This window comes from Cryptomeria japonica, chromosome 5, assembly GCF_030272615.1.
Source record: "Cryptomeria japonica chromosome 5, Sugi_1.0, whole genome shotgun sequence".
NCBI lineage: Eukaryota > Viridiplantae > Streptophyta > Pinopsida > Cupressales > Cupressaceae > Cryptomeria > Cryptomeria japonica.
Window position 1 is genome coordinate 111,548,858 of NC_081409.1, and position 144,179 is coordinate 111,693,036.

Consider the following 144,179-nt stretch of genomic DNA (forward strand, 5'->3'; position numbering starts at 1 on the left):
AGCCATATGTATTTTTGACATCATTGTATCATGACACTTATGATTATATATATGAAATGATTCATTTTTGCGGCAGCTATATGCATGTGTACCTATGTGATGAGATTTTTAATGATGTATGTTTTGTGTGATGCTTATAATATGGAAGCAAATATGTATATGATGCAATGCAATATATTTTGTTCTTTTATGTTTTATATGCGTATGCATGATGCAAATGTGAATGTATGTAATGTAGATGAATATTATAATGCAAATGTAAATTGTGCTAACAGGTGTTGTGTGCAGGATGTGATGCAGCTGTGATATCTATATGTATGTATGAAATGCTTATATGTGGTAATGCAAGTGCAACTACATGAAATGCAAATGTTTTTGGTGTGTCATTATACTCAGTCATGTGATAGCAGGCTACACGAACTCAAGAAGGATGATGGAAGTCAATCAAGAAAGGGGGATGAAAGATAGAAGATATGAAAGTGAAAGAGCTTCTTGTGCGTTATCATCATTGAGCTTTATTATGGCAAGTAGGTTATGACAATCGAGGCATTTGTTCAACCCAGAAAGTCATTGTACCTGTTTGCATGGAGATAAGACAGTCACAAACAAGGAATGCCCCAATTCATACTAGACTCACAGTGTCCTCATATCCTTGGACAAGTCATAGCATTACTAAGAGACAATCCACAGATAGCAAATACAAATAGGTGACGATACCCCATCCTCGCCTTTCTAGTCAAAGACATCCTGGAGATAGAATCTCTAGTCAGATACATCCCGGAAAAGCTAAAAGACATGTCACCAAAAGATAAAAAAAAAAAAACCAAGACTCGACACCAACGTCCACTGTAGTCCTCAAGTTTAGTGTCTCTTGTCACTTGTATAAGTCTTATTCGATTGTGGTCACAATGTTTACTTTCACAAAAAGGATAGATAGCACTGAACCATATGTTGTTTGAGTCTGTTGAAAGATTTGATTTGTTGAAGCTCATTGTTATTGTTGTCTCATCTGAAACTGACTGAATCCATGAAGCTGATACTTTATTGCGGAGAAGATGAAACTTTATTGCGGACTGGCGATGCAAATGTTGCTTTATTGCGGATTGTGCACGAATAGACTGAAGGAAGCTGGAAGAAACTGTACTCCTCGAAACATGTGATGTTCTTAGTTCCACACCCATCACTGGACATAGGATTTGTCGTAGCCACAGATAGGATTTAATTTATTATGGATGAATTGGTCGTGAGTGTGTGCAAAGTAAAAGGATGAAAGTGAATCCTGAAGGAGGGAGGGGCAATGTCTCTACGCATGGCGCTGGTGACCCAGTTTTCACCATGGTACTTGCCCAAGGTGCCACCAAAGTGGTTTTCACCGTTGGACGAAATTATTTCTCTTTACTTTTTTCGATTTTTCAATTTTTTTTGTGTCACAAGGCGCCTGTTTGCCAGGTTTTCACCAAGTAACAATTTTTTTTGTGTTTATGATTTTTTTTTGTATTTTTGAATTTTTTTTATTTTTTTGTATTTTTGAATTAAGATATTCTGAAGAGCTATGTGTAGAACCTGCGAAGGTGCATGCTGTTAATAGGATCCTCCAAATGTTCACCTTCTGTAGTTGAGAGCTGATATGCCCCAGATCCATATGCTGCTGTAATGATGTAAGGACCAAGTCAATTTGGTTCGAACTTGCCCTTCTTCTCTCTGTCTTGCTGATTCTTGGGGTTTTCTCTGAGAACCAAGTCACCTACCTCAAATGTGCGAGGCTTGACCTTGTGATTGTAGCTGCGACTCATTCATTGTTGGTAAGCCTTGAGATGATTAAAAGCAGTTTGTCTCCGTTCATCCAGCAGTTCTAGTTCTTGTAAGCGAGAGACCCTATAATCTTCATCAGTGATGATGTTTTGCAAAGAGACCCGTAAAGAGGGTAACTCAACCTCAATAGGCAAGATGGCTTCAGCGCCATAAACAAGTGAATAGGGTGTAGCTCCTGTAGGTGTGCGGACACTTGTGCGGTAGGCCCAAAGTGCAGGATTGAGTTGGATATGCTAATTACGGCCAACATCGTCAACTGTCTTCTTGAGGATTTTAAGGATTGTTTTATTAGACGCCTCAGCTTGGCCATTACCTTAAGGGTAATATGGTGTGGAGAAACGATGGGAAATATGGAAGTGGTCACAAAGTTCACGAACATCCTGATTTTTTAAGGGACGCCCGTTATCAGTAATCATCGAAACAGGAATACCATATCGGCATATGATATAGTTAAGGATGAATGTAGCAGTCTGTTTTCCAGTGACTTGTGTGAGAGGCACGGCTTCAATCCATTTTGTGAAATACTTTGTGGCTATGATAATGAATTTATGACCATTAGAGGAAGGAGGGTGAATCTTGCCTATGAGATCGAGTCCCCACTGACAAAAGGGCCAAGGAGACGCAAGTGGTTGTAGTTCTTATGCTGGCGCATGTATGAGGTCTCCATGAATTTGACATTGCTTACATTTCTTGACAAACTGATATGAGTCTTTTTCCATATTGGGCCAGTAATATCCAGTCCTGATAAGTTTCTTGGCCAAAGTAGGACCACTAGCATGTCGACCACATATCCCTTCATGCACTTCACGTAACGCAATCTAAGCTTCGTCGCTTTCTAAACATCTAAAAAGAGTGCCATCTAGACCTCGCCGGTATAGGATATCAGCTAAAATGACATATCGAGAGGATTGGCGAATGAAGGTGCGACGTTGGTTATTTAATAGATCAGGAGGTAGGGTATTGTCACGAAGGTATGTGAAGATGGAACCATATAACTGGGATTCGGGACCAACAATGCATATCATTTCAGTAGGAGTGATCTCATATGAAGGAACCAACAAGTTGTCCACCAAGAACTCATAGCAGGTCTCATTTTGAGGTAGATCAATCAGTGAAGCAATTGTAGCCATGGCATCTACAGCACGATTCTGCTCTCTTGGTATCTGCTCAAAATCTATCTTTGTGAAGTGTTGTTTCAAATCATCCACCATTTACTTGTAAGGCAGTAATTTTTCATCTTTTGTTTGGTAATCATCAGTTGCTTGACGGATGACAAGTTGGGAATCCCCAAAAACATGAAGTTCCTGGATCTTCCACTGAACTGCAATTTGTAATCCAGTTGTTAAGGCCTCATATTTCGCTATATTGTTAGTGCAAGGAAATGATAAGCGGTATGATTTTGGTATAGAATCTCCTTGAGGAGTTATAAAGAGAATACCAGCTCCTGCCCCATGTTGTGTGTATGAGCCGTCAAAGTATAGTTGCCATGGCTTTGCATGTGATATTGTTAAAATGGATTCGTCTGGAAATTCTGAATTTAGAGGAATATCATCAATCATGGGGGCATCTGCTAATTGATCCACGATGGCTTGTCCTTTTATTGCTTTTCTGTCCACATACTCGATGTCAAATTCACTAAGGATCATTACCCATTTGGCCAGCCGCCCAGTAAGTGTTGCTTTATTGAGGAGGTATTTCAATGGATCTATCCTTGCAACTAACTTAGTCTTATGAGTAAGCATGTAATGTCGTAATTTTTGTGAAGCAAAGACCACGACGAGACATGCACGCTCGATTGGTGTGTAGTTTAGCTCATATCCCACCAATGTGCGATTGATATAGTATACGGCTTTTTCCTTGCCCCCAGCAATTTGTTGCGCTAAGAGTGCCCCCAGTGCTGTTGGAGTAGTTGATATGTATAGTAGCAAAGGCTGATCTGGAACTGGTGGCATCAAAACTGGTGGATTCAAAAGATAATCTTTGAGCATCTGAAAAGCTTGTTGATAGTTATCATCCCATTTGAATTTGATATTTTTATGTAGCAGGTGTTGAAAAGGATTACACTTATCTGCAAGTTGTGCTATGAATCTTCATATAGACTGGAGTCTCCCTTGTAAGGATCGAAGTTGACTGATATTTCTGGGTGGCAGCATGTCCAAGATAGCCTTGACTTTTGCTGGATCGGCTTTGATTCCTTTTTTGGACACAATGAATCCTAGGAGCTTCTCGGAGGTTACTCCAAAGACACATTTCTTGGGGTTTAATCTTACTTTGTATTTTTCCAACCGATCAAAGATGATTGAAAGTATGTCCAAATGTGTATTTCTGTCTATTGATTTACCCAAGAGATCATCAACATAATCTTCCATAGTTATGTGCATGAGATCATGAAAGATAGTGGTCATTGCTCTTTGATATGTAGCACCTGCATTTTTTAGCCGAAAGGGCATGACATTCCAACAGAAAGTTCCCCAAGGACAAGTGAATGATGTTTTGTGTTGATCTTCGGGTGCGATCCTTATTTGATTATAACCAAAAAATCCATCCATTAATGATAACATTTCATGACCTGCTGTGAGATCAACGATCAAGTCAATATTTGGTAATGGGAAGTCATCTTTTGGACAAGCTTTGTTGATGTCTCTGAAATCTGTACATATTCTGATACTGCGATCTGGTTTACTGACAGGTACTAAATTGGAGATCCATTCAGGATAATCAATTGGGCGTATGAATCTGACATCCAATAACTTCTCCAGCTCTGCTTTGACTAGTAATGCCACTTGTGGATGCATTTTTCTTAATTTCTGTTTCATTGGCTTTGCCCCCGGTTTTACTGTCAGATGATGCATTACCAAATCCAGATCTAATCCAGGCATATCAGCGTATGACCAAGCAAAGTTGATTTGTCGCTTTTTGAAGAAGCTTATGAATTTTGACCTTTCGGACTCTGTCAATGATTTAGCCAGGAATATGTTATGTGGAACCTCTTCTGTACCAATGTTTGTTTTGATAGTCTCCTCTACTAGCATGGATGACTTTTCCTCATACGAGGCTGGGAGAATGTCGAGCCTTCCATCTTCGGGTGCCTCAGAGAGGTTTTCGCCCTCAGATACGTCCTTTCTTTTTACTTTTTTGGGATCAGATAGCGCCACGGTGTGGTTTTCACCATAAGACCCTTGATTTGTTCTTATTTTCACATTTTTGCGACTGGAAGGTCCGACACCCTCCCCAAAATATGCCATGTTGTTGAGTTCTATAGTGTATCCTGCTTTATGGTCCCCAAGGGGAAGATCATCTCGTATGCCAAGATAGTCAATAACAGCTTCATCATTTTGGAATGTGTCAAACTGTGCTGGTCCTTCATAATCCCAGTCAATGAGTTGGTGGTGAACAAGGGGAAGGCCTTTAATGTTTTCAGAGTTTGCGGGGTCAAGAGTGAAGATGTGGTTATATTCGGGTATGTCAAGGTAATTATCGAGGTCATCGATGGCACTCTCCTCATCAGTCTCGATCGCAAGCGAATCCAAATTGTCATCACTAGTAGCGCATTCTGGGATAGATGTTCTCATCCTATGTGATTTCAACCTAGAACCTTGAGACAAGGACTGTGTAGACTCCTCATGGGTTGTTTCTTGACCAACTCTGAATTTGTTATAAAACTCCTCCTCTTCTGTGGGTTCATCTGGCTCTCTGAATGTCTCAGTGAGCTCATAGTCACTGGAGGATTTGTCTGAACCCCATTCCCATTCGTTGGAGTCTGTGGAATAACGATCCTCTTGTTGAATTTTGGCAATTTTGATTCGTGATGCCTCTTCTGTCCTTTTAGTGTGGATCTTGGAAGTCAGAAAACCAAGTCCCTTCGAGCGTTCCCTTTTTACAGTCAATTCAGGTTGTAAGGGCTCCATAACGCCTTCTTTTCGTAACCCAAGAGGGCTTTTTCCATCATACCCGAATTTTTGTAGAATCTTGAAGCCTTTGCCATATTTCTCACAGGGTATATTGATCTGATCTTGTGTGTCATCTTCAATGTCTCTGTAGAGCATTTTGTATAAACCTTCCTCTTCTAGTTCGCCCCATCTTTGAAAGGTAGTAGGATCCCATTTGAATACTATGATGGATATTTGCTTGTTAGGATGTGGCCTTCCATATTCTTTTGGAGAGCTCATGACTTGTCATAAATACATGGCCTGATTTAAAGTGTATTCTCCCATGCCTTTGTCCTGAAATATGCCTTTAAGTTCACCTTGTTTTGATGTCGAAGGTTTCAATGACTTAGGGTCAATGTATGCCGAAGAAGAAACAGCTTCACGATTACTGGGAATGATGATCTCAGTATGTGATCTCAAGTTTTTGCAATATATGAACAGATTAGGATCGTCGTTAACTGTTACCTCGACTCCGTTGTGAGGAAACTTAATGCATTGGTGATATGTCGATGGGACTGCCCTCATTTCACGAATCCAAGGATGTCCTAGCAATATATTATAAGTGAGATCTAAATCCAGGACTTGACAAACCACATCCTTTGTAACTGGCCCAATTCTTAGAGGTAAGGTGACCGTGCCCTTGGATGAGCGTTCTTCATCATCATATGCCTTGATGGTGATTTGATTTTTTGAATTCACAGCTTTATCGGAATATCCCAATTGTTTAATGGTGCTCAATGTACAAATGTTTAGACCAGCTCCTCCATCTATCAAGACTCGCTTAATTCGATGTTTGTGTATGAAGGCTTCAATATGTAATGGTGCATTATGTGGCTGACTTACGGAGGCCTCATCGGTTTCTGTGAATGTAAGGGAATGTGGAATGGAAAGGTATCCCACCATGGCTTGAAATTGGTCCACATTCAGATCAGTAGGAACGGCGGTGTCTCTCAAGATTTTGTCAAGAATAGCTTTATGAGCGGGGGATATGCGTAAGAGCTCAAGGATGGAGATGAGCGCGGGTGTCTTCCCTAACTGTTCTACAAGGTCATACTCAGGTTTGGTAGATGAAGAAGTAGTGTTTTTAGTTGAAGCACCTGGCAAAGTAATTTTACCTCGACGAGTTGTAACATGACATTCAGAAGTAGGTTCGGAAGAAGATCCAACACCTCTTAGGACAATCTTGGGTCGCTGAGGAGGATTCTCAGGGTTTTTGTTCTTGATGGTAATAGTAGAGATATGATTGTCCATCGAGATATGATTGATAGTTGAATCATAGTTGTAAGGTGCTCTAGTATAGTTGGCTTGATCATCTGTGACTTTAGCTTTTCCCTTGTCATGCTTTGGGAATGGTTCCTTAAACATCTCATGTTCTTGATTGGATGAGTGTCCCTCAATCTCAATGTCACCTCTATCAATGAGATCTTGCACAATATTCTTCAGTCGATGACAATTACCTATTTTATGACCCTTGCTTTTATGAAATTCACAATACTCATCATCATTCCACCAATTTGGTTTAACCTTTGGTTCATATGGAGGAAAATCTGGAACTGTGATTACCTTGTTTGCCACCAGCTTTTTGAAGACTGACTCAAGTGGTTCTCCCAATGGAGTGTACTTCCTTCGTGATCTAGAAGTTGTTTGAGTATTCACTCGATTGTTTGTAGAACTTGATCCTGAAAAGATGAATTTGGGTCGCACCGTGTTGGCATCAACAACACCATCATTGACTGTGTTCTTGTTTTTATTCCAAAATCTTGGCTTGTCTTTTCCTTTAAAGTCATCTTTGTTTTCCTTGAATATCTTAATGACTCCTTGTTCAATTAGAACCTTTTCTGTTGCTAAGCCCTTTTCAATGACATCCTTGAAGGTGGATAAACAAGCTTTTCTTAGATCATAACCAATGTCTTTGTTAACATTCTAGTTGAACATTTCTACCATTTGTTTTTGTGGAATTTCGCAAGAGCATCTGCTAGCTAGATTTCTCCATCTTTGTAAAAATGATGCAAAAGATTATCCCTCTTTTTGCTTGGTGTTGCACAAAGTAGTGACTGATATGTCTGTCTCTATGTTGTAGGAGAAATGTTGAATAAATGCCTCTGCTAAGTCACCCCATGACTTAATACCAGGTGGGAGTTGGGAGAACCATTCCATAGCTTGATCACCTAAGCTTTGTGGGAATAATCTCATCAAATATGTCTCTTCTGCTGCTACCTCAATGCAAGCTGTGAAAAATTGTCTTATGTGTGCCTTAGGATCCCCTTTTCCTCTATACTTGTCAAATTTAGGCGTCACAAAATGTGTAGGAAATGGAGGCATTGGAATGCTCTTGTCAAATGGATAAGGACATATGTCTCTCATTGTGTATGTTGGCTTCGGTGCATTTATGTCCTCCATTTTCTTTTGTAAGTCTTTGATTTGTTGCTCCAAATTGCTCTTAGGTGGAGATCGACTTCTTGAACCATACCCCATGTTTGAGACACCAATTTGAGGAGGAGCTTGTTGCATATATGGATGATATTGATCATACACATGTTCATATGGAGGAGGTCTATATTGATGCGGCATATATGGAGCACTTGGTATAGATTCATGTTGAGGAACACCATATTTATTTTGTGCATGTATGTCATACTCTACAGGTATGTCTTGTTCTAATGTGTTGCCCCCAAATTTGACACGGGGTTTCCTTGTGTCCAAATTTTGAGCATGCCTTTGAATATCCAATTGCTTTGGTTGATCCATAGCTTGAGTATGTGATTGAGCATATATGTCTGCGTAAGACCTCCATAATGGTTTGCGAAGGTGAGTATCATATACTTGACCATGTGTATGTGGGACCTCTAGTTTTTGAAGCAAAGCTGATGGTGATTCAGGTACCATATGTGGTCCTCTATTTCCTCCACTATTACGTCTCCTTTGATCCATGTTGGAGTGAGTTTGTTGCAAAGGCTTATTTTCCATTATTTGAGACATGTCAAAATCATGAGGTATCTTGGCTCCACTTTGTGCCATCATTTGTAAGAAATATTGTCTATCCCTCCTCATTATTTCCTCAACCAATCGATTGAAATGGGGATTCATAATGGATTCTTCCACATCTGCTGAATGTATTGAAAAATTGTCCATATTGTCATTGTGTGTAGCATTGTTGTTTGTAGTGTCTGCGTTCTCCACATTTGGAATGTTTCTATAGACATCCATGTCCGGCAATGTAGTGTGATCAGTATTGAAAAATAAATCATTGTCATACTCATAAGAACTCATGTTTGCGGACTCTTGAGCCTCTTTAGTTTCTCTCCTAGATTTTTGAAGACGGGTTTCAACCATGAACTAGGTATTGACCAAGATGTGTAAGACTAGATGAAAATGGAAAAAGTATGGAAGACCAAGAGTTGGATGGAATGTAAATGAATCTGAGGTGTACTTGCAAATGTCCAAAGTGTAAGACCAAGTATGTATGTGGTAGAGTAGGTGTGACTTCCAAAGAGAGGATAGTTTCTCTTGATGAGGTAAGCTAACCTTGACCCTAAGTAAGACCAAATGAGACCCAAAGGTAAGAAACCTTGATGAGGGACCACTTAGCAAAGTGTTGTTGACCCAAGTTTAGACAAGTATGAATGTAAAATGAGATGTGAAGCAATGATGGACTATGTGAGACCCAAAGACAGGTTGAATGCTAGATGAAACTTGAAGAAACAACCTAGGAAGCTCAAGTATTCCGAAACTGATTTCTTTTGTTTGCTGGACTGTGAAATTTTCTTGCAATTTTGAACACAGACGCGCCTGTATACTGCACAGATGCGGTTATCCGACGCAGACGTGTTTCTATTCAACACAGACGCTATTCTGCCCTTCACAGACGCGTTTATATGACTCAGACGCGGTTAAAACAGACACAGACGCGTTTCTGTAAAATTTGTGCAATTTTTTCCAATTTGTGAAGTCATTTTGTTGTGACCAAATCTGACTGTTTGACTATTTTTCGTGACAAGAGGACACAATGTTGATGAGGACTCAATGTTTGCAAGTGTTTAGACTCCAAAATGACTCCAAGAAAAGTGTGTTGTTTGATGTAAAAATGTTTTGCATACACTTGAAGACACAAAAGACACAATGTTTTGATGTTTGGTCTTGAATGTTTGAATGTTTAAAATAAGTCAAGCACAATTCTTATGGCTGGCCAAGACAATAGTTGTTGATCCCACATGAGGTTTTACCCTCGAGGCTACGCTATTCAGAGCGGATACTTAGATGCTTGACCTCACTGGCTCCACCCTCGGCACTCACTTCTCAGGTCAGCCAAGCATCAGTCCCCATGAAAACTCCCCATGGCGAACTTTGTATCTCTACTAAGAATCGTATGTGTGTGGGCCGCTACCAGAGGTCCGACCTCCTGCCCCAACAACTAGAAGGATTTGGGCTTCTAAAACAAAAAGGTGCTAGTAAGGGCATCTGCTCGTGTGACCATACATGCGGCACTTTGAACTTTGTAAATACAGAAGGCTCCCAGTCGGTAGGGGTTACGCCCTACAAATGATCAAATAAATTTGATCAAACGGGTTTATGGGGAGACATAGTGTCGGTATGAACTAATCAGCACACGTTATTCATAGTTTTCACCATGAATACATTTGATTATAGTGGTTCGGAAGAGGTGGGTTTTCCTCACTACCACTTGGGTCGTTCTCTTCTCACTAGTAGTCCTAATGACCACACGGGAAGATAGACCCTCTAAAGATTAAACAAAAATAGCCTATTGCTCAAGACACAAAAGATAATGATTCAATTTTAGTGCACCAATGGAAGTGTTTGCTAGTCTATGAAAACAAGGCACACAATAAAAATCAAAAACTCTTGCCAAGGACCTGCAACAAAGAGTTGTTAGTAGTTTGGGTTGTTTGAAATAATCACCCCTTCCTGCAAACACACAAGTTAGGTAGATTTTAAAACCCAAAAGACTTTGTGAAAATAGGGGCATTCAACCAAACGATTTAGCTTCCAAGGCAAGCTGCACCAATTGTGTTAGCTAGATCTGAAAATGTTAGTCCAAAATAAACCAGATCTGAAACCCTAAATGCAAAATCTGAAAACCGAATCAATAAAATTTCCAAAATTTTGAAACAGGTAATACACAGACGCGATTACCGCCTATGCAGACGTGACTCCGCAGCAGAAACGCGGTTCTGTGAGACACAGATGCGATTAAAAACCACATACGCGCTTTCTGTACGCAGACGCGGGTGAAAACGACACAGACGTGTTTCAGTAACACAGACGCGCCTCCCTGGAACCTGCAAAATGAAATATGACCAAAACACAGAAGCGGATCCAGCTGTCTCAGACACGCCAGAAAATCAAAAACGTGATCCGAAAGTGCGCAAACGCGAAAATACCAAAAATGCTGCCGAAAATGTCCGATCTGCAACTTCAAAAACACAAGACCTGCAACAAGGGGGTCAAATGCAAAGGGACAAGAGTCCCACCGGGCGTGCCAAAATGTTTATGGTGAAAATGGATAACAAAATTGAAAGGCTAAATGAATTCAACCACAAAACCCTAGCCTAACAATCAACAAAGATCCACCATAACATATGAAGATTACCTAAGACAATGCAAATCAAATGAAATCACAAAGATTATACCATCACATGTCCAATAGGGTTTTGATCTCCATTCTTCCTATCTCCATTGATCTTGCTTGATATATTTGCTCTCAAATTTTATGTGCACAAGAGCTCAACAAAGAACGGAATGTGGTTGCAAGTAGGATCGTAGTGTAGTCAAGTGATAAAAAATAGTTCATTAGGGTTTGATAATGAAGAAAGCATCTCCTTAAATGGAAGACACTATAAGAAATGGAGGGATAAGATTGAGAGGTGTAAAAAGGACGTCGGCTATGATTAGAGGGTAGGTAGAAGAAATAATAAAATAATGAAAGAGGTAGATAGTGTAGGAATTAAGAGATGAGTGACATGTGTCATGTGTAGAAAATGATAATAAATTAATTAAATAAACACAGATTTATTTAATTAATAGAAGAAGTAGGATAATTAAATAAATAAATAAATATTTATTTAATTTAGGAAAAGGATAATTTAAATAAATAAATGTATTTATTTAAATGAGAAATAAGGTTAGAAGAGGATAAATGAATTAATTTAAATAAATAAAGATTTATTTAATTAATAGAAGAATTAGGCTTAGATAATTAAATAAATAAAATATTTATTTAATTAGACATGACAATTTTGGGTGTCTACACATGATGTTCAGGTTCTTCCTAGTCTATGAGATCGGGATATATGAGCGGTAAGGATACATTTGGTGGGTTAAGATCAGTCGTGGCAAGTGTCATGATAGAGTCATTGTTATAGTTGTTTGGGATGCTGGTTAGGTCTATGATATTGTCAAGGTCTTCAATGGTATTATATTCGATGTAGCCTTGTTTGTATTGGTGCTGCTCATTCTCACTAGCCTCGTAGATATGTCGTGGTCCAAATTCAAGTGGTCGAGATTTTGAGCCTTGTCCCTCTTGAGAATGAGATGTGTATGTGTGGATGGTATCTACCTCAATATCTTTAGTAACATCTAAATAACTACCCCACTCATATTCATTAGAATCGGTTTTAGAATTACTGTCCCAGATTATCTCACTGCTTCTAACAGGTATGTTGTATGGTGAGAAAAGATCTCTGACAATTAACACCAGTTTTGTAGCTTTTTCTGATTCAGAAGTGGAGCCTGCTTGTACTCTTTGCATTTGTTCATACATTGTTTCTCTTCGGTGAGTAGTAATTTCTTCGAGTGGTGGCTCCACCTCGGTTTGATCGGGTTCTTGCACATGATGTACTTTCTTGTAAGAGACTTATTCCCTTTGAAAGACCACTTATTTTTGTCGTTTCTTTTCTTCTTGATGTTCTTGCTCTTTCCTTGTCATTTCTGTTGCTTGGTGTAGTGCTTCTTGCCATGAGTTTTCATTATATTTTTATTTTCTCTCCACTGAGGTTTTTGATGGTTATTTTGTTTCTGCATAGGCGACACATGTTGTCAATACCCAAGTCCTATTTTGTCTCTTGCAAATTATGAAGGAGGTTGCAGGGTACCTTTTATAATGCCTTCTTGGCACTTGCCAGTAGGTCCTTTGTTGTTGCATCCCATATGTTGCATGATCTGGAACCCTTTTCCATATTATTTTGTTGGTACTGCCACTTCTATGGCAGCTACTCTGACTTCTTCTTCATCCTTATATAGCCAACTAAGGATGTCTTTCTCTTTTGATTCATCCACCAGTGTGCCCAGCTAGATAAATTTACCATCAAACTTGGTGATGGGTTGTGTTGCATGATGTCTTGATGCAGAAGGTTGTACATAAGATTTTGGTGATGTTGGCAATTTTGATAGACACAGGGGTTCAAAAGAGTATTCCCCCATGCCTTGGTCCTTGATTTTCATTTTTTGCTTAAAGTTTATGGATAGAGACTTGAGTTCTTCTTGATGATGATTGGATGTTGAGGAAGCTTGGGCCTCCCTGTTGTGTGGAACCAGGCTATCTTGAGCTGCCCCCATAGCATTGCAATGCAGAAAAGGGTTATTATCTACAGATATGGAAATTTCCTGTCCATTGTATGAGAACTTGTTACATTGATGGTATGTGGAAGCCACTGCTCGCATTTCATGGATCCATGGATGACCCAATAGTATATTGTATGTCAAGTCTATGTCCAAGACTTGGCACATGGTGTCCTTTTGTATCAGACCTTCCTGAATAGGCAGTATTACTGCTCCTTTGGATGACCTCTCCTCATCGTCATAGGCTTTGATGGTGATCTTCTTGTTCGGATCAATAGACTGCTTAGAGAAGCCCAATGCATAGATAAGCTTTAAAGTACATATATTGAGACCAACTCCTCCATCTATTAACACTCTTTTTACTCGATGTTTATAGACTAAGACTTTGATATGGAGCGGGGTGTTATGCGGATGATTCAAGGAGACATCATCGTGTTTAGAAAAGGATATGTTATGTGGCCCTGTCATATGAGCCACCATGGCTTGGAATCGATCAATGTCTAGATCATTTGGAACGTTTGTTTCAATAAATGCTTGTTCCTAGATATCTTTGTGTTTTGGCGAGAGTTTGAGCAACTCAAGTATGGATATCTGAGTGGGAGTTCTCCATAGTTGATCAACTAAATTATATTGATTTTTGGGGAGGGTTGTGGATGTTGATGTTTTCCCTTTCAAGACGTATTTTTGTGCTCTGGTTGTCACATTTATCGACACATGTTCTTGTTTGTCCTTGATTTTTATGACATTTACTTGATTGTCATATGTCGACATGTGATTGATGGTGTTCTCGTATAGGTCATTTATACGAGCTCCTCTGGTATCGTTTGATGTTGAAGCTCCTCCCTTGTTGTAATTTGGAAGAGGATTTTTGAAGGCTTCATGGTCACCATTCATTTTGTGACCATCAACTGTTAAATCACCCCTATCGATCATGTCTTGAATGATGTTCTTCAGCCTCATGCAATCATTTATGTTATGTCCTTCGTTTTGATGAAAATCACAAAAATGCGAGTCATTGCACCAAGGTGGTTTGATCTGGGGTTCAAAGTTGTTCGTGGCTGACAATGTGATGATCTTATTCACCAAGAGTTCTCGAAACGCTGATTCTAAGGTTTCTCCTAATGGCGTGTAGATGCATAGATATGGGAAAGCATTGGTGTTGCCTCTTTGGTTTGTGTTATTCCCTTGGTTAATGTTGTTGCCTTGGTTAGTGTTGTTTCATTGGTTAGTGTTGTTGCCTTGGAGATTTTTGTTGGTGTTTGATGTTGAACTTCCTTGATTTCTATTTTGTGGATAAGTGTTAGTGCCTTGATTAACACTTTTTTGATATTTATTGGATGGTGGGTTACCTGATAAAGCCAACACTGGTTGTTTAGACTTCACATTGTTGGCATCAACTACCCTATCATTAACAATATTTTTGTTCCTTGTCCAAAATCTGGATTTGTCTAAAGTGTTGTTATTGTTTTGATTGTTAAAGGTGTTAGTGCTTGATGAATTAACACCTTCCTTAAAGAACTTCAATGTTCCTTTCTTGATGCAAGCTTCCTCCACTTGGATTCCGTTTTCTATCAATTTGGCAAAAGATGGTATGAATTGGAGTTTGAGTTGATAACTTGTCTCACTATTTAGATTATCAATGAAGATTTCCATCTTTTCCTTTTCAGACACATCTCGAGGATATCTTGAAACCACATGTCTCCACCGTTGAAGAAACACCATGAATGTTTCATTGCTCTTTTGTTTTGTGTTACACACATCCAACATGGTGATTGCGTGTTGAATGTTATAGGAGTATTGTGTTATAAATTTGTTCACCAACTCATCAAATGATCTGATGAGAGGTGTAAGTTTAGACAACCACTCCTTTGTTTTCCCTCCCAAACTTCTTGGGAATAATCTCATTAAGCAAGTGTCATCGTGAGTAAACTCTAGGCTCATGGTACAAAATTCCTGAACATGATCACTGGGATCACTTTTACCATCGTATTTGTCATACTTTGGTATATCTAATTTTGGGGGAAAAGTTACCATGTTTAATCTCCTATCAAAAGGATAAGGAGAGATTTCGTCCAAGGAGTATCGTACTGTAGTTCCTTGTTGCATGTCCTGCATTTACCTTTGCAGTGTTTGGAGTTGTTGTGCAAGAGAAACTATGGGCACATTTTTCTTCAAGGGAGAGTTTCCCCCCGTTCATGAAGATTGTCCCAATTGCGGGCATGGTCTTTCTTGTGGGTGTTGTCTTGTTCGTGGGTGTGATCTAGGTTGTGTATGTTTTCCAGATCATGTGTCTCTTCTTCTCTTTGTTGTTCTTGATAGGCATAAGTTCTTAACATTGTTCTTGAAATTGTCTCATATATACTCTTTAAGTTTTTTGTATCAAAATCTTTAGGAATGTTGACTCCTTTGCTAGTTAGCATGAGTAGATATTTTTTCTTGTCTTCTTCGATAAGTCTTTCCATGAGTTTTTGGAAAGTTGCGTTTTCTTGACATTCTTGGAGAAGTTCTTCAGTGATCTTTGCTTCTCCCATATTGGCATACTCATCAAAAGGATTGGATAGTCTACGACCCATACTCGATTCTGGTTGTGATTCCTTTTGTTTGTTTCTCTAAGATTGAGTGACAATTGGCATTTAATAAATTTTTATCGTGATGAATTCTTCTTCTTCTATTAGAGTTCTTGGTGGTGTTGGTAGCTTAGGTCGAGCTTCGTTATAAGTGATAAGGAACTTTGGGAACAAAGTGGGGTTAATCCTTCCTTTATGATTTAAGCGTTGGTTGAATGTCGCTTTCTGAATGTAAGCCCTACTTCTCAAAGGCTCCTTGTCAAACTAGTTTATTTTTCCTTTGATATACAATTGTATATGACACAAGAATGCGCGATGTGATGCAAAGAGTTGACGATTGATATAAAAAAAATTATTCCTTTTAACAAGTGTCTTAGAACTAGGTTGTCTCTTCTTCAACTTAGTTTTTTATGAAGATTTGTTCTTCTCAAAATATGAGGAGTAGTCATACACGAATGATCAAAGGTTGATGTTGATGTTGATGTTGGATACTTTGTTTGAAAACTCAAGTTTACTTTATCAAGTAGAGGTTTAGTTTGATTCGCCTCCACGACAAAAGTGTGTCAAATGATATGGATAAAGTCTCTCAATATGGAAACTTGATTTGACAACTTAAGGATCAAACTAGGTATTGTTTTGATAGGATCCACTGGATGGTGAAACTTTGATCACTATTTCTGATACTCCCTAATTTTGTTGGATGAAGTCTGATCTTAAGCTAGTTTAATGATTTGAAAAACTTGTTCTAAGATTGCCTTGTTGGATCTAGAAATTTTATCACTGATGATTGGATTTGAAGTTTTATTGTTGAGTTTGCTAAAGGACCTGAAAGGGTATTTAAAATTGTTGATAAAATTTTCCCAAAGTGTCTGATTTGCTCTCTGTTTTTTCCCAATATTGATCATGCGCTAAAACAGAGACCCTATGCGCTAAAGATAGTTCCTGAAGTGCTATAGAATGTTCACAATACACTATGATGCCTTTCCCATGCACTACTTTAGACTGTTTGATAGTAAATTGGCTGGACAGGTTATGCACTGATATGTCATGATTACGCGCTAATGCTTGACCTGAAAGCGCTATAATATACCTTGAATGTGCTAGGCTGATGTTTGAATTTGCTTTAATGATGTTGATAAGTGCTACCAGAAATTTCACCAGTACGACACTGATTGTGTGCTAAGTTGAGTGATGAAAGCACTATGTTTTGGTGCAGATGCACTATTTAATGCTTGCGACATGCTAGGATGTTGCTCCTATGCGCTAACTATCCCGATTTCTTTGTTTGATGTTTCTGTTGTGTTAAAAAATAACACTTGTGATTTTTATGGATGATTTTCTGGAAATTGATTTGAAAACACGACACATAGAAGAGATAACAATTTTGTCTATGCTAAACTAGTAGTGTATGTTCTTTTGAGGATGTGTTCAAATCCTTGATGTTTTCATTGGTTTGGATTACAATAAGATAGATCAAGCAAACTCTTTATTCAAGGGTCATCAATAATATCGTAGCCCACTAGTCTTGATACTCCATCAGCTCAAACAACCTTGTCACCCCCTAAGGGGCGCTCATTTTTTTGCCTTTTGCTAGAAATTAACCCAAAGTAAATTGCTTCACAATTGAGTAGTTATCTTGGGAGTGGTTAGTTATCTTCGGGGTAGATTCTTCCCCACCCTTGCACTATGATATTGCCAATGTTTGGCGACTAACTCCATTCAAAGTTTTTAATGCTAAGGTTTGTAATCAGGCTTTTGTTCGGTCTTTAGTGATAAACTCCCTCAGAAGGCTTCCCAACCTTTAGAACAAAGGCTTTACGTATCTTAAATATATTAGGGGAAGACTAATCACTGAGCAAAACCATTGAAGGGGACTTTCGTCAGCCTCCACTTTTGATTATAGTGGGTTGGAACACTTGGCGATAAAGTCATTTTCCACTTAGGTCGTTCCCCTCTCACCGACCAGTAATGGCACCCTAAGGGCAACTCAGGAGGGCATGCCTTCTAAAGGATTTAATTGCTTGAAGTAAAAGAAAGCATAAGAGTGGTTTGGCTTTTTGGTCACCTAGTTAAGGGGAAAGCATATACCTTCCACTTTGGAGACAAGACAAACAATATTCTTTTTGACCTTCAAGACAATGATTTACTAAAGTCTATTTGGAGATGTTGCTCCAATGAGCATGGTGTTCTCTTTAACTTTTCATAGCAAAATGTGTGAAGGTAATAAAATTCTGAACTTTTGAAAGTAAATCCTTGTCAACCAAATGAACAACAACGATCTTAATTCTGAAAGCTTCTAAAAAGGCAAATGTGAAGATTCTTTTTAAGCTTTTCCAAAACAAAGGTGAAGTTCGTTTTAAGGAGCACCAAAGGAATGTGATGTTCAATTTTAACTTTGTGCCAAAATTGGAAAGTTGTACTTGTTCTTTTAAAAACCTAAAGAAAATGTTATCCTAACTTGCATAAAAGGATTTGAGTTTGTTGTTCTTTTTATCCATGCAAGAAAGAAAAGCTTGAGTTTTGTTTTAAGCACCAAAAGAAAAGCATGAAGTTAATTTTAAAACTCCAAAAGAAAATGTAAGATCCATTTTAAACCTTTGCAAGAAAAGGAAAAATGAGTTCTTTTTACCAACTTTGAAAGAGAGCAAAGAAAACCAAATTAATTCCCTTCTGTTCCTGCACACGGTCTATTAGCAAAAAACAAAAATCGAATCAAGATGGTGGGCTTCACAAGCCTAAATTATGATCTCGAGTACAAATTTTTCTTTCTCTCTGTTAGAACTACGTGTTGGAATTTTGCATGGATGCGCTATAGAAAGGTACAAAAGTGCTAAAGGATGATTTCTACGTGCTACACTGATTACGTAATGCGCTACACTGATATCTCGACGTGCAAGGAAGAAACCATAAGGGTTTAGGCACTAACAATAAGCTCCAAAGCGCTACAAAAAGGTTCCTATGCGCTAAACAGTGCGATGAACACGCTACTGTTTGCCACAAATGCACTAAAGAAAGTTCTCGACGTGCTAAAAGGGTATTCTAGCGTGCTTGTAATCCTTGTCCTGCACAAAAAATGATGTTATTTATGGGGATGAGCCCCACGGTGGGTGTTAGAAATGTGTGCAGGGAAATATGGTGACGAAAATGAGTAACTCAAATTCAGGATATTCATACACCAATGGTGACTATTGGTGCAAGTATATGAACTGATTCAATCAATTCAACTTCCCAAGGGGTGTCCCATTGTTCTCTATCTCATAGAATCCTTAAAGTCAATGTTTTTTCTTTCAGATCACTGAGCAAAGTGACTTAGGAATGACAACTCCAAGAACGAGTGATGTTTGATTTATATGCACGAATGAATTCTAAGATGTATGATATTGAAACTATGATGATTAAGTTTGCATACAGATGATGATAAGATTAACAAATTATCCTAGCAATGATATACTAGTCTAACCTGAATATTCTATGATATATTAAAATGTTTCTAAATGCTATTATGATGATTTAACAAAGAGAGACTAAATATTTAGTAATTTGTAGATGCATGAAAACTTGGAGATTATGAAAATGAGGAATGAGAGCTCTATTTATAGGGAAAATAGGGCAATGGATGGTCAAGATTGGATAATCTTAACAAGGGCCAAGATTGAAAGTAATCAATCCATGTTTACAGTTCTCACCAATGAAATGGTGACAATTATCGACAAGAGTTTGCTTGAGAGGAGATGTAAGAATAATTAAATGCTCGAGAAGACATGAAGGTTACCTTAGGAGGTAAGGGTTAAGGTTAGGTTAGGGTTATCCAATGGATAAAACTTTTACTCAAGGGGTAAACTCTTGTGCAAGGGTTAAGGGATAACCAAGGTTAAAGCCATGAATGCTTGATGAGACCCTTGGTTAGATGAGGGTTAAGTTAGAGAGAAAGTCTCTAACCAAAGGTCAAATATGAGTTAACCATAAATGGTTATGTAAGAGCCTTTAATGGTTTGGAAGACTTTAGAGGTTAACCGTTTGAAGACACAAAACCTTTAATGGTTATTGAAGACTTTGGAGGCTTTGCGAAGTGACTTTTCTTTGCTTAGGAACGTGACGATAATTAGGAGATGAATTAGGTTAAATTGGAAGGGAGTAGAAGAATCTAGAAGGGGTTTAGGAGGCAAGTGTGAGATGTAGGAAAATGCAAGTGGATGGAGGAGGATTTTAATTGAAATAAAATTACTTTATTTCAACAAAATAGATGCAACTTGCATGAATACAAGTGGGGGATTTAATAGATAAATTAAATTTATTTATTTGCAAGGATTAATTTAATTAAATGTAAATTTAATTAAAAGGGAGAAAGAGGAATTAATTATGTTGGTGTAAATAATTATTCATCATGGATATTATTACACTTACTTAAGTTTACTTAGGATAATGCATTTCATAGTAGTTTGGGTATGAGACACTTGGGTGTTTGTGCCACATTGGGATAGTGTGTGTAGGAGAAATTCCACCTTTTATGGTGTTGATCTTGTTGTTACACTCCACTCTTGGTGTTACACTCCACTCTTGGTGTTACACTCCACGTTCAGTGGGTGATCAACCTCATGTGGACTATTATATTATTTCTCCTACCTACCCACACCTATTTCCTACCTACCCTTGTTTCTTATTGAGCCACATGTCATGTTTGTGTGCTCACATATCCCTAGCCTTGCCTATATAAGCAGACTCATCTACATTGTATGTAACAACTAATGATTCATTATTATTGATCATTTTCTATTGATAAGAATACAGTTTATTCTTGTCCTATATTGTGTCTCTATTTTGTACATTTCATTGACCTCTTGATCTTGGAAAAATCTCACAAATTAAATAAAGTGATTTATTTAATTAAAGGCTAGAAAAGGCTTAGGTGAATTTAATTAAATAAATTGAGTAATTCATTTAATCAAATAGATGAATATGAAGAAATTAATTAAATAGAATTTAATTAATAGGGGGAATGGGGTTAAAATAAATATTAAATATTCATTTAGGAATGTGGTCAAATTTATACGTCTACATGCACATTCTAGGCTAGAGCATGCACTTTATCAAACGTATCTATAGTCACATAAATCTGTCCACTTAATTAAATGAATATTTAGTATTTATTTGATTATTTAACCATCAATCAATAAATTAATTAAATTAATATATTTAATTAATTCATCTTAACCCTCTTCTCCTATTGATTAAATAAATTATTCAATTTATTTGATTTAATTCACTTAACCAAATTCAAACCATTAATTAAATAAATAAATCATATTTATTTAATTAAATCTTCTCTCACATTTAAATAAATTAATATTTATTTAAATTCCCCCAAAATCCCATCTCTCACATTTAAATAAATTAACATTTATTTAAATCACCTTTATCCTCTACCCACTTGTATTTTCCTACAAATGCAGTTGCACAACTATTTTAAACAAATCATTTATTTAAATCACCTTTATCCTCCACACACTTGTATTTTCCTACAAATGCAAGTCGCACAACTATTTTAAATAAATTATTTATTTAAAATCTTATTTATCCTCACCCACTTGAAACCTTTAATGGTTTCCCTTAAAGTCTTCAAACCTAATGGCTTCTTTCCAAAGTCTTCTCAAACCTTTAATGGTTTCCTTTAAAGTCTTCAAACTTAGTGGCTTCTTTCTATAGTCTTCTTAAGACTTTAATGGTTTCTCTTAAAGTCTTCAAACTTAATGGCTTCCCTTAGAGTCTTCTTAAGACTTTAATGGTTTCCCTTAAAGTCTTCAAATTGAATGACTTCCTTCTAGAGTCTTCTCAAACCTTTAATGGTTTCCCTTAAAGTCTTCAAGCATTTAATGCTTTATCTTCCTTTTTCTCATTTAAATAAATTAATATTTATTTGAATATTTACCCAAATGCAAATTACACTATTTAATTGAAATAAATGATTTTATTTTAATTGAAAATCCCAAAATTCCTTCCACTTGTATTCTCCTACAAAACCCACTTGCAATCCTAACTCCTTCTAGATTTTTCTAACCCCTTCCTAATTAGCCTAATCCATCCCCTAAATATTGTCACATTCCTAAACAACTAAAGCCCTCAAAGTCTTTGAAAGACATTTAAGGCTTTAAGTCTTCAAATGGTTAACCTCTAAAGTCTTCCAAACCATTAAAGACTCTTACATAACCATTTATGGTTAACTCACCTTTTACCTTTGGTTAGAGACTTTCCTCTAACTTAACCATCCTTTTGACTCACGGGTCTCTTCAAAGCATTTATTTCTTTGACTAGGGCAACCATCATGTCCCCTCAAGCATTTAATGCTCCTTATCTCTCCTCTCAAGCCTCCTCATGGTGACACTTGTCAACATAGGATTGGGTTGAAAGTCTCACATGGATTGAATATCTTTCAATCCTAACCCTTGTTAAGATTGCTCAATCTTAACCCTTCATTTCCCCATTTCTTCTATAAATAGAACCCTTCTCCTCAAGCAAAGGAGGAAAGCATTAGAGTATTGTTGTTATACTGGCATTAGCATAGAGTTTTTTCATAGCATCACTATCTACACTTGCATAGCATTTGTTTATCATATTCAACCATCTTGAATCTCCATATGACATCCATGGCTAGTGCTAAAAGCTGAGAGCTACACTCATGTGGAACTTCGAGAGGAGAGGAACAAGGGAGGAGCAACTATGAGCATCTTGATTAGCTATTTTATTCTATGTTTATATGCTTTCTATTTCATGCTTAATATCTCTCTTGATATGCCTGTTTAGGATAATCTTTTGTTGCTAACACTAACGTTTGTTTCTTGTGCTCTTGTGTGTGTTGGTATCAAACATATTTTCTAATCCTTTTTGTAGAGCATTAGTATCTATATTAATATATGAGTGTAGTTGAGAAAACATAATATATTTATTTTATATCTACATTTTAGTGCAATTAAGAGCATCTATTTAGTCTTCTTAATTTTATATTTGTACTCCAATATAACGAAGTGCATAAACTTTGTCATACATATCTCGAATTAAGTACATCTGCAGCATAACGAAATAGTCACACTCCATTATATCTATTTTTGAATTTACCACTCTATCAGTCTAACATTGTTAAATACTTATTCACTCTATTTTATTGCTTTTTCAACAAACGAGATAACTTTAGTATAAAATCATTGGACTAAGAGCATTATAAGAAATGAATACCATTGTGCAAATTAGGTATGAAACATGTGGGCATGTGTAAGTGTATAAGAGTACACATGCACATATACATGTTCTCATGACATGTAAAAAAGTGCAAGTTTTGGTTTTTATTTGCAAACAAAAGAATAATAGGTTAGCTAGGGGAAGAGCACCAGTAGTGGATATAGATAACTTCACACACCTAGAACTCTTAAATTGTACATCAGATTTTGACGATTTTTTTGGGTTGTCTTTGTATCCGACTTAGCTGTGTATAAATAAGGTTCTGGCTTCTAGGTGGTGACAATGTATGCTGCGGGATCAATTATGCACACAAGGGTTTAAAAGTACACATTTCAAATTGTTGCTCGATACATACTTACAGATGTTCCAATAACCATCAACTCAAAATATCCAGTACTTGTGGACAAATGCCCTAGTAGCTGTGCACAAATGTCCTAGTAGTGCTGCACAAATGGGCCAATTATGGATCAAAAAAGGTAAAAAAAGGTCAAAAAATCTAAAAAATGATCGGCTATTAGTACATGTGAAATTTTTTAATGAGCTTTTCATTATCCACTACTGGTACTCTTTCCCTAATTGAACAAGTTTAAAGACTATGAAAAACTATACTTGAAATAAAAATAAAAAAAAACGTGCAAAATAATTTATATGAGTTTTGATTAAAGGATTTTGGTTTATTTATAATTAAGATTTATATATTATTCAAATTATAATATTAAAGCATATCCTAAGTTTAAAGTTGAAATGGGAGTGGAGATTTGAAAAATGGGTCAAACCAACAATTATATAAATAAAAAATGTATAAAAGTTGACACACACATACATGACTAGTTGTATAGGCTTCTATGGAGGATGATCTATAATATTTGATCTTGCCAATCTAAATGAATTATATTTTTGCGAGTCAAAAAGATATATGAAAATGTACTGGTCCTAACATATAGAGGTCTTATAAATAATTTGGGTATTTTTTCTTAAAATAGTAAAATTATATTTTCTCTATCATTATTTTTTGATGTAATGTGTTTATAGGAAAACATTGAGGTCTTTAGATGACATGTTTGAGAAAGAGGTGTGTAAACCATGACACACATATGCATATAGGAATGCAATTTTTATATTTACAATTTTGGTAAAAGTAATGCAAATGTAGTTTGTATTGTCAATTCATTGTGTTTAAACGGTTGCATCCAATTAGATTTGTCATGCTTAGCTAACTAAAGGGCATCTAAGGTTGTATATTAGATTTTATGTAATATAGTTAGTATATTGGACTAATTCTTAGATAGCATGATATGGTTACAAACTCTTTTATCTACTACTTGAACATGAAAGGTAGGGTCACTTACAATTGGAAGTTGTGTGGGGGACTATTAGTCTATGTTTGGAGGTAAAACATTTTGATTATGTTCTCCTTCACGGAGTTGGAGATTGTCAAAGACTTGTTCATAAAAGAAAAACTCTTTGCATTCACATGTATATCGAAAAGAATGTAAACTTTATGTGATCTAAAACTTTATGCTTATTGACAAATAGATACATGTCCATGCTAATAAATTATACCGGAATTCAAATGTGAAATGAATTTACATCTCATTGAATATCATGTTGCTTACTTAATGATATGCATTTATTTATTTGATTTAGAATATGTTTTAAATTCATTACATAAAAAAAAAATTGTGTTAATTAATGAATGGTTGTTCATTGCAATATCACTTAGGTATTTTTTGCGTAGAAGATGAGGATTGAGGGTGAGACGAAGGTGATCATTGTTTGATTAGAAACAAAACCTTTTCTCATTTCTTTTCCATGATGAATATCCTAAATTCCTTATCTTCAATCTTAGCGACTTTTGGTGTTTGGTGGCTTATACATGATGGTGAAGGACATGCACAAATTCTTTGTTGCTAGATCTGATAATCAAAATCCTTTGACTCTATATTGGGAAATACATTCCATAGATTTTTGATTCAAAGACTCAAACAATCTCAACTGTGAAGTAGTTAAAATCATTTTGGTCTATTCATCTTTACAAATAATGTTTTTAACATTTTAGAAAATACTCAATTTAACAAATATACAATTATGTAAGTGGATTCAGCTCAACATTATCAATAATATATATTAATTATGTAGAGAACTATTAATCACTAGAATAATAGATAAAATAATTTATATATTGTGAAATAAATTTGAAAAAATATATACTTCTATAAAATACAATCCACCTATCTTAATTCTTCCCTCTCACTAGTTCGTTTTTACAAAACAAAACAATGTATTAGCATTTCCTAATCCAGTTACAACTGAAGCTACTCTGGATTCTCCCGACTGTGCCAATTTAAATCGCTTTCTTAACTGAAGTGGAAATTGGTGATTCAGCAACATTTCATTACGGGCTCTTCCTTTCTTTTTCAAAATATCAAATAGCACGTAGTAATAATGAGCAGGTCGAAGTTTACCAGCGATGCATTTGGCCTCCTGATATCCGAGAGGTTCAGAGTTCAATCCAAGTTGAAATGGATTTTTCCACTCTCCACGAGTTTTCACAGAAAAATGGCGACACTTGGATACGAGGAAATTGTAGTTCCTTCCAAAGAAGGAGAAAAAAATGGAGCGGCCTTCAATGACAGTGACAGTTGCAGGGCAATTATACTGCACGGCCTAATGGGCTCTGGCAGGAACTGGAGACATTTCTCCCAGCAGCTGGGAGCTTCATTGCTAGAAAGGAGCTCTCAAAGTTCGCCAGGTAGAGAATGAATCACTCGTTTATGCGATTGTTTGTTTGGATTTTAATTCATCTACTGGGTGATATTGGTCTTTTAATTGTTTTGATATGCAATTAGGGCTTTTGTTTTAGAAGTGAACCCAGCGTTTTTTTGGGTTGTATCCAGGGTTATGTTTTAGTCGATGTGAGGGTTTTTTATTTTCTTGTCGAGACAGGGTTTGTATCTTAGGTGAAATGTTTTTTCTTAGCTGAAATTAGAATCTTTATTTGGAGAGATTAGTGTTTTTGATGAGGATAAGTGAGGGTTTTTAGTTTTGGAGATATTAGTGTTTTTGATCAGGAGAAATTCGAGTTTTGAATTAGGTGAAATTACTATTTTTTATTTTCTTTTTGGGTTGGGAGGATAAACATCTAAATCTTTTTGCAATCTGTTGTGTTCTTAGTGCAAGAGCGAATTGTCTTCTTCAGCTTAGTGTCAATGATTAAGGGGCACCTATTCTGTCAAATTTGTTTTGAGACAGATTCTGCGTCATTCTTTTAGGGTGTCCTGTTTTCACATAACAAGACTTGATTCTTTATGAGTTTTTGTAAGCCATTCAAGTTCACCAATAGACTTAAGCAACTTCACAATATTTTTGATTTTAAGTGAAGGGAGGCTTTCAATTAGGTGAAGTCAGTATGTGTCATTTTGAGGTGAATTGGGAATCGTAAGTGGAGGAAATTAGAGGTTTTTAAAAAACGAAATGAAGGTTTCCGTTTTTTAATGGAATCAGTGTTCTTGCTTCTGGGTGAAATTAGGGCCTTTTAAAGGCAGAGTCAGAGTTTTTTCTTTTTCATTTTCATTTTCTGGTTAGAACTGGGTTTTTAATTTTATTAGAGTTTTAGTTAGATTTAAATTTATTATTTTATCATATTTTTGTGTAAGTTTGTTTTTCAATCCTATAAGATTTCTGGGTTTTGGTAGAATTGGATATATATTTGGTAGAATTGAATTTTTAATTGTACTCGTGGGATGTAGGATGGAGAATGGTTGCGTTGGATTTGAGGAACCATGGACAATCTGTGGGACGTGAAGGGTTCAATCGGCCTCATGATATTCCTGCTGCTGCCAGGGATGTAGCGAATTTGATTAAGGTGGAGAAATGGAATTGGCCTTATGTTGTGATTGGTCATTCCATGGGTGGGAAGGTTGCACTTCAATTTGCAGAGAGCTGCGCCCGTGGAGAATATGGACAAGATATAGTGTTGCCAAAACAGGTACTCCAGAGAATTTGCCTCGGAGATTTTTAAAAATAATTTAATTAATTAGAAAAAGTTGATGGAATACATATGGTTCCTAGACAAGAAAAAACAAGTTTTCTCATTTCGGCAGAGTTCAGTTTACAGCCAGGAAGTGTTAAATTTGTGACCTAGTTCAGTAATCAGATTTCTAACATTTAATTATTTGCTAACATTAAGTAAACCATAATCAAGTAGATGCAAGAATGAAAACAAGAGAGCAAGAGAACAACACAAATACCCTGGGAAAATCTCCAAGGAGGAAAAACCCAGCACTAAAGACCCACAGGTCAGATTATGTATTCAATCTTAATTGCATCAATACAATACTTAGCTTGACTCTTCAGATCTGATTCCTTTTATCATATCAGATTTGCCCTTCTAAATACACCAAGTCTTCATCAAGGAATACCAAATGACTTCTATCTCTTTGAACAAGTTTGCACAATCCTCTCCTTTATTTCGCACCTTCAATTGCAGAGCTCTTTCGCTGATTGCATGAGAGATAAAAAGTGAATGATTGTATTTGCAAGTTGACTTTATTTATATGAGTCTTAACCTTTATTAAATCCAAGTCGGCCTTCCTCCTTTTGGCGCCAATTTATTTATTGAGGCGTGGTGTATTTTAGGGTGGCGTGAAGGTTAAAGGGCCTGACCTTAACTTGGGGGCACGTTACCCCTTTAGAACCCAGTCCTATATGGGTTTGGATGTTGCCTTAAGGCAATCCGAACCCATCTTACCTAGTTACAAACAACACTCCCTCTTAACTAGGGAAGAAGAGAATACATAATCTGAACCTTTAGAGTTCCATCTAGCACACAAGCATAGAATGGATCTAGCACACAAGCATAGAATTACATCTTCCACCTAGCACACAAGCATAGAATGGATCTAGCACACAAGCATAGAATTACATCTTCCACCTAGCACACAAGCATAGAATGGTTCTAACACACAAGCATAGAAAGTGTAATACACAAGTGGGTCTTTACATAATTACAATTTTCCATCTAGCACACAAGCATAGATTGGACACATTTCATTCTTGCACACAAGCAAAGAATGATCAAAGTGATGCAGGTGGAGTCACTGAGATTGGAGCTCCCTCTCAACCAGGGTTCCATTTTCCACAATACCAAGTCTGTCTCTGAAGTATTCGAACTTCACTCTGGATAAGGGTTTGGTAAGAATATCTGCAACCTGTTCATCTGTGCTAATATACTTTAGCTGAATGGTGCCTTTTTGCACCATATCTCGAATGAAGTGATAATCTTACAACCAGGTTACAAGATTAGCGCCCAGCCCTAAGTAATGCATACAATGTTTAAATTGTAGTCCGAACTTAGCTGACAACTTCAAATACTCCTGAGAGAGTATCAGAGCAAGTATTCCATAGTATCCACCTTGTACTGCCTATGGAGGATGACTTCAAACTTTAACATGTACACTTGCAAGTCATGAATACATACACAATTATTCATGCACAACATGGAGTCTTTTAATGCCATCGATCACGCATATCCATCATTCATTGTCTTTACCTTTGTCTTCTCCCAAAGAAGAATGTAACACCATAATCTTACATCTTGCACGCAAGCAAGAAATGGAATAGACATAATCAGAAAATATTGTAGTCTTCCATCTTGCACACAAGCATAGAATGGAACTACATAACATAGTCTTCCAGCTCGCACACAAGCATAGATTGGATCCACCTTACATTGCCCGCAGAGGGTGGTTGATACAACACAATGTATCACTAAGGTTGGGACTCCCTCTCAACCAAGGCGGTGTTCTTCACAGCTCTAAGTTTATCTCAAGCTTCAAGAGAACATCTGCAACACAGGATTGCCCTGCCATAAAACACTGAATTGTCAGGCATCATTATACAACCATGATAATAAATCAAAACATCATAACAAGAATTTTGAGAAACCACACTGCTTCTCTTGAAGCAACACTTGCAACAATGTATTTAGCTACAGTAATACTTAATGCAACTGAGGACTGTCCCTGTAGGTTCAAGAGATCGCAGTGGGTGAATGCTTGAAGTGTTTTCCTTATCCGTAACACTTCTTGACCAATCTGAACCTAAGCAGCTTCAGCCCATAATCAACTGTGCCTCGCAAGTATCTTAGGATGTGCTTGGCTGCAACATGATGAACATGTTACTGCAAAGCATATGTCTGGTCTAGTGTTAACTGATACATCAGTGATCCAATCAACTGCCTGTACTCTGATGGATCTGCAAAATCAGAATTAGTTGCAGAAACATTTAACTTCTTTAAGTTAGATTCCATAGGAGTAGACATAGGTTTACAATCCATCATTCTAAATCTTTTCAAAATATGTAAGAACCCTTACTAACTTTGCCCTTAAATCATTGATTTCTACCCTTGGGAACTTTGTCAAACACTTGTCTTGCAAAGTCTGTACTTGCTGTTATGAGTTTTCTGTTTGTATTGTTTGGGTCTTGTACACTGCAATTAATGTTTTGAATGCCTCTAACCATGAAAGATTGACTAACAATGTCATAGAAATGATATGCCAATTGATTTTGATGCATATAAGTAACTAAAAATAACAACTACAGCTGCTTGACAAATCATCAAACACTTGGCATGCAAACTAGAAATTATGTGGCAGCAGCATAATGAAGTTTTTATTAGTTATTCTCACACCAAATAGTTACAAAGGTATAACATGTAATTTCCAAAACTTATGACAACAAAATTAGAGAACCTGATATGTAAAATGCTTGCTGCAAATGATGGTCTCCACTCTTCAATGGACTGCCAATTAAACACGTTCCTGCTGTAGCTACGAATAATTTGCCAATTAAATGCCTGATTTCTTAGTACTGTAGCACGTCACTATTCATGCCACTGTAGCTTTTCACTATTCACGGATTATTGTAGCGCGAGTACTGTAGCGCGGTTACTGTAGCGTCTACTGTAGCGCGGGTACTATAGCAGCAATTGTATCTTGAAATGATTGCTTCAATTCTGATTTTTAATGGCTGCCAAATGAAATTGTAGGTCTGCAATTGATATATATTCGAAAATCTGCATACCCTAGATGTCTTCCCTTCTTTTTAAAGCCCAAATAGAACTCCAGAATGAAGCTCTCCTGAAATGCCAAATTCAGTCGATATTTCACCACCTCAAATGGTTGCAACACTGAAGAATTGTCGCTCTCCAATGGCTGACTGAATCAGAAACCCTTGGCTTCTTCTCCCAAGTTCATAACAAACAAATATCAATTCTCTGGATGGATGATATAAAAATGAGCTCTTAAGTCCCTTTTTATTCTTTCTTATGAGAGCTCGAACACTTTCTTGGCCAATGTGGGATTAAAGACATATTCACACATTATAATATTAAAGTGACTTTTTTTATTATAAAGTTACTTTATAACTTTATAATAACATTAAAATATTTAAATAAATCACTTAAGTCACTTTTAATTAAATTAATTAAATATAAAGTCACCTTTTTTTATTTTATTTTATTTAATGACTTAATAAGAAATTAATTTAATCAATTTTTTCTTATTTCTCCACTTAGCTTCGGAGAATGTAAAGGCTAAGAACTCCACTGAGATGCTAAAAAGGTGGGGACATTACAAAATATCAATAGTATATTTTCCTTGACTTAGAAAAATTTCGTTAGACCTTTGCCATACTTCTAGACCTAGGAAATAATGCATTAAACCTAAGTCCTTCATTTCAAATTCTGAAGCTAGTTCTTTCTTACATCTAATGATAAGTTCATCTTTACCAGTAAGAAATAAATCAAGTTCATCTTTACCAGTAAGAAATAAATCATCCACATATCGAACTATAATTAGCATTTCATCATTAGATGACTTAAGGTAGATGTTAGAGTCAGCATCATTTTACAAAATTCTAAACTTAACAAGTATTTATCAATTCTTTCATACCAAGCACGAGAGGCCTGTTTGAGGCCATACATGGCTTTCTTCAATCTGCACACCTGAATCTCATAACCCTTTAAGATATGCCAAAATAGCTGGAACTCCCTCTCAATAGCAGCTGTGTCCAATCACAGCTTCCAAAGCACTTGAACTTCCTTCGAGTGTATGCCCATCCCAATAATTTCCCTTGAAGAATTGGTATGCCCTGTTTCAGAAGCATTCCAAGCTACTGAAAAAAATCCAATCATTTCCTGTACTCCAGGATAGGAAATCATACACTTAAGCATCAAGGCAGTTCAATCATAATGAAATTGAAAGTGCTTGACCCAAGAAAGAATTACATGCTAATACTCATAATAAAAGGTAATCAACCAACATAAGTTAGAGTATACCAACTCAAAAGGAGGCGCTCCCCCTTAACTTCTGCACAATCAATCTTTTATGTTAATCTCAAGGATCCTGTCCATCTATCTTTTAATAAGGTGGACCCATAGCACAATTGTTGAGATAAGATGAGGATAAATTCCATCAAGAGATTACACAAAATGATATCAATAGAAAACAAAAATCCTAAGAAATCAATTGCGAAGTCTTTCAAAGAGGAATCATAAATAGAATCACAAATTTGTAGAAAATAGTTTTAGCCAATGAATAGCAACATTATCAACGTTAGTAAGACAAGATATAAATTCAATCTCTTGGAACAGACGACGGAGTAAGCACAAAAACCTCACAAATCATCCAACTGTGTCCCATCAACCTCTTTATAGGAGAAGTGATGAATCTACAATTATCAGAACTCAAGATTCCATTAAGGTCCATAGTTGATCATTATCTTTGGTATTACAAAACCAAACAAGAAAGATTTGCCCTAAAACATAACTTCTTCATAAAACATTTATAGTAGATCTCATTCTTCACATCAATGGTTAGATTTGAAGGTTGAGAATATCTCAAAAATACTAGAACAACTTATTCGTGTAACAATAAACGAAAGTAATAGTTCACTCAAATCAGAAGAAGGAACATAGAAAAGACCAAAGACTGAATGCAGCCATAATATCCATTAGTTCATCTATTTGCAGTTCAGTCCAGAGGAAGTAATCAGAAGTAAATCAAAACAAGTGAGCATTGATAAAATTGATCTAACAACAACATCATTCTGCAAGGTGATATTAATGAAATGCTCATTAATTATACTCTTTGTTAACCATCAAGCACAATTTTATACTTGATCAAAACCAAACATATCACAAGGTAGTTTATGATAGTAGAAGAATCTCATACGTCAAAGGGCACATGAAGAAGATCTATATTATACGAACTACAAGGCTGTGTAATAGATAGGAGAAATAAGTTTCTTCGTCTAGCATTAACCCTTGCATACTACTAACATGATTGCAGATCATCTTTCAACTAAACTTTTCTATCAGGAACACTTAGTAGTAAAATTACATAGGCCAAAATATTGAGTCAACGTGATTTCGATGTGTTCATTAAGAGTTCATCTCCATAATTAATAGAACATAAAATTCCTACACCTCAGTCGGTATACTTATCAATGATGCCAAGGCAAACAATCATTAGCTCCTCATGATTGTACACATCTCCATAAGTTGTTCATGTCAAGTAGAATTCAAGTCAATAAGAAATGTCATGAATGAAGATCATTTAAAAAAAAAAACATAACTCAACCAAGCATAGCTACTCACTTAGAATGCATATAAGTAATCATCACAAGGATACTTAGAACTTTTAGATCAAAAGTCAATAATAGAACCAGTCCAACATAATAATAATATCTAAATTACATGTGCAGAGAACATAACAAGTATTTAGATCATAGTTATATAGATGACAACTGTGGGTGATGAGTCCAAGACATTCCTGATTCCAATCAAAGTAGTAACGAAGAATCGATCTATAATACCTTGCAATACTCAAATGGAGATTTAGAATACCTTCAAAAAGGTATGCAAATCATGATGATATCTAAATAATGTTCTATATTAGATAAGTCTACCAACTAAGGCAATTAGAATTATAAAATCAATACGACCTAAAACTAGGTCAGCCAAACGATAATACTTCAATCCTTTGGATAATCTGAATATATCTTGCAACCAAGAATGCAATGACTCAAAAAAATACTTAGCTGTGAATGATGCTGAAGAGTCGGATCTTCAAGCATGCTGGATCAAGATGTGATCATGCTAAACCTTTGATCACAAAACCTTTTCAATCTTTCCTCAATCTTGGAACCTGTCATCATTATATGACAGCAAGAAGGTGCAAGATCTAGGCTACAGGATGCTAGATCTGATTACAACTTGGCTCTGATACCATGTTAAATTTGTGACCTAGTTCAGTAATCAGATTTCTAACATTTAATTATTTGCTAACATTAAGTAAACCATATTCAAGTAGATGCAAGAATGAAAACAAGAGAGTAAGAGAACAACACAAATACCCTGGGAAAACCTCCAAGGAGGAAAAACCCAGCACCAAAGACCCACAGGTCAGATTATGTATTCAATCTTAATTGCATCAATACAATACTTAGCTTGACTCTTCAGATCTGATTCCTTTTATCATATCAGATTTGCCCTTCTAAATACACCAAGTCTTCATCAAGGAATACCAAATGACTTCTATCTCTTTGAACAAGTTCGCACAATCCTCTCCTTTATTTCGCACCTTCAATTGCAGAGCTATTTCGCTGATTGCATGAGAGATAAAAAGTGAATGATTGTATTTGCAAGTTGACTTTATTTATATGAGTCTTAACCTTTATTAAATCCAAGTCGGCCTTCCTCCTTTTGGCGCCAATTTATTTATTGAGGTGTGGTGTATTTTAGGGTGGCGTGAAGGTTAAAGGGCCTGACCTTGACTTGGGGGCACGTTACCCCTTTAGGACCCAGTCCTATATGGGTTCGGATGTTGCCTTAAGCCAATCCAAACCCATCTTACCTAGTTACAAACAACAGGAAGGACAGTGCGAAAGAAAAATATCAAAGAGAATCAAATCTATTCTAAAATCTAATAATACGACCATGTGGTGTCTATGTGTTTGGTTACAAATGGTTCATGGGTCAAAATACAGATACCATTGACATTGGTCCGCTGGACTCTACAGACAATATGGACCATCAATGCACATTTTATTGACCACATGTTGAATTTCTGTATCTGTAGGGGATAACTCTGTGTCAGGAATCTCCCTTTGCAGTATGCAGATGGCTCAGTGACTTGAGTGGTCTCCTTATTTTCAAAGGGTATACGGACAAAGTTATCACTCAAATTTTTCTACTGCCTGTCTGTACCCGAGATTCTATCAATATATGGAGGGATGATGACATTCCACTTTGAACAGTGCGCAGGACAATGATGTGCAATAAGCTCTTTTATTAAGAATAATATCTATAATTTTAGGTTGTGCCACTCCAATTTTCTGTATTAACAAGAACTTTAAACATAGAAGAACAAATAATATATAAATTAATACACATATGCGCATGGTTGCTATTTGTGGGCAAGCGACTTCTGATATGCCTGTAGAACTCCTTTTGTTGCTTGGGCATTTCCATAGGCCAGGCATATGGCTGTATTGGTTGTAACATGAAAGCTGCTTCTAGTTCTCTTATAAGAGCATCAGGTAAAGAACTGTCTTTCCCTAGGATGAATTGTACTGAAAACTGCTAGTGGGAAAGTAGCTGTTGCTATCATGCATATTGATTTTGATAGGGTTGATCTGAGAGTAGTTTAGACATAAACCATTTGAAAGTCTTATCATCTGCTCATACAACAAACTCTTCTGGAAGCAACAAACTTCCTCATTTTTCAACTGCTAACAATTGCTAATATTTCCTTTCCTCAGGCCAATAGTGAAGCTCATGGTTTTTAAATTGCCCAGATCCATACTTAGATAATTATGCCGAGAGGCATCTACAATGACATCAAAATGTCCGTAAACAAAAATCCATTTTTGAAACAATTTGACATGCAAATGAAGGGTAAATGCATGAAATATGCCATGTTTCAGCTTTTGTGAAGGTGTTATTTTTCGCCACTTGTCTCCATTTGCATGCAAGACTTTAATGGATTTGTATTCTTGGTGTTTAGTTTTTTAAAAGAACATTTATTTTACAGATGATTCTCTTCTATTATTAGATATCTCTCGGCATATTTACATATATTTTTAAAATATAGGTATACTAGTTATGCCGAGAGGCATCTACAATGACATCAAAATGTCTGTAAACAAAAATCCATTTTTGAAACAATTTGACATGCAAATGACCGGTAAATGCATGAAATATGTCATGTTTCAGTTTTTGTGGAGGTGTTAATTTATTACTCCAAATAAAATAGAACCCTCGCCACTTGATTCACAACTTTTTGCATGAGGACTTTAATGGATTTGTATTTTTGGTGTTTAGTATTTTAGAAGAACATTTATTTTACGAATGATTCTCTTCTATTATAAGATATCTCTCGGCATATTTATATTTTACATATATTTTTTAAATATAGATATACTAGTTATTCTTTTCCATTATTAATGGTTAATAAAAATTACTCCCCATGCTTCCATTGAAGCATCTGTTTGGAACACAAATGAACCTTTGAGACATAGTCTCAACGATGGAAGATATTTACAAGATTCTTTACATTTCTGGATTGCTAAAGTAGCCTCAGATGTCCAAGCAATTGGTTTGGACTTAAGTCAATCTTGAGATAATCTATTGACCCACTAGCGGACATAATTCCTAATACATAGCATAGCATTAAAAATTGTTCTCTTCAATAAATTAGATAACCAAAAAATCAAGATTTATTTTAAAAAAATTTCAAACTTAAACTGTGAAAAATTTTGGTTAGGATTTCCACCCAAAAACAGAAAATTGTACAGCAGGCCAAAAACACAATAAAATTAGGAATAGGGTTAAGGTTTGAGGAAAATAAAAAAAGAACAAAATAATCACGCAGCAGGCAAGAACTTGTGAATTTTTGCAGATATGTTGCCAAAAGCAACAATATATACCTGATGCTGACATCTTCCAGGCTTTTCACATTTTGATGGGCATATTGGGAGGAATCAAAATAGGCCTCTTGGGGTTGTTGATAAGCATGGTTAGTTTGCCAAGAAGGCTGAGCAGGGGAGGGAGGGTGGCAAGCATATTGGATGTGTTGACACCCTGTGGCAGCAAGGTTGTTTGGGATGAAACTAGGAGCATTCCTAGTTTGATATTGCTGATGAGAAGGAAAATAACTAGCAAGCTCATGGAACGGATGGGAAAAGAAGGTATTCCCATGATATGTATTCATTATAAAGCATTTGGAAGAGGTAGAACTTGTTTAATGAAATGCTTAAAAGAGCAAACTGATCTACTCAACTAGAGACAAATAACATACCAATAGATTTGCCAAATTGATGGTAGAGTTGTCAGGTGCTTGAAAGATGCCTCTCCAAGGCTGAATACACCGAAGAACACACCAAATCTTTAGCTGATGAAGGGTGGGTCCCATTGGGCGTGCTAGAAACTGTTGTCACAAAAGTTTGCACCCTTGCTGAGCTATCAACTCAGCAACCTTGTGAAACATGGAAACAACCCCAAAGTGTGGGACCTTGCAAAAAGGGGTTGAGTCTTTGGAGAAGGCTGCTATCTTCTCAATCCAGGTGTAGGTGTTGAACCAACTCAACACTCCAAATTTTGTTTCTAAACCTATCCTAAAAACTTGCAGAGGAAAAGGGTAGAAATAAAAATGAAAGGAGGTGATGCACCAAGATAAGAGATGTTTCTCTCCCCACCTAGATTTGACACAAAGAACAAATCGAAATACCCAGGAGATGCACAAACTTTAGCTGCATGAATGACCCCAAACACATGTATGGAGGTTATAATTTGCTGAATGTCAAAAGGGGAGCAGGGTTCCCACAAGTCACTCCCATAAACAAGTTAACACAACATATACATGAAAGAAAGCCACAAAACATACACTTACAATGAAGGTAAGAAAACATATACAACATGCATAAGTTGAAGAAAGGCAAGAATGATAATTTCAATTCATTCTCAGGCCAATGGCCAAACTTACAGTTGCAGAAATGCAAAAAAATATACAAATCTTCAAGAGAAGTGAAAGAGCAAAGAGTAGCTCAAGCTAGTAGGGAGAGAACCCTTTACAATGAGGCTTAATAGCCTATATATAGCAAACTAGTTGCAGAGGAGAGACCAATGGTCAAAGAGGGGAAACCTTGACCCTTGTGTGCACAGAGGAATGCCAATTAGGGAAGGCAAGGAGGTGCATAGACCTGACATGGTATGCATGCAATCAACCTAGCCATACCTTGGCAAGGCAATCCCAAGAAGAAAAACTCTCCTAGAAGATGGATTGCCTGACATTCCAAAGTCAGAGCATGTAGGCCTGACATGATGGCCATCAAGTAACCATAAATAAGCATGGCCCTGTACTCCACTTGATGGCAATCTTGCAAAAAGCATTAAATGCGCCCTTGTAGCTCCATGGGGGTTTCGGGATTCTAGGCTCTAGAAGGAAAAGGCTTGGAGCCTGGGGGTTTTGGGATTCTGGGGTCATGAGGAAAAGGCTTGGAACTTGGGGGTTCCGGGATTTCGAGGTCATGAGGAAAAGGCTTGGAACTTGGGCGTTTACGAGATTCCGGGGTCATGAGGAAAAAGGCTTGGAACCTGGGGTCATGAAGGAAAAGGCTTGGAACCTGGCTCCAGACAAGACAACACTTAACACTTAACACTTTATGATCATTGGCTTTGTCCTTGATCAACTGGGGCAGTGCTGGTCCATGGAACATATCTCCGATCGGTTCTCATTGATGGACCAAGGATGTCATAAAATGACAACAGTTACCAAAGTCAGATTTTGCTCCTTCAGCACTTGATGAATTGCAATGCCCCTTATAAATAATTATATATTGAAATAAATGTATAATTTTTAATTTCCCTTCAAGATTTCCGTACCGATCAAACAAAACAATCCGGTAGATTGTGAGGTGTGCAGAGGCATGGAAAGGAATGACCAAAGATGGCATTGTGCCACAAAAGGAAGAGTATAACGACAGCTGGAAGACAATGACTTACTTTAAATTATATTGAAGGCATGGCTAGGTGTGATATCTGTAATGTGGACTTTTTTCTAATGAAATTTTCTTTGTAATGCCGACAGAAACATTAATTAATGGAAACCCTTGAAATCACCTAGTGAACGATAAAATTCAAATCAGATGTTACTAATAATCATTATGACAGAAATTTGTACCCTTACCAAATGGTATTCTATTCAATGCCAAAGATATACAGTGCTGTATGTTGAGTTGAGTCATAAACTTAAGGATTATAAGCCAATTGCACTCACCAACAAGCGCTACAGCTAGTCCATATCACTGTAAAATTATCTTCTTATTTGGCCGTCCTTTTGCTGGTTACTGTTGTAAACAGTCTGACACTTACCCAATTGATACTCAGGAGTGAAGGAATAACAGCAGGTTGAAGTATGAACTGATTGCTGTTATGGTATAGATCAAACCCTTTTTGGGTGATATAACCCTATGAACTGGTGTGTCCAACTTCTGATTCAAGTTCTAAAATAGCAATTGACTCCCATAGGATGTGATGTGGCTGAGTGCAAACCTGTACCAAGCTGTGATCTCCTTTTTAGGGCTGTGGGTATTCAACAAGCTGATGCGACAGGGTTAGTATATATGTGGCAGGGTTCACACTACCTAGATTGCCTGAAATCCAACCTTTTTACCTCCAAAATTAGTAAGATGTGCCAAGGTCCACAGTGATGCAAAGAACTGCAATGGTGTGACTGTAACTGGTCTCTTTTTGCTGCGCATCCCTTGAATGAAGCTAATTTCTACAATTTGCAGTACATATAAGGTAGAGCTTCTTATGAATGGATGGAGACCACTCTTCAATAATGGATGAAATCTCTGATGTGTCTGAGATGTCCCTGTGATCTGGGATGAAAGACTAACCTGCACAAAGAAAATATGGCAGATGTTGCTATCATACCTGGAACACACTGAAATCTGTCAAATTACTCACCTTGCAAATCCTGAATGGTTTGCACAAGACAGGAGGAATGGGGTGGGGTTTCGTTCTAACCTCCCAATTGCTTTCAAGGGATTTTTCGTCATTGTTGGCTAGGAATTCAAAGAACTCAAAATATCACTGGATATCTCAAACAGGCGCCAAAAAATTGAATCCTCAAACCTGCATTTATACCCTTTTATTCTAGGACTCATGGGTCCTATTCCTGAGAGCTTATATATATATATATATATTTTATTATTATTATTTTTAGTGTTACAAAACAATTTTGGTGGTCACCAGTGTTAAGGGTGTAGTTTTCGTCCCATCAAAGCGCTACTGTAGGTAAACCCCATCATGGACAAATGGCTGCCAGATTATGGGTGGGTCGTATCTCTTGGTACATGTTCAATGGGAATTTGCACCACCACAGCATTTGGGCTAGGTTATCACTGCCCACCATGCTTTGCAAGCATCAATCTCGAGACCTTGGCTCTAATACTAAGCTAAGTGACCACCACGTCAAAAGCCTGGTGTAATGGCCCCTTTAAGGATTATTCTTTAAAATAGTAGAATTCATTCACTCAAGCTATAATAGTTTTATCAAGGATTCCAATCTATTTAAATATATTCAAGTCAATACATCATTTTACAATTTCCAAGTTGATCAAATTGTGAATTCCTCGTAAATACCTTGCAAATCTGTTGAGCTAAAAGACCCGGTCCCTAAATGAATAGTGGCAAAGCCAAGGACCCCATCCTAGTTTGTCAAAGGTAGGAAAAATACCTCGTCCCCCCAAACTTTAGCTGAGCCCGTGAGCCTAGACCCCGTCAGGTGACAATACCAAGGACCCCGTCCCTAGCTCGCCAAAGGGTAGGAAAAGACCTTGCCCTTCCAAACCTTAGCCCACCCCGTGGGCATAGACCCCGCCCGGTTTGCATGTACTAACTTGAATTCAAGATTGATGACTTGGTATATTTGCTAGACTATTGTTAAATAATTTTTCTTGATGGATTGACAATCAATCCCTTGAATAATATTTGAATGTTCTTAGGAATAATTCTTAAATGAATTTCTGAAAGTATATGTATCGCTAAGTGTATTTCTGGGATTCTGCACTGAATTGAATTATTTTATTGATTGTAGATGATTGTAAGTTGATCTTATAAAATGATTGTTGATCGATTTCTGAATTTATATATATAGTTGAATGAATTGATATTTGATGATGAATTTTTGAATTGACGAATCTCCATTGATGATTGTTGGATGATTGAATGATTGCTGAATCGATAGAGTGATCATGGAATCCTTGGAACGATCTCTCCTTTATATTTTATTGGTGAAAGAATCATTACCTTTCACAAGAATTGAGTCACCACCCTTCATTGTTGCCTTTTGAGAATTATAAATTATTTTCCAAATCACTGCCCTTCATTGTTGCCTTTTGAGAATAATAAATTATTTTCCAAATCTCTTGGATTCCTTTATTGCTGAGTGTGATTCTGAATTTCTGCTTTGAATTGTTGTGATCTGAATTGATGCCCCTCCAAATGATTTGATCTCCTTTTTATATCTTAAAATTGGGAGGGAGTTGCACCTTTTTACTATTTCTACCCTTTGAAAGAGTCACAACTATTCATCCTTAATTGCTGTCTTTTGAAAATAATTAAAAATTATATATTTCCTCAAGTCACTTAGACCTTTCTCCCTTCCTTCCCAAGTTGATAATTGATTCACTCCTTTTATACCTTTAATCTTCCAGTAGTCATAATTCTTTATTTCATGCCCTTTGACCATTCATTAAACTTAATTAAATTTATATTTTATAATTATATTATATTATATTTTTAATTTTTTTATATTATTATTATTATTTTTGATTGGTAAAGATAGTTTTATATTAATACTCAAAAAATATACAGTTTTTGCAAAATGGCTTGCTGTAATGTCCCCAACTAGGAGGCTGCCAATTCCCAATGATTAACATACATCACTAAGCATTTAAATCAGATAATTAAGAAACAATGAATTTTCCATAATACATTTTGACAGTTAACTTTCTTAAGTCCTGGTTTCTTATTTCTATCCTAACATCAACCCGAAAGAGGATGGAGAATTACTTGTCATAGGGTGCTTGGAAACCATCTACAAGTAGGCTCCCTCAAGGCATGGGGAATGCATGTTCATACCCATCTCGGGACTCCCTCAAGGCATGGGAAATACATTTCCTTACCCATCTTGGAACTTACTTACCTTGTGAGGATTTACTCTGCCTCTCCCTGCACAACATCAAACTCTCGTTACTCTCCTCTTAAGGGGCTATAGCAAGTGATTAAGGAATAGGCCATGAATATGTTAACTTCAATGGATTATGAATAATGGAACCTACCTACCTTGTGAGGATTTACTCTGCCTCTCCCTACACAACACCAAACTCTTCTCTTACGGGGCTATAGCGAGTGATTAACGAATAGGCCATGAATATATTAACTTCAACAGATTTTGAATATTTAGGAATATATATGTATATGTATATGTATATATAAAATACAGCATTACTGATATATAAATTCTGATTACACCATTATAAACTGTTATTAATATTTATACTATGGCATACACACTAGACCGTATATTGGTCCCCTTATTCCTAGCAGCATTCATATATAATAATCTGTAAATCAGTGTGGATCCATAAGTAAGTCACAGCATACCTATTTGCTGTTATATGATGCTTACCCTCAATAATATATATTTTATTTCTTCCTGATCTTTTTCTTGTGATCAGTATCAAATATATTTTATCATTCCCCTTGATCGATGCCTTTTGTGGAGTGGCAATTTGGTTATATAAATATTCCCTCCCCATGTGTGAGTGAAGAGAGGTGTCTAAAGTTAAACCATAGACAATGCCCCCTTTTGACCTTTCCAAGTAACTGCTGGAGATAAGATCGCACCTTTTCGGGAGTAGCATATATTAAAAGGGAATCGCTTCATTACAGCCAGTGATTAGGGCTAGTTACTGACAGCTATAACTTGCTATTTTTTTATTAATTAATATAAATAAAAATATTAATATTTAAAGGTTTCAAGTAATATAATAATAGTTTTTAATTATTTAATGAATCAGATATATTTATATATTGATCACAGGGTTCATTCATATCTATAATTTGAATGAATAGTAACTCACAAATAACGGATACATAGATATGTTCAAATATAAATTACTGTCAATATAGGGGCATGACACTTGCAACCAAAGACAAGCACAGAAATACTGTCATCCCTAGATATACCATCTATACAAAAAACCAACCCACATTACTCCAAAAAATTAGACCTTCAGCACCTATCAGAGAATACTATTTCTACATGCATATGGCATTCACATATCAACCTAACGAAATATGCGTAATATATATCAAAATATAGACAAAAATCTCATCCTAAATCCTTAACTCGAAGTTGTTTTCTTATCTGACTTCTCCCAGTGATCTTTCTTGCTGAATTTCCAGTGTTTGTTCTTCTGGGTCTGCTCCTAGTTGACACTTGAAGTCATCTCTGCCTCCCATTCTCGTATGTGTTCCTTGATGTAGCTCCAACCAAGCTGGGCTTCCGCCCTCCTATCTTCCTTGTCCAGCTTTGCACTCCACAATAGAAACGGGCTTCGGGGGGGTTGAATTCTGCCGCATGAAGCCAGTCCCCACCTCTGGCCTTAAAACCCTTCCCAGGATTTGAAATAGCTATGAAAGTATCTAACCCTTAACATTACTCTCCTTTCATGCAAGAGTTCATTATCCATCGAGTATCGTCCATCCCACCTGTTGATGTGTTTTTTATGCACAAAACATTTCAGAATAAAGTACGAAGGTAATTTACCCTCTCTTGAACAAAATCACCTCAGATGCTAAGAATGAGATCAATTAAAATGATTCCAAGGTTTCTACATGTCAGGTCTTGACGAGTGGGTAACTCAATGGTTGATGTGAATTGCTGTGTTTCACTTGGGGACTTACGCAAATGTTTGGATTATCATGAATGATGTGGAATAGGTGTGCTGACAACTTAAGATTTATCAATATGGCTCTGGATTTACTTCTTACTAAAAAATGAGCAAAAGGAATAGGGTTCAGGAAGTCTATTCTAAAACTAGGAATGTAGGAAATGATGAATGGATCTAGTGGAATCAAATCAGGCAAGGTCTCACAATCAGGTATTGACACAAGCTTAGTGCAATCGTCTTAGGTATACTTAAAGATTTTCAGGGTATCACCATCAAACATTGACACCATCCAAGTTGATGCTTGTCAAGGGACGAGTAATAGTTGAAGTTATGCTTACTCAAATTCTAGTTGACCACACAAGGGGCACTTACCAGCGGCAAGAGGCTAGTGGTATGGACTAAGGATTCCACACAAATAAATTCAACAAATCTTCCACTCAATCTAACATACATGAAAATAAATTCTAATCTAAATTCTAATCTAACTTGGAGGAATTGAGAACCATGAATGCAAATATAACACTTGAAGAGCAAAATCACCAACAATTGAACAATGATTAGGATTCAAATAGCTGTAGCATATACCAACAATTCTACAAAAACTCTCTCTTACAAATGAGAGACAAGGAGTCATATATAGAGTCTCTTACAAAATGGATGGCCTAGATTGATCTAAGATCAACGACCAAGATCATGCCAACAAAACCCTAGAATTGCCCTAATTAGGGTTACATAAAAAATGGCGCCACCAACATATGGCCCAATGAAAAGATACCTAGTCATCAAATAGGGAATCTTTTAGAAGATTCCTCCTTGCATCTCTCTCTCTCCTAGCATATTCCAAGAATCTAGCCAATACTGAATCTAACTCCTCCATGGAAATGCTAGGCAAGGTATCCTGTTGTAAATCAATCACGTCCAGTGAATCCGAGCAAGCATTCAAAGTATTCTCCCATTCTGGCATGAGCTTCTGTGAACTATGAACATGAATCAACAAAGAGACCAAGTCATCTATCTGACTCTTCTTCAGAGAGTCCAACTGGCAAAAATACATAAATTTCATCTTGTCACTTAATTCGGCTAAGTGTAAACCACTAGCATCACTAGCATCAACACCCAATAATTCCTCAATCGAGGCAAGGATCTTCATCTGAATGTCCTGAATTAATCCTTCCATCTCCATACAACTCGACTGGGCGTTCTCATAAGTTGATTTCTTCACGGCTAATGATCAACACCAACCATGGAAATCATATCTGTCTCCACTGTGCACAATGTTCTCGCTGACCAAGGTGGAATTAGGAATCTTCTTCAAAGCCTGGAGGCGTGGAATAGTCATCTCTTGGATAGGCCGGAATTCTTCCCAAACTCCCTCCAAATACTGGATTCTGAATACAAGCCCTGTTGTCCTATCATATGCATGGACAAATTGAGTAAGGAAATCATCTGCCTGCTTTCTTGTGCTATCAATCCACTTTTCCACCTTCGAGTGTGTACCTCTCACTACCTCACAGTGTGAATGTATTCCATGGTCAACTGCAATAGGGGAAATAAGGGTGGGATTTTCACGCCTTGTCCTTGCAATATACTCTCTAATTCTAATATTTTCTTCTTTGTACCTTTCTTTCTTCGCAATCACTTTGCCTAACCTCGCATCGATTGCCTGGAGGTTTTCACCAATCTCCTGGAATTCCTGTTTTCTGGATGTACGACCAAGGGCGACTGAAGTGATTTGGAAATCCATAGGAGTAGCAATGTCCGTTGTCACGCCTGCAATAGGAACAAAAATCTGCGCAATCCGCATTCCTGTCTCATCTCTAGCTATTTGCGACAAAATCTCCGCTCTCTTGGGCTCCTTCTCCTTAGCATTCCTAGCTAGGTAGTCATCAATATCATCAATAGGTTGCACCTCTATCATTTGTTTACTTTTTTCCATACTTCTCATCAACCATTCAGGAATAGTGGCCATCTCCATACCATCATCGAGACATATTTCTCGATCAAGCTCCTTCAATGCTGAGATAACTTCATCATCATCATCAGGATTGTTCCTGGTCCAATCATATACCTCATTTCCCAAACTAACTTCCAAAAGGACAGTAGGGGATCCTGGCTAATCATCATTCTCATCAGGAGGTGCAGATGTCGCTGTGGCATGGAAGTCCTGAATATTCTCTGGTAGTATCACTGTGTTGGAACACTGTTGAGTCTCCTTATTCTGTTCTGTTACTTCAATCACTTCGATTGATGAGACACTGGGAAGGGGTGAAGGAATGATAAGTGGAGGAATGATAGTCTTCTGTTTCTTCTTCACCTCCTCATTCTTCTTCCCTCTGGCCATGACTTCTCCTGACGCGTTCTTCCTTCTCTTGGGAGCTTGACTCTCTTCGTTTGCATGAATCCTGACTTCACTGATAGTTCTCTGATCATCTTCGGAAGTAGACTCTTCCGACTTCATCCTTTCATAAGTGAAGGGAACACCCATGTCAACTAACTTATTCATCTGCATATCCACCCATAGGCGGGAGAAATTCAAGACCTCTCTCATCAATGTATTCAGGTCAATCTCTTCTGACTCTGACCAATTAGGCAATAGGATTGCCTTCTTCATTTCACTCTCATACTATGGATATGTATGATCTCTATCATCTAATACCTGATTAGGAATGAGGAAAAGTCCACACTTCCTCATGAAATCCACTGACATTCTGGACCACATTCTTCTCTTCACTGCTTGCTCGTCCATTAGGTTAGCCCAATAATCTTCTATGTCAACCTTGTGAATGAACTTCTCTCCTCTGATCCTTCCGACCTTCTTGTCTGGATCGAATCTTTCTCTCTTCTTGTATGTAGCAAATCGATAGAATGCAAGCTCCTCACTCGCAGTGCTGGTGGCTATGGCGATTGGCAAACCTCTGATGTCTTCCCAACTAAAATAGGGAATGTCATTCTTGTCCTGTGCTTCTCTCTCTGAATAACATCGAACTCCAGAAGCTGTCTCACCACTTCCAACAATATCATTCTATCGGTAGGATACCTAGGAAGTCTGTAGGGTTCAGATTGAAACCCATGAATTCTAAGGTATGTGAAAGTGGGAAACTGTATATACGACAATCCATATTTTTCTATTAACTGTTGCCTCCTTGGACAATCTTCTGTGTATCTTTCTGCATAATCCTCCTTGGTCACATCCTCATGTCTGTTCCGCGCGGAATTCCAAACACCTCTGCAATAGCATCCTCAGCAAGGTAGGCAATGACAACACCCTTAGGAGTCTTAATCATTCTTGTGAGCGGATCGTAACATCGTGCACACTCCAGGATAAACTCACTGCACTGTATGGACTGTGGAAATCTAGCGGCATGGAAAATGCCACTCTTCATAATGTTCGCATAGGCTGGGGAAGGAACTTGATCTCTGACTCCGAACATCCGACGCTGCATCTAGTCGAAGTCTAGGAAATGCATGTTTGTATTAGTGATCTCCTTCCATCTGGATGAAATCTTAAGTTCTGGATAAATCCAGTCTCCAGCATCTTCAATAGTTCTTCCCTTTCCTTATATCCCGACTTTGACATCGCACTTGTATGAAGCTCGAAGTTAGACTTCAGAAAATAAATAATGTTCTTTTAATAAAATTCCTGACTTTCTAAAGATTTTAGCTAATTTAGAGCATGGAGTCAGGAATATAATCCATACACTTGGTAAATTTTAGCAATTAAGTTCAAAGTGTGACAACACTAAGGCATGGAAGCCTTCCATAAAATTCATTAATACCTTCTTATGCTTAGAAAATATGCAAGCTAAAATGCAAAGGATATACTGGATACATGATGACTAAGGAAAGGTGTGAAAGGTCGTGTTTTCACACAATGAATGTCTAAAGACACCTTCCGCAGTCAACAATGGAGGTCAACAATCTGAAGACAACCTGAAAATCAGACTTTTAAAATATGTTGTAATCTTCAAAAATGTGCATAATCTTGATAAAAATCAGTTTAAATGATGAAAATAATCATTTCCAAGAGCGTAAGTGTGGCTGGTAAAAATTTAATTTCTGAGGACAAGTATGAAAATTGATTACTTCAGACTTACCAGCACCTTGCAAAGTGGTTAAAAATCCCTGAAAATGATGAAAAATGGCTAAGGAATCAGCTCCAAGCAAAATCGCGAAAATGGTTAGGTGGCTGGAAATGAAAATTTCTGAAGACAACTGCCTAACAATGGAGTTTTCAGACCTGCAACAGCAATAAGATGGTTCTGAAAATGCACAAAAAACTCCATAAAACACTTCCAAATGCAAAATGCCTAAGTTGGAATTGGCTGGGCAATAAAAACTTAAGTCTGAAAATTAATGGCAGGCATGAATGGAGGTCAAATCTGAAGCAAACATCAGATCTGAAGCGAATCAGCAGGCTGGAAATGATGGCAGCCACCAAGAATGCATGGAAATCCACCAAAATGTAGCACCAAATCACTCCCAAACTAAAATCGAAATTTTCCAAACTATGGCGCCAAAATAGAATTCTGAAAATGTTGTTAATTGCAGCTTTGATCTGCAACAATGGAGGTCTGGACAACAAACAAATAATGGAGGAAAATATCGCCCAAGTCTCCAAACATAAAATCGCCAACTTTCACCAAAAAATGCCAAATTTGGAAAAATCGCCAAACTTAGCAAAAATCGAAATTCTGGAACTGGTCTTTAATGGCAGCCAAGGGGAATAGATCAGCAAATTGGACAAAAAATAGAAGAGGAAAGAATCCTCAATTCAACACTTCACTTCAATGCCTTGCTAAAATTCACCCAACTTGGAGAAAAATCGCTTTCATGGAGACACCTGGCAGAAATAATAATAAAATAATACTAAGGCTCCTCTCTTATACTTACTTTCACCTCTCACTTTCACCACACAAGCAATGTGGGATAAAACACTTGTATAAATACTTGCTTGGTGAAAACCTAACTTGCTTCTAGAAGGTTCAAATATTAAATAATTATTGCAAGTTATTAAATTTTAAATAATCAAAAATAATTATTTAAAAGCAATTAAAAATGGGGCTTATTTATTAAAATATTGCAAATTAAATCCAAAATAAGCCTCCAAGGGAAAATCGACTTGGGTTGGGATTGAAAAATCCCTTCAAAAATCATTAAAATGTCAAAATTTACCCCATAAGGGAAATTCGACCCTAGTTTGGATAAAAATCCATGCATAAATTCATCAAAATTTGCACACAAAAACCTCCCAGGGGAAAATCGATATGAGCTTGGACAAAAATCCAAACAAAAATACACTCTACTTGCAAAAAATCACCCCCAGGGGAAATTTGATGGTAGTCTGGATTGAAAAATCCACACTCCAAACTCACTTAACTTGGAAAAAACCTCCTTGGTGGAATTTCGACCTCAGTCTGGATGAAAATCCGGACTCAAAACTCTTCAAGATATTCCCAGTGGAAAGTCGATCCCTATCTGGATGAAAATCCGGACAAAAATCCTTACAAATGCTCTCAGGGGAAAATCGACCTCTGTTTGGATGAAAATCTGGACAAAAATCTGCACTTAGTTGTCACAAAAATCCTGGTGGAAAATCGACCCAGGCATGGAATCATTCTCAATGTTGTCCGCACTCCAGTCTACACTCCTGGTGGAAAATTGATGGTAGTCTAGATAAATTTTGACACTTAGCCAAATTTTAGCACTTCCAGGGGAAATTCGACTTGGGTATGGATAAACAGTGGGGGAAAATAGTAGCTAGTGTGGATTCCAGGGGAAACCCATGTGTAGTGTGGATTTTGAGTGGGGGAATGGGTTGGGTAGTCTGGAATGTGAGGGGAAAAGCACCTCTAGCATGGAATTTGACCCTTTAACCCTTGGAATAAGGATTTCCCTTAGGATTTTATCATTTTAACCACTCAAAATCACTTAGAAACATTAAATTTAAACTGGACTTGGGCACGCGAAATGCAAAATTGCCCACTAAGTAGCCAAAACCCCAACCTAACAACGTAGAAAGTCGGCAAAGAGGGGGTCCCTGTTAGCAATGGGGCGATGTGTGAAAAGATCGCAACACCACCCAACTTCAAGTACCAAGTGAGCACCATGGAAGCAATGTCGACATTAGATCTATGTCTGTATTTAGATGCCATGTATTCATCCCCAAGCAACATCTTCACCAGCTGAAAAAACATGGGGTCATCAAATTTGAAAATATTCTTCAAGTGATCATCTGATATCTTGCCCAGGAAGGAAATTCGCCTCTTCTTTGTTCTGAGACTGAAATTGGCCTCCTTCACAATCCAGCACCTTGCCTTAACTCCGCTAACCTGTATGAATGCAAACGACGAGGCCCTGCTGCCAAACCGCATCCATATGATGCCACTCACACATTTCATAAGTCTTGAAACAATTGTCATCATCAATGAAGTGGATTTACACAATCTTTCGTCTGCAATCCGTACCCATTCCTCATCAAGAAATACCCCTCGAAAATCCTCCCAAACACAACCATCATTACTATGATTTAAAGTCACTGCCCATTTGGAAATGGAGTCTGCCACCTCATTGTCTCCTCTAAGCGTATATGTAATTTCAAAATCATTAAATTGGGATAGTTTGGATTTAATTAATTTAATATACTTGTCAGTCTTTTAAACTTGAAACTGACCATTTATAAATTATAATAGCATTAACAATAATCTGAGAATCCCCTTCTACATGTAAATATGAAGTCGATAATTTGCTTGCCAAGTTTACAGCGAGCAAAGCTGCTTGAGCCTCCTCATTGTTGGTAGCATCCTCCAGTTTTTGATCTCCAATAGGCAGAATGTATATTTTATTTTATTATTATTATTTATATTTAAATCCTAATTCAAAAAGGGGACATTACACCTGGACTGTTAGCGAATGGCACTTACCAGTGTTAAGGGCGAGGTTTTCATTCCACCAGATTGCCACTACATGTGAACCCCCTTGTGAACATGTGGGCTGTGGCTACCCCATTGGGAATGGTTGCCAGCCCTGGGTACATGCCCAGTGGGAATCCACACCACTGGAGCATTTAGGCTAGGACATCAGTCTAGGGACTTGGGTTTTGCTTGGGTAAAGTTAATGTAAGTTGTGTACTGCATGGGCATGTCCCAGGTTCATCATAGACAAACGCACAATGTAGCCAGCTAGGAAATAGAAGAATCTGGACTGCTTCAGTAGTGGAATGAACCCTTGACTGACATGTAGTTTGAAATAGGTCTGAGTAGGAAGGATTGAAGTGTAGAAGCTCATAACACAGTTTAATCTCTTCATGAAGTTTCCTGCTTTTCTCAATTTCTTTTTATCATATTGGCCACTTTTCAGTTTATTAAAATTTATCAGGGCACATGCCAAGTTTTGCTCCATCAAAAGTTTGGTAACATTGGGCAGAGCCATAAAGTGTTAGGTAGAAAGCATAATTTGAAGATCAAAAAGTGGTGCAGTTAGCATGCCTCTTATAGGCTACTTTTTGTGCTGTTCTTTGAGCTAGATGATGGAAAGAGAATTTTCAAAATCTGGTCCTCAATGATAAGGCATTGCATGGTTGTTAATAAAGTTGTGGTTGGTTGGATTTTATTTTTTGGAGAATCCAAATGCTACATCATTTTGGGCTACTACATCAGCAGCTTGGCTAGAATTTTGGATTCCAGAGGCTGTCATATCGTCTCCTGATTATTGCTGATAATTCTGATTGAATATTTAAGAAAAGCATAAAACTCAACAGCTTAACTTTATTATTACACTAGCAAGGTTTTCACAAGCTGCCAACAATCAATACCAGTTCAGGATCCAAGTAGAAATTATATAGCCAATATCAAATAAGGTTGAATAAAATATAAAATATTAAGGGATGATCAGTCCAAAATTTATGAATTATAAGATAACCTAGTATAGGAACACAATAAACTGCAGTTTTGTGCATATTACGGCTATAATACTGGTAACAGTTGACAGTAACAGCTAGTAATAAGGTTTTCCTGAGTACAAACAAAGGTTGATATTCACTAGAAATACATTGATAAACTGAAAACCTCTTACTGGATGCTGCTGCTTCAGAATAATGGAGTGGACTGGGCAGTCTGCTTCTGTAGATTGTATACATACGGGCTGCAAACTCTTTGAAACCATTGTGCTGCAACTGAAATGACACTAAGTCTGATTGCTATACTGCTTGTTGAAATTCACGAAGTTCTGAGCAATTTTGGAGCTGGGATCACCTACAATTCAAGGGTTTCCATCTTTTGGATTGGATGAACAAGTGTTCAAAACAGTGTTCCACGGAAACACGTTTCCCCCCTCCAGGCCCAAGTCCCCCCATCCCTGAAACTTGTCCCCGGAACTTTTTCCCTTTGTCCCCCCGTCCCCGAAGCCTGTCCCCATGTCCCCCCGTCTCCCCGTCCCCAATGGTCGTGGAACACTGGAACTTTAAAATGAGGACTTGAAGAAATATGAACTGAATGAATGCTTCTTCTGACATCCACTTGTTGATGTAGACTCCTATATCTCTACGGCAGTGGCTTTTATGGTGGCCACCTCCTTTTACTGCCTTATTTTTCAATGTTACATCATATATATGAGATATATTAGGCTAGGACAGGTTGGTAGCCACCTTTTGGCCCAATATTTTATATCATATCAAATATGATAGGCTGTCAACTTTTTTTTAAAATTCATTTATTATTTTTTCAATCGTTGACTACCTATAATATGTACAATATTTTAAAGTTCTTTTTCCAGCTCATTGGGAAGAGGAACATGATGGTCTTTAAAAAAAAATTCATTATTCATTTGAGAACTTTATTATATTATGGAGGCAACTCTTGAAATTGTCTTTTTTTTTCAAATTTGTCTTGTAATAGATCTCAGTATACCCCTCCCAACAACCATCAAATTGCAGCCATTTGACACTCTTAAAAAATCAAGCAATCTTGAAAAACAAATATTATTTCCTTGCATAACCTTTATGAGAGAAACTATGCTCAATAGCTTATCAATTCCACAACGTAGAAGAATAGCAAGGACATTCACACAAGATAACACCAGATAGGGAAACACTTCTAGGAAAAGCCCAGCAAGAAAACTCTGCAACATTTTTCTGTATTACCAAAAGAACATGGTTAGGATACTATGAGACTTAAATCAGCATCAAATTTTTGTTTTGGGAAAAACCTAGCAAGAAAACACAGCAGCACTCTCTATGTTACCAAAGGAACATGGTTACAATACTATGAGACTTGCAATTGTATAATTCGGTTTTTAGTAAGCAATCCATTTCACTCCATGTGATTAATCGGATAACAAATGGGAACCTGTTACAACAGCACCATGTAATCACACACCCCACTCCATGTTTTTTCAGGATCTTGTCATGACATATTACTTGCTCGCTAGAGATGTTCCTCCAGCATACTCCTACAAAGCCTATGTGCTTGCTTATAGATACCAAGATTGAACAAAATCATCAAGTCGTATTACGTAGTGATAAAACCATGAGCCCAAATCGTTACAAAATGGATTTAGTTCATATGTTGTTTACAATTCAACATTGTTGCCATAAGTGTCTGCCACTACAGTGTTGAGGCATTTGATTTTGGACAAACAAACCTTGCTATCTTCATGGAGCTGGAGGATAGCATGTTTTCAATTTCTGTTCTTATTCACTTTACAGAATCATTCTCTTGGAAGCTTGCATTTGCTATGATGTCAGGGACCATACATAACTCAAAGAAATCAACTGAGGATATTTTTGATAGTATCCAACTTAACAAATAGAAAAATGTTTACCATGAGCAAACAAAGCACCTACGGTGCATTCTGATTGACAATGAGCTTATTTCTTTTATTCTCTTGCACTCCTCTTGATCATACTTTTGATCTTTTTTTCCTGTAAATGTGATGCAGAACAGCTGTGGGTACTGGACTCTGTGCCCGGTGAAGTAGTAACTGACAATAGTGATGGTGAAGTAGAAAAAGTTTTGAGCACTCTGAAGACACTTCCAAATCCAATTCCATCGCGAAGGTAATGCATTTGTTCAATTTGACATGTGCACATTTCATGGAAAGTTTGATTCTGATATCTGTTAAAATTATGTTGGTAGAAATGTCTTAAAAGGTTTCATTGCAATTCATTCACTGTCTTAGAAAAGCTATGAGCTGTTAGATTGTTTATGCTATGTGTGTTTTCTAATAAAATATGTTATTTATGGCTTGATCCTGTCTGCTTTTTGTACTTCATGAAATGTTTTTGGAACTAGGACAATTTCTTTAACATTGGAGAATGTTTTGGATGGAGCGGAAGATCCATTTGCAAGCTTTGGTGTGTGCAAAAATCTTCTAAAACTGAGTGTTTTGTCCAATTTGGCAAAACCACTGGTTTTGGTAGATGGCAAAAATGTAACTACCTTGGTGAATCTCCCATGATCACACCGATTGCAGAATTGTCTTTTTGTCGATAGCAATGAATTTATCATACTTATTTATTGCCATTTAGTTTCTCAGTTTTTTCTCTTCCAAGCAAAGTTTCTTGGTCCTATTGATGTGCATTTTGTGACCACGCGCAACATAGAATAAAGTTTTCCAACAGTCTCTTTACTCTCTCTTGATCAAGGTTCAATTGTATGCTAAGATTGTAATAAGTTCAAACAATTGACTCCAAGGTTTTGATTATGCAATGGATGTGACTCAGTTGGCTTGATGTGATATGCTGGTAATCTAAGGGGATTTACGTTTGGATCGTTCTTTCACTTCTTTGTTGTGGCTGGAACTTCATCATCGGATATAGCAATTCTCTGATGCTTCTGCTTTGAGTGAATTGAACTGGAATGGACTGAAATTAAAGGGGAAAGGGTTAGAAGTCTAAAATGACCACAGGTTATTCTGTCCATGGGTTATTTTGACCACGGGTTATTCTGTACATGGGTTATTATGACGGGGTTATTTTGGTCGGGTTATTATGTCTGGATATCGTCAAATTGATGTCCAAAGACCCTAATTTGGTCAAATTAAGTCAAATAAGGTCAAATTAGGTGAAACTGGGAAGGTTCGGGCAGAAAATGGGAAGATTTGAGTGAAAATGGGAAAATTAGGTCAAATTGGGTAAATTGGGTCACAGGATGGAAATGGGATAGATGTGACGCTGTGGGGCTGGAGAGGTCAAAATGATGTCATAAAATAGGAATTGGGAGAAAATGATGCGATCTAGACAAAAAATGGGAAAAGGGAAGCCGCAGGGTCAAAAAGGAAGCAAAATGACCTAATTGGGATAGGTTTCAGAACAAATTGACATCATGGGATCGAATTGGGAATGAACTAACATCAAGGGGATGAAATTGAGGATAAAATGATATCCAAAACTTGAAATGGGGAGAAAATGATGGCAACGGGACAGAAAATGGGAAAGGGGAAGTGGGATAGGATTGACAAATAATAAAGACAATACGCGCGATTAGGTTAAAAATGAAGAATACAAGCGTTTACTAATTTTTTGTGTGTACATTTTGCCCTAAAGGCAATGATATCAATGGATAGTGCTCTAATGGACGAATTCCAAATAAATCAAATTCTGCTTTGCCAAGATTAACTACAACTTTGCAAGAATTGGTGCAATCTTCCAAGGATGTTGAAGAATTTTCACATCGAGAAAGTGCATTTGAATACCCAAAACAGAGCAATCCAAACGACTGTCCACAATCGAACTCAACAAAAATTTAGTGGCTTAGGCTAACTCTACACTACAACTTATAATCAACAAGATGCAAAAAGTATGAACCATGGAAATTCATCAAACACTATTACATTCTCCATTGAAATCAAAGCACTAACTCTACTTCTACTCTAAGTGAGGAAGGTGAAACCATGCAAGTTTTGAAAAATAACTTAAGTGAACACCATCAGAGAACAATGTATCACTGTTATTAGCTTAATAACTTATCACAACAATTTCATACAAATCTCCTTGCTTTACAAATGAAGGGGTCACCCCCTTATATAGGCCTCAAGCCTTGATTACATGCAAACCCTAATTAGGGTTTGACCCAAAAGATTCCACACAAATGATGCAACAAGGTGGGAATAAATATTAAATGCCCGTCATGCTCATTTACAATAAATTCTTTCCTGCCCAAAATGGTGCCCACTGTGCATTAAATGCAACACTTCTTTCAAATTCACCCTGTGTAATAAATGCACCATCACCTCCAAAATTGGTTACATGCAAAAGATGCTCCTCCATTGTGTTAAGTACGACGGCTGCCATGCAATGAATTAATTGCTACCTTGGTCAAATATTCCAGCAATGAATGCGTCACTATGCCTTCATGTACTCAATAGATTCTCGCCATGCAAATGGACCCCGTCGTCTTTTATAATTTTCCTGGTTCATTAATATGGAATATTCTCTTTGCATGTCGCCAACTCATCCTTTACAAGATTCTTTCTATTCCGGGCTCACAAAAGACATTTTGGAAGATTTTCTTGTCGTGGAAGAATTTTAACAAATTTATCCACTCCTGTAGGAATCCTGCACATCTGGAATTCTTGGAGAGAAAATTCTTGAAGAGAGAATTTTTCATCCTAAAGGAATTTTTTGCAGCTTTTTGCTTATCTTGTTCTGAAGGAGATTTTTGACCAATCAATCACTTTTCTTATTTTTTAGGAATTTTTTTCGATTTTGAGCTCCAAAATTCTGGAGTGAAAATTCTCTTCCTCGGCCAATTTTTTTCTTTGTCTTGAAATTTCTTCATCCTTTGGTGAATTTCCATGCCTAAGAGAGGAATTTTGATTTTCATCCTTGATTGGGATTTCTAGGCCCCTCTTTCAATGCCAATTTCATCACGTGGAGGAATTCTTCACCCGGAAGGGAATTCCTTCCTTACCCCCATCGAGCGCTTCTCTCCTAAACTGGGCGCCAATTTCACCGTGAGCAGGAAAATTGCACTTGGAGGAAAAATTCCTCCTTGACCTAGTTTTGGTGGTTATCATTCTTCCTTTTCTAGGGCACATTTTCTCCATGGTGAAGGAATTTTTGATGTGGAGGAAAAATTCCTCCTAAACCTCATTTTGGTGCCCAATCTTGACCTTGGTTCTACTTTACCCTTGAGGAAGGAATTTCTTCAATCCTTAGCCAAATTTTTCACTTTCCTGGAATTCTATGCTGAAGGAAGGAATTTCCAACACAGAGTCAATTTTTCACTTTCCTGAAATTCTGTCTTGAAGGAAGGAATTTCCAACACTTAGTCAATTTTTCACTTTTTTGGAATTTCTTCATCTTGGGTGTAATTTTCTCCTTGGGAAGAAATTTGTTGTATTGAACTTTTCTTCTTGAACCTTGATTTTCACGTCCTGCTTTCAACCTTGGACATATTTTTGGACTGGAGAAATTTTTTGGAAATTTGTTCCTTGAGGAAGGATTTTTTGTGCTTTTTGAATTCATCTTGTTCCAATGGAGATCTTTCATCAATTTGTCACATTTCCTATTTTTTAGGAGTTTTTATCAAATTTGAGTTTTGGGGCTCAGGAGAGAGAAAACTCTTACTTGGCCAATTTTGTCTTTGCCTTGAAATTTCTTCAACTTTTGGCAAATTTTCATGCTCGAGAGAGACGTTTTGAATTTCTTCCCTGAGGGGATTTTTCTTTCCTCCTTGTCCTTGGGTGCTAATTTACTACTATGGAGGAATTTTCTTGTTTGGAAGGAATTCCTTCCTATACCCATTTTGGCGCTCTCATACCTTGCTTGGGCGTGAAAACCATGTGGTGAAGGAATGTTTGACCTTGTTGACTTTTCCTGCATACCCTTACTTTAGTGTTCTAGCACCTGGCCTAGGTGTCGAATCCATATGGTGTAGGAAAATGTGGTGTGGAGGAAAAATCCTCCACCACCTAGTTCTAGCGCTCCTCAACTTGTCTAGGCGCCAAAGTCACCATGTGAAGGAATTTTGGGTTAGGGTTAGGGATGTTAACCTAACCTTAATCCAAAGGATGAGGGTTTTTTGTTAGCAAAAAGCTTAACCTTAACCTTGAAGGATGGATTTTTTTAGTGTTTAGGGTTACTAACCCTAACCCTAAACATTGAAATTAGGGTTAGGTTAAGGATTTTTCAGCAAAAACCCTAATCCTATCTTGAAATGTTGTTGTTTAAGTGTATATTGTTAGGGTTGGGTTTTTTCAGCAATTGTAAAAAATTGTAACAATAATCTTAATCCTAAATATTGAATTAGGGTTAGGGTGAGGAAAAATTCTAACCCTATCTTGAAATACTATTTTATCAGCACATAGGTTTAGGGTTATCGTTAGGTTATAGCAATTGCCTGATGTTGTACATGGTTAACTTTATTTTGTTATAAACTGCTAACATTTGTAGGGAATTTGATATACATAGTAACAACAAATTATTCCTTAAGCCCCTCTATAGTGCACCTAACACACCATTTGGTAAGATTACTTTCTCATATCCTAGGAAGTGATGCCCTGAATGCATACTTGAGGGCTATAGAGGTTGCAGTGACAAGGAGATTGCAAATATTTTCCTCTATAGTTATCTTGTTTTACTATTGTTTTCTCTTCTTCCATTGATCTATCATTAGATTGTAAATCTGACTCAAGAGGGATTATAGTGTGAGAATGATGATTGTACCTATGTGCTTTGAATTGCCCCTTGTGAGAAAGTATGCCATTGGATAGACCCAAGAGCTTTCATGTGCCATTTATTTTAGTGCCACTTTACTCTCCTATACTAGGCCCACTTTTACATACATCTCTTTCATATACCATCACTCTTCCATGTACCTTTGAATATATAGAGAGGTGAGGAGCTGGAAGTTTTGCTCATTTGTACATCACTCTTTCATGTACCTTTGAGTGTATAGGAACGTGTGGCATATTGGGTAGTTTGGTATTGGGGATTTAGGTATATTGAAAAAAAATTGTGATAAAGTTGGAGTGATAGGCAAAAATTATAACCTCGAAACATAATAAAGGTTAAAATTTAGTCATCATCTTGTGTGAGTGAGATTTTGTATTGATGTATGACATCATGATCTCATATGGTGGGGTTAGGTGCAATTTTTTCATACTTATTTGCAATGTTAAATGTCACACATTGAGTGCATATGGCTCTTGAGGCATTTTTAGATGGTAATGTGAAAAAGGAAAAAATGGGGGCAAAAGTGGGTTCTGATTCTTCAAATGCTAGGGTTGATCCTTTTGGATGAGGTGTAACTACCACAATAGTTTGCGAGGGAGTCAATCAATGCTTAGTTCTACAACACAACCAAAGCATAGGTGGAGGAGACATTAAGGCCTTCTTTGCACCTTGTATTTTACTAAGATTGCAATCCACTTTAGAGAGTATAGGATGGAGGAAGAACATCAATCTACACAGGTGAAGAAAGCAAACCATTTGTCATGTCCCCATCCTTAACCCAATAATCAGATTAACAATTGTATATAGTACTTATATTTAACTGTATATTTATAACAAACGCAACATAAAGGCATTGTGGAAAATCGTCTTATTCCATAAGACTTCACAATCTTCATATCAAGCCTACAAGTGAAACATAGAGAATAAGATGAAGTGGTGAAGACAAGGAATTGATATCCACCCACTCCCATGAGCAAGGAATGAAAACTGGAGAACATGCTGAATCGGTGACCATAATACTGATTTCACACAAGTACTCATGAAGGTCTCGTAGGGAAAACCTTATTGGCATAACAATGAATACTTATCATACCTGAAGGTAATTCCTATTGGCTACATCCTATTGATTAAGCCATTAGCAAACACATAGTTGGTGTGTCAGATCTGTCTGCCTTTGCAACCATTAATTATTAATACATGCATTAAAAGAGAGCAGCAGTCTTATTACCATGCAGCAATCAAGATAGTATTAATAATGAAGACCAATTGCTACGATGGTTACATTTAACAAAGACAATTATATGAAGGGGTGGCGATTGTTATACTAATCACAAATTAGCAACGGTTATGAAAAGGTATCCCTATGGCAGCGATTCACAAATAAAATTGTATTTATCAAGACACGTCACCTTTTACGGGGTTGTGTGGTTAGAAGAGACACAACTTTTCTATCAATGCAAAGACTATAAAATAGGTTAGGATGGGAAAAGTAAAGGCATTGATCAAGGAGAAGACAGCAGTTTGGTGATATCAACTGCAGTATAGATCGATCATAATAAGAACAGCTAGACTGATTTATTGGCAGTCCTTAGTTTATATCAACATTATTGGTAGCAGCAGATTGATATGCTGTATCCTACCCCTGGAATTAATGTTTATTTATGATATTGCACAATGAATAGTGTTAGGAATAATAGGCCAATACATGGCATGCACTAATAAGCTATTCCAATTATTCGTACAGATCTATATCTGTATATATAGACTCAGATAATATCAATAAGATTTATAATAATATCTGAAATATAAGTGAAAGAACATGCACATGCACATGCACGCGCACGCACACGCACACCCACGCACACGCACACCCACGCACACCCACACACACCCACGCACACACACCCACCCACCCACACACACACACACACACACCCACCCACGCACACACACCCACCCACCCACACACACACACACTTACACCCACACACACACACACTTACACCCACACACACACACACACCCACACACCCACGCACGCACCCACACCCACGCACCCACACCCACCCACCCACACGCACACACATACACACACACACACACCCACGCACCCACACCCACCTACCCACGCGCACACACATACACACACACACACCCCCACGCACGCACGCACGCACGCACGCACACACACACACACAATGTCTTGATCAGAAAAAAATAACAATATTAGATTGTAAATCTGAAAGAAATCTTAAGATAATAAACATTAAGAGGAATATGTAAATACAATTTCATTCTTGCTGCTATTATCAGTATTTAAGAAGATGGGGATGGGATGTACCAAAGAGGGGCAGTCTAAATCCAAGCAACAGGTTAAGTCCCAAGATAGGGTGGGGATCAGTGACCCATAAGCCTTGAGGGTATAAACCCAAGATAGGTAAGGGCTTGGATCTCTAAACTTTGAGGGAATCTATTGTATTTGGTCTCTAAGCGCTTCGGTAACATACATAGACCCTTCTCCCTTAAAACTGAAGTAGTAGCAGGGTCTGATAACTATACTAAGAACAAGGAATGATGAAATTAATCATCTAATGAGGAAAATAAATAAGCACTTGTTAACTGATGGCTTCATGATTAGTCTTTCAAACAATCTTAGTATATTGAAATAGATTAATTATGTTAATTAGGTAGGGGACATTACACCATTAGGAATATTTGATAGGTTAGTACTACCCTATTTTGCTATTCAATTCATCAAGGCTCCATATTGGTAGGGTATGGTGCATCTTATTATAGCTGCAAGTTGTTGGGGCTATTGAGGTTGATATACTTAATGACATGGTAAAATACATTATCGATGTTGTTGCCTAATGTTGGTTAGAATGGACAAAGATTGGATGTATAGGGATGTTAGAAGGAATCAAACTCTCATCAACTTCCTTTTTTAACATGATTTTGGCATGATCTTTTTGAAATTCGTGGATGTATCAAATAGTGTCAAATATGTAGGTGCACCATTTGAAATGCTTGATGAGGCGATGATAGATGCAGGGCCACAAATGTGGTTCAATTTATAACATATAATCTAAGTTATCGGTTCGGGTTTGGGCTTAGGTTTAAGTTTGATGGTTCGGTTGATGGGTTTGGTCAAAATGTTTTTTGGGGTTGAGTTCATTTTGGGTTCGTTGATACAAAAACATATAAAAATCAGAAATATATACATATTTGCAGCACTAATTAATTTCAAAATATACCACCATATTAATAGTCAAATAACATAGCAAAATACACCACCATATTAATAGTCAAATATTAGTCAAACTTAAATGTCATGATATGTATTAAAACTTTTAAGTTAAAAAGTAATAATGTCAAAGTGTCAACAATCAACCATCATTGATCAAATATCGTTTGGGTCATCAAAAATATCATCATCATCCTCCATATTAGATGATGTGGTAAATTAGAAGAACCACAAATAGTGCCCACTGGCATTGGCACTAGCACTTTTATGCTCACTGGGTTGCTCATAGTCATCATTGACATCAAGTGCAGCAAAGTGGGCAGCAAAAGCATCCAAGTCGATACGCTCTAGCTCGATATCTCACTTCCTTGTCTCCCCTTTTTTGTAGCCACTTTGTGTGTAAGGAGCTGCAAGTTTGAATGTGCAAACACCAAGTCCTTTGCCTTTTTTGAGTGTAGTCTATTGATTGCAGAAACATCAAGTTCTCCAACTTTTTGGAATAAAAAGAAAGTAAAAAATAAATAAAATAATGCCAAATTCGACAGATTGACGTGGCTGGAACTGAATTTCAGTCCAGGTTCATTTTGGCCGAACCCATAGGTTGTAGGCCGGACCCTGTTTGATGGTGATGAAATAGCTTCGGTCGATATCCTTAAGACTAACGACATAACTAATTTGCCTAATTGGCCTATCAGCCTTAGACAAATTAAATCGTTGAATATAAAATGATTAAAAGAGCAAACACGATTTGCATAAATCTAAATGTAATCATTCATTAATATGTCAAGTTATATAAATCCTGTCAACCTCCAGGAGTCATGATTAAGGAACCGGTGTGTAATTAACTTAACCAATGCAAAATTATAACGTGTGAATGGAAGCCGACTTTTGGAGGAGTCGCGATGGTTGAAGGCTCATTCGATCGGGGATACATATGAAGGTTTGCATCCTTCTCCAAACATCATATTACAGCAGATAGTCCGTGGAGATCACACAGTCCATGGATATCATACAACAGATAGTCTGTGGAGATCACACAGTCTGTGGATATCATACAACACATAGTCCGTGGAGATCACACAGTCCGTGGATATTATATAGCACACAGTCCGTAGATATCATATAGTAGACATTCAGTGGATACTGTATAGCAGACATTCAGTGGATATTGTATAGCAGACATTCCGTGAATATTGCATAGCAGATCAAAGACTCATATAATAGTTCATTGATAGTGTATGGCAGATAGAAGACTATCTACAGCAGGTTGAGCATCAACAAAGGAATTCCTGTTCCTTAATGCAGATCAGATATTCTCCATATTGAACTATTATTATATATATAGCTTCAAGAGTGAAGCAAATTTCTTTGTAAAAATCTCTTGGCACATTTGAGATAATAAAGTCACATTTAATTGCTGGGTTTTTCACCTTCAAGAGGAAGGTTTTCCCAGGGTAACAGTTGTGCTTTTGTGTGAATTATTGAATCACCTAATCTGATCATAAAATTTAACATCCGAATCCAGAAGGGACCAGACTTGGACCTCGAATTGGGTTCAAACTGGACCAGAACCCAGGGCTTTCCCTTGGCAAACCAGTAAACATGGTATATAATATTGTTGCTCGTGTTGCTATTGGGAGACTCTTGATTAATAAGTATTCCTCTCTATTTTTTAGCTTGTGTGTGGCACATTGCTTTGATTTAATTGTGGACATTGTAAAACTTGAATGGGCTTAAGGAGCTATTGCAAAAGAGCTGCGCAATTACCATGTTCATGTACAATCATGAGGGTGTTGTATATGAAGCACACTTTCACAAAAGGCAAGGAATCACTTGAATGGGCTTAAGGAGCTATTGCAAAAGAGCTGGGCAATTACCATGTTCATGTACAATCATGAGGGTGTTGTATATGAAGCACACCTTCACGAAAGCCAAGGAATCACTTTAGCTAGGGGTAACAAGATTTGCCATGCACTTCCTTGTTGCCAATAGCAAATGAATTTGAAATGAATGTTTATTATAAATGAGTGGGTTGAGTTTGGCTTTGCAAATCTTATGGATAGTAGAACTGTGGCCAAATATGTTCTTTTTGCAATTGTTTGGGATGTAGCATGATAGGTTGTTGAATTTTCAGAGCCTATAAGAAAAGTAACGAGCTTAGTGGATGGGGATAAATCTCCCCTAGGCAATGTGTATGAGGCCATTGATAGGGCCAAGGAGGTGATGAGAGGTAGGATGGTATATAACATGGACATGTACATGCCTTTGTGGCACATAATTGATGATAGATGGGATCTGCAAATGTATTCCCTTTGCCATGTCTCTGGGTACTATGTGAATTAATATTAGTTTTGTATCCCTACATTTAAAGATGATGTTGAAGTCAAACAAGGCCTACTGAGATGCATAGATAAATTGTTCCCTATCCCAAAAGGGCTGGATGTAGTTATGGTAGTGTTGTGAGGTATTCACACATCGCCCCATTGCAAATGGGGACCCCCAATTTTTCGCTTTCTAGGTGAGTCGTCTTAGCTTAGTTGTTAGTTGATGTCGGGTCTTAGCTATTAGCCTTTGCATTAGAGAGATCTAAGTCGTCAAGAAGTCAAGAGTCAGATGCGTAGTCTTGCATGAGTGTGAAGAAAGTAAGTTTGCAAGGTCTAGATATCAAGAGTTCAACCATGAGTAAGGAAGGTTTGCCGATTTGAAGGTCACTTCAAGTGCTCCTCTTAAAGGAAAGAACTTCACTTCATGAACATTCCTTGTGTAGTGAATTTCTTACACAGAGCGAAGACTCACTCTAAGATCTCATGTTGAGCAAGTTATCGAGTATTGAAGTTGAGAGCGTAAGTGAAAATGAGCAAAGGGGAGTTTGGTCTTGGTTTGAAATCCACTTCATGAGCTTAACCTCAGGAGCGAACTTCATCTTCAAAGCCTCAGGAGTGAATTTCACCTTCAAAACTCCATGAACTCAGGGTTTGGAGCGAACTTCATGCTTGAGAGGATTGGAGCACAAAACGAACTTCATGACTTGCTGACTTGGAGCGAACTTCATGATTTCACTTCTTGGAGCGAACTTCATGAGTGAGACTTTTGGAGCGAACTTCATCTTTCAAGGATTTGGAGCGAACTTCATGAATGAGGAGATTGGAGCGAATTTTACTTTCAAGCTTTTATAAACAAGGTTGGCAATAAAGGAATGAAGTGAAGGATTTGAGAACATTTCATAATTTCACCTTTTGGAGCGAATTTCACCTTCAAGGCTTCATGAACGATATGGAAAGATAAAGAGATGAAGGAACCCCACTTACTTCATGTTTAAGCATTCACAAGCGAACTTCATGTTTAAGCATTCACAAGCGAACTTCATGACTTGCTGCCTTGGAGCGAACTTCATGACTTCACCTCTTGGAGCGAACTTCATGAGTTGCCAGTTTGGAGCAAACTTCATGATTTAGACTTTTGGAGCGAATTTCTTCAGGTTGAAAGTGGAAGAATGAGGGAAAGTCAAAAGACGCCTACTCCATGATCAAACACTCAAGTGAGCTTCATGACTTCACGTTTTGGAGCGAACTTCATGAGTGAAATTCATACTTCATGACTTGAGCAATTGGAGCGAATTTCATACTTCATGAGTTGAGTTTTTCAAACGAATTTCATGATCACACAATTTGGAACGAATTTCACAACTTCATGAGTTAAGGAATTGGAGCGAACTTCAGGTTTGAAGATTTGAAGCGAATTTCTACAAAGGTGAACTTCATGACTTAGAAGATTGGAGCGAATTTATTGAGTTGAGAAAGACGAGAACTCAACATGCAAGAGTGAACTTCATGAATGGACAGAGGGGAGCGAACTTCATGTTCTAAGCTGCAAAAGTGAATTTCAAGAATGAAAGTAATTTCAAAGGCAAGATGAGGGCAACTTAATGAACATGGAATAAACTTCAAGAACTCCTCTCCAAAGAGTGCTAAAACAACTTCAAGTGCCGCTTCATAAGGGCTAATTCTCTTTATATGCTCTTAGTAAACCTATATATCAAGTGTATTTGATACTTGCTTGTTTGTTTTGCAAGAGATGAAGCAAGATACAAGGAGAACCTCTTCAAGAAGCTTCATCAGCAAACACAAGAACATCAAGGAGGAGAAGATCTCAAAGTGTTTAAAGCCTCTCACCACCTCAATTGCATGAAGAAGACTCAAAATGCTACTAGGTTGAAAGACTTCAAATGTTCAATAGCTGTAAGCAATAGAGCGAGATATCTTCAAGGTTCTCATTCTATCACATTAACATGGAAAGATCGCAAGAGTGCAAAGGAGAAATCATCCAACTACCTCAAGGCACTAGAGCATAAAGGAAGGGTAACCTACATGATGGAAGGATGTTTTGCAATCTTGAATTCCCTTCGAATCGAAGTCAATACGATGAAGAGCTACATTCAACCAGTTGCATCATTCATCAAGTATGTTGAAATCGAAGGAGGATCAACCAAAGTCATCACAAGAAGTTTGCTTCTCATCATCATCATCACATTGAGCAACTGAATAATGTTGAGTATTAAGAGATATCTCTCAACATCCCTTCATGATGATGAATCAAATCAAGTCTACGAAGTGCAAGATAAAGGTGGAATCCTAGTCATCGTCCCAGTCACTACCTCCACCAATCAGGGAGGTCCACATCAACACGTCCAATTTCAATGAATCAAGCTCATATATGAAGGCACAAACTCCAATGTAACTACCCTCAATATTCAGTGGTCCACACTCTCTGAATATAATTCTCTCATTGGCTAAGAGGAGTTTGTTGTAACAAACCCTAATTAGGGTTTCATTGTAAAATCTTGGCCATTGATGGAGATTCAATCCTGGCCATTCATTGTAAATGAGCTCTCTATAAAAGGCTCAGATTCTTCATTTGTAAAGAATAATAGTTGGTTCATAGTTAATAGCAAATAGCTAGCAAACAATGAATAGAATAGCAATTAGAATAGAAGTTAGATTTGGAGAAGGCAAAGATTGTTGCCGAACCTTGTTGTAGAGAACAATCGATTTCATTGAAGTTATGGTAAATTTGATTTGTTGCTTCAACAACTCGCATGGTCTTTACTTCTCAATTTACTTTCATGTTAATTAGATTGAATGGAAGAATTTGTTGAATACATTCATGTGGAATCCATTTAGTCCATACCACTAGCCTCTTGCTGATTGTAAGTGTGCCTTGCGTGGTCAACTGGAATGATATGAGCTTAACTTCGAATTGTTATATGTCCATTGCTTATGCATTAATTTGAATGGTGATCAATGTTCGATGGTAATGATTTGAATATCTTTGAATTACCCTTAGAAGATTGCATTGAGGTTGTGTCAAATTGTTCAGTTTGATGGTGAGACCTCGCTCAGTAGGATTCCACCTAGTCATTCATCTATATTCATCTATATTCTTACATTCTAGGCCCTAGAATAGACTCTCTCAACCCTTTCCTTTTGCCATTTTTTTAAACTCAAGCTAGTTTAGGATCAAAAGCATCACCATATTGTAACATTAGATGATTTAAGTTCCAGCGAACCAAGCATTCAAGCATTCAAATGTAAGTCCTGTTGACGTGTTTTTTATGACCACGTCTAACACAGAATAAAGTTGCCAAACAGTCACTTCACTCTCTCCTGATCAAAGTACGATTGCATGCTAAGATTGCAAGAAGTTCAAACAATCGACTCCAAGGTTCCTTTATGCTATGGACGTGACTCAGTTGGCTGATGTGATTGTTGGTAATCCAAGGGGCCTTACGTTTGCATCATTCCTTCACCTCTTTGTTGTGGCTGGAACTCCATCATCGGATATGGCAATTCTGCGATGCTGTTGCTTCAACGAACTAAAATGAATTGAAAGTAAAAGGGAAAGGGTTCAGAAGGATCTAAATCTACTCCTAAGGGCAGTGATAACAATGAATAGTGCTCTGGTGGACAAATTCCAAATAAACCAAGCTCTGCTTCGCCAAGATCATCTACAACTCCGCAAGAACCGGTGCAATCTTCTGGGGATGCTAGAGGATTTTCAAATCGAGAAAGTACATTTGAATACCCAAAACGGCGCAATCCAAACGACTATCCACAATCGAACTTAGCACGAATTTAGGGGGCTCAGACTAACTTTACACTGCAACTTACAATCAGCAAGATGCAAAAAGTATGAACCAAGGAAATTCATCAAACATCATTACATTTTCCATTGAAATCAAAGCATTATGCTACTTCTACTCTAAGCGAGAAAGGTGAAACCATGCAAGCTTTGAAAAAATAATTGCAGTGGACACCATCAGAGAACAATGTTTCACTATTATTTTCTCAAAAAAACTTATCGCAACAATTTCATACAAAGCTCCCTCCTTTACAAATGAGGGGGGTCACCCCTTATATAGGCTTCAAGCCCTAGCTACATGCAAAACCCTAATTAGGGTTTTCCCTAAAAGATTCTCCACTCAAGATGCAACAAGGTGGGAATCTCCAATTAATAACCCATCACGCCCATACAATTAATTCAAAAGTACCCAAAATAGCATCCATTGTGCATTAAATGCACCACCTCCTTCAAATTTGCCCAACATGTGTTGAATATTCATCCATGCAAAAATCACCCCATTATGCCATAAATGATCCATCATTTCCACATGTGGCGACTGCATGCAAAAGGAATCTGCCATAAATTCAACATGCAATGACCGGGCCGCCATTTGGTCAAATATTCCGGTAATGAATGCACCACTCTACTGCCATGTGTTCAATAGATCCTCGCCATGCATGTGGACCCCGCCATCGTATATCCGCTCCTGCACATCTGGAATTGTTGGAGAGGGAAAATTCGATTCAGGAAGAATTTTCTTGAAGTCTCTTCAACTTTCCTTGCTCAGAGAAGGTTTTTCATCAATTCTGCACATTTCCTATTTTTTAGGGAAATTTTCAAATCAGGGATCCGCTGTCCAGGAGAGAGAAAATTCTCCTACGAATCCAAATTTGTAAAACTTTTGAAATTTGGATGTGATTTGATGCTCGAGAATGGATTTTTCAAATTTTTTCCTGGAGGGGAAATTTCTTGTTTAGTTCATCCCTGATTCCTTCCTTGCCTTAGAAATTTTATTTTCAATTCATCCTTGGGTATATTTCTTCCTTGCTTGGAATTTTGTCCCAAAGGAAGGAATTTCCAATACTTAGCCAAATTTTCATCTTTCCTGGAATTCTGTCCTGAAGGAAGGAATTTCCAACACTTAGCCAAATTTTCACATTTCCAAGAATTCCGTCGTGAAGGAAGGAATTTCCAACACTTAGCCAAATTTTCACGTTTTTCAGGATCTCTGTCATGAAGGAAGGAACTTCCAACACTTAGTCAATTTTTCACCTTTCCTGGAATTATGTCCTGAAGGAAGGAATTTCCATTACTTTGTGAATTGTCCAGGTCTCTTTTTCAACATCCCTATTTTTTAGGGATCCTCCTAAAATTTAGGAGCCAAGTTCATTGGATGAAGAATTTCACCCCGATTCTGAATCTATAAAATTTTCTACACTCTGTTGAGATTCGGTGTCTAAAAATAGCAAATTCAAAAATTTACCCGAGGGGAATTTTTTTTTTTTTTAATTCCCTCCTTGACTCCTTGGATTCCATGCCTTAGGCAAAATTTCAATTTTTTTAGCTTGGGCGGAATTTTCATCATGTCTATGGATTCATGGATTTTTCCACTTGTGAATGCCTTCTTGAATTCAGCGCCCCAACCCAGCCTTGGGCGCATTTTGGCTTTGTCCATGGACTGATGGATTTTTCCACTTGTGAATGGCATCTTGGTTTTGGCGCCCCAATCCAGCCTTGGGCGCATTTTCACTTTGTCCATGGACTGACGGATTTTTCCACCTGTGAATGCCTTATTGGTTTTGGCGCCCCAGTCCAGCCTTGGGTGCATTTTCACTTTGTCCATGGATTGACGGATTTTTCCACTTGTGAATGCCTTCTTGGTTTTGGCGCCCCAGTCCAGCCTTGGGCGCATTTTCACTTTGTCCATGGACTGGCAAATTTTCCCACTTGTGAATGCCTTCTTGGTTTTGGCGCCCCAGCCCAGCCTTGGGCGCATTTTGCTTTGTCCATGGATACATGGAATTTTTTCACAAGTTCCAGGCTCTTCGTCAGGATATAGATATGAGATATAACATTTAAGTATAAGTGGTTAGGAATCATAATGCAAATTTTGGATTTTAGAAGATCTTCCAAATTTCCAGACTTATTCAAATTTCAGGCCATTTTCGGATCAGGATGACATTGGTGGATTGATGTGAATTTCTGGACTTGGATGATTTTGCATGCTTTCCTCTTCTGGAATAGGAGTTCCAAACTTAACCATTTTTGATCCAACTTGTCTGCCTTCTGACTTTTCCGGATTTAGAAATGGTCTTCAGGAACGTTCAGTGTTCAGCGTCTTCGGAGATATTCAGCTTTCAGTGTTTTCCTGTGAAGATCCTGCCAAAAATAGATTTTCCCAAATATTAAGTGTTTCAAAATGTCAAGGTTTGGGCAAAATAGGTCATAAAAGCACTTACTAAAAATAGAAACTTACTAAAAATAGTAAGTTTAATTTTTGGCAAAATTAGACCAATCCGAGACTTAGTAAAATCCCTAAAAAATAGGAACTTTCTAAAAATAGAAAGTTGCTCCGTTTTGGCTCAAATTTTACTGGGAGGTTCCTTAAAGGGTCTTGATTCCAGTTGTATGTTCAGCTTTCTCGAAACCCTAATAGAAACCCCTAAAATTTAGGACAAAAGGCAAAACAACCTTAAAATTCACAAAACAAGCCCCAGACTTAGCCGAATTTGCTCAAACGAAAGGCAGACTTGACCAATATGATCCTCGAACACCTGCAAAGCAAAGAGACTGACAAGACTGCTGCGAAAAGACCACAAAAACGCAAGCCAAAAAACCGGGAGGGCCTAAAAAGAAGGGGGTCCCCATTTGCAATGGGGCGATGTGTGAAAACGTCACAACAAGTCCCCTTTGTGATTCCAGCATAATCACATCAACCAATGAAGTTTATCCACACGTAGTGACCCTCCATTCATGAACCTTGGAGTCTTCTCAAGTGATCCTTAAGCTAATCTTCAGCATTTGAGAGATTTTGTTCAAGAGAGGATAAGATACTCTTGGGTATTTTATTCTTTGTTCGCACGTGCATAAAAAACACATCAATAGGTAGAGCTGCCAATATACAAGCAAACAAGGAGCTTTTTCTCAAGTAGGGCTCGCATGCAAGTGAAGAAGACCTTCCAAAAAACACAACTATTTGACACAACAACAAATGACTTGACTTGGCATTTGTTCACCACAACCTTTCCATAAAGGTGAAGAAAGAATGATAGAGTTTGCAATTGTTATTAGTGTTTTGTTTAATTCTCTAAATTTATATTTTATATAAAAAAATCAAATACTGTCCAAGAAGACCAACCAATTGACCTTGACAAGATAATCTATATTCTGGATGGATCTCAAATGATGATGTGGACCCTCGTTTTTTGGTTGGGGATTTTGAAATTCTTGGGGAGGACAACATTGATAGTGATGTGGTTGAAGGAATCAAGAGAGGCTCTGATTTTAGATATTCATCATTAGAACCTGTAGCCCTTTAGTGTAGCTCTCTTTGTAGCAGCAAGAGTTATTGGCCATGTATGATTTTTTTGAAACTCTTTGTAGGCTGATTTCATATGAAGTATAATGTAATTGAAATTATTAGAATGTAGTTATCATTCATGCACTATGCAGTATGCCAATGTAATCGGTGATATGAACATAATTGAAGAAAATAATTCTAAATTCCAAAATTCCTGTGTTTATATTCTCATTTTTATTTGCTCTCTATATCTTTATGTGATTAAAATGCCTTTAAATTTACCACCTTTTGAAAATCAGAACTTCCTGGTTGAAATATGATTTTGTTAAAATCTTTAGTTTTTGGTTTACTAATTCATTTCTAAGATTGTTTTTAACTGCTATGGCTCTATCATCTATAAGAGAGCTGTGAATGGAGTTCTTGTAGGTAATTCTTTGTTATCTGAGACTCTCATTGTAGCAGAAGCACGACAAGTGGTTTAGGGAGCCATTGAAGCTCATTGGGAGCTATATCTGTTGTTTGGAGGTGCTGTCATTAAAATTTTAAGGGCTGTATTTCCATTGTAATGCCATTTTGAAACACTAAGTGAGTTATTACCTACAAGGGGCTTCTCTATGGTGAACCTGTCCTCATATAGTGTTTGTTCTTAGTCATTGCTATATATCCTTACTCATTTTTTGCTAATAAATTTTAATCATGTGTGCTGTGTTAGACTAATAATTAATGTCCATTGTTAACAAGCTAGCTAAGGCATGCCCTTATACTTTATAGTTTATGGATGATATTCAAAGTTTTGCTATTACTCAAATGGTTAATGAATACCTATTGTTATCACTGATTAAAATGGGCTTTTCTTTTCCCGTGGTTGGCTATGTTTTGTTGAAATTTTGATTAAGGTGTCGTTCCAAATGTTTCAGCTTGTGTTCTAGACCTCAAGGGTTTAAGGGTTTTTGTTTTTTTTAAATCCTCTTGTGTTTCGTTCTAAAACCTCTGGTTTCTAATCTTTTCTTACTTTATTCACTTAAGTAATGGGTCATGGGGTCGTAGGAAGTGTTCCCCCCTTGTTGTTTGCCTAGGCGGTTATGTTGATTAATCGAAAAATTTATGCCTTGTGTATTTTTCTTTTAAAGTTGTCGGGCCCAATAACCAATGCGCATCTCGCGGATTAATCCATGGCTCGCGCTATTTCGCTGGGCGAAGTTGCGCGTAGTTTAAAACCAGCGAAGTTGCGAAAACCACATGGCATGCCACATAGACGGTCCAGCTGGCTGTTGACAGCAAGTAAAATGGCGGCACATGGCACAAGTCACAACAATCAGCGGGTTAGGATTAAAGGTTGAAAGGTGGGCCCCAGAGGTGAGTCAGGTCGCAGGTGGAGATGACTTGGCAGGTACAGCTGTTAATAATTTATTGAAGCCCTGTGGTTTCCTTTTGGCAAATAACGGAGTGACAAGTCAGCTCCGACAGTGACTGGGTGCCAGGTGTTTACAATGAGTCAGTAGGCCGACCCCTCCTGAGAGCCTCTTCAGAGGATTAAACGCCGATCAATTTATGAGATGATCCAACGGTCCACGCTATTTCGCAAGGGTAAGGTGCTCACTCTTTATACCCCGCGAAATAGCGAGTGAACGAGAACCGTCCACGTGTCATGATGATGACTTGGAGGATGCAGCAGTTGAGACGAAAGTGGGGCCCCGTGGTTTTCTTTTGGCAAATGACAGAGCGACAAATCAGCTCCAAAGGTGATTGGATGCCAGGTGTTTACGATGAGTCAGCGGGCCCACCTCTCCTGAGAGCCTCTTCAGAGGATTAAACGCCGATCAATTTATGAGATGATCCAACGGTCCGCGCTATTTCGCAAGGGTAAGGTGCTCACTCTTTATACCCCGCAAAATAGCGAGAGTGAACGAGAACCGTCCATGTGTCATGATGATGACCTGGAGGATGCAGCTGTTGAGACGAAAGTGGGGCCCCGTGGTTTTCTTTTGGCAAATGACAGAGCGACAAATCAGCTCCAAAGGTGACTGGATGCCAGGTGTTTACGATGAGTCAGCGGGCCCACCCCTCCTGAGAGCCTCTTCAGAGGATTAAACGCCGATCAATTTATGAGATGATCCAACGGTCTGCGCTATTTCGCAAGGGTAAGGTGCTCACTCTTTATACCCCGCGAAATAGCGAGAGTGAACGAGAACCGTCCACGTGTCATGATGACACGTGGTCTAAGAAGAAAGTGTGGGCCCGCCAAGGTGGAACCCGCAGTATAAAAGGAAAGACACGCGGCAGTGTCAAGTGGAATGCGAAATGGATTTCAAGGCCAATGGTTGGACGCCACGTGGTATTACGTAGCCAATAGAAAAGCGGGACCCCAAAAAAGGCCAAAGCCGTCAGTTAATCTAACGCTCGATCAAGTTTCTTTTGATCGAACGGTTGGCATTATTTCGCAGGACTAAGCTGCCCAATAGTTATGCCTCACGAAGTTGCGAAAGAACAAAATGAAACACTTGCAGGAATATTGTGACCCGTTGGAGCGAAAAATACGAATTCTTGTATGAATTCAATTTTGAAGGGACGGCCAAAGCATGCGGAATCAATGTTATAGTTAAGACCCTGAGTACAAATATTTGATTTCCTAACAACCGGGTAAAGATATCTTTTAAAGGATTTTGCAGAAGAGCAGACGCAGAGTTATTTTCTTGATATACAGAGCAAGTCGTTTCAGTTGCAGAGCAAATTCCTTCAAGCAAAGAACAGGTTCTCTTGTATTTTTGTGTAGCAATTCTTGTGCAGTGTTCTAAAATAGATAATTAATTCTTCGCAGAGTTGTTTAAGAGTGGCATTTATTTCTTGCATTTTCAAAATGGCTCCTAAAAGAGAATTTTCCGGTAAGGTTAACTATTCAGAGAGGAGTGTATGTGATGATTTTTTAGAACAGTTGACGTTGTCAACTAACCAGGCATCAAAGGCAAAAGAGCTAGTGCCCAAGGCTCCCCGTCTAAAAATAGGAGAAGGATTATATGACAAGGGCAACTGGTTGAGAGACCCACAGGTTGGACTGTCTGGGTTGGGGTTGTTTAAAGTGGGATTCGGAATGAGAAATTCTCCTGCCCCACAAAACAGTATCTGGGAACTGGATGTTGGAAAACTAGTTGTCCCAGAAGTATTCATGGACACAGATTTGCTAACCCAAATTGCGTTCAACTATGATTCAGTCACAAGGAGCATTCGGGATGTAAATGGGAAAACCCTTGTGGAAATCAATGCTGAAGAGTTTAGGACAGCATTTGGGCTTAATGAGTTTACAAACTTTTTAGAACCCATAAACTTCACAACATTAGCCCAAATTTACGGTGCACAGAGGAGTCATCTCAGGAATGGGCCTCTTAAGGAATTTTTTGTAAAAATAGTGGGGTTAACAGTTGTAGGACCCAACACACAAGAGCCCTTTTCATTAAGCATGTTCACCCTGAGGGCTAAAGGGATGTATTGGGCACTTTGCCAAGTTTTGGGAGAAGATGCAGAAGCAAATATGCCGAATCATTACTTGTTAATGATTGCCCAAATTTTGAATCCTTCTCTTGCAATCACATTTGATTATGCCGCTTATATTGTTGATGCTATTCATGGAGGGTTGATAGAAATCAAGAATGGAAAGGTGGACAGGCCTTTCGGATGGTATTCACTCCTAATGCATCTCTTTCTCTTCAAAGGTGGTGATTACTTTGCCAGTGGACTGGACCTGGTTAAGGAGAAGGAAGGAGAAAAAATGCCAGTACAATTATGGAGTACTGTGTTGTCATGGGACAGAGAGGATGCCAATTTTTTGAAGTTTGATAAATATTTTGCATCCAAAATAAGGACTCTCCTCTGCTCTGATAACCCAAGAGTCCCCAAGGTTCTTCTGGAATTCATAAGACCAAAAGAATTCGCAGAGAATATAAAAATTGTTCATAACTGGGGTGACATTTATTTATATCCAGTCTCCACAGTTTTCAGAGTTTTTGGTTTCAGGGGCACCCCATTTTTGTTACCTTACCAGGTTCCTCTCAAAGTAGGAATCGTAGAGATCCTCAGACAAATTGGTGGCTTGCAAGAGGCAGAGTTGACAGGCAGGGGTAAAGGGACTATTTTCCCTGCAGCTACCATAACTCACCAATTTGTAATAACAAAGGGAGGCTGGAATTGTTTTGAGGATTTCCTCAAACCTTATCATTTATCCACTGCAGTGTCCAGGTGTGCTGATCCAGAGGACTTCTTCAATGGTATGTTTAGGAAGAAGGTAGCATGCAGAGGTAGGTCTCATCAATTCCAGTTTCTCGAGGACCTCATCAGAAATGAATTTGATCTAGATGAGCAAGAACTAAGAAAAGAAAAGTGGGTGGCTTATAAGAAAGCCCTGGATTTTGTGCATCAGTTTGATGCTAGCTATGACCCATTGTCTAGCTTTTTCCCACTAGAAGAGAAAATAAAGTTTTTGATTGTTTGTTTTGAAGATGTGATGCAGACATTGAAAGAGAAGAGGGAAGCTGTAATCAAAAGCAACCCTGAGAAAGCCAGAGTGATCCTTGGTAGGTCAGCTTCTAGCAAGCCAATCCCTCCTGGTGATTACACACTGCATAAGAAATCAGGTTACAGTGTGCTGGTGCCTACAACAGGGGAGCCCTCCACCTCCAAGGGAAAGAGGAAGATACAAGATGTCATTGACATCCAAGAGAGCCCAAAGAAGCAAAGGGTGGGAAAAGAAGTGCAGTCAGATACACCTTTGTATTCCCCATCCCAATCCCCTATCCATATAGGAAATGAACAAGCAGCAGCTGAGCACCTCTTGCAGTTGGGTAGTTTAGGGGAAATTGCATACACCTATGATGAAGTGGAGGAAGGGATGCCAGAAGAACCCAATGATGCTGACATGGATATCACCTCCATTGAACTTAAAGGCCAGGAGTGGGATCCTGAGATAAAGAAGGCAAGTAGTGCCTTTCTAGCTGATAACAATTTTGTCACATCAGAAGCATTCATGCAGTTTGTTTGGAAACAGCACATAGATAAATATAATGCTAGATGTGAAACAAGAAAGGCTGAGCAGCCCAATAAAGATCCAGCCTCAGTGGAAGAGGAAATAAAGCAAGAGATGATGGAAGAGTTTAAAACCATCACCCCTGAGCAGGGAAGAGATATGGTAGCACAAGCTGGAGTGCTTATCTTACCTGAATGGGATATTGCAGATGCCCTGGTATTAGATGCAGTAAGGAAAGAGACCAAACCCATGGAGGGGGTCACTTTCAGTAAAGATAATGCTGCACTTGTTATGTGGTCTCTCAAGAGGAATGAGGGCAAGAAAGACAAGGACACCCCAGGGTCAAGTTACCTTGGTGGAATGATGGTGAAGAGAGTGCAGAGTACAGGGGTAGTAGAGGCTGCCAGCACTGTGTTGGAGACTGCAAAATTCAGTGTTGCAGTAGCAGAGAAAGAAGCTAAAGAGAAAGAGGCCCTCCAAATCAAGTTGGAAACAGTTTTAAAGGCCTACAACAGTGCCAAGGAGGAGATAAGAGGTAAGGATAGCATCATTGCCAAATTGCAGAGCCAGTTGATTGGACAACACCATCAAGGTGAGTCTTCAACACTGATTATCTCCTCTTCTCCTGCAAGACCTCCGCCTACTGGCCCTATCATTGAATTTCCACCATCTCCAGCATCCTCCAGCTCTCAAATGATTGAAATCACTCCCCAGGAGTTAGAAAACTTGAGACAGGCTCAGGCTCTATATGCAGAGAAATATGAGGAGAAAATAAGGGCTACAATTTCCAGTTTTGCAGATACAGTGAATGCCTTATTGCTTTATAACAATGTAGGTAAAATTATGGAAATATGGAATGAGCTGAGGAGAGACAAGGCCATTTTGACACCTATTTTTGACAGATGGAGGCCTAGGGAGCAAGATCTAGAGTTCATGTGTGTATCCTGTGATGAAGCAAGAGCCAATCCCATCATCAAATCCACTTCTAATGTCGCTAAAGTCTTAATGCAATTGGCAGCAGAGGTGGATAATGTGGATAGGAAGGTTAATTTGTGCAAGGAGGAGTACACTGATCAAGTTTTTGAGTTGCTCCCAGGAATTTTTGCTAATCAGGATCAGTTAAAAGACAAGCAAATATGGCTTAAGGAGATAGAAGCCAAATTGTCAGCAAGAGTTAAAGGAATCATTGATCTTGATGATACTTCTTTCTTTGTTGTGACAATACAAGAGATAGAGAAAATTAAGTCACATTATGGTTTTCTTAATTCAGAAGTCAACAAACTGAGGAATTCTTGGAAAAGGTTGACTAAAATTAAAGATGATGTGATTAATTTTTCATGGCCGATAGAAGAGATATATAGTGAGTGGGCAACTAAATATGCCACCCATGATCCGGAGCAGTTGGAGAGCGCCCCTGAAAAGATAGAAGAGGTTGCAACCGAACAGCCTGTTGAAGAAGCTGCAGAGGCTGAAAAGAGCTTGTAACTGTTTTTTGCGGAAAACTTGTAACCTCTTTATTGTTGAAAAGAAATGATTGTAACAAACTCTCCTGGAGAAGTCCGAAGCTTTGTGCATCCATATTGTTATAAATGGATACCAGGACTAAGGGAAAAGGGATCGCAAAAAATTGTAAGAAAACGTTGCAGAAATTTATCTGAGCTTTTCTAAATTTTAATAGAGAATCAAAATTTCTTGTAATACTTTTTGAACTAAATATCAATATACAGACCATTGGTTTTGAGTAAAGCTTTGTGTTGTCTTCAAGTTTGTTCGCAAATTTGTTTACTGTTTTCATTCTGAATAATCTACGGTTGTTCTGTTTGAATGGAATTGCAATGTAATTTTAGTATAAGTGTTCGTTAGCTTTTCTCTTTAGGAGGGAAATTAAAGAGGCGGAGATCACTCATACCAGTAAACTCTCTGGAATGAACTTTGAATTCTGATGACCATAGCTTGGTTTATAACGCTTGAGTTCTTGTAGGTGTCAGGCATATACAAGGATTGATAGAAACCAAGTCGACGGGAAGCATATACAAGGATTTGAGTTTAGACGACTTTGTGACCTTGGATAAGGCACTGGTATTAAATTGAAGTTGTTTATTGCATACTTTTGTTGATCAAAAATGTTGAACATAAGTACAATCTCCATTCTTTGTTTTCAGTTGATTTCAAGGTGAATAGACCCACTGGTTTTCTAGACTGGTTTGTTGTGGGTTTATGTTTGAAAGTGTGAATTTAATTCACAAAGGTATACCCACCTGGGCTCTGAGTAAGCCCGAAGTGTAGAAGGTCTAATCAAACCTTGTCATATGTTGTCTTGAGAATTTCCTTATCTTTGATATCTCTTCTGCACCAAGCTTTAAAACATATTATTTTGAGGATGTTAAAGGGAATCAGATTTTGAAGACAACACCTATTCCACTTTTATTCATTCAATATGAGCTCTTAAATGCATGGTTTGTGCTTTAAATGTAGTGTTACATGGGGATGCATCCCCCCCAAATCCACATGTTTTTGCAATGGGGATGTCTCTGAGATGGACTTGGAGGGGATGCCCAATCACTGTCACTCAAGACCCGGGAACGTTTCCGAGATGTCTCTGTGGTGTTGGGATGGCTTGGGGGCTCCGAGATGTCTCTCAGGTGTCCAAGGTACTATGAGGAGTCTTCCAACTGTCATCGGGGCTTCTAGGCAGTCCCCATTGTAGAAAAATGAAAAAGTCAAGTTTTTAAAAAAAAATCAAGTGTGTTTTCAATCTGTGTGCCATAAACCCTAGCCCTAATTGTATATGGGCTCCATCCAAACTCTAAGCATTCACAACAAAAATATAATTAGGATATAAATTCTAAGCCCCATTTCAAATCACTTTAAGTTTCAAACTTATTAGTAAGGACTTGGTCTTGCAAAACAAAAGTGATAAACTTGTGAAAATGACATTTGCCATGAAGGTTTGTGTGGTTTGAAGGCTTTAATTTGCACTTGGTGGTAGGGGCTCCACCCCTCGACCTTGCCTTGTATTGTGGCAGGGAACATGCTAGGGGCATTGCCGCTCAACCCTACTGGGGGCTCTGCTCCCAGACCCTGTTGAAGGATCAACCTCCAAACCTCGACACACCATTGTTAATGTTCAATGCTATCATCACAATGTTTTTAATGTTTAGTAGTTTAAACTTTACATTGTATGCCAAACTTTCATTTGTAATGCTTATACTTATTTTTATAACTAATTTTTCAAGTACTATATGTATTTGTGTTGCCACTCTACAACCTCTTTGTTGCCAAACTTAGGCCCTTGGTTCCTGTTGTGATGTTTTCACACATCGCCCCATTGCAAATGGGGACCCCCATTTTTTTTTTCCGCTTTCTAGGTTAGTGTATCGTCGTAAATTGTACACCCTTAATTGGGTGGTACAATTCCACGCTTAGGTTAGCACCCACCTTAGTGTGTTTGCATCTTGTTAATGCATTAGTAGCTTCTGCAAGATAAGACTTTCCTAACTCGTTAATCTCCTCTATTCTATTTTGGTTTACTCATCTATGCTATTAGATTATCTGATTTATGCTTTCCAAACTGAATATGTTTATCAGACTGTAACATTGATCTTGATTATGATATTGATATTGGATAAAGATGGATTAGATTGACGACCTGCTTAACATAGTTAAGCGTCGATCTAAATGCTATCGGGCTAGTAACCCGATAGCATATAATATACTATAGGGGTATTAACCCGATAGCATATATAATGCTATTTGTTATCGGCTTGTTTGCTTTGACGTCGATTCATTATCGGGTGTGTTTATATCGATTTGTTATCATTTGCTTTGACACCGATTCATTATCGGGTGTGTTTATATTGATCTGTTATCATTTACATTGGCACCGATTAGTTAGCATAAACACCGAGTGAATCGGTAGACAGTCACGACCAAGTGACATCTTGGTCGGACATGTCCGATCAAGGTGCCACTTGATCGTGACTGCCTTACTATATATACATCATTCAAAAGAAAAAGGATGACATTGAAATCAATACATGTTCATCCTCCATACCCGCAGAAAAGAAAAACGAAAATATTGTTGTCATAGTAATATTACCATAATCTGAAATACACCATATAGCATATAACTTGTTCATTAAATTGGAAATTGCAATAACATTTACATGGTATCAGAGCCAAGTTGATCGAACTTGAGGCTATTCAATTTTGTGAATAATTTAAGAACAAGGTTATATACTACATCACATTTCTCCAATGGCCAGGGCTATTAGATTCGAAGACAGACTCGGAGGTGGCGATGATTTTTCAGCCTGGAAGTTCAGAATTCAGATGATCTTAAAGAGAAAAGACTAAAACTAGAACCTTCTGGAAAAAGAGGAATACTTGTAGGATATAGTGAAACATCCAAGGCCTATAGAATATATATACATGGTCAGAAATATTGAACTTAGTAGGGATGTAATCTTTGAAGAAGAATTAGCCTTCAAAAGAGCCCTAAGTACAATAGAGCCTGAAATCTATATCCCCACTCCTAACATAGAAGAAGATCCTACTCCTGAGCTTCAGAGGGAGAATCTTGAGGAAACTATAGGTGAAACTCCAATCCTACCTAGAGAAAACCTCAAGAAAAGACCTCTATGGGCCACCAAGACTATAGCAGAAGCTCAGAAGTTTGCTGCTCCTTCAGGAACCTTCAGGGAAAGCAAAAGACCTAATAAATTCACTAGCTATGTTGCTCTTATGAATGATCTCTCTAAAGCTGAACCAAACAATGTATCAGATGCACTTAAACATCAAGTATGAAAGGATGCCATGTCTGAAGAGTATCAGTCCATTATGAAGAATGATGTTTGGGAGATCGTTCCTAGGCCTAATAAGAAATCAGTTGTTTCATCAAAATGGCTTTTTAAAATCAAACATGCTGCATATGGCAGTATTGAAAAGCACAAGGCCAAATTTGTAGCTAGAGGGCTCTCTCAAAGGGAAGGAATAGACTATGAAGAAACCTTTGCACCTGTGGCCAGATATACCTCAGTAAGAACAGTACTAGCCATTGCAGCAGCAAAGGGGTGGAAGGTGCACCAGATGGATGTTAAAACAACATTTCTTAATGGTGAGATCTCAGAAGAAGTCTACCTAGAGCAACCTGAAGGATTTGAAATTCGGGGTGCAGAGTCTCATGTGTGCAGACTCAAGAAAGCTCTCTATGGGCTTAAACAGGTTCCCAGGGCCTGGTATGAAAGAATTGACACCTATCTCTCTAAACTAGGCTTCTCTAAAAATGATGCAGATCCAAATCTCTACTACAAACAAAATAAAGGTGATATGTTAATATTGATTCTATATGTTGATGACTTACTAATCACAGGAGAAGATCACCTCATAAATCAATGTAGGAAAGATTTATCTAAAGAATTTGATATGAAGGACTTGGGACTCCTTCATTATTTCCTAGGTTTGGAAATATGGCAAAATTCTGAAAATATTATACTAAACCAGTGAAAGTATACCTTGGACATCTTGAAGAGATTTAGAATGCATAACTGCAGACATATGACCTCTCCCATGGAAACAAATTTACATAAACTTAAGGAAGCATCAATAGAGTCACAATCCATTGACCCTACTCTCTACAGATAGATGATTGGGTCTCTGATGTATCTAGTGAATACAAGGCCAGATATCTGTTATGCAGTCAATGCCTTAAGTCAGTTTATGTGTGAGCCTAAGGAAATTCACTTGATTGCAGTGAAACACATTATGAGATACTTACAAGGTACTCTAAACCTTGGTCTCAAATATGAGAAAGTGTTCTAGACCTACACGGATTTACAGACTCAGATTGAGCTGGGAGTGTGACTAACAGGAAAAACACTTCAGGGTGTTGCTTCAGTTTAGGATCAGCTATGATTTCTTGGATCAGCAGAAAACAGTCTTTTGTAGCATAGAGTTTCACCGAGGCCGAGTACATTGCAGCTTCCATGGCTACTCGAGAGGCAGTATGGCTTAGGAAGTTGCTTGTGGGATTATTTGGTGAACCCATGAAACCCACCGTCATCCATTGTGACAACCAGAGCTGCATAAAGCTTTCTATAAATCCAGTATTTCATGACAGATCTAAGCATATTGAGATTCCATATCATTATGTACGAGACATGGTAGACAAAAATGTGATCAAATTGGAATATGTTAGTACAGGAGATCAGACTGCAGATATTCTGACCAAACCACTTTCCAGAGTGAAGGTTGATCACTTCAAAAAAGGTTTAGGTATGATAGAAAGGTAATCTGCTTTGTAAATAAGATGTTTAATGTGTAAACTTCTTTTGTCATGTTGAGACATTCTGGGTTTCACCCCCTGTGTTCATATCTAAGAGGTGACGATCTCTCAGATTATGAACACTTGTATGTAGACATCATAAGGTGACGATCTTATGATTCTCTAAACCAGTTATCATGTTGGATCTCTAGTATGTCATGGATGTGCCATGATGGTGTTGTGATAAAACATTTTTATAAAATGTTTGTGCACATATCACAACCAGGATAAGATGAGAATCTAACCATCCTCATATGTTTATCCTTAGTATTGCGTGTTTAGGCAGTACTGATATCACGTCTTTAGGTGATATCTTGTCATAATGAAATGATGAATCTTTTATATCACATGGTTAGGTGATACTCTATGAGTGATGTTTTATATTTGTATATTATGTTTTGATGATACTTAATATCATATGTATAGATGATATATATTCTTGGAGACTGACATTATGGAAAAAGAAATGTGATGCAGGTTACTTTATCTATCTTCCAAAGCTAAGAGGGAGTGTTAATGCATTAGTAGCTTCTGCAAGATAAGACTTTCCTAACTTGTTAATCTCCTCTATTCTGTTTTGGTTTACTCATCTATGCTATTAGATTATTTGATTTATGCTTTCCGAACTGAATATGTTTATCAGACTGTAACATTGATCTTGATTATGATATTGATATTGGATAAAGATGGATTAGATCGACAACCTGCTTAACATAGTTAAGCGTCGATCTAAATGCTATCGGGCTAGTAACCCATTAGCATATTAATGTCGATTCATTTAATCTCGTAACTCGTTAGTAGCATTAGTAGCTTCTGCAAGATAAGACTTTCCTAACTCGTTAATCTCCTCTATTCTGTTTTGGTTTACTCATCTATGCTATTAGATTATTTGATTTATGCTTTCCGAACTAAATATGTTTATCAGACTGTAACATTGATCTTGATTATGATATTGATATTGGATAAAGATGGATTAGATCGACAACCTGCTTAACATAGTTAAGCGTCGATCTAAATGCTATCAGGCTAGTAACCCGATAGCATATTAATGTCAATTCATTTATGAATTGCCATTAATATACTATCGGGGTATTAACCCGATAGCATATATAATGCTATTTGTTATCGGGCTTGTTTTCTTTGACACCGATTCATTATCAGGTGTGTTTATATCGATCTATTATCATTTGCTTTGACACTGATTCATTATCGGGTGTGTTTATGTCGATCTGTTATCATTTACATTGGCACCGATTAGTTAGCATAAACACCGAGTGAATCGGTAGACAGTCATGACCAAGTGACATCTTGGTCGGACATGTCTAAAAGACATGTCCGATCAAGGTGCCACTTGATCGTGACAACCTTACTATATATACATCATTCAAAAGAAAAGGGATGACATTGAAATCGATACAAGACATGTCTGACCAAGATGCCACTTGATCGTGACAACCTTACTATATATACATCATTCAAAAGAAAAGGGATGACATTGAAATCGATACATGTTCATCCTCCATACCTGCAGAAAAGAAAAACGATAATATTATTGTCATAGAAATAATACCATGATCTGAAATACACCATCTAGCATATAACTTGTTCATTAAATTGGAAATTGCAATAACATTTACACATCTTGCATTTCAAATTCTCTTTTAGCATTTAATTAATTAATTAATTAAATCTAAAATCTTCTTTCATCACTCCACACATCATAAAATTGGGCCCTTTACCCTAAGTGTGCCCCTTTTTATTTTATTCTTCCAATTAATTATTTTATCAAAAGCCCTAATTATGTCCTATTTCGACTGTCAAGGCCCGATTTCGCATATCTAAACACCTTGAATCTTCACACACTCTTGGAATTGACTTTAGTATAACAATATCTTGCTTCCCCGAAAATTTGAAAACAAAGTTGGTCAGACCAAGAGGCGGCTGACGGCCTCTTGGTCCTGACTTTTTCTCCCTGAATTTCGGGAGCATGATTTGGTGGTATTTTAATGTTTGAATCCAGAAAATTGAGAAATTATATTGATTCTAGGTTGGCCTATGATCAAAAATAAAGTTAGGGTTTCATACATATAGCCTTTCCTTTCCTCATTTGAGGGATCTAGATCTAGCAATTTTGAAGGGGCCTCTTGTGAAGTGAAAGTGCAGGTTATGTGAAGTCTTCATCAGTAAATCAATCATCTCTCAAGCCTACATCAACCATCTTCAACATCAATTAGGAGCTTTGAAGACATTGAAGAATAGTAGGAGATCACCGACTGTTGATTGGCTTTTATCTCTCCCCTTGGGTTTGGTATGGTTTCATGTTATTTTCATGTCTTTGTATGACCTTCATAATATTCATTTTCAGATTTACATTCATGCTTTAGATCGATCACTGCATCTGCGATTTGAAGCATTTGCATTTACAATCATTTAGGGTTTACTCTCCAAAGCGTAGGGTAGAACTCTAGATTCACTTTCTTGTTCATTTAGGATCTTGCATACACACAAGATTCTTGCACACACATTTTGAATACATCATCGACTATTTGTGGAGGTGGAAATCACCAAAACAAGGGGTTTGACTTAGGTAAAACCCTATATAGCCACCTAGACACCATTTTTCAAGTTGCAGGTGTAGGTACAGGAATCTGGTGAACTCATGACTTTCGGGACTGATGGAACACATAGGTGCAGACTTAGTCTCAGAGTTGGATCTCAATTTCCTGAGACTAGGGCGTGGCACCTTGGTCCCTTGGGTTCTTCAACTTTTTCTAGTAGTTTAGCATTTCAGTATCTCAGGGTCCAAAATCCAGAAGTTCAGCTTTCTGCAGTATTAGAGACCAAGGCTTTCTGCAGTATCAGAGACCAGGGCGTGGCGCCCTGGTCCTGCACAGTCAACATCAAATTTCAGTAACAGGTGCACATCTGAATTCCTTTTCCCGCTTTGTATTCGGATTCTTAGTTTCAGATCTGCAAGTTTCTGCATTTTCAGTTTATGTTTGCATCTTTGTTCATCTCCTAGCATAGTTGATCATTGCAATGCATTTTGCATATCTCCTCTTCATTGTAGCAAATGAATAGAAACCCTAAAGATATTCCTCGACTTCCTCTCTCCCTTGCAAGGAGTAGTCAAAGTGAATCATCTCCTTAGGCTCTTTCGTATTCCAATGTGTGCATGGGAGTGGGATTAGGTCTTAGCTACTTGATTCCATTTTCATACATCACAGTTAGTTGTCTTAGTTTAGCTGTCTAGTAAGGTCTTTAACTATTAACCTTTAACTTGAGGAAGTGTAGTGTCTTAGATTGTTAGGAGGTGATGAAGTCATGTTTCTCTCTTTAGGTGGAATTGAGGTTAGATAGCTCTCAAGGCTTGGCAATGAATGATGTGATGATCATTTCATTTGATCATCATCCTCAACGATGGAAACAATGAGTGCAAGTGTTTAGTCATAGGGATCGAGAGATGCAAGTCAATCATGATGAAGGCCTAACAATCGTGGAGGCTTGGTTGATGGTGATGGACCCTTAGAGTTGGAGAGGTGAGTGCTTGATGTTTGAAGAGATTGAGGCGATTGAGCAAGTAAAATTGGTATCTTTGAGTCACTGTCAGTGAGGGGTGAAAACCTTGATCACTCTCAGTGCCCTATGAAAAGCCTTGTTGATAGGTGTTTTGTGACCACACCAACACAGAATAAAGTTTTCCAATAGTCAATTTATCCTCTCTTGATCAAAATCAGATGTATGCTAAGATTGTAGGAAGAACATACATTGACTCCAAGGTTCCAGTTGTGTACTAGCGACTTTGCTATGGATATAGACTTGTTTGGTGATGTAGCTAGTAATCCAAGGGGACTTATGCACACTTGAAGAAGATTTTAACAAATTTCTATACTTTCAAGGAGATTTTCGCTAATGATTTGGCTATGAATGGCTCTTTTTTAGGATTTTTGGATTGGAAAATGCTGAAAGTAAAATAGGAAGGGTTTAGGAAAACTACTCTAAATCTAAGAACTCAATAGATAGCAATGATTTAGATAAGATCAACCACACTTCACTTAGCCACTAGAAGACAACTACACGAAGCGAGTGCAATCTTCACAGGTCGTGTTTGAAAGATTTTAAACCATTGATTAACACCATCAGAGAACAATGTTCATCCCATGATTTAGATTAAGTACACACATAAAATAGCTTAGTCCAACCTTGCACTGTTGATAAAAATTATCTATCAACAAAAGGTATGAGCTAGCGATCTTCACCTTAAAACTCTACAATCAACCTTGTTCATCTAAATGCCTAAAATAAATCTAAGTGAGGAAAGTGAAAACATCTAAGCTACAAAATAACACAAGTGCATACCATTAGAGAATAATATAACATTGTTTATTACTTCAATAGCTTATTGTAACAATTTCATACAATCTCCCCCCTTTACAAATGAAGGGGTGACCCCCTTTTATAGGCCTCCAAGAGGAAAATGGACAACCAAGATTACAAACCAATCAATGGCTAAGATTAACTTGCAATACCCTAAAGGGTTTGACCAAAAGATTCCCAACCATGATGCCAAGTAGTGGGAATTGTAAATGTTGTTCAATTTACAATTCAATATGCAAGATGTATTCTAATTTTATTCTTTATATCTATGTATTATCTATCTCTATTATAATTCTGATTATCTTCTTTGTTTGGTAGGTAAGGAGTATTTATTGATTTCAATATCCTTTTCACAAATACCAAATGATATATATATATGAGAGGGGAGGATCAAGCAGTGCCTTGACCGGTCATGTCTTATGGACACGACCGATCAAGACACTACTTGATCGCACCCCTTTGCATATGTTAACAACTGGTGTTTTAATTATTTACCAGCCCGATATTAATCAGGGTTCACGTAACATAATATATATGCCAATTGGTATTAATGGTGTTGTTTGGCGTGGCATATTAACCTGTAGTAATCGGTGTCTATGTTAACCGACACCGATCACTAACTAAAGGTTTTATATATTAAACGGTGCATACTATGCCACCCGATAGCAACTCGATAATCTTATTTCATTTGTTGGGAACACATCCGATATAGATCGGGATAGATGGTTAACCTGATAACTAATGCCATAATATGATTATCGATATTGATATAAATGAGGAATGATTATCAAATAAAATAGCTTGAAGTTTTCTTAATAGTATAATCGATAGGATAAATGATCGAATGAGAGACTTCATTTATCTCTCAGTCAATCATTTATCTTACCATAGCTACCATGCATTAACAGGAATAAACATCAATAAGGAATCATATCCACTACAAATTAATTGCTCCGTGCTCTAAAAATGGCGTCCATAATGCATTAAATGCCCTATTACATGCAACATCGCTCAACATGCATTAAATGCACCACTATCTCCTTAAATATGCCAACTGCCATGCAATTGATCAGCTACTACCTGGTCAAATATTCCCCAACAATAAATGAACCACCATGTCCTCATGCAATTAATAGATTCTCGTCCAAAATTGGATGACCATTATCTTGTTCATTTATAGCGAATGCGATGAGCCTGGCTATGATAGCTTCCAGCTCCCAAACGAAGGCACTTGGCACAGTCTCCAGTTTGAATTCCATAAATGAAATCTCCTCTTCACACTTGGAGAAAAACTTCTCCCGTCTTGATGTTGCTTCGGAAGAATTTTAACAATTTGTCCACTTTTGAAGGAATCCTCTATGTCTAGAGAAAATTCTTGTAGAGAGAACTTTCATCCAAAAGGAATTTTCTTGTGTTCTTGTACTTATCTTGTTCTGAAAGAAATTTTCGATCAATCCATCACTTTTCCAATTTTTTGAGGAATTCTTTCCATTTTGAGCTCTGGAATTTAGGAGAGAAAATTCTCATTCAATTTTCCTCGTGCCTTGGAATTTCTTCATCTTGGGCGTAATTTTCTCCTTGGGAAGAAATTTCTTTGAATTTTGAATTTCTAGCCAACTCCACGTTCCATTTTGTCCTCTTACATACCTTAAATGAAGGAGATGATTTTTTGAAATTTGGAATTTTCCTCCCTAACACCTCCTTGGCGTTCTTTACCTTCCTTGGGCATATTTCTTCATGAGGGAAGGAATTTTCATTTTGGAGGACAATTCCTCCATAACATCATTCTAGCACCCATCTCTGGCCTTGAGCGCCATTTCCACCTTGTGGAGGAACTTTGGAATTTTTTGTCTTTCCTCTATACCATTCTAGCATTCAATCCTCTACTTGGGTGTTGTTTGGCCTTGATGGAGGAATTCTTGCTTGGGGGAGAAATTCCTCTTGGACCTTGTTTTGGCACCCATTCCCTAGCTAGAGCGCTAATTTCGCCATGGCTGAGGATTCTTAATCAATTTTGGAAATTCTTCCTTGCCTTAGACATATTTACTCATCATTTGGATTTCTTTGCCATTTTCGGATTGAAGTGGGATTTTTGTGCCTTAAAAGATTTTTTCATACTTTTTCCACTTCAGGAAAGAACTTCATACTTGTCACTTTTTCTGATCACTTGTCTGCTTTTTCAACTTTCTGGATTTAGACTTGTATTTTTCAAGAATGCTCTAGCTTCAGTGCCTTGACCAGATGGACCTGCCAAAAATAGACTTACTAAAAATAGCAAGTACTTCCAAACATCATATTAGGGCAAACCGGGACAGGGTGACACTAAAAATAGAAATTGCTAAAAATAGTTTTTTTTTTGCGAAATTAGGCCAATCTAGGATGCAGTGAAACTTACTAAAAATAGAAAGTTCTCAGAATTCGCTCAAATTTCACTGGAAGCTTCCTTGAAGGGTCTGGAGTCTCTTGACTTCATTGCAACGTTCAAATTTTTCAAAACCTTAAGAAAATGACCTCAAATCTAAGTTTGAAGGGCAAAACCCTAAAATAGACAAAATAGGTTCCAAACTTAGTCAAATTTGCTCAAAATAGTTGCAGACTTGATCAGAATTCATCAAAAACACTTGCAAACCAAGGAGACTGAAGAGATTGCTGCGAAAAGACCCAAAGAACCAAAACCAAAAGACCAAGAGGACCTAAAAAGTAGGGGGTCCTGTTGTGACCATTTCACACATCGCCCCATTAAAATGGGGACCCCCTCTTTTTGCTCGTTTGTGCTCGCCTTTCTCTCTGCTTTTTAGGGTTTTGGTTTAGTATGTCAGTCGTCTGGACTAGGGTCAAGCCTTAGGGTTCCCGTTTTAGTGTTTTCAGGCCAGGATCCAGTCAATCTTGAGAGCTTTTTGAGCTTCCTCCCGTAGGATGCAATTTTGAATAAGGTGAATTCGTCAGGTGGTCAAGTGAGTTGGTCTAGGTTCAGTCGGAATTTTGATGCAGAGTCCAATTTTTGCCTAAGTGTTGATGATGAGTTATGGAATCTTGTATGATTGAATGATTTTGACCAAATTTTGGAATTTTGATGATTGATCCCGGGTATTGGAAATGACCTAACTTTGCCTTGTGAAGTGATTAAACCCTTGAAATCGTGATATTTTGGCCTGTGGAAGACAAATCGCTCCTATCCCTCACTGAAGGACCGGAGCTTGTTTCTCAAAATTTCACTGTCCTTGCAGGATCAAGATGATTTTCGGATTGGAAGATATAAAGGGGGGCATGTTCTGTCCATTGAATATAATTTGAAGAAATTTACAAACAAGGAAATGTGCCAGAAGGACAAAATCGCTCCTGTCCCTCACTGAAGGACCGGAGCTTAAAATCCAACATTGCCTTGTCTTTGCAAGATTTCAACAATTTCGCGATTTGAGGAAAACAAAAGAAGTATATCTTATCAGTTGAATATAACTTGAAAGTATCATAATGAGGAAAATTGGCCCTAGAAGCAAAATCGCTCCTGTCCCTCTGCCAGGGACCAGGGCGAATTTTAGTGATAGCTCCGGTCCCTCTCCCAGGGACCAGAGCGAATTTCCTTATAGGGCAAAATTTGGGCGAAGATCAAGTGAAGATTAAGTTTGAAGCAAGAAAAGAGGGTGTAACGAACCCATTGAAGATAATTTGAAGATTGTAAAACATCGAAGCGAGGCCCATATTTGCCTAGGCGCTCCTGTCCCTCAGTCAGGGACCAGAGCGATTTCTTCCTTAGACCAATTTCTCACCAAGTTGAAACAAATACCATGCCAAGGATAAGTGAAAGGGGGCACAACGAGTCCGTTGAAGATAAATTTGGAAGTTAGCAAAGCACGATTGAGCCTACAAGTGTAAATTCGCTCCTGTCCCTTAGCCAGGGACCAGGGCGAAATATTAGTTATGTGGCTTTTCCTCCAAGTTTTAAATCACTCCAAGTCAGGGTACAAGGAAGCAATGATGTCTGGAACGCCTCGACAAAGAATGAAGTTACAAAGATCGCCAAAGATGAAGGATTTGCACTATATGCCCAAGTTCGCTCCTGTCCCTCAGTCAGGGACCAGGGCGAAATCTCTAGGTGTGCTTAAGTTTTGAATGTCAATCTCGTTTCATACGTTCACAAAGGATCAAAGGACATTGTTTTACATTGTGAAGGCAATTAAGAGTTGATAGGAACAAGGATGAGCCCAAGACATCAAAAATCGCTCCTGTCCTTCAGGCAAGGACCAGGGCGATATTCACTACACTAGCCAGTTCGTTCAAAAATCACGTCAAGGCAAGGACGTACAAGGTTGCACAAGGGCAAAAGTGTTCTTGAGAAGGTGATATGCGAGAAATCAAACGTCAAAAAGTGATCAACTTGAGCAAGGAGACAATATCGCTCCTATCCTTCAGTCAAGGACCAGGGCGATATTCACTAAATCTATCATTCGTCCCAAAAGATCATGTCAAGCAAGGGTACACAAGATCGAATATATCATTTGAAAGGTCATGAACGAGAAGTTAAGGTTAAGAGATGACGAGTTTTGGCTAGAACGCAAGGATCGCTCCTGTCCCTCACCAAGGGACCAGGGCGAAAATCATTCAAACATCAAATGTGCCTTGTAAAAGACAAGTAAATTATGCGTGCTATGAAGGGATAACGTTGTTACTTGCCTCGTGATGAAGATTGGTGATCGAAGAAACAAGGATCAAGGAGAAACACAAAATTCGCTCCTGTCCCTCTCCCAGGGACCAGAGCGATATGGTTTGTATTTTTCATCTCCCAAATTTTGGCGCTAATGACATTTTTCAAATTATATTAAATGCTAAGATCGATGAAAATTGAAATATTTAATTAAAATTGGCATTTAAAATTGTGCATGAACATTTATTAATTATTTGTTGCCTTTAAAAAATCCAATTAATTAAAAACGAAGGCATTAAATGAATTAATTATTATTTTAAATAAAAATTGGGGCGCTTGGGTTTTATTTGCTTTATTTTATAAAGTCGGCCCTTAATTTTATTTAAAATTTGTTTTTAATTACCTTATTTTACCAAGTCGGCCTGGAGGTAATTGAAAGGGCAAGCGCCTATAAAGGGGAGGTAAATTATTTCATTTTCAAATCATCATTCAACCTTCATTTGCATGCGATTTGGAGAAGACAAGGAAGTGCGAAATTATCATTAGAGAGGAGTGCGAATTTCATCAAGGATACAAGGTGCGAACATCATCAAAAGGAGTGCGAAGTTTGGTTGGAGTTGAGCGAACTTTCCATCAAGACATTGAAGACCCCCCAAAGGTGGCGAAGTTGCTAAGGAGGACGTTCGTTTGAGAGAGATTACGTTGAAGTCATCAAACATTGATTTTTGCCTAGGCGAATTTCTTAATTTTGCATTTTAGAGTTAGCTCTCAAGTGAGGTATGGCGAAGTCTTCTCTTGTCTTAATTTTGATTTTGATCGTCATGGTTTAAATTTTGAATTTCAAGTAGCTTAATCGTTTTTAGGAAATGATAACTCAAAGACTTATCATGAAGTTTCCTAAATTTAATCTCTAATCTAATCTATGTTTTACATTGCAAAATCTATTACCTATTATGAAATGTTGTGTAGGTGTTACGATGGCGACCCCGAAGGCGGGAGCATCCACCAGTCGTCCAGCTCTTGTGAAAGAAGATCAAAAGAACGAAGAACTGGAGACCAAGATCGTGTCTAAGTGGAGCAACATTGGAGATACCAACTTGGGCAACTTCAGTACGAAGAAGTTTCGAGAGGTCCCTTATATTGGCAAGCCATCACCTATCGCCAGGAGGATAATTGAAAGTGGCATCATTAAGGCGGCCGGCTTCCCTCCAGCAGTCCAGTGCCATGAGTTGATGATCGAGTGTGCTCGCCATTATGATCCTCAGTCCAGAACGATCGTGTCCAAGGAAGGAGACACTTTTGCTTATCTTTCAGAGGAGGCTATAAGTGAAGCTTTTCACTTACCAGAACATAAAGATATGATTTATAAAAGCTTAGAAGGAGCCAAATCCATGTACGAAGATGATCCAGATGCTTGCCTAAGCATCATCAACAAGAATTGGTTACTTAAGAGTCGTCCTCGCTTAGCAAGATCCCGAACACACCACATAGGATCGATTTCCAGGAGGAGTACAGAGATTTGATAACAATGCTCAACCGAGTCACAGGAGACCCTCAAGCCTTCTATTTTGAGAAGTGGATGTTCTACTTCATCCAAGTGATAGTTCAGGGAAAAGGAACTTGAACCTGGTTGGGACGCTGCTCTTCTCCAGGCATTTGATCAGGTCATCCACTTGGAAGAGAGAATGAAGAATCTTCTCGAGATTCCCATTGCTGAGATCGAAGGAATCGTGTCTAGATTCATTGCATATGCTAAAAAGGAGCATTGGAAAGGGAATAAGATTCTAGATGAGAGGTTATTATAGATGACATGGCACCTTAATTGTCATTGGTCTATGTCTCCTAGATTTTCGTGCCAAATTTAATAATTGGCTATGCATTTAATGTTGTGCAATAAAAGGGGGACTTTTGTAATAAAACCCTAATTAGGGTTTAGGTGTCATAATCTTGGCCATTGATCTTCTTTCGATCTGGACCGTTCATTGTAATTGAGGATGCTATTTATACCCTCATTTCTTTTCATTTTAAGAAGCTAGAAAACTAGAACTAGAAAATCAGAGAGAGTTAGAAATTATTGATGTATTAGAGAATTAGAGAGTTTAGAAGCAATTTACTTTTGTAGCAAGATTGAGCTTTGAGAAAGGAATTCAAACAATTGTTGTACATGATGGCTTTGAGATCAATGAAATATTGAAGTTATGGTGTTTTGTTGCAATTCTCTTGGTTATCTTCATGGTTGTTCATTTTTCTTGAATCATTCTCAATCAAAGTAGTGTGTTAATTCGAAGGACAAAGTGTTGGACTTGATCTTTGGTAGGATTTGCTTTCCAAACCACTAGCTTCTTGCTGATTGTAGGAACGCCTTGCGTGGTCGACTGGAGATATTTGAATCACTTAAACCTTCAATCGTTGTTGTATCTTGGATATGTACCTTCGTGGTAGTGTCCTTGATCTTTGATGTATTGAAAAATCATTTATTACCTTAGAAGATCGCATCAATTTCAATTGAGTTGTTAATTTATGGCAATATTGAAGTTGGTAGAATCTCACCAAGCCTTGTCCACATTAAGTCATTCTTAGGGTTAGATTAGATTAGACCTCTCGCAAACCCTACTCTTTTGGCATTTTTTGAAAGTTTGTTTAGTTTAGGAAAAATCTTCGGCGACGTAAGGCCCCTTGATAACACAGCAATCACAATGACCACTGGTGCTTATCCACACGTAGAGACCCTACTAAAAGAACATTGGAGTCATCCTAACTGATCCTTCTTGCGATATCTTCAGCAGTTAGCGACTTTATTCAAGAGAGGATAAGATGCCTTTGGGTATTTTATTCTGTGTATGATTGTGTACAAAATACACGTCAACAAGTCCCCATTTGGAATGGGGTGATGTGTGATTAGGTCACAACAAGCCCGACCACTTCCAGTTAGTGCTCATCCAAATCTCCAACCTGCCTTATACCCAGTCGGTGGGGTCTCAAAAGTCCGACCACCTTGAAAGCATTTCCTGTGACCCTTCGAAAGTCCGATCAAGGTGTGGAAGTCTTATACTTGGCAAGATGAATATTGATTGAGGTAAATGCTTGGTGTTTTGGGGGATAGTGATGATTGACTTGGGTGAAATCCTCTAGCAAAGACTTGAAATGCTTTAAACCAGCTAATGGGATAAGTGAAGTTGACACCTTTGGGTCATTGTCAGTGATCCCCTAAAAGTCCAACCTACTTCATCCCATTGTCAATGACCTCCCAAAAACCTGAACTAATTGCATCACTGTCTGTTCGGGTCAAAACCCTGACCACTTCCAATCAGTGCCTCTTCAAAACTTCGATCAGCTTGGCATCACTGTCAGTGACATATCGAAGTTCCTACTTGCTACATGTTAGTGTCAATGACATTCAAAATCATGCCCAAGGACTTGAAAATGTGTTTGTGCTGCTAGAGATTGGAATGATTTCAATGTTTCAACTTAGAAGCGATCAAGTTGATGAAAGATGCCAATGATTTGAGAAGGGGAGATGTCACTATCAGCGACCCCTTAAATCTCGGCCTGCCTAGTGTAACTTCCTGTGCCCCTTTAAAAGCCCGACCTTGTTGAGGAGACTGTCAGTGCTCCTTCAAATGTTCGATCTCCTTATGACGATTGTCAATGCCTGCCAGAAGTCCGACCTGTCAGTGCTCTATCAAAAGTCGGAACTGTCAATGCCCTATCAAAAGTCCGAACTGTCAATGCCCTATCAAAAGTCCGACCTATTGTAAAGTACTTTCAGTTGTTACTAGAATCAGGAATCAGGCTTAGAAGAGTGATCAGCAAGTCAAATCTATAAGCAACTAAAATCAGACATGAAATCAAGTAAAATCAGATCAAAATTCAGACCATGAAGTGGCTGAAAGCATGAAAATCTGACCTCAGGGACTTCAATCAGACCTAAAGACATCACTTAATCAGACAAATCAGAGCATGTAGAGATGAGAGATAGGTAAAATTAGTATGCATCATATGTATTTGCCACCCTCTTGTTTGTTTTGCAGGTAAAAGCGACACTTCTAGGAAGAATTTCACCACATAAGTAAAGGCAAGGGCCCAAGGAAGAACTTAGCAACAAATGATGAAAATCAGCTCAAAGATGATGGCAAGTTAAAGACAAGTGAGATAGGAGGCAAGTAAGAGTATGATCAATGCATTCACGACATCAAGGAAAGACACTATAAAGCAAGTGTGGGGTGTGGCATCAAAGGAAGTCAACACATATACTTCACTCTTTCAACTTTGCACTTCAAGCTAAGGAGGTATATACAACATGAGGGTAACAGCTTGCTTCATGAAGAGAGAGATCTGACCACATAGAAGAGATCAAGGAAGCATAAGATTTACAAGAGAAAGCATGAGAATGCATGTGCTAAAGGAATAATATTTTCACAATCTTGAATTTCCTTCGGAAATCCAAGAATTATTCCCAATACATCAAGAGAGTTATCCAAGACAGAGGTCTCCAGTAGAGGTGATCAAGACATGAGACAATTCCAGAAGAGTTAATCAAAGTTAGAAAGATTGATCCCCAAGGATAATGCAAGTTGGGAATATCTCCTACCTTCGTCTCATTCATAATTGGGCTTGGAAATTTTGAGTATCAAGAGATATGCTTCAATCACAAACTCTTGTGATGAGTTACAAGGATTATCTAGCTAAGGTGGCGCCCAGTCATTACCAACTCATCTTTAGACATCACTCCAAGTTGAGGCGTCCAGATTCAATGCACTTGGCTCATCCAATGAGGTGGATAACTACCACATGTGGGCCTAGAGTACGATGTACCTACCCTCGTCATTCATTGGTCGGATATTCAAGGAAGGACAAGTGTCCATTTTATTGTAATTTAATCATTGGTCAAGCATTAAATGCTATGTAATGGGTATAACAAACCCTAATTAGGGTTTTATATCTTTCAATCTTGGTCATTGATGTGGATTCGATCCTGGCCACTCATTGTAATGAGAGCACCATATAAGGCTCCACTCCTTCATTTGTAAAGGTTAATAGTGAATGGTCAACAATTAGTAGAAAGTAGTAGATAGCAAGCAGACAGCTAGAGTAGAGTAGGAGAAAATAAGATTGTTGTCAAGACATTGTTGCAAGAAGCATGTAAATGTCATTGAAGATATGGTGAACTTCATATGTTGATTCAGCAGTTTGCATGGTCTCTACTTCTTGTTTATTTTTACGTTGATTAGATAAATGAAAGATTCATGTGCATGATTGATGGTGAAGCTCCTATGTTCATACTACTAGTATTTCATTGATTATGAAGTATCTTGCGTAGTCAATTGAACTCATTTCTGCCAAGCTTAACTTCAATTACTACTACTTCATTGATATGCATTGTCTTGATGGTGTCTATTTTTGTGGTAGTGATTTGAACATCATATGCTTACTTTAGGAGATCACACTAAACTTTGTAGAGTTGTTGCTTTGCATGGCAAAGCAAAATCTAGTCGGGTTTCACCAAAGATTGTCCATCGCTCATGCATTCCTAAGATTAGATTAGCTTTCTCAACCCTTTATTCTTTTGCTATTTTTTTAAGTCAAGATAGTTTCCACGTTCCAGCAACATTCAAGCATTCAAGATTCAACGTAAGTCCCCTTGTGATTCCAGCAAAATCACATCATACACACCGAGTCTATCCAAGAGCACGTCAAGACCTAACATTCCGAACCTTGGAGTCACCTCCTATGATCACGAAGTTTAGCATAAGAGGGGATTTTGTTCAAGAGAAGATAGAATACTTAGTATTTTTACTATTTTATTCTCTGTTGCATAGTGCATAAAAAACACATCAACAATTCCCCCATCCCCAAACCCATCTGCCTGTCCCCTTGTTAGGAAACTCCATGGGACAGTTTAAATTTTAAATTTTCTCATAGAATTCATAGGATTTGATTCATGAGTTATTTTTGAAATTTAAAGAGGAACATTTTTGTTGTCCATTGTGTGCTTGAGCATCAAACAGCTATGCATAATATATTTTCCAAAATTTTAATTGATGGCTAAAAGGCATTTTATTTTGAAACAGGTGGTTTGTTGAACATATGATGAATCTAGGATTTTCAAAAACTTTATCCGACTGGCTTGCTAGTAACCTTAAGAGAGTCAGCACTTCCAGTGAAGAGGTGACTTGGGTTTTTGATCTTGAAGGAATATTTGAGATGTTCCAATCTTACAGGTATTTTAAGCACGAGTTCCTGTAATCTATCTCATTTATCATGTCCGATATAGTAACATGGCTTAGTAAATTGTCGCTACATTTCAATGAAGTCCACGTACATAAATTACTCAGTAGACAATTTATGGATACACAGACAGTCTTTTCTTTGATGTCTTTTTTTGATATTTATTATTTTCCTTGCACGCTCATAAATTTTATACTTAATTATTGTTTTTGAGTCAGTTGAATTTTAAATTGATTATATCTTACAGGGAGAAGAGCTATTGGTCTTTGTTGGAACATCCACCTCAAGGGCTAGATATTTCCATTGTACGTGCAGAGAAAAGCGATAGATGGAACTCTTCAGTGCTTACTCAATTGGAAAGTGTCACAAATAAAGAAAAAAATGTTGACACTGGAAGAGTTTTCTATCACGTTCTAAAAAATGCAGGGCATTGGGTACACATAGACAATCCAAAGGGCCTGATAGATATAATGGCCCCATCTTTGATTAGATTGTCAAGCTCTTGAGACTAAAGATTCTTGTAACAATTTCAATTTCAAATAAACATGACCCGCTCCCAGAACCAGTTGAAATTGTCTGCATAGAGGGCATAATCTTCATATTTGACGTGAATTGCTTCACAGCATGATTAGGAAAGCCATCAAGCATTTGGATTTGATGTGAAATGCATGTAGTCATTTGTTTTTATAATTTATTAATAAGTTTGATTCATTGTGTATGTGTTCTAAATTTGGATACTCTGTTCTGAGTATCTTATTTTGTTAAGAACTCCAACAGTTCTGCTTTCCCCTGTTGTTTTGCTTTACAAATTTGTCTTGACATATTTCAATTTTCAGGGGCTTCTCACTCACCGTATGCTGTAAATTTTACCACCTAAACTATTTGAAGCTGGCATCGCAATTTTGTTAAGAATCAGTTCTTCCAGCTAAGATCGAATTCTACGAATGTGTTTTGTAAACTCAGTTGTATTGTCCACCCAATTTACTTTGATTTCAACAGAGTTAGTAATCAATTTGCAAATCTGTATGCCATGATGTGTTGCCTTGAAAGAAATTAGAACACTTTTTATTGACATTTGCATTCATAACATCATACATTAAATCTCAAATTAAAAAAATCAATAAAAATTTGGCAATTCATTTTAAAACTGGCCTACATCCTCATCTCATTGACAATAACAGAGTAAATTAGTTATTTGGTGTTTCTGAGATTGACAATTATGCTGCAAGTTCCACCTAGCTATAGAATATAAAAAAAAAAAAATAACGATCTAAAATAGTCATCCAAACATAAAACGCAAGTTAAATAATTATAGTAGAAGTGGATGATGTCAAGTAAGACAATAGTGTTGCCATTGGAATAACTGGATTGATCCAAGCTACCCAAGTTTAATATCCTCATTTGTGGTGCATAAAACTGCTTATGCTCAAGCAAAGTAGCTAAATAGTCGTGGGAATTATTCGTTTGTGTAACCAAGGACCATAGCGACTCTGCATTGTGCAAGGTGGAGGCCACTTTGGGTTTAAGGTAAATCAAGTAGAGCTTGACCACCTTGAGTTGTATAAAAGATTTTGAACTTCCCCAACAGAAGATAATCGAACAGTTCTTATGGATAGACCTATGAGTTTTTCTCTAATCGAAGTTATGGATAGCCTTTTGTGATCCATTATCAAGATATAACTGTGATACTTTATATAATCAAACATATGAGCCGCCTTATGTGAATATTTTTCTATTCAAAGTTTTGAATTGTGTTTTCTGACCCATTATCAAGATAGGAAAGGATTTTATGCTTTAGTTTCTTAAGTAGAATTTTCTGATCAGCATGTTAAAAAGCAAGGGACCACAGCTGCACGTTCATAGAATATTTGTTAAACATTGGTTGTGGGTGTCTTCTTTAAACAGTCAGTTGTTTGGGTGTCCGTCTTCAAACAATTAGTTGTCCAAGTGTACAATTTAACTTGCGTATCTTAGATGATGAATTGTAAAGGGTGATCTGATTGTTGATCAGCAAAGTATTCACTAGTCTATCAAAAGCTTTGTCTAGATGTGGAAATGGCTTCACCAAGATGATGCAAGAGCATCGTAGGGTTGGTGCAGTTTTTTGTCACCCAAAAATATATGTTTTATTTTCTTTAAGTTTAGTTTGTCAGGCTATTCAGAGTTATTTTTAGAGTTTGCCTTCATAGTTTTGATACTATTTTACATCAAGCTTGAGAACATATACGGTAGTGGCACATGATTGATTGAGTTTTGTTTGCCACATGAATATTTAGGCCTAATTGATAGTCCAAAGCATGTTTGCTAACATTTGATGAAGTAGTCATCCTATGGATGCTGTGCAGTGATACCATTGAGCATTATTTGCTTATATCTTATGATTTGCAATGTTGCAAAGTTGAATTATTCAAATTGCAATTGTTTTTATTTGTTTGGAAGGTAAGAGGAATACATCCCATGGTGGTGAAGAAAGGGACGAACTGAATCATTCCCAAGGTACATGTGTACATGCTTGGCAATTTGGGGCCATGATGATCCTTAGTAAAGACCTATTTCTTGGTGCCCAATAGTAGGATGCTTTTCAATGCTTGGGAATTGATGAAAAGAGATTGTAAAAGATTATTATTTCACGAGGCTTAATTTATTTGATATGAGTTATTTCCTTAAGGTTTTGTTTATTTCCTACATGAACTAAATGTTTAAGACTCATTTGAATGGTGAGGTTGGAGGCAAAAATGAAGAGCTTGGATTGAGGGTTTGGAGTAGCATAATCTGGGTAGAAGGCTTCTTTCAAGTGAAATGCGAATGCACATGATCAAAAATCTAGTGGCAAATCAAAAGGATTTGACTATGCATTGCTTATGGTCTAAGCAAAGGATTGAAAACTTGCGGTATTGCTCATAATGCAAAATTGTTCATTGGGAAAGAGTTCCTAGTGAAGTCCATTGTATTGGACTGTTAGTCCTTCCATTTGGTAACTATTGTTAGGCCAAAAGGCTTGATTATAATCCCTAACAACTTGGTGCAGTTAATGGGAGAAGAAATAAATAATCTTTTCTTCTCTATTAATTTGTTTTGTAACTTGACTTGTTTTGTTGTTTAAGTAGATTTGGGTGTTAACTACTTAGATCTAGAGGTAATCTGCATGGTTGGATTGTCTTTCATTAGATCATCCATTTGTGACTGCATCACAAGATCTAGAGCCAACTTTTAGAATATGCAGAAGATTGACTAAAGTGCTAAATGTCTATGATTGAACATGCTTGATATGTGGGACATGCCAAACTTGAGGGAATCCAATGTGTTATAAATTGAAGCAATGGTAACAAACCAAGCATGAATTGTAATGAAATATAAAAAATAGATAGGAAAATGTAATGAAATATGAATTGTAAATACATGGTAACAAGGTGATCAAGAATGCAAAGTGAGACTATTCTCTACTTGGGTAATGAAAATTATCATTGAATGGGGGCTTGTGCAAGGAATCCTCTATTTGAAGGTGGGGGGAACTTGAAATGCATTTTGTTAGCATCATATGATGCAAAACATAGTCATGGAAATTGAGCTCCCGAATGTTGCTAGTCTACTTAAATAAAGATGGTAATAGATGGAGCTCATACAGTTGATATAGACAAAGACGCATTGAAGGTATGTGCATTCATTCATTTTTTTGACATTTTATAATTGTAATGGTGAAAATTGCATAACTTAGACGTTTTCCTTTTATTTTTGTCATACTTGTTGTATGCACATGTACAAATGGGCATAAACATAGTGCAATTATTTTATTTGTTTATTTACAATATTGTTATACTAAGGGTTACGATATTCACAATAGTGTCCTTTGCACACTCGACATTGTTTTGCATGCAACAAAATGAGGGCATTCTATTGAAGGTGAAGAGAAACAATAGCGCAAGTGGGTGTGATGGAATCCCAGTTGTAACACCCTAAAAAGTGATAACAATATATCAAGGTGTTGACATTATGCATGACATAAGGGAAAAGATCAAATGTGTTGTTTTCCCTCTAGGATTTGTACACAAAAGTGGGTAACTCCTTGGCACCTAACAACGATTAGAGTAATTTCTTTTAATTACCAAAATAATAGAACTTAAATTTTAATATTGCAATCAAACCAAGCATTTAGAACTATTTTAATGTTCCTTTAACTCATTTCATAATTAAATAAAAACCGACATAATATTTTTCAACACAAAATTATAATTTAAAAATAAGTATAATAAATTTGAGAAGCAAATACACAATTATCAATTACATAATTAAATCAATAGTAAAGTAATTAGCTAAGGGCCATGTTGATGAGTTTTCTATGCACTTCATACACAAAATAAAATACCAAGGTATCTTATCTTCTCTTGAACAAAATCTCCTCAAATTATGAACTAAGTGATCACTTGAGGTGACTCCAAGATTCCAAATGTTAGGTCTTGATGTGTGGATAAGCTCAATGGTTTGATGTGATATGGCTGGAATCACAAGGCAGACTTATGTTTTGCATGAATGTTGCTGGAACGTAGAAATTTACTTGATTAAAAAAAGGACAAAAGGGATTGAGGGTTTAGAGAAATCTAATCTAATCCCAAGATCAATGATAACAATGGATAATGTTTGGATGGACACATTCCTTAAACTAAGCTTTGCTTTGCCATGCTAGGAACAACTTCACAAAACTAGTGCGATCTTCTAAGGATGATAAAAGGTTTTCATATCATGAACATCCATTCAAATACCCAAATATGACATAATTTGAACATATATCCAGAATTGAACTTAGCACAATAACAAGGTTCATGCTAACTTTGCACTGTAGCTTACAATAAGCAAACCAAAAAAATATGAACCAAAGAATTATCAACATCCACACACTTCTCCATCATAATCAATGAACTTCAACTAAAACTTGAGAAGTAACAAGAAACCATGCAACATGTAGACATTACACAGAGAAATCCACCATGCTTCAATGAAGAACATGTATTAAAATCAACGAGTCTTGACAACAATTCCTTCTTTCCTCCCCCTACTCTACTCTACTCTACTTGCTATCTAATTGCTATGTATGAACTATTAACCTTTACAAATGAGGAGAGCAAGCCTTATATGGACTACCCTTTACAAATGAACGACCATGATCAAATCCAATCATGGTTAAGATTACAAGATAAAACCCTAATTAGGGTTTTTTACACCCATTACATAACGTTTAATTCTTGACCAATGATAAAATTACATTGAATTGGACACACGTCCATCATTGAATTTCGACCAATGAAAGATGAGGTTAGGGAGGATAAACAATATTTGATAAAGTGACGTGTCACTTGCTCCACCTTTGAGTGAGCTAGGTTTGCTGAACTTGGACATGTTGACCTTGATTGATGAATGGAGATGAGTTATTGCCACCTTAGCAATTGGCATGCCTTGTAACTCATCACAAGTGTGTGTGATTGAGCAATATCTCTTGATACTCAACATTTCCAAGCGCTCAAGGTGATGATGGTGGGAGATATTCCCAAATTGCATCATCTTATTTAATTTGATCACCTTCACCTATCCTTCTTTATACTTGGGAATATCTCCCACCTTCACCTATCCTTCTTAATTTGATCATCTTCACCTATCCTTCTTTATACTTGGGAATTCACCTTTGTGTGTTTCACCTTGAATCTTGCATTAGACTTGAATTCCTTCACTTGAAGCCTTCATCTTGGATTACTCTCTTGTTGTACTGGCAACAATTCTTGGATTTTCGGAGGAAATTCAAGATTGTCCAACCTCCTCATCATGAATGCTTGATCCTCCTTGATTCTTGCAACCACCTCTTGTATTGTTGAATACCTTGATGACAGGCATATCTTTCTTCTTTGGAGGATAAATGTAATCCACCTCGGCCTTGTTGTCTTCTTCATATCCACTTTCAGGTTGGTGTTGAGTCCTCATGTGGCCTGATTTTGAGATGCATTCTCTCTTGCTGAAGTGCCTTGGAGAGCTTTGGTGAAGTCTTTCCCTTGAAGTGCATCCTTGCCTTGATGTTGCTCGTAGTCCACTCCTTCACTTTCTTCCTTAATCACCTGCAAAAACAAACAAGATACCATCAAATTTACCTAATATATATTGGTTTCACACATTTTTCAAACTTACTAATCTGATATGCATTCCTAATGGGGGTGAAATCGTGTTCTAACTTCTATTCTCATGTTTTATTTCACTCAACTTCAAACCTGATTGGGGTTTTAAGTCTAATATTTTTAACATTTTGAAGTCTGATCGTGGATTCTACCAAGCAAGGGATAATTTCTGCACTTTACCAAGAGGTCGTGGATCTTAGTAACCCAAGGAAAAATGCCTTTCGTTGGTCGTGGATTCTAGCAAGTGAAAAAAATATTAGATCATTGTCTTGGATTTTAGGAAGGGAAAGATTCTTCCTTGGTCAAGGATTTTAGCAAGTAAAGGTAAATTGTGATCAAGATCGTGGATTTTAGTAAGCAAGGGAAAGATCATGATCAAGGTTGAGGACTTTAGCAAGTGAGGGAAGATTTCTTCCTTGATTGTGGATTTTGGCAAGTGAGGGAAGATTTATTCCTTGATCATGGATTTTGGCAAGTAAAGGAAGATTTCTTCCTTGATTGTGGATTTTGGCAAGTAAAGGAAGATTTCTTCCCGATTCAATTTTTTGCCAACTTCAACACTTAGCCTATCCATTCGCTTTTAATATCATGCTGATCTTTACTCTCGAAGCAAGAATTGAATGAGTTCATCCTTCTTCTTCACTTCATGGAATCTTGCTACCTTCATGTTTGAGGTGTGGATCTTAGCAAGTCAAGGAAATGCTCAAGTCATGGGTTCATCAACGTCATCACTTTCAACATTTAAATCTATTCATTCAATTTACTTCAAAGAATCTCCATTATCACTCACTAAGGCATTACTCCACTCATTGTTGCCTTTAAAGTTCTCCAATCTTTGAGCCTCCACAAGTCGTGGATTTTGGCAACTCAGGGAAAAAATTGTCACCTCATCACTTAGGTCATGGATTTGACCAACTCAAGGAAAAATCACTCCTTGGTCGTGGATTTTAGCAACCCAAGGAAAAATGCAATCTAGGTCATGGATTTTAGCGACTAGAGGAAAAATATCATCCAAGGTCGTGGATTTTAGCAAGTGAAGGAAAAATATCACGCAAGGTCATGGATTTTGATGAGTGAAGGATAATTGCTCTTCAAGGGCATGATTTTTTGAAACCCAAGGATAATCTCACTTGCCTTCCTCAAGTTGTGGAGCATTGATCCCTTCACTTCTTCACGAACCGAGCCACTCACTTGATCATACATCATGATGTTGCATTTACCTTCATCGAATCGTGGATTTCATCAACACAAGGATAATCTCATTCACATCCACCTTCAAGTTGTGGATTTTGATGACTCATGGATAATCCACTCCAACCTCATCACTCATTGATTTCACCAAGTGTATTCTGACTTCTTCATAGGGTTGAGTTGGTGCTTTCTTTCCTTCAATCATCTCTTAAGACCTTGATTGATCTTCATCAAGCATTTTACCTTAGTTGATTATCACTTCTTAATTGTTCCTCATTTCTATGCTCTAACCTAAGGACATCCACTTGCTCACTTGCATGCTCATCACACCAAAGACTCATACCTTGATCTGACCTAGAGGTTGGATTGCGAAGCATCACCCAAAGTCTACCATGGCTCTCACCTATCACTTGACTCTCACTTGTCACTTGAGCACTTAGAGATTAGAAGACTCCAAACTAGCCTAGAGGAGAGCCTGATCACTGCTAGACTGCTCGACTTGATCACATCCTGATGTCAAAGGCATTGCATCCCCTCACAAGAAAAAGGTTAAAGACACCAAAATTATTGCCAAGCTAGAGGACTAAGTAAAAGAACTAACCTACAAGCAAAAAAGTGGGGGTCCCCATTTGCAATGGGGTGATGTGGAAAAATGTCACGACAAGTCGATAATTATTTCCTCACCTATTTCCACAATAATAACATAATTATAAATAAATAAATACCATTTTCCTCTACCTAATTTATTTGTTTTACACCCCGTTCATCCATTTAATTATGTAAAACTTGCAATAATATCTCAAGTAACCTTGGAAAAAAATGCAATACTATTTCAATCTTCTTAGTACCAAGTGAGAGCCAAGGGGACTTAGTAACCTTATTAAAAAATCACTAAATCATATCACCACATAATCACATAAATACATAATCTCAATCTTCTCAATACCATTGTACCCATAAATCACCAAATCATATCACAATATTCATTCAACTAAGCCAAAAAAAAGAGAAGCATTTGACCATGTCTATCTCCTCATCACAACATAATCCATTCACCACGTATACTTAATGCCAATCTACACGATACACTATAAAATTTCTTTGAGATAATCCACACCTCTGAACTCCAATACATGGATCATTCTTGACTGAAATGGGAAGATCCACACCCCATACAACCCCATCCTAAAAGAGCTTCAACACATAATACATGACACACCAATAGGGTTTTTAGACAATATTAAGAATATTCATGGAAAAATTATCAAGATTTTAAGCATCATTTTAACAACAACAACAACAATATATATTCTAATGTGGCTTCTACATCAATACTTCAACAAATTACTATAATTCTTTGATCTAGTTCTTAAATCCCCCCATTTCTCCAAAGTTCTCAAGCTCTTCCAACCATTCTCTTCTTTAAGCAACTTTGCATACAAAAAGTTCAAACAAAGAACAATTATTTAAATATAATGAACTTAGGGACTTTGCCACTAAAATTAGATTTGCTTCCAAATTTTGTCACACATTTTTCAAGGCTATAAACTTTTCTAGAATACATATTAAACACATTAACATGGTCCTATCTCATAAGTCATCACTTTAGGGGTCTTAATTTGACTCAAATATTAAGAAAATAATATTTCTCTTTTGTTCAAATATGAGATTTGACACTTAGGGGATTTAACCAAACATTATACTAACAATGATAAAATAATCATAAAATGAAAATTTATTAGCAAAGTTTTACACATAATACATTTACACAAGAAAACCTTAATCCCCTATTAGGATAATGTCTAAGTATATTGGAGAATCACAATAGTGGTTTCTTGATAACCACCACAAATTTCTATTAGTTATGAAACTTAATTTTCATACTTGCACACAAACATCAATATATCCATGATAATAGTTGAAGCATGACGACTCTCCCGTTTCTTCCCAACGACTCTCCCGCCTCTCTACATTTGAACGACGAATCTCCCACCTCTCTGCTTTTGAATGTTGCTGTTAGTGCCTTTGGTTTGACGGTGGTTTATGCTTCTCAGGGGTCTTCTGCTGTGGATGTCTAGGGCGTTCCCTCTTCTTCGGACTTACCCCCCTTCCTTCTCGCATAGGGGAGTCTGCTCCTATGATCCACGATCTGTCCAATGTTGCTGTTGCTGTTTGGTCTGATGCTCCTCAGGTGGTTGTTGTTGAGGCCCCCCATGTTCGGTTGTTGCTAAGGTCCCCCATGTTCGCCATGGGGTTTTGCCGGGTGCAACACCAACACTCCTTGGTTCTCCGACTGTGGGTATTGCTGCTGTCGGCTCTTTGGTTGCTGGGGTTGCGGCTTTGCCTAAACCTGCTGATGCTGTTGGTTCTTTGCCCAAACCTGTTGGCAAGTGTAGCTTTGCTTGTGTGGCCATGTCCTCCTTGTTAGGGTTTCAAGCAGATCCGAAGCAAATATGAACTAACAATTATATGCAAATTTAAATACAAAAGATAAAAGAATAAAACAGGACACAGCTAACACAGAGATTTAACGTGGTTCACCCAGAATGGGTTACGTCCACCATACACACCCGTCCAATCTTTCTTATTATCCAGCAAAAATAGTACATCAACCTTAGAATGCCTTAAGCATCCCGACCGCTTATAACATACGTTTTTAGGGCAAAAACAAAGTCGGCCTTTTTTGGGTTTTATTACAATGTCGGTTTTCATAAAAAAAATACCCCAAATTTTTTTTTCTCGGGGGCTCCCACCCCGAACTCCCGCTTTCCTCGAGTGCTGCCGCCCTCGAACCCCTGCTCGAGCCCCGACAAGGATATGTGCTGAGTGTACAATACTTTGCTGATCAGTCGTGACATTTCAACACTCATCCCTGTGCCAAATCCTCCCCTGTGGTGGTTTGTGGGCAGGATGTCGTGGACAACATTGGGTTCTACCAACACCGTGCTCTTGTGTGAAGATTCTCTAGGATTTGGCCTTCTCTATCGGACCTTCATCACTGGATAAGTGACTCTTGGCAGCCTTTGGTTGCTCTTAATATTGAGCTTTTCCCTTGTGTTAAAGGCTTTTTTGTTGCTTCCTTCACTTCTTCCGTTGATTGAGATTTGGTTTTGGGCATGCTGTGGGCTTGGGGAGTGCACTCCCTCTCTGTTAAGCCTTGGACAACTTCTTTTAACCTTCTCACTGAACCACTTAATGTGTGTCCAGTTTGGGTCCGACTCATCAATCTCCCTCTTCATTTTTGGGAGCACTCTCTTTATGAGGCTATCGGTAACTCTATTGGCCGTTTCCTAAAGGTCGATGAAGCTATGTCCTCAATGGACCACACTACCTTTTCTCGCATTCTTGTGGACATTGACATCTCCTCTCCTCTCCCAGGAGATGTGGTTCTCATGGTGGCGGATAGGCCTTGGACACAACTGCTGGACTTTGAGGGCCTCCTCTTCTGCTATAGGAGATGCTTCTCTATTGGTCATCTGGCTTCAGACTGCTCTATTCCACACCACAAAGGTGTTTCTTCCTGGTGGAAGAATGCTACTGCTGATCACTTAACTGTCAATGCCCTTGACTATGTGTCTGTTGACTCCTCCCATGAGGATGGTGTCGATGTTGTGCCCCTCACGACTATTGATGCTCCTGCCGCTCCTTTTATGGCCTCATCTCCTGAGGTCCCCTCTTCTGCTTCTCCAGTTCTCCAGCCTCGATCCCCTACTATTGGATTTGCTTCTGTTGCTATTGTTTCGTCACAGCCCGTTGCCGCTCTACAACAACCTCTTGCTGTTATGTTGCAACACTCTGTTGACACCTCTGTTTGTATCCCTGCAGGGTCCCTTCCGGTTGATCTCTCTTTTGATGGACCTATTGACACCATTACATGGACTATGGTTGCTTGCAGGCGGAAGGGGAAGTCTTCTCCCCTGCCCCTAACCCCCCCTCGTTGGGGGTTGGGTGGCTCCCTCCCCCCCTTGAGTGGGGTCTTTTTGTCCTCTGGTTGGATAGGATTCCTTGCCTGTCAGACTGTGTTTTTTTGTCATCGCCTTTGGGTTGTTGTTCTCTTTGCCAACATCATCTCTCTTAATGTTGCTTGTTTTCTTTTGATAGTTTTTGACTATGTTAAGGGTCAATGCCCTTGTTAACACTGCTTTACTAATAAAAAACATTTACAATTAAATCAATATATATAACCTAGAAATATCATAATTATGTTGGCAATATGCTGGATTTGGTTAAGTGTTGTCATTGATGTCAACACTGTATCCCGGTTGGACCTATCCTGGTTAGACTTGGTGTTTGTCTTGGTTTTGGCTATGATTTTGATCCAGTATGATTAGATCCTTGGATTCGGTTTTGGATGATTATTCAGGTTGGCTACATGCTTGTCATATTTAGTTGGTTCATGATTTGGTGCTCCGGAAGCTATTGCTTATGTTCCCGGTTGATATTTCTTGGTATCGGTTAGCTTTATTGGTTTACGATACTTGATGATTTGGTTAAGTGATTTTGGTCCAACTTATGGAAATGGTTTCTTATCATGCTAAAGGTCTTCTTGATCATGTTCTAATTGTTTGGTGGCTTCACATTGGTTGATGTGCTGATTTGGTGGTCCTATTTGGATCCATTTGATTATTATGTGTTATTGCATTAAGGGTTTCTACCGGTTGGTGAAACGTGTTGGCGATTGGTCTTAGCGTGATTTACGACAAATAATTGTTTGGGAATTTGTATTAGGTCCATGCTATGTAATGTAAATCATAATATTGGTCTGGTGATATTGCGTGATGTAATTTTTTTAATTATGGGTTTATAGGTTTAGGGTTTAGCTGACCTTATCATTAAGGTTGATGAATTGTATTTATAGGCGATTTATTCATGTAATCTCGGTGTCATTGGTTATGTCTGCATTATCAGAGAAAGGTTTATGTGCGAACAATGATATATCATTCAACGAAAGGTTGTGAAGGATTTGGTGTTGCAGGGAAGACATCTGTGCTTAACCGAAATTGTATCAAGCATTAGGAGATTCTGCTTCCATAGTTCATTCTTTCCGGATTGTAGTCCGATGTGTTTGTAAGTCAGTGAGACTTCCCTTTTGTGATGAGCAGTGCGCTCTAGGTGGTTGGCCTGATTGCAAGTGCAATCCCCATTGTAATTATTTCACATACTGTTGTAGAAGTATTATCTGATTGTGGGTAGGGTTTCCTACCGTAGTTTTTCCCTTTCTCGAGTTTTCCACATCAAAATATTGATGTTGTGTGTGATGTTCTTTCATGCTTTATCTTTCATTGTGTTGGTTTCTTTGTGCTCCGGTATAAAGTTTATAATCTGCATTAATTGTTATACTCGTGAGAAAACTGATTCACGCCCCCTCCTCTTAGTTTTCTCCTGGTATCAGAACTATCTAACAAATTAAACATCATTGTAATTCAATGTAAATCAATTAAAAAGTTTAATTCATCATCCAAATCATATAACCACATAATCACATACATACATAACGTTAACCAAATACATTGAAATTCATCGTTACACAATTAAGATTATTCTAAAAATCAATTCTTAGTGACAAGATAAATATAAATGTAAACTTTGATATAGATAACACAAACAAGTCCATAATCAAATTGGCCTTCACCAAAATAGATAGGAAATTAGTATTCTACACATAACATTAGTGCCAACATAGTCACTAACGATAATGGAGTATAATAACATAACCATGCATGTTAGAAGCAAAATAAATCTACTAAAATAAAGTGTGATCATGAGGAGGAGAAATGGGCCTCATAGTTTTGAACCCATTATTATTAGGTCAATTTTAATACAATGAAATTAAGGTACATATAGGACATTTTTTTGTTGATAGTTGGCACATGAACTAAGCCTTACATGTTTCAATCTACACTCTTTCCTAGGGATTGGTCATGATTTTGCCACACCCTTAGTCCTAGAGTATAAATAGGGTTATGAGTAGTAAGGTCGTGGCTACCTTAACTCCTAATTAAGTCATTTTATCATTATCATATTGCTATTTAGTTATTTAGATCAGCCTAAGACCTATATAGTTATATCCAAGTTGACTTGGGTGATGTCCTAGGCTTAAGTAGGGTATATATAGGAACTATTGAGCCTTATTTCATCATTAGATTGTGAATTGTCTTTTTATTGGGGATATTTGGAGGTTTGTCCCCTCAAAGTGGCTTGTTATTCCTAGCTATTATAAATTATTTGTTGCATGTTTCATATTATCTTCCTCATTTGTGGAAGTTATTTCATAACAAGTGGTATTAGAACATGATCTTGGGACCATGAAGGCAAGTCGTATTTTTTCTAAATTTAAGAGGTCATTTTGAAAATTACATGTTTTTCAAATTTGGGCGATTTTTTTTTCTCATTTTTGGAGGGTATTTAAAGAGCATATTAAATCATCTTCACTTCGATTATAAGAGGAATTGGAGGAAATTTGAGTGATTTGTTGTAGAATTAGAGTTTTTGCTTAATTTTTTTATGAAGCATATATTTCCTAGATCTAAGAGAGTTTCTTCCTAATTTGTGAAGAGTTTTTGGGAGGTCATTGTAGAGTCTACAATAAAAAATTTAAAGAAATTATAGCATAAGAATGTGACTTGTTGTGAAATTAGGGTTTCCAATAATTTCACTCTCAAGGCTGCAAATATGCTAATTTTGTGAAGATTTCTCTTGGTCAGTGTTATTTTGGTCCTAGAAAGTGATAGTATAAGTTTCAGATCATTTAGATTTCATTTGTGTGATTTATTGTAAAATTATTATTTTCTATCATGATGAGGCTTTCTACAAGAGGCAAAAATAATTTTGCCACACTGAGAAAATCTTCTAATAAGGATGATGAGGTAATTGACAATATTATTCCCAATGAAGAAATCAACAAAGTGAAGGAAAAAGTTTCATTAGTGAAGAAAAAGTTGAAGGGGAATATTTATCAATTGCAAAGAGATATATCAAAGATATAGAGCATGCTAAGTAATCATATAAATGGATCAAGAAAGGATGTCTCAAGCAAACAAGGTGAATCTCCTAGGTTAGCTAATCTTGATCGAAATTGTACTATTCATTTGGGTTCTAAGAATTGGATACCAAAAGTGGATATATGTAAATTTGAGGGCGAGGATTCACTAACATGGATAAATCAAATGGAGATTTTTTTTTTGATGTGCATCAAATACCAAGTGGTCAAAGGGTAACTATGGAATCTCTATATCTAGATCCAACACAATTCATTTGGTATCAATGGCTATGTATTCAAAAATAGAAAAAGGCTCTCATTGTCTCACGTTCAATTTTTATAGAGGAGCTACAATCACAATATAGCAATAGTGTGACTAACAACTTCTTCGACAAACTAGCTAAACTTCAAGAAACAATATTTATCAAGATTACATCCAACAATTTCAAAATCTATATATGAGTGTGGATACAATTACAGAGGAGAACTTGAATGAATTATTTTTGGGTGGTCTCAAGGATCACATTCAACATACGGTATGAATGTTTAATCCTAACTCTACAAATGATGCTACATGTTTCAATTATGTTTAGGGTTAGTGTTCAATTAAGTTTAATGTTAAATTTGGTTTAGTGTTAAGGGTAGGATTATATAGACAACTACAATTAGGGTTTTGAGATTAAAATTCTATCCCTAATTGAATATATATTAGGTTTCAACTCGGTTTAGTGTTTAATTTGCTTTAGGGCTAGTGTTCAATTTGGCTTAGTGTAACTATCACTACAAGAGGCCCCTACTATTTCAAGTGGCCTCCCTACTATTCTAAGGGTGGCATCTACCTCTTGCAAATATATTAACCTTACCAGCAATGACATTAACCTTCTTAATTAATTTTGCAAGTACTGGACTAGTGTTGCATGGGCTTAATTGGCAATGCATACACTAGAGCAAGGGACTTGGGTTGCGTGGGTGGCATGATAGATCAAAAATTCTATAATTATCCTCCACCGTCCCCTTAGAATAGTAGGGGCTAGGTGAAAACCTCTATCAATCCCTACCCATGTTAGGCTCACCTCCTCTATCCCAACTCCTCAATGAATGCCTCTATTTATGAAAGCCTAGATTCCTTGATGCCTAGATCCCCCAATGAATGATGGGACTAGATAGGTAAGGCATCTCAATGAATGATGGAAGTAGGGAGATAAGCTTGGATTCCTCACTGCTCAGTGTTAGGTTAGGGTTGAATTAGGTTTACAATTAGGGTTCAATTAGGTTTATTGTTAGGGTTAAGGTTCAATTTGGTTTAGGATTCATTTTTTTTTTTAGTGTTCAATTTGGTTTAGTGTTAGGTTAGGGTTCACTTTGGTTTATGATTATGATTCAATTTGGTTTAGTGTTACATTAGGGTATAATTAGGGTTACTATGGTTTAGGGTTAGGGTTAGAGTTCAATTTGGTTTAGTGTTATTTTTAGGGCTCAATTTGGTTTATAGCAATATGAAGTACCATAGATGTTTATTTATATTATACTTATTTTTAAGGGAGGAGAGATCAAATTCAGCTAAATAAATTTCATAAAGGTATTCCTCAATGATGTTCTTGAATTTTTTTTGTTTTTAATTGTTCTCCATTGGAGTAAGACTAACACATATTTTATGTGGTAGTTGATTAAATATTTAAGAAACCATGTATTTTAAAGGTATTTTATTATGTTGTCAAATATTAATAATTGTTCTAAATAAGAAATTATTTATGAACTTAATATGCTACTTTGATAAGTATATGTAATTGCATTTGTTTTTGTATCTCTTTTCATTATGTATAGTGTTGGAAATTTATGATGTCTTACAATGAAGATGATTATATTTTAAGTATTTGTAATTGTAGCTATTTTTGAATCTCTTTTCTTTATGTACAGTGTTGGGAATTTATGATGTCTTCTAATATATACGGCTTTGGACATCCTTTTCCGAGTTTTATGTACAGTGTTGGAAACTTATGATGCCTTTTTATTATATGTATGGTGTTGTTCTAAGTTCTATTTTATTTGAAACTTTGAGAAAGTTTATTGTTTTGGATGTTAAAATAGCATAGACGTTTTTAGTTTGCATGAATTTTCAATGTATATTATTTTTTAGATTGATTTTTGGATTGTATCAAATAATTATAGTACTTGTAATTCCAAAGGATTTATTGTTGTAAAAGAACAAAAATGTCGTCAACTAAGAATTTGAATAAATAGGGTTCTACTCTAGAGAGTGGCAAGGAAATTCTTCCTAGTATTTTGGGGTAGGGCAAAGTTAGTTTTAATTTTATTCTTTTTGAAAATCACAGGTATCCCCATGAGCATATTTTGAACCTTATATCCTTGTAAAATCGTTATGTCAAGTTATAGACATGGTTACTCTTAAATAGTAATTAAGAAAATGTTTTATTTATTAAATAAGGGTATTGTGGTTCATAAATCCATCCATCTTTCATGATTATGAATGATTCATTTAACACTTTCATTACATCTATGTAACTCTTTAAGAGATGAACCACTATGCATAAACTATGTGTTGATTCTAAATTATACACTTGAATCCTTATAAATCTCACAAGAAAGCTATAATTATGAGTCGATCCATATTATCTAACTAATTAGATCGAAAATACCAAATTAAATGCCTATTTGGGTTCTATTTTTTAAAAATTGAGCATACCTAATCAAATTTGTTTTTCATTTTATACTTGAATTTGGCTTTGTAGATCTATTTTTTCTTCTGGAAAAGGTCTTTTTTTTTTTCCATTTTAATGATACATCATTGTAATTTTTATATTTGATTGAATAATGTGTAAGGTGTGTAACTTTCTTTGTCGAAAGTTGAAAATGTATGGTTTATACTTGTTTTGATGTTTATTGAAAAGTTAAAATTTTGTTTTGATTTTTACTCAAAATTTGAAATTATGTTTTGATGCTAAATTCAAAGGGTTGAATCTAATTTAGTGAGGATGATGGTGTGTTACATAAGGTGTGATTGGGTTAGGTTTCATTTATAGGCTCCTTTGACAAAATAGTTTCCCAAAAACAATATGGATCTCCTTACTCATGGTAGCTTAGATGGAGGAATCTTTTGGAATATATTGTAATAATGCCTATATATGTGTGCCTTGTTTAGTTAGATAAATAGTTTGATTTTACATGCCTTGTTTAGTTAGATTTACAATTTGACATTACATCTTTCATGGAACTAGTGAAAAAAAAGGAGAAATAATAGAAAAAAGAAAAAAGGGGAGGAGAATAGTTCCAATTAGTAAAATTCAAACTAGTTTTACGGTTTACCTTCTAACATTAAAAAGGACAAGAATGCTATTGCAGATCTCTCTTGTATAACATAACTTGTATTGCATGATCTTCAAACCCTTGTTCTTTACTTACCTAATTTTCTTTAACTTTTACATATTTGGGATTTGCATACCAATGTTATTTTCCTCATTGGTAGGGTGGCTGTGTCTTAGAGGACATGTTCTACTAGTCAATTTGATAAAATACATATGAATAATAAGAAACAACTCTTTTAGTCATGCATATATTTCTAGGAATTCTCGTGTAGATTTAGATTTCTTTAGTATACCAAACTAAATGTTAATAATAATGTTTATAATTATAAGAGAGGATATGATGTTTAATTTAAACATATTAAATATTTTTTAATATAGGGGCATAACAACATATCATGTAAACTTGTGTTTAGTAGACCTTAGGTGGGAATGGTAAATGCAAGAATCAACTAAATTCAAATTTAAATTTTTTGAACTGGGAGAAGACACTACAAATTTATACAAAGTTTGCTCATATTTAGTTATTATGGAGAACATATATAAAAGACAAATTTATAAAATGACATCTTATAAGGGCTATTATTTTATATGGACCTCAATGACATTCTTGGATTTTTGAATATTTTATTTAAATGCATGATTGTGAGTTTTACACACTTTAAAATGCATGATCATTATAGTATTCACATACACCTCAATATAGGGGCAAAATATCATGCAAAAATTTGAATACAAATGCTATTTTACATTTAGTTTTGGATCCATTTTGAGGTGAATGCCTTGATATACACATTGACACATTTGTAATTTTGTTCAAAGTCAACTCCCATTCCCTGATACCACCTATTATTCATTTCACATTTATTATACACTTACAATGTAGCCTCACCCATATGTGTGTACATTTCATGTATGTATTACAGCTAAATATGTGTACAATTCAATGCACTTTTTCACACACTTAAATATTGTCATTTTTCATATAAATTATAGATATGATGTGAGGGCCCTATTATCTCACATCCCTAAAAATCCGGTCCTTTGTTTTTGGAACTATGAGGTTTAGCCCCATGGTTTGAGACTTTTTTGCTAAAATTTGAGGATAGTAAACCCCATAGTTTGAGACTTTTTTGCTAAAATTTGAGGAGAATAATATGATAGCCTTTGGATTTCTAAATGTATCCTTGATATGTGAAAATGATTATTTTAAGTCGCACAAGAGGTGAATTTACCTTGAGAACCATACATAAGACATAATTCCTAATTCATTTTCACATCTCATCTCATTATTATCCTATCAAATTCTAATTCAAGAGAAAATTTTATTCTTCAAGATCATATCCGAGTCTAAGGAGTAGAAAACTACAACAAGGAATCTTCAATTATGTTTTCATGATTGATTTTATGATGATTTATCATGTTATTGCATCAATACTTGGATGACTTATCCTGAGAGCATCACATCATCAATTGAAGGTATAAACTTTTCAATTAAGTATTTTACTTCAAATTATATTTCTTTATCATCATTGTTGTAGGGATAATTCCAACTTAGGGTTTGACTGAGGCAAGCCCCTATAGAACACATCTTTTTTCTCCTTTTGTGTAGATCTAGGATCAAAAATAGGTTTTAGGTTTAGATTGAGGATATAATAGTACAGTGTAGATAAAGACAAAAGCAACCAAGAAAATTTCATTAGAAAGGAGGACTAGGGTGCCACGAGCCATGGTTTCGGTATGTTGACTTGAAAGTTGGGTAGAGGATAGTTTGGAGGTTCTTTTGAGTTCAGTTTGATTCTTGTTCTGCATTTGTACACTTGTTAGGACTATGGTGCCTAGACAGGTTCCTCTATGCATCTCCTATCTAGATTTGGGTTTGTTCTTTGATTGTAAGTTTTGTACTATATTGTTTATTGTCAATTTTGTGTTGAGAAAATGATGTCTCAACCTTGCATTTACACAAGGTTACTATTTATAGTAAGTTTTTGTTTGAGCACGAAATGTTGTGAAATTCTCCCCAAAGCTTTAGATTGGCTAGATAAGCATACAGGTAAATTATCATTGCAAGATCATAAGTAGTTTTGAAGATTAAAGTTTTCATTCTTGGAGGCTGTGATGAAAGGTTTAAATTTAATTTTGAGGGATTTAGACCCTTCAAAATAACCTGAAAAGTGTTCATAACTGGTGTAGCTGGTCATGAGGCAATAGAACACTTCATGATCTTTCCGACACATTGAACGATTCGTCAATCGGACACACGGTTCACAAGTTATGGCCTCTGGAAGTTTAGACTCCTGAAATAGGAAATATAAAATTCATTGGACACATAAATGAGTTGTAAAAGGGAGGAACACGTGTTGATGTGTGTTTTGACACATCATAGGGCATCTAGAATGGGGATAAGGTCAACTCTACTTTATTGGGTGCTTTTAGCCCATGGTTATGTAATACTGTTTGACAGTTTCTTGTATTATATCTCCTATATATGAGGTGCGTGAGATAGAGGTTGCGTGAAAGAGTCTTATGGTTATTGAGTTACCTTTGAATCTCTGATTAGTGGTACTCCTGTGAAGAGCTTGGTTTGCAAGTATATTGTAATATGTTATTGATTGCTGAATATTGAGTTTCTTTTGGAGTGTGGGGTTTTTCTTCCGAAAGGGTTTTCCCCACGTAAATCACTGTGTTGTGGTATGCATGTTATTATGTCTATTTCTATTAAGTTTATGTAATTATTGTAATGATCTTTAATTTTTTTTTCATTACCCTCCTCTCAAGGTTAGTGTAGGAAGTTGTTCCACTACTTAAATTCGTTACAAGTGGTATCAGAGCCTGATCACCTTTGGTTTCAGTTGTGGGTTGTTGGGTTTTTTGAACTAATCCAAATTTGAGTGAAAGCTTGTGCAAAAGATACTTTTTGACCTTGTTGTAGAAATTTTCAGATGGCAAGTTTGTTAGGGAGTATAGAGGTGGAGAAATTTTCTAGAAGTAATTTTGAGATGTGGAAGTTGAAGATGGAAGATTTGTTGATAGATCGAGATTTGTGGGATGCTATTGATGCAAATGTCTCAAGACCCTCAGATCCTACCACGACTACTCAATATGATGTTATGGACTGTAAAGCCAAGGGTCTAATAAGATTGTGCTTGACAGACTCTATTCTGATCAATGTCCACGAATAGAACACTGCAAAGAAGTTATGGACTAAGCTTGGTGAAATGTATCAAGCAAAATCTTTATTTAATCAGATTTTCTTGAGGAAGAAATTGTATTCCTTGAGAATGGAAGAGGGTGGGCGAATGATAGACCATCTGGAAGCATTTAATATGTTGGTGGCTCAATTGGTATTTGTTGGAGTTAAGATGAACAAAGAGGAGAAATGCTAGATATTGATTTGTTCTTTGCCTGATTTGTGGGATTCTCTTATTATGGCTATTGGTACTAGTTTTGTTGTTTTGAAGTTTGAAGATGTGGTGGGTGCCCTAATTGGTGAAGAGATACAAATGAAGGTATCCATCCATTCAAAGGAAGCTCTAATTGTTCATGGAAGACCTAAGGAAAAAGGAAAGAAGAATGAGAAGCGCAATAAGTCCAAATCTAGAGGGAGATTGAAATATCTTGGAAAGTCCAAAGTCATTTGTTGGAATTGTGGTAATTCAAGTCACATCCGTAAGAACTACAAAGAAGAAAAGAAGAAGAAAAAGAAGAAGTTCAATTCTGATTCCGAGTTTGAGAAGGAAGATTGTGATGCATTTATTGCAGCTTTGGCTACTCATGTAGGTAATGATGCTTGGTTAATTGACCCAGGTGCATCTTTTCATATGACTTCCAGTAGAGATTGGTTTTCTGAATATGAAGAATTTAATGGAGGTAAGGTGTACTTGGGTGATGATTCACATTTAGACATTGTTGGTCGTGGTAAAGTTAGGATTAGGTTTCTTGATGGTAGAATAAAAAGGATTAGTGGCGTGCTGCATATCCTAGATTAAAATAAAATCTATTATTTGTGAGAAAATTGTTAGATGTCGGTGTGTAGATAGTCTTTTATGATGCAGGATGTAAGATGATTAAGGGTGATATGGTGATTGCTAGAGGTGTCAGGGTTGACACTTTGTATAAGCTAGAGGCATACACTATTAAGTGTAATAGAATTTCTGTAAAAATTAAATCTATGGATATTTCATTGGAAGATTTGAGGGTTTCACCTTTAGTAGATGGACATGGCTTTTGGGTATCTAAGGGTGCTCTTTCTTTTGAAGTAAAGTTACTTGTAGGGAAGACTATGTTATGGCACTAGAGTCTTGGCCACATTGGAGAAAAGGGTTGTCAAATGTATCTTCATTGGATATAGTTATGGTGTGAAAGTATACAAGCTTTGGGACCCTGTTGCACAAAAGGTAACACATAGTAGAAGGGTTATTGTTGTCACAAAATTTTTCACCCTTGTTGAACACTTGTGCTCAACACCTTGTGAAACGTGGAAACAACCTCCAAGTGTGGAACCTTGCGCATTGTGAGGTTGAATCTTCAGAGAAGGTCAACTTCCTTTCCAATTAGAGTACAGTTGTGGACTAACCCAACACTTATAAAACCTATTTTAATGATTCAAAGGAGAAAAGGGGAAAATGAATGCTGAAAAGGGAAAGTGAAGTGATGCACCTAGATTGAAATGATCCTTTTCCCTACCTATGACTGCACAAAACATCAATGAAGCAACCCAAAGAATACACAAATTCCTATCCTTAATCAACTCCTAAGATATATATGAGATCAGAACTTAATCAAAACTGAGAGGGACTAAAACATCCACAAACAACTCCTATAGGTAGAGTTGATACAACACAAATAAAACAAAATTGATATGAAAACAAATTCATAACAAAGGCAAGCTAATTTTGCATAAGGTGAATGAACCTAGAAAGAGGTAAGACTAACTTGATTGATGCAAGACAAGGTAAATTTATAGTTACAAAACTATATGATTATGTACGAGAAAATAGGAAGAAGATCCTTCAAAGAAGCTTATAAAATTGCCTTTATAGATCATGCATAACTCAGATAGGACATTGGTTTAGAAACCCTAACCAACTAGGTTTAGGATACAAAAAAGAGGAAGGTAAGATCACAGAAGACTGATTTGATGTTTGTGTCCCTGAAAATCTTTTCTTGGACTGAGAAGGACCAATAATCCTTGAATTTGAGGGAGCTCCTGCATTGGGATGGAGTTTGATGGGCATCTTACCGACCCAAAAAGTCCTCTATCTGCAATTAATGAGCATGGTGGACTAAATGAAGTAATGACACTCGTGCCTTGGCCTCTCAGAGTGGTTGGAGCGGATCAGATTTCATTTGGGCAACCGACTGGGTCAGAAACTGATTTTCGGCCCATCAAGTCGACAACCACCCTGCACAACTGTTTGAATTTCAACACTCACTCCAAGTTTGAATTTGAGCCATAGGATCCTCCTTATCATGGCAGATGGATGACCAAGATCACGACATGAAGCCTTCAAAAAGGCTCAAAAATAGTTTAAAACAGGGTCGTCGATCTCCCCATTAAATGAAATCAGATGACCAAGATTATCAGTTAAATAAGCTATCCCTATGAGCCCTATCACTATTTTTCAACCAGAGATAACTCTTTATTTCTAACTATTGCGAAACAACAAAAACCTTCTTCCTATTTTGGTCACATCATTGTTTCGCGAGGTGAAGATAACCTCCTTACATTAACTGTCGCAAAACAACGAAAATACGTCACCCGACTAATATTTTGTTGGCATTGAATGAAGATTGCATTAATGATATGTTATGTTGTCATTGATGTCAATTAAATCAGTAATGATATTGTTGTAGTATTGTTATTGTAACCGGTAGAAAGAATTTGTCAGGTAACCAGTGTAAAGGTGTAAACCTTATCTATTCTTGTAATCGATAAACCCTACCTATTGTTTTTGATAAACCCTAACCAAAGTTTGGTGAATTGGTTATATTGGTTTATGATCTGATCATGAACGGTAATGATGATGACATGCATGATTATTGTATTAAGACAATTCCAAGAGATTTTGGCGAGTTGTTGTAACGATTTTTGTCTAGGGAATGAGCAAATGTATTGCATCTAATGCAAAGCATGTGATGAGTTACTAAGTTCAATGAAGCAGTGATCAAGGAGCGATCAAGGTTTTCTTGATTGATGTGCAAAGACTGCTATGTAATCCAATGATCATACTTGAACCAGATTTGTTTGTAATCTCGATGAGAGTTAGGTTTTTGTTGTTTTACCGATCTGATTGATTTGTATTTAAGGTCTATGAAGTTGTTTAGTTTTTGAGAGAGTTGGCAAAGAGATAGACACAGTTCCATTAAGTGTGTGGTTGCCGAACTGGATGATGTATCTGTAGTTTTAGTAAAGGCAGATAGGAGCATGAAATGGATCTGATCAAGCAAGTGTAGTGCTATTCAAACAGATCAACAAACTCCCATTGTTTTCTAACAATTACAACAGAATTGAAATCCCCTAACCAAGTAAGCTCTAACAAGCTTGGTGCTATTCAAATCCTCTAACAAAGGTAGTCCATTAGATTGGATTTTCAAATCCTCTACCGAGGTTACTGCTTACATGGTATTGCTTCTAATAAGGCATTTGTAGTCAATCCCTTAACCAAGTGATTCCCGACACGATCAGTTCTTAACATGAATTTTTGTAAAGCTTTAACATGCTAGGCTCCTAACAGGGCGAACTTCAGAAGAGTTCAGATATTATCTTGTGAGTCTCATCTCATCGTGGGTTTTTACCTATTTGGGTTTCCACATCAAAAATATTTGTGTCAAGTGGTGAATGTTTATGTGGTTATGTTTTCATGGTTGATTTAGTTAACTACTTAACTATTTTTGATAAGTCATGATAACCAAAAGTATTGAGATATGAAGAAGTGGTTACTATTAAATTGCTGTAACAGACAACCGATTTATCTTATGAGTTTTTATCTTGACAAAGTTATTATTCTAAGTTTACTTTGAGAGATTGATTGGTGAAGTTTATTATCAGTTTTTCTATCTACTGATTCACCCCCCCTCTCAATAGTTGACTGGATAATTATTCTTTCATCATACCATCAATTGGTATCAGTGTTGGCATATGTGTAGAGTTTGATGACATGATGATAATGTATGTTGTCATTGATGTCAATATGCTGAAGTGTGAACCGGTATGATGAAGTGTGAACCGATATGTTGAAGTAAGTAAACTGCCAAGTGAACTGGTATGATGAAGTTTGAACCGGTATGTTGAAGTAAGTAAAATGACAAGTGAACTGGTATATGCAAAGTTTGTATCAGGGTTTCACTTGATATGACTACCGGTTGGTAGTCTCACCTTCAGGATTTCCGGCTGATACATTCCAAGTCTGTGCGATTCGACCGACGACATCCTGTGATGAGTTAGCATTGAAATGAAGATTAGATCATGTTGCCACGTCAGCCTTATGCGCGTGACGGATTTCCTTGAAGATCTTGCATGAGAAGATTAATTCTATCTACCTCGGGAATGTGCAAAATCTTAGTAAACGGTGGAGAGCGCGTGATGGGTTATTAGCTTCCAGAAGCGGTGAAGAACGGACGATGCAGAACGTCTTGAGATTTGTTCAAGATTATTTTACCTTATGTAATGTGATTAAATGGTTAGGATTGGATCGACTGTATTGTTAACCTAGATGCATAGGGTTTTAGGTTTTGGCCACCGACCTAATTGTTGTCTATAAGGTCGATGATGATTTTCATTTGAAGTTGTTGGCAAATGAAACTACGTGAGGTGATTCTTGCCAGACCGGATAAGTGAGTAGAGATCTGCAGAGTGTGATTGCAGATTTAAAGGAACTGAAGTGGATCTACCTTGGCATTGAGTGCTGTTATCAGATCAGTGTATTACCTGTTGACTTCTAACCATTTTAGCACTTGGAAAATCCCTTTACGAGGTAGCTTTAACACGATTTTTGCAAATCCTTTAACAGGGTGACTCAAAATCATTAAGTTCTTCAAATCCTCTTGCGAGGTAACCTTTAATAGGGTTTTAACCTCTAACCGGGTATTTAGCCATCCCTTAACCAGGTGATCCCTAGCAGGATCGGTTCCTAGCAGAACCTGTTGTAAAGTCTTTAACCGGACTAGGCTCCTAACAGAGTGAACTTCAGAAGAGCTCAAGAACAACTTATGGGTATTCATCCCCACTGTGGCTTTTTTCCAGTTGGGTTTCCACGTGAAAAAAATCAGTGTGTTATGTGTGATGCTTTTTCATGTGATGATTTAGTGTTTTCTGTTAAGTGGTAATGCATGCTGATCTAATGGTATTTTTGATGTATTACTTGCTTAAGCATATGGGTGAAGTTGAGATGAGATATTAGGTTTTGATAAGTTCTAAGTGTTACCAGTTTATGTCTTTTACACTATTATTGTGTTTACTGGTATTGTCTTGGTTTAGGTTGGTGATGCTGTTTGCTAGTTAGTGCAGTCTTTGCAGTTTAAGTTGTCAAAGAAATTTTTGTCTGTACTGATTCACTCCCCCCCTCTCAGTACTTGTTGGGTATTTACTATTCATCATGGTATCAAAGTGTCCTCCAAGTCCTCGGTGCTATAAGCTTAATCGCTTGAGGAAAAGATCCTATTCTAATGATGAAGAGGGAAGGTCCTAAGTTCAACAGAGATAACTTTAAGATATGGAAGGACAAAAGGAAGATCTACATTAAAAGAATGGGTGCTCAACACTAGAACTATGTTGAGAATACTTATGTTGTCCCTGCCAGTACTCTCACCGATGATCAAAGAAGAGAAATTCAAGAGAATGGGCAAGTCATGGAAGCTCTTATCAGCAGCCTATCTGATATTGAGTTTATAGATGTTTAGGATAAAGACAATCCCAAAGATGTATGGGATACTCTGGAGACTATCTATGGTGGTGATGAGCATGTGAAGCAAGCTAAGGAAGAGAGCCTTAGGGGAAATTTTGAAGACATTCAAATGGTTGAAGGAGAGACCATTCAACAATATGGGATAAGAATTAAAACTATTGTTGGAGACATCAAGAGTGTAGGAGGTACAATGGACTATCCCACCATTGTTAGCAAAGTTTTGAGATTCTTGTTACTGGTCTATGCAATAAGTGTTGCCGCTATTCAGGAGTTGGTATCTATTGACAAGACAAAGGTATCCCTAGACTCCATCATTGCTAAGTTGACCGCATATGAGCTAAATAGTTATGATGGCAATGTACAAAAGATTGAATTGACCTTTAGAGAATCTGCTGCACCATCTAGAAAGGGAAAAGAAGTTGGTACCAACTATGAACCTAGACAAAGAAGAGATATGGATGATTAGGAGATTCTGATGGAGTTTGAAGCTCTTCTTGCCTTGAGACTTCCTAAGGGAACTGGAAAATACAGAGGTAAGCTCCCTTTGAAATGTTTTTCTTGCAATAGGATAGGACACATTGCTGTCAACTATCCTAATAGTGATAATAAGGACAAACTAGAGAAGTTAAAAAATTTCAAAGGAGGAAATAGGAGAAACTGTCTTGTTGCAATCAATGAAGGTGTCACTGATGATTAATCAGAAGATGAAGAAAGCGAAGACATAGTGTTTGTAGCCATTAAGGAAGATGTGTCAGACAAGAAGGTTCTTGTCTCCCTCTTTGATAATTCTAATGAGTGGATTATTGATAGTGGATGTTCTCACCACATGACTGGTGACCGGAGAAAGTTTCTATCTCTAGAAGAGTACGATGGAGGTGTAGTCCGATTTGGTAATGATGCACCATGTATGGTAAAAGGAAAAGGGTCCATCTCTCTAAATGGAAAAAGTAGTGCTGATAATGTGTATTGGGTAGAAGGTCTCAGGCATAACCTTTTGAGTGTTTCCCAACCGAATGATAAAGGACTCACTCTGGAATTCAATGGTGGAGTGTGAAAAAAAAAAGGAAAGAGTGGTGAACTGATGGCCACCGATATGCAGACCAGAGGTAGCTTATTTCAGTTAAATACAAATATCAGTCAATGTCTAATGGCTAGGTTTGATGATAGTTGGATATGGCATAGGAGACTCTGCCATGTAAATTTTGATAATATTGTGAAGGCCAGTAAGATCAAGGCAGTTAGAGGATTGCCTGTGCTGAACAAATTGGAGAATCCTTTGTGCAGAGAATGTCAACTGGGGAAAATGTCTTCCTCAACCCTTTAAAGGTAAATCTTTCACAACAGATAATTTACTTGATCTTGTGCATACTGATTTGTGTGGTCCTATGAAAACTAGGAGTGTTCAGGGAGATAGGTACTTTATGATTCTTACTGATGATTGCTCAAGAATGATGTGGGTGACATTATTGAAAGACAAGTCTGAAGCTTTTGGAAATTTTAAAGCCTTCAGAGCACTAGTTGAAAAGGAAAGTGGTAAGAGGATTAAATGCCTTAGAATTGACCAAGGAGGTGAGTTCACTTTTGGTGAATTCAATAAGTACTGTGAAGAGAATGACATGAAAAGGCAACTGTCTGCCCCCCGAACTCCACAACAGAATGGCCTAGCAGAAAGGAACAACTAGACTGTAGTTGAAGAAGCCAGAACGATGCTGGTTCAAGGGAAGGTTACTCACACTTTTTGGAGAGAAGCAGTGAGCACTGCAGTCTACACTATGAACTGGGTACTCATCAAGAAAGGTAAGGATAAAACTCCTTATGATAATTGGACTGGTAAGACTCCATTAGTAAGCTACTTTAGAGTATTTGGTAGCAAGTGTTATATCAAGAGAAGTGAACACCAGAGAAAGTTTGATGCAAAATGTGATGAGGGATATGCCTAGGGTATTCCACCAAGAGCAAAGCTCTCAAGTGTTTTAACAATAGGACTCAGAGAATTGTTGAGAGTATCAATGTTAGTGTTGATGAAACCTCTGAGAAACCTGAGGAAACCGACAACGAGCGAGCAGTAGATGAACAGGGTGTAACCTTTTGGGAACTGGTTGCAAAACAATCAAGTACAAGTAACAATGCTCCTACACCAGTAGATGCTGCGATCAATATAGATGAAGATGAAGATGAGGATGAAGAGGAAAAGCAAGAGGAATCAGCTAAGATCATTCCTAGGTATGTAATGCTACATCATGATCCAAAGCAAATCATAGGGGATAAGGATGTAGGAATACTTACAAGAAGAAAGGTCAGAGAGAATTCTTGCATGATTTCTAAATTTGAGCCCAAAACATTTAAAGAGGCACACAAAGATGAAGACTGGATTAAGGCTATGGAAGAGGAACTTGACCAGATAGAAAAGAATGGTACATGGTCTTTGGTACCTAGACCTTAGCACAAAAATGTTATTGGCACCAAATGGGTTTTTAGAAACAAGCTGAATGAAGATGGCACAGTGGCAAGAAACAAAGCAAGATTGGTATGTAAGGGATATGCTCAAGAAGAAGGAGAAGACTATGGAGGAACCTTTTCTACAGTAGCTAGATTGGAAGGATTTCAAATGCTACTTGCATATGCAGCCTTCAAGGGATTCAAAGTGTATCAGATGGATGTAAAATTTGCATTCCTGAATGGAATACTTGAAGAAGAAGTGTATATAGAGAAACTAGATGGGTTTGCCTTATCAAAAGATAGTGATATGGTGTGTAGGCTACATAAAACCTTATATGGATTGAAGCAAGCACCTAGAGCATGGTATGAATGTTTACACTCCCATCTTGTCAAGATTGCATTTGAAAGAACAAGTGAAGATAGCAATATCTATCTGAAGTCAGAAGGAGATCAGATTTTCATCTATGAAGTGTTTGTTGATGACATAATTTTTGGTGGAGATGATAAGATGAGGCATGTGTTTGCAGATTAAATGAAGAAGGAATTTGAGATGTCACTAATTGGAGAGATTAAGTTCTTCATTGGACTACAGATTCAACAAATGAAAGATGGTATCTTTATCACTCAGCCCAAGTATGTCAAAGAGGTGTTGAAGACCTTTGGCATGGAAGACAACAAACCGATTGGTACACCGATGATGATCGGTTGTAAATTGTCAAACGAAGATGATTCAACATTGGTGAATGAGAAGGAATACCGATCAATGATTGGTAAATTGCACTATGTAATACACAACAGACCAGACATTGCACATGCAGTGGGCATTGCTGCACATTTTCAGAAAATTCCAAGAGAATCCTACTTGGTAGCAGTCAAGCAGATTCTTAGATATCTTAAGGGAACTATAGATTATGGATTGTGGTATCCATACAATAATGATTTCAATCTCAAAGTGTTTACCGATGCCAATTGGGTTGGTAATGTGGACGACTGGAAGAGCACAACCGATGGTGCATTCTTTCTCGGTGGTAGACTAGTCTCATGGATGAGCAAGAAGCAGAGTTGTATCTCTTAGTCCACAATAGAAGCAAAATATGTAGAAGCATTTATGAATTGTACTCAGACAATTTGGATGAAGTATGTATTAAGTGGTTTCAGAGTCCCTGTATCTAAACCAGTGAGTATATTTTGTGATAACACAAGTGCAATTAATATTTCCAAGAATCCAATATTGCATGCTAGAACCAAGCACTTCGAGCTCAAGTATCATTTCTTGAGGGAGAAAGTTCAAAACAAAGAGGTTGTATTGGAAAATGTTTCCAGTAAGGAGCAGTTAGCAGATATATTCACCAAGCCTCTATCAAAGGCTACATTTACCTATTTAAGAGGTGAATTAGGGGTGCTGCCCCTTCAAGAGGTGAACTAAAGGTATGTGCTCCACATCAGTCAGGTATTGCATTGTCAAATATTTTTCAGGATTGATGCGTTGAAGGATGCTACTCCTCAGGGGGAGCAACATAGTGGAACATGGAAGCTTGTGCCTCCACTTTGGCATTGTTGTCAAAGGGGGAGAATATGTGAAGTAGAGAAGATATTTGCAGTATTGAAGACATATAATATGAAAGATTATGTAGAGATATCTTTATGTATTGCCATCAATGCCAAAGGGGGAGATTGTTGGCATATGTGTAGAGTTTGATGACATGATGATAATGTATGCTGTCATTGATGTCAATATGCTGAAGTGTGAACCGGTATGATGAAGTGTGAACTGGTATGTTGAAGTAAGTAAACTAGCAAGTGAACTAGTATGATGAAGTGTGAATCGGTATGTTGAAGTAAGTAACTGGCAAGTGAACCGGTATATGCAAAGTTTGTATCGGGGTTTCACGTGATATGACTACCGGTTGGTAGTCTCAGCTTCAGGGTTTCCAGTTGATGCATTCCAAGTTTGTGCGATTCAAACGACGACATCCTATGATGAGTTATCATTGAAATGAAGATTAGATCGCATTGCCATGCCAGTCTTGTGTGTGTGAAGGATTTCCTTGAGGATCTTGCATGAGAAGATTAATTCTATCTACCTTGGGAATGTGCAAAATCTTAGTAAACGGTGGAGAGCGTGTGATGGGTTATCAGCTTCCAGAAGTAGTGAAGAACGGATGATGCAGAACATCTTGAGATTTGTTCAAGATTGTTTTACCCTATGTAATGTGATTTAACGGTCAGGATTGGACCGATTGTATTGTTAACCTAGATGCTTAGGGTTTTAGGTTTTGGCCACCAACCTAATTATTGTCTATAAGGTTGATGATGATTTTCATTTGAAGTTGTTGGCAAATGAATGTATGTGAGGTGATTCTTGCTAGATCGAAGAAGTGAGTAGAGATCTGCAGAGTGTGATTGAAAATGTAAAGGAACTGAAGTGGATCTGCCTTGGCATTGAGTGCTATTATCATATCAGTGTATTACCCATTGACTTCTAACCATTTCAGCAGTTGGCAAATCCCTTTACCGAGTAGCTTTAACGGGCTTTTTGCAAATCCTTTAACAGGGTGACTCAAAATCATTGAGTTCTTCAAATTCTCTTGCGAGGTAACCTTTAATAGGGTTTTAACCTCTAATAGGGTATTTAGCCATCCCTTAACTGGGTGATCGCTAGCAGGATCGGTTCCTAGCAGAACCTGTTGTAAAGTCTTTAACCGACTAGGCTCTTAATAGAGCGAACTTCAGAAGAGTTCAAGAACAACTTGTGGGTATTCATCCCCACCGTGGTTTTTCCTAGTTGGGTTTCCACGTGAAAAAAATCAGTGTGTTATGTGTGATGCTTTTTCATGTGATGATTTAGTGTTTTCTATTAAGTGGTAATGCATGTTAATCTAATGGTCATTGTATTTCTGATGTATTACTTGCTTAAGCATATGGGTGAAGTTGAGATGAGATATTAGGTTTTGAGAAGTTTTAAGTGTTACCGGTTTATGTCTTTTACAGTCTTACTATGTTTTACCAGTATTGTCTTGGTTTAGGTTGGTGATGATGTTTTCCAGTTAGTGCAGTCTTTGCAGTTTAAGTTGTCAGAGAAATTTTTGTTTGTACTGATTCACCCCCCTCTCAGTACCTGTTGGGTATTTACTGTCCATCATTATTCATCAATCAGAGCATTATAGGTCCTCTACAGTCTAAGCCTAACAACTTGAGGTAAAGATCTGCTGATCATGATGAAGAAAGAAGGCCCAAAGTTTAATAGAGAGAACTACAAGATATGGAGTGACATAATGAAAATTTATATCAAGAGTCCGGGAAGTCAATATTGGGAACATGTCGATACTAAGTATGTTGCACCTACTGGAATGTTGACTGATGATTAGAAGAAAGAGAAACAAGAAAATCATCAAGCATTGGAGGCTATCATCAGTTCTTTGTCTGATGCAGAGTATGTAGATGTTCATGGTCTTGAAACTGCATATGAGGTATGGAAAAAACTTGAAGAGATTTATAGCGGCGATGAACATGTTAAGATTGATAAAGAGGAGAGTCTAAGAGGAAAGTTTGATGACATGCAGATGGTTGAAGGTGAGAATATATAGCAGTATGGTCAAAGGATAAAATAGATAGTCGGTGAAATTAAGAGTGCAAGAGGTAAAGTGGAAGATTCTACAATGATCAGCAAGGTACTAAGAACCTTGCTACCGGTATACGCTATCAGAGTTGTAGCTATTTAGGAGCTGAAGTCCGTTGACAAAACTAAGGTAACTCTTGACTCCATCATTGGCAAGCTTACTACTTTTGAATTAAATGGTTATGATGGTAGTGTATAGAAATCTGAATCTGCATTTAGAGCTTCTGTTTATAACCCATCTATGAGGAACAGTAGAGATGCCAGTCATAGTTATGAATCCAGATCCAATAGAGAAGCTGATGATGAAGACAATTTAGTTGAGCTTGAAGCATTGTTGGCCAAGTGGTTGCCTAGAGGTACAGGTAAATATAGAGGCAAATTACCTTTGAAATGTTTTGCATGCAACAAGATTTGACACATTGCTGCTAATTGTCCTAATGGTGATAAGGAGCACAAACGAGAGAAATTCAAGAAGTACAAGGGTAAAGGCAAAAGAGATTGTCGTATTGCTGTTGATGGTGGTATCACTGATGAGGAGTTTGATGGTGATGCTAATGAAGACATTGTGTTTGTAGCCATTAAAGAAGAGATGTCAGACCAGAAGGCATTAGTATCCAGAATGGATAACTTTGATGATTGGATCATTGATAGTGGTTGTTCACATCACATGCCCGGTGATCGAAGCAAATTTCTTTCTCTGAAGGAATTTGATGGCGGAGTTGTAAGATTTGGTAATAACTTAGCCTGCATGGTTAAAGATAAGGGAACTATTTCTCTTAATGGAAAGAGTAGTGCAAATGATGTCTACTGGGTTGAAGGTCTAAAGCACAATCTTTTGAGTGTGGCACAACTCAATAACAAAGGATACCCATTGGAATTTAAAAATGGTATGTGCAAGATCTATGACAATAAAGGTGAACTAATTGCGACCGGGAAGCAAACTAAAGGTAACTTGTTTCATCTTAATCCTAAAGTCAACAACTATTTAATTGCAAAGATAGATGATAGTTGGATTTGGCATAAGATATTTTGTCATATAAAGTTTGATAACATTGTTAAAGTGAGTAAGTCCAAGGCAGTAAGAGATTTGCCTCAGTTAGACAAGTCGGTTAATGCTCTGTGCAAAGAATGTCAATTGGGAAAGATGAGATTCTCAACTTTCAAGAGAAAATCTTTTTCAGTGGAAAATTTGATAGATTTGGTTCATACAGATCTTTGTGGACCAATAAGAACAAAAAGTATTCAAGGTAACAAATATTTCATGATCTTCACTGATGATTGCTCAAGGATGATGTGGGTCACATTATTGAAGGATAGGATTGAAGCTTTTGGTAAGTTCAAGGCATTTAGGGCCTTAGTTGAGAAAGACAACAATAAGAAGATAAAGTGTCTGAGGATAGATCAGGGCGGTGAATTTACTTTTGTGGAATTAACTAGGTATTGTGAAGGAAATGGTATCAAGCGACAACTTTCTACACCAAGGACACCACAAAAAAATGGTATCGCAGAGAGAAACAACTGGTCAGTTGTTGAAGCTGCTAGGACGATGTTGATACAAGGAGGTGTAGCGAAAACTTTTTGGAGAGAAGTTGTCAGTACAACTGTCTACACTATGAACTGGATTCTTATAAAGAGAGGTAAGGACAAGACTCCTTATGAATATTGGTATGGGAGATCACTTGATGTTAGTTATTTCAGAATATTTGAAAACAAATGTTTTATTAATATAGGTGATTATATTAGAAAATTTGAGGCTAAAAGTGATGAAGGTATATTTCTTGGCTATTCCACCAAGAGTAAGGCCTGCAAGTGTTTTAACAACCAGACACAAAGAATTATTGAGAGTGTTGATGTTCGAGTGGATGAATTTATTGAATTCTTAGAGGAAACCAATTCAGAGAAAAAAGATGAAGATCCTTGCATTTTGTTTTTGGAACCAGAAAATGTGAAATCTGAAACTGGCAGATCAATTATTGATGTATCAGTCCAACTGGAATAGATAAATTCAGAAGAAGATGTTGATAATGAAGAAGCTAAACCTGAAGATAATGATCATATTATTCCAAGATATGTGAGACTGAATCACAATCTTGAATAGATTATTGGGGATAAGGATGTTGGAGTACTAACCAGAAGAAGAATTAGAGAAAATTCTTGCATGATCTCCACTATTGAAACAAGAACTGCTAAGGAAACATTTGATGATGATCATTGGGTTAAAACTATGGAGGAGGAATTAGAGATCAAATTGAGAAGAACAACACAAGGACCCTGGTACCTCGACCGGTAAATAAAAATGTGATAGGAACTAAGTGGGTTTTCAGGAACAAATTGAATGAAGATGGTGTTGTGGTTTGCAATAAAGCTAGGTCGGTTTGCAAAGGTTATGCACAAGAGGAAGGAGAAGACTGGTGAGACTTTTGCACCAGTGGCAAGACTGGAAGGTGTCTGAAGTTTACTTGCATTTGCAGCACACAAGAAATTCAAGGTATACCAGATGGATGTTAAGTCAATGTTTTTGAATGGGATACTTGAAGAAGAAGTATACATTGAGCAACCAGATGGTTATGCTTTGACTGATAAGGAAGACATGGTATGCAAATTATATAAAGCTTTATATGGATTAAAGCAGGCACCTAGAGCATGGTATGGAAGTCTTCATACACATCTGATGAAGATAGGCTTTCTAAGAACCAATGATGATAGTAACATATGTCTCAAATTTGAAGGAGATAAAATACTAGTCAGTGAAGTATTTGTCGATGATATCATATCTGGAGGTAATGATGACATGAACAACAATTTTGTAGATGAAATGAAAAATGAGTTTGAAATGTCTTTAGTGGGGGAAATATTTTTTTTCATAGGCTTGCAAATACAACAAATGAAGAATGGTATTTTCATCACACAGTCTAAATATGTGAAATAGGTCGTGAAGATATTTGGCATGAGTGACTATAAACTAGTTGGCACACCTATGGTTACAGGTTGTAAGTTGTCTAAGGAAGATGAGTCCAAATCTGTTGATGAGAAGGAATATAGGTCAATGATTGGAAAATTTCACTATGTTGTTCACAGCAGACCGGACATAGCTCATGCAGTTGGTATAGTTGCTAGATTTCAGAAGAATCCTAAGGAAACAAATCTGATAGCAACCAAAAGAATTTTTAGATACTTGAAAGGTACTGTTTGTTATTACTGTTTAAAAAATGGGTTTTCCTTTCCCATAAGTCGGCTAAATTTTGAAATTTTGAATTAGACCTGCTGTCAGTTTCTTCAGCTCTATGTTAGGTCTTAGGGGTTTTAGGTTTTTAATTTCAAATTCTCCAATATTTTCACAAAATATTGAAAGCCCTTGGTTTCTAATTCTTCGTTACTTTATCCACTTAAGTAATGGGTCTCAGGTTCGTAAGAAGTGTCCCCCCTTGTCATTTGCCTAGGTGGTCCTATGAATTAATCATAAATTTTACGCCTTATACTTATTTTCCTCCTAATGTTGTCGGGCCCATTAAGTTGTGCGCATCTTTCAGGAAAATCTATGGTTTTCGCTATTTCGCTAGGCAAAGTTGCACATGGTTTAAGACCTGTGAAATGGCGAAAAGGAAATGCATTCAAAATGGCAAAAAGGGTCTCACTTAAAAGATGGTCATCTCAGATTTCATCCAATGGCTGGCGCTGTTTCGCAGCCTGAACTTGCGAGTAAAATACCTTTCAGGAAATAGCGAAAAGGTGGTGGGGCCCGACATGCGAAGAATTTTCTAAAGGGTTTCCTTAAAGGATGGTCATTTTCAATTTGATCCGACGGTTCGCGCTGTTTCGCAAGATAAAAAAGCTCAACAGTTATCCTCTGTGAAATGGTGAAATGACGTGGCACTCCAAGCAGATAGTCCAGCTGGTCTAAAAGGTGAGTAAGATGATTGCACATGGCAGAAACCACAATAGTCAGCAAGGCAGGTCCGAGAGTTAAAAGAAGGTGGGTCCCAGAAGTGAGTCATGCCATGGGATAAAAGGTGTTCTGACAGATACAGGTGGCAAAAATGAGAAGGAAACTAATGTTTTTCTCTCAGCAAATGAAAGACTGACATGTCAGCTTGGAAAACAACTAGATGCCAGGTGTTTGGGGTTGAGTCAGAGGGCCCACATTTGCCGGAGTCAGTTCAGAGTGTAAAGACCGATCAAGTCTCATTTGATCGGACGACCCACGTGAATTCGCAAAGGTAAAGTGCTCACACTTTATGCTCTACGAAATGGTGAAAAGGTTTTTCATTTCCAAAGGCAAATAAAACATGAAGTTAAAGGAAGATCAACTTCATCTTAATCTAACGGCTGGCGTTATTTCGCACTTGTAAGATGTTTGAAGGATATGCTTTGTGAAATGGCGAAAGTAAAAGGGATTCATCCAGGTGTCAGGATAGACGATGACGTGTATATGGACATGTGTTTTTAGAAGAGATTGAAGGCACCAAGGTGTAACTGGCGGTTATAAAAGAAATATAACACGTGGTTGACTCTGAATTAAACTTAAAGAGTTTCCTAGGGCAAATGGTTGAGTGCCACGTGGTATCCAGTAACTAGTGGAAGAGTGGGGTAAGTGAGCCAATATAAAGGTCTCACTTAAAGGATGGTCATCTTCGATGTGATCCGACGGTTCACGATGTTTCGTAGCCTAAAGTTGAATACAGATTAAGCTCTGTGAAATAGCGAAGATCTGTTAGCTGTCGGGTTGAGGCACGGTTAGTGAAAAGGCTGACTATCCAGGTGAGAGTTAAAGGCTGAGCAGTTTGAGTCCCATCTAACACCTAGCATAGTTTCGTAAAGGAAAAATGCTCATGGGATAAAGCCCAGGAAATGGCGAAACGAAATAAGGCTCGATGAAAAGGTAAAAGTGCTAAGCTAGTGTAAAGATCGATCAAGTCTCATTTGATCGGACGGTTGGCGTGATTTCGTGAAGCAAAATTGCTAAGAAGTTATGCCTTGCGAAATAGCGAAAAGAAAATACACAGGCGTTGTGACCCGTTGGAGCAAAAATTTTGAATTCTTTCATGAATTCAATTCTGAAGGGACAGCCAAAGCATGTGGAATCAATGTCGCAGTTAAGAGCCCAACTGCCATATATGATCTCGTATCAATTAAACCAAGGTATCATTCTAAAGAGTATTTGCAAAGAAGCAGTTGTAGAGTGGATTTCTTCAGTTGCAGAGCTAATTCCTTCGAGTAAAAGAAGGTTTTTATATACTCTTGTTTGGCCATCATTTTAACTGTGTGTGTTTTAAATTGAGGTTTTGATTTGTCATAGAACAATTGAGGGTGATTGTTAGATGGCTTGCTTAGTTTTTAAAAGATGGCACCTAAGAGGGAATTCTCAGGAAAGGTCAATTACCAAGAGAGGGCCATTTGTGATGATTTCCTTGAACAGTTGACGTTGTGAACTAATGTGGCTTCCAAAATGAAAGAATTGGTGCTAAGAGCTCCTTGCCTGAAAATAGGAGAAGGATTATATGATAAGGGTAATTGGTTAAGAGACCCTCAAATAGGGGTGTTTGGGTTGGGATTATTCAAGGTTGGATTTGGCATGAGAAACTCTTCAACCCCTCAGAACAGTATCTGGGAGTTGGATGTTGGAAAGTTGGTCGTCCCTAGGGTTTTCTTTGATGTGGATCTTTTGACCCAGATTGCACATAATTATGACCCAATTACAAGAAGTGTTAAGGATATTAGCGGGAAGACCCTCATTGAATTAATGATGAGGAATTCAGGAATGCCTTTGGGTTAAGTGAATACACTAATTTTGTGGAGCCTATTAATTTTAAATCATTAGCTCAAGTGTATAGTGTGCAAAGGAACCACCTTAGGAATGGGCCTCTCAAAGAATTCTTTGTGAAGATAGGCGGGTTGACAGTTGTAGGACCTAACACTGAAGAGCCTTTCTCTCTAAATTTGTTTACCCTTAGGGCTAAAGGATTATACTGGTCACTTTGTCAAATCCTAGGGGAGGATGCTGAGGCAAGTATGCCTACTCACTACATGCTGATGGTTGCTCAAATTTTGAATCCTTCTGTGGCAATAACCTTTGATTATGCTTCTTTTATCACTGATGCTATCCATAATGGATTGATAGGGATAAAGAATGGGAAAGTAGATAGGCCTTTTGGGTGGTATTCCCTTCTTATGCAATTGTTTTTATTCAAGGGTGGTGATTATTTTGCAAGTGGGATGGATCTTGTGAAAGAGAAGGATGGAGAAAAGATGCCAATGCAATTATGGAGTACAACTCTGTCATGGGACAAAGAAGATGCAAGTTTTCTAAGGTTTGATAAATGTTTTGCACAATAAATTAGGACCCTTAACTGTTTGGAGAATCCAAGAGTTCCCAAGGTACTTTTGGAATTCATTAGGCCACAAGAGTTTGCAGAGGACATAAAAATTGTCCAAAATTGGGGTGATATCTACCTATACCCTTTTTCTACAGTTTTCAGAATATATGGTTTCATAGGTACCCCATTTTTGTTACCTTATCAGGTCCCTCTTAAAGTGGGAATTGCAGAGATTCTTAGGCAGATTGGTGTTGTGCAGGAAGCAAAATTGACTGGCAAAGGTAAGGGGACAATTTTCCCTACAATTACTGTGGCACACCAATTTGTGATAACGAAAGGAGGTTGGAAATGTTTTGAAGATTTCCTTCAGCCATATCATTTGTCAACTGCAGTCTCCCGATGTGCTGACCCCGAAGACTTCTTCAATGGTATGTTTAGGAAGAGGGCAATATGCAAAGCTAAACCCCATCAATTTTAGTTTCCTGAAGACCTCATTAGAAATGAGTTTGATTTGGATGAACAAGAGCTGAGAAAAGAAAAGTGGGTGGCTTATAAAAAAGCCTTTGACTCGGTGCATCAATTTGATATGAGCTATGACCCTTTGTCTAGTTTTCACCCCTTTGTAGAGAAGATGAAGTTTTTGATTCTTAGTTTTGAGGAGGTGATGCAAACATTAAACGAAAAGAGGGAGGTTGTAATCAAGAATAACCCTGAGAAAGTAAGACTGATTTTGAGTAGGTCTGCATCTGCTAGAACAATCCCTCTTGGTGATTATATGTTGCACAAGAAATCTAATTATAGTGTGCTTATGCCTACTATAGGGGAGCCCTCTACCTCTAAAGGAAAGAGGAAGATACATGATGTCATCGACATCCTTGATAGCCCAAAGAAACAAAGAGTGGGAAAAGAGGTACAATCAGAAGAACCTTTGTACTCTCCATCTCAATCTCTTATCCATATAGGAGATGAACAGACAGCAGCTGAGCAACTGTTGCAGTTAGGTAGTCTAGGAGAAATTGCCTACACATATGATGAAGTAGAGGAGGGAATGCCAGAAGAGCCCCTAGCCGCTGAAATGAATATCACTATCGCCAAGAATGGGATCCTGAGATCAAACAAGCCAGTGAAGATTTGTTGGCCGATGACAAATTTATCACATCAGAAGTATTCATGCAATTTGTATGGAAGCAAAGCATTGACAAATACAATGCAAGGTGTGAGAAAAGGAAAGGTGAGCAACCTCATAAAGATCCAGTTACAGTTGAGGAGGAAATAAAGCAAGAAATGGTGGAAGAATTTAAGACCATCACTCCTCAGCAAGGAAGAGACATGGTAGCTCAGGCTGGGGTACTCATTCTCCCCGAATGGGACATAGCAGATGCTTTAGTCTTGGAAGCAGTAAGAAAGGAGACAAAACCTATGGAGGGAGTCACTTTCAGTAAAGACAATGCTGCATTAGTCATGTGGTCTCTAAAAAGAGATGAAAATAAGAAGAAGAAGGACATCTCAGGGTCAAGTTACCTTGGAGGAATGATGGTGAAGAGAGTGCAGACTACTGGGGTAGTGGAAACTGCTAGCACTATATTAGAAACTGCAAAATTTAGTGTTGCAATAGTGGAAAGGGAGGCTAAGGAAAAGGCAGATCTCCAGGTTAAGCTGGGGACAGTTTTAAAAGCCTACACTAGTGCCCAAGAAGAGGTAAGAAACATAGATAGCATCATTGCTAAATTGTAGAAGCAGCTAGCAGGACAATATCATCAAGGTGAATCTTCAACATTGATGATCTCCTCTTCTCCTACCAGACCTCCACCCACCAGCCCTATCATTGAGTTCCCACCATCTCCAGCACCTTCCAGCTCCCTAATGGTTGAGATTACTCCCCAAGAATTAGAGAATTTAAAACAGGCTCAAGCCCTGTATGCAAAGAAGTATGAGGAAAGAGTAAAGGCTACTGTTACAAGTTTTGTAGACACGATGAATGCCTCACTGCTATACAATAATGTAGGTAAAATTTTGGATATATGGAATGAGCTCAAGGGAGATAAGGCCATTTTGACACCTATTTTGACAAGTGGAGGCCTAGAGAGCAGGATTTAGAGTTTATTTGTGCATCTTATGACGAAGTAGGGGCCAATTCTATCATCAAATCCACTTGTGACATCACCAAAGAGTTAGTAAAATTAGCAGAAGGGGTGGATAATGCTGATAGGAAAATTAACTTGTACAAAAAGGAGTATGCTGATCAGGTTTTTGAGTTAATCCCAGGAGTTTTTGTTAGCCCATATCAACTGAAGGACAAACAAGAGTGGCTCAAGGAGTTAGAGGCCAAACTGTCAGCCAGAATTAAAGGAATTATTGATTTAGATGATGCTTCCTTCTTTGTTGTGACAATTCAAGAGATAGAGAAAATTAAATCACATTATGGTTTTCTCAATTCATAAGTCAACACGATCAGAAACTCCTGGAAAAGGTTGACCAAGGCCAAGACTAAAGTGATTAATTTCACGTGGCCAACTGATGATGTGTATGATGAGTGGACAACAAAATATGCCACCCATGATCCAGAATAGTTAGAGAGCGGCCCTGAAAAGGTAGAAGAAGTTGCAACCGAACAACCTATTGAAGAAGCTGCAAAGGCCGAAAAGGACTTGTAACTGTTTTTGTAAAAGGCTTTGTAACTTTTTTTTTTTGAAAAGAAATGATTGTAACAAACTCTCCTAGGAAACTCTGAAGCTTTGTGCATCCATATTGTTATAAATGGATACCAAGACTAGAGAGAAGGGGATTGCAAAAGGATTGTAAGAAAATGTTTCAGAAATTCATATCAGAGCTTTTCTAAGTGTAATGGAGAAAATTCCAAAGTTTTTGTAATACTTTCTTGAAGAATATATTAATACACAGACCATGGGCTTTGAGTAAAACTTTGTGTCATCTTCAAATGTGTTTGCAATTTGTTTACTATTTTCATTCTGAATAATCTAGGGTTATTTTGTTTGAATGGGGTTGCAAGACAATTTTCAGTAGATGTGCTCGCTAGCTTTTCTCTTCAGGAGGGAAATTAAAGATGTGGGGATCATTCCTACCAGTAAATTCTTCGAAGGGTACTTTGAATCTTGATGATCATAGTTTAATTTGATATGCATAAATTCTTGTAAGTGTCAGGCACGTATAAGGATTAATAGAAGCCGAGTCAATGGGATGTGTAAAGATATTTTGTTTGGGGAGTATTGTCTGAATTTAGATGACTCTGTGACCTTGGATAAGGCACTGGTATTGATTGAAGTTGTCTATTACATGTTTTGTAGGTCACAATACTGAATATGAGTATAATTTTCATTTCTTTGTTTTAGTTAGTTTCAAGGTGATTAGATCCACTAGTTTTCTGGACTGGTTTGCCATGGATTTATTCTCTTTGAAGGTGTGAATTTAGTTCACAAAGGTATACCCGCCTGGACTCTGAATAAGTCCGAAGTGTAGAAGGTTGGATCAAAACCTTGTCATATGTTATTCTAAGAATTTCCTTACCTTTGATATCTCTTCTGTACAAAGTTCAATCATTTTATTTTAAGGATGTTGAAGTGAAGAAGATTTTGAACAACACTGTTGATTATGGGTTATGGTATCCATATGGAGGAAATTTTGACTTGAAGGTGTACATAGATGCAGATTGGGCAGGAAATGTTGATGATCAGAAAAGCACAACCGATGGAGCATTTTTTCTTGGAGGAAGGCTTGTTTCATGGAGTAGTAAGAAGACGAGTTCTACTTCACAATCTACTGCTGAAGCTGAGTATGTTGCAGCTTACATGAATTGCACACATGCTATATGGATGAGGCACATTTTGGAAGGTTTTAAGATGAAGATTTTAGAACCTATAAAGATTTTATGTGATAACACAAGTGCCATAAATATTTCCAAGAACCCTATTTTGCATGCATGAACCAAGCATATTGAATTGAAGTATCATTTCTTGAGGGAAAATTTTTAGTGTAAAGATGTTATCTTGGAGCATGTTTCTACCAAGGAGCAACTTGCAAATATTTTTACTAAACCTCTACCTAAGACTACTTTTGAATATCTTAGAAGTCAGTTAGGGGTTGTCCCTCTTCATGAAGTCAGTTAAGTATGATGTAGATTACATTAGTCCTAGAGCTACTTGCAAAATTTTATAGGAGGATTGGTGTAGAAGTGTATTCCACATGAGGAGCATCAAGTTGCAGATTGTTGATGATGCATAGTGAAATTTGACATTATATGTTTTAATTTCAATTTGGCATTGCTGTCAAAGGGGGAGAAGAATTATGTGATTATGGGAAGGAGAACCAATGAACAACTGAAGACACAGTGATCATGGTGAATACTTGGTAATGTAAACCAAGATTCCTATTCACAATCACGCAACAATCAATGGTGTTGATATTTGTATTGCCATCAATGCCAAAGGGGGAGATTGTTGGCATTTGCATGAAGATTGGATTAATGATATGTTATGTTGTCATTGATGTCAATTAAACCGGTAATGATATTGTTGATATTGTTGTAATATTGTTACTGTAACCGGTAGGAAGAATTTGTGAGGTAATCGGTGTAAAGGTGTAAACCTTATCTATTGTTGTAACTGGTAAACCCTACCTGTTGTTTTTGATAAACCCTAACTGATTAAGTTTGGTGAATTGGCTATATTGGTTTATGATTCGATGATGAGTGGTAATAATGATGACATGCATGATTATTGTATTAAGACAATTCGAAGAGATTTTGGTGAGTTGTTGTAACGATTTTTGTCTAGGGATTGAACAAATGTATTGCATCTAATGCAAAGTGCATGATGAGTTACTAAGTTCAATGAAGCGGTGATCAAGGAGCGATCAAGGTTTTCTTGATTGATGTGCAAAGATTGCTATGTAATCCAATGGTCATACTTGAACCGAATTTGTTTGTAATCTTGATGAGAGTTAGTTTTTTGTTGTGGTACCGACCTGATTGATTTGTATTTAAGGTCAATTTTTGTTTAGTTTTTGAGAGAGTTGGCAAAGAGATAGATACAGTTCAGTTGAGTGTGTGGTTGCCGAACCGGATGATGTATCTAGAGTTTGAGTAAAGGTAGATAGGAGCATGAAATGGATTTGATCAAGTAAGTGTAGTGCTATTCAAAGAGATCAACAAATTCCTGTTGTTTTCTAACAATTACAACAAAATTGAAATCCCCTAGCCGAGTAAGCTCTAACAAGCTTGGTGTTATTCAAATCCTCTAACAAGGTAGTCCATTAGATTGGATTTTCAAATCCTCTATCGAGGTTACTCCTTATAGGGTATTGCTTCTAACAAGGCATTTATAGTCAATCCCCTAATTGGGTGATTCCTAATAGGATCAATTTTTAACTGGACTTTTTGTAAAGCTTTAATAGGCTAGGTGCCTAACAGGTCGAACTTCAGAAGAGTTCAGATATTATCTTGTGTCTCATCTCACCGTGGTTTAATCGAGCTCTCCCACCCATCTTGCTAGCATGAGGGCCCCTACTATTCGCCAGGATGCAAATGTAGATCAAGTGGATTAAGTCTAGGCATTCAAGATCCGGAAGAGAAAGAAGGCAGTGACGCTCCCCCCTCTGGACTCCATATCTCTCTTGACCCTGCCCGACTATTTAGCTATAATGGGGGGTGGGACATCTAATAGTTGTTCATTCCCCATCCCGCCCATCCTTCACCCCCAGGAACCCTATAGTCATTCATTGGTGGCTTGAGAGGAGCTAGATTCTATTGGCTTATTTGGGTTTCCACGTCAAAAATATTTGTGTCAAGTGGTGAATTTTTATGTGGTTATGTTTTCATGGTTGATTTACTTAACTACTTAACTGTTTTTGATAAGTCATGATAACTGGAAGTATTAAGATATGAAGAAGTTGTTTACTGTTAAATTGCTGTAACAGACAACCGTTTTATCTTATGAGTTTTTATCTTGGCAAAGTTATTATTCTAAGTTTACTTTGAGATATTGTTTGGTGAAGTTTATTATTAGTTTTTCTATCTACTAATTCACCCCCCCTCTTAGTAGTTGACTAGATACTTATTCTTTCATCATACCATCATATTTATCACTATATCATAGGGGTCAAGCAACGATTAGCCATAGCCATTGCGACCCCACAATATATTTATTCATTCTTTATACCGCTGGCCATTGTTGTTTCACCATCTTGATCAGGCAGTCAACCTTGACTGCTGCAAAATAGTGATAATACTTTCATTCATAATCTACATCATTGTTTCATTAGGTAAACTCTGTCAGTAGCCTTAACCATTGTGAAACAACAATAAAAATTCTTAACATCACCGCCAAAAAGCCACATCACTGTTTCATAGAGGGGACCCTACCAAAAGCTTCCCTTACCGCGAAACAATAAATTTTTTTCTTTAACTTTCATTGCCAACAACCATCACCATTTTGTAGCTTCGATCCGACGGTCAACCTTGACTACCATGAAATTGCGATAAGTAAAGCGGTAATTGCCATTCTGTGGAGCGAACCAAAATGAAAGTCTCGACACTACAAAGTAGCAAAACTAAAATGAAACTCTTGCCAGCCGGTAGTGGGTAAAAGGGGTCAGGTTCGAGATGAAAAGGGGACCCTTTTGCTAGTAGAATTTTAGTGAAATGACCACCCCGACCTGCCAACGACATATTAGAATAAGGCCAAGAAAAATATTAAGGCAAAAGACCTAGGGTTTAGGGTTTTAGGCCTTAGAGAAATAGACAGGGTTTTAGCTAGTAGATGATTTTATCAGATCAGTTATCTGCATGGCGAAGGTTGACACAAAAATGGTCAACATTTCTAGCGACTTAGAGGAATGGCAAGCCTACTTGGCATAATGATCAGTAGCCTGGGATATCCATTGGGCACAATGTCAAGAATAGAAAAAAGAAGATAACATCTGGCCCTATAACCTACAAAAAATCAAAATTCTCTGCCATTCTAGGGCAGAATGACCAATATTTACAAGGGCCAAAATCACCTCAAGCATAAGCCTTAAGGTGGATGTTGTTGATTGCAATAGGACCGACTTCACCATTAAGATTGGATAAGTGGAAATAATTTGCTTCCTTGCAGCTGGTGATGACACATGAGTCACTCCAGATCGCATCAAATTTGGAGTGTCTCCCTAGTTGAGCTCGATTTGCATCCCACTCTAGAACAAGGTCACTAATCTTGAAGGTCCTAAAAGTGGCTCCTTTGTCAAAACTTCTTCTGACCTATTCCTGATGGACATTGAGGGTCTGCATGGCCCTATTTCTTGTTTCCTCTAGCTCCATTAGCTCTGCATATTTGACTGCCATGGTTCATTCTCCAGGAGCTCTAGCTTGTGTGCTAAATCAAGAGGGTAATTCTAGAGATAAGGGAAGCCTTGCTTCCCTTCCATATACCATTATAAAATGTGAATTACCAATTTCCATCTTAGGTGTAATTTTGTCAACCCACAGGACTGTCCCTAACTTCAAATGCCAAGACCTTTGATTGTCATTTAAAGTTTTCTTGATGATTCTGATAAGGTTCTTATTTGAGGACTCATCTAGGCCATTCCCTTCGGGGTAGTAGTTTGATGATGTTTTTAAATATACATCATGCTGAACTACCCATAAATTGATCTAAGCTCCAACAAAACCTTTGGTGTTATTAGATATAATGGTGGAAGAGGCACCAAACCTAGTTACAATTCCCTCTAAAAATTGAAGCATTGAATTTTCAGTTGTGTTCTTTAGAGCTATTGCCTCTGTCCACCTAGTGAAGTAATCTATGGCGACCAAAATTCACTTATGGGCTGCAGTTTCTAGAGGGTTGATTGGGCCAATGAAATTTAGGCCCCATTAAGCAAAAGGCTGATCAGTCTGTATGGGATGCAGAGGAAGGGCAACCAATATTTGTTTACCTGAGAATAGGGCACACTCCTTACACTGTCTCACCCACTTGTGTGTATCTC

General features: G+C 37.4%; 1 protein-coding gene across 1 annotated transcript; it reads left to right on the forward strand.

Annotated features, from left to right (window-relative positions):
- The first annotated feature begins 25,365 nt into the window (after positions 1-25,365).
- LOC131067125 (uncharacterized) lies at positions 25,366-97,990 on the forward strand. The gene is made up of 5 exons (XM_058002060.1): positions 25,366-25,865; positions 26,863-27,101; positions 53,080-53,192; positions 97,123-97,272; positions 97,527-97,990. Exons 1-5 carry the CDS (start codon positions 25,559-25,561, stop codon positions 97,783-97,785), a joined length of 1,068 nt encoding a protein of 355 aa, XP_057858043.1. The 5' UTR covers positions 25,366-25,558; the 3' UTR covers positions 97,786-97,990.
- The last annotated feature ends 46,189 nt before the right edge of the window (positions 97,991-144,179 follow it).

What these genes read in the sequence shown, in the direction of transcription:
- LOC131067125 (XM_058002060.1), top strand. Translation starts at nt 25,559, where the DNA reads ATGAGCAGGTCGAAGTTTACCAGCGATGCATTTGGCCTCCTGATATCC. An exon ending in ATATAGTGTTGCCAAAACAG is followed by an intron (nt 27,102 to 53,079) that starts GTACTCCAGAGA and finishes GATGCAGAACAG; the next exon opens with CTGTGGGTACTGGACTCTGT. An exon ending in GAGATGTTCCAATCTTACAG is followed by an intron (nt 97,273 to 97,526) that starts GTATTTTAAGCA and finishes TATATCTTACAG; the next exon opens with GGAGAAGAGCTATTGGTCTT.